We start from the raw sequence: 144,179 nt of genomic DNA on the forward strand, positions 1-144,179 counted from the left end.
AAAGGGTGGTACTTCGACCGCGCCGCGGCGCCGCTTCTCTCGTACATCGGAGCACACCGCCGCTGGAAGACGGCGCCAGCGGGCGCTGGGAGTCTGAGGTATGCTATGTTCGCCGCGTTCGCGCGTACGTTTTGCTTGCGTCCCCGGCCCGCTCGTCTATTTTTTTTGCCTTTTTAGCGTTTTGTGTCTCTCAGCAAGTGACCACTTGGTTCTCTCAGCGCACAGGGATGACACCTGAATGCCTGGACAACGTAAGCAGCATGTAAAACACTGTTCTGTGCCCGGCTGCAACACTGGATACCGTTACGCAACTGGAAAGTTCGCGCTCTTCGCCGTTCCGCAGGACCCAGAAAGGTTTCAAGAATGGAATCAGCGTACACCAAGTGCAGACATGCCTCTCCAAACGCATTCGGCCGTTTGCGAAATACACTTCGACGATTGCGCTTTTACGCCAACGCACCTGTCGTGAACGTCAAGATCGAGCCGATGAAGCGTGACCGGCCTACCCTGAAAGATGGTGCGGTACGTACAATACTCCCGGACCCAAAAATTTCCGGACAAATTCCAAGATACTGCCCGCTCAGCGCAACAGCAGGAACAGCAGCGTGGAGTCGCCAGTGCCTTGCAAAAGAAGGAATACATCTGACCCTGACATGGGTGATGAAGCTGTAGACGCCGGGAATATGTCGGCAGAGAAGGACCCTTCCCTTCTTCCCTGTTTCCTTTGAAGCAGCTTTCACTAGATTTTTCAACATGTACAAATTACATTCTGACAGCCTCCATGAGTTGACCACCAGTGCTCGAGCCTCAACACACCAAGTTGGTTGGGATCTCCACAGAAATGAACTAAGACAGTGCTTCGTCTGTGTTGTCTCTTTGTGTCCCCTGCACCGGGGTTTTATCGCTTTTAGAAATGAACTAACAGGTGCTGAGTGCAAATTTTATTTCATCACAAGGCTTTATTTTTACGTAAAAGGCGTAAACCTCGACAGAGAAGAGTACGCAGGAATATTCCCAAACAGTCTCGACTAAACTAATATAGCACGCAGGAAGACCAGGCCAAGCGCTTTGTTTATTTATTTATTATTTATTTAAATAAGCTTTATTTATTTTATTTTCGTTGCGGTAGCTGCTATGCTAGTCGCCAAGACTTCAGGGCAGGGCTGTATGATTGTCCAAGCCATAAATAGTCAAATGTATCCTGTTTGTGCAGTAAAGTGCCGTTATTGCTGAGGAAAGGGCGGATAACGAAAAGGTATAATATGTAATTGGAGCAGCCGCGGCAGCTTTTTGCGCTCGCTAGAATCCGTCGGCTGCTATCGTACGAATTGCGTTTTGTTATTGTTTTTTCGTGTGAAAGCCCCGCAATCGTTCAAGAATACACGTAGCCCCTGTTCGTAGTGTCTCGGCTAAGAATAAACTCGCAAGAAAATGCTTCCGAACACAATTATTGGCGAAACTCATCGAAATGCGAACCGCCGACTGGGGAAACAACGCATACCTCCGGCTCGGAGCGCCCTCTGCGCCTTTCTTCCAGCGGGAGCGTGCGCTTCTCTCGCCGGTCGGGGTACCACCCTTTCTAGCTACCATAGTCCCACGGCCTTCCGATCTTTTAGCCCTCTCCTTAGTTTCTTACCTCCATGGACTCCCTTTACCCCTTTGCTTGTTCTATTTTGCTTCTCAGTTTGTCGTTTCAGAAAGATTATACTCTGAGAAGTAAAATCTTTCCCATAGTAGAGACCTATCGATGGCATAAGAATAGATGTAGGAGTAGCTGTCGTAGGACATTGCTTAAGTAAGCCAGGTTGTGCTTTATTAAAGCTCCGATAAGCCATACTTTGTTAGTTCGAACTATCTCGAAATTTTGTACAGCGTGCCATGTTTTTAACGTATTGAAAAGCCGCTCGATCCATAGAGCACCCTTGCTTGGCTCAAACGAGTTGGTTCAATAAAGCGAAGTGGCTCGGGACAAAAAAGTAACTGTCAAAATGGCATCATACGTCAACAGGAATTTCAACAAACGACACTGTTCTGTGAGGTACGTTGATACAGAAACAGGAGAACGGTATACTGGCGGTCAAGTACTCCGTACTCTTCCGTACGTTTTCAAGAATGCATGCAATGTTCACTGACCGCATAAGCGTTACCCATTGGTGAAATCGTCCTGAACACAAACAAAAATTCACTACATTCGGCGCAACCGGACGCAAAATGTGGCTAAGCGGTGATGATGACAGCTTTGGACGGCGACAGCATGGGTATAAGCTAAGATAAAAGCAATGAGTGCTTGACAAAACTGAAAGAACTGCAAAGCCTTTACTTCGTACAGCTGAGATGGTGGCGTTCCCTTATAAATACCCTTGCAATGCAGCACAAAAAGTTCTTGTCATCGCCATGTCGGGTATGGCACCCAAAGGCCAGCAACTAATTTTTGCATAAAACACTGACAGGGAGACTCAGAAAAAAGCGCAGTCGTATAGTTTGCCATTGGCACTCCCTGGAGTCCCTGCGCCTTTCTGCTTTCTGCAGCCGGAATGGCGGCCCCGAAAGAGGCTGCGCACCACGTGATAGCGAAAGCCCAATGAAAGAGGCGAGACGCCGTAGACCGCGTGAGAGAGTAGGAAAACGGCGATCCTCAAAGGTATGACCTACTTTTACGCAGAGTTCGGGGTAACTCGTTACTGTAACTAAGTTCCTTTTTATGGTAACTTGTAACATAACTCGGTACTTTTGCGCAGTGGTAACTTTCAGAGGAACTCGTTCCTTTTTCAGGGAACTTTGCCAAAGTAACTTAAGTTAAGTTCCAAGTTACTTTTAACGCGCTTTTCACTAACGTTGACGTATATCCGTCCTTTCTCTCCGGTTCCTTCATAGCATTTTTTGCCATAAAACGTGATATTCAATCAATGACATTATTTTATTCAGGAAGTAAGAACCGCTGCCATTGAAATGAAGCTGAACAATTGTGCGCCCACAGGGAGTAAGATGCAAAGCGTTCGAATAGACCTCTACCAGAGAAACGTCATCATGACGTTCGTAGACAAACTGAAACCGAAACAAATCGGAAGGGGAGGGCCGGGTTCCACGAATGGGCACCTGTTCGCTGCCTCCCATTGAAAGAAAAGTAAGACCGAAGGTCGCGTCCTTTTCAGGGACCATCGTAGTCCCCTCAAGACCGTGGCTTTCGAGCGCGACCTTGTTCGCCTCTGCTTCCAGCATAGAAATCTTACGGAGAGAGATTTCTATGGCTTCCAGCGTAACTCAACTCTACCAAGTTGGTGGCGCTGTCGAACACTATGACGTCATTTGTTTACAAACAGGGAGAGGTCTATTGTTGGACATAAACGAAAACGATCTAAGCGTGTTGCACTCCACCGCAGGCAACTCAAGGTCTAACTCAATTGCTCACGCGCGCTGCACCTGCGTAATGCTGTTTTGTGCCCGAAGTAACTAAGTAACTCGTTCTTTTTTTCTAAGTAACTCAGTAATTGCGAGTTACATTTCAGGCTCAAGAAGTTCGTTACTAACTTAATTAAAGTTTTCACACGGTAACTTAACTTGTAACGAGTTCTTTTTGACGGGTAATTTCTCAAACTATGCTTTTACGAAGTATAGGGGCTTTAGGAAGTGTGCGTTTGCGGCGACACATCGTGGTAGCTGTGGTAACTTTGCTTTTGAAACTGTTTCGTTTTCGCTCTGCTGCATCGAGTGCGAGTTGCTATCCCGGGAAGGGAGTCTTTCCGCTATCGTAGATATAACGGGGCTATAAGTTGAATTGAGGCGACAACGGGCTGCAGTGGCCTAGCTCTTTTCATCTTTTTTATTAAACAAAAACAGAAGAAAAAAGCTTGAGCACAAACAAAGAGAAAGGGGGTACGATACATTTTAATACTTTGTCGGGCCCCTCGCCCCTTTCGCAGCAATAACGGGGCAATGCTTCTTATAAATTCCCACGCTGCATCTTTGCTCCTTATAGGTGTCCGTCTCTTGCTCATTTATTCTACATGTTTCCCCAGACTCTTTCGATAATATTTAAGTTCGGGCTCTGCGCAGGCCATGTCAGCTGAATTCCATCCCTGTAAACGAGTGAACTCGCCCGCTTCCGGTCGCCGCTAGGGCGTCTCTGCCCAGAGAAAATACGCCGCTCGCGCGTTCCGTAAACTTTTGTCCAGCACTGTAGCATGTGCGTGCTTGCACACGGCATAACTGCGCGGCTCTCCAGACTCTGCTTTGCCCTTCTTACCGAAAGGTCAAATGCATGGAAACTTTAAGATATGAGTCGGTATCTAGCGTATTTAGGAGTATGTATAGAGTATTTACAAAAATAAATACCAAAAATTGGTAATTAAATATATAATTAATTTTTCAATGTAATGTGTGGTTCAATACAATATAAATGTATTTTAAGTACTATTTAATTACAATGTATGTAAATACCGCCCATCCCCGATCTCATCAATGGTCAGCTATACGGGCCCTTTTTTGGTGGTACTCATCATTCTATGAGCACCCTTCCCAGAAATATCTGACAAAATCACCAATCATATCAAGCAACAGCCAGTGCGATTATTAGATCCTGCATGTTTAGGCATGAGAAAAATGTTGGTTTTATGCCTATACAAGGCAAAAAAAAAATTTTGTAATGCACTAAAAGCTGAGTTATAGACATCACAAAAAACAGCCCGTTTTTTCGTGCTCTACGTAGGGCCCAACTCTACGAACGTGGAAAACAGAGAATGGAGTGGATCGTGATGATACATGAAAGACAAAAATTGACCCTTCAACTACGGTCGCACTTCTATTATCAGGGCTGTTGGAAGCAACATAAATGACTCGTTACATCACATCTGTGCATAAAACTAGAAATCCTCGAACACATTGCTTCTAACGCCAAGTCATTGGTTCCATCAAATGACGCTATATTGATAGTGAGGAACAGACGACTGACCTAACCAAACCCCAAGCTTGCTATTTATCAGCAGTTTTGTCAAAAGCGCTCCTTCAAGCAATGGACCTTTTTCACACTCGCGTCGTATCCTACCGGCTGCCCAGCGAAACATAAACGGCGAGCGCTAGAGCACTGTCGGCGCCATATTGGCGCCATCTATTCAATATGTAAGGAACCCTCTTCAGCGCCGTCAGGTTCACAGAGCATGCGCAGAAGCGTTGTGAAAAGGGTCCATAAATGAGTCGGAAAAGGCGCGACCAGGTGTCGTAAAGCTTTCCACAAGCCTCATCTGGTTTTGTTGCCGAAAAGTAGGAATAAAGCTAGTTACAGGCGTTTATATCAAAAGAGGCGCTAACGAAGAGGTTGAGTTCCACAACAAAATTCAGCATTTTTGCGGCATATAGACATGACACGCTTTAGCCTCGCCATTTAAAAACAAGAGATGAAAAAAGTGTTTATCCTCCCAAGCCATTCGTCTGTTGTAACTGTTGCGGGTCACTGCACTAAGGCGGGGGAAACGCGACGGGTGAATAGACTTCAACTTGAGAAACGTCATCATGACGTTGGTAGACAGATTGAAACCGAAACAAATCCGAAGGGGAGGGCCGGGTTCCACGAATGGGCACCTGTTCGCTGCCTCCTATTGAAAGAAAAGTAAGACCGAAGGTCGCGTCCTTTTCAGGGACCATCGTAGTCCCCTCAAGACCGTGGCTTTCGGGCGCGACCTTGTGCGCCTCTGCTTCGAGCGTAATTCAACTCTACCAAGTTAGTGGCGCACACCATGACGTCATTTGTTTACAAACAGGGAGAGATCTATTGGGGGCGGTGGAGATATGATCTAGCCACCATAGTGGAGATGAGCCGGTCGTTTCGTGCCGGGGGAATCGGGGCACGGGAGTGTGAATCGGGGGAATCGTGCACCACCCGTGAGCCAAGTTTATGCGTATTTTAGGCAAATCACTATTCTTGTAGGGCAACGCAGACACAGGTGGAGTGACAAAATGGGGGCTTCCAGAGATGAATCTGAGCGCTAGCCAATTGCCAACTGAAGGAATGATCACGGAGAAGTTATTTCATATAATCAAAGCTCGCTCGAGAGGCCGGATTATCGGAGGCTGTTACCTCGCTGGGTTCCGCAAAAAAGGGTCCTTGGTTGCGTTGGCGGAAAAATTGGTCCGGCGTGGTTTCGTGCGCCGAAGAATACAGAGGAAACGGATCATAGACGATCAAGTGCTATGATTCGCCCTCATTATTTGTTGAAATTGGGACACAGGCTTTTTTTCATGAGCGCGCGTTGATTGATTTTAGTGAACAATGAAAGCTGCAAGCCATTGAACGAGGCATTGAACACCGCTTCTCTTGTGCGGATTGCATCTGTTCTTTCTGTTCCTCTCTCTCTATTTTATTTTGCTGAGAACAGACAACGCGGCAAGATTAATACAACAAAAAATAAATCTTGACTATATGACACAAGCCGTTTGATCGAACGCGGGACATTTGGTGTTTTGACAAAGAAAGAGAACAACAAAGAAAGCTGCAGTTGTAAATGCGGTAATCCTAAGCAACATTTATCTCTGTGTAATCCGCTTGCTCGTAAACACATTCCGTAAAGATAGAAGCGGTCCAAGGGCCGCGTTTCCCCTTGACGAAAGGGGAAGTGATGATGAAGTACTCCTGCAGAGCTCCAAGCGGGCACGAATTCTTACCATGGGGGAAACGAGGGACAAAAAGGGAGTCCGGGCAATCTCCCGCCCAAAAAGTCCCCTCCGATGTCAGAGTAGCCCCAGATGCCATTGTTCATGCCTTGCGTTCACATGGATCGACAAAAGAACGAGATCCGCTACTCGTAGTAAGTAGCATGCATAGTTTGCAGGTTAGCAAAGTCAGGGACAGGGATATATTGGGGCCCAGGGAGCCTAGATAAGCAGTGACATGGCTTACAACCCACAGTTCGGCAGGCCTTCACCCAGCGAATGACGAACTGAAAACTCCCTTGAGAAGGCAGGATGCCAAGGGGTGCTCCCCCAAATTTATATGGCCCAGCTGGGGTATCGACTGGGATATAGCAGATCTGTAGCAGCCAATGGCGTGATAAGACAGCCCCTGAGGACGAAGCTTCCAAGAAAGTTAAAGTAGTCTACCAAAGCGGGATGAAGTGGATCAATCATTTGTTCAGCACACCAGCTAGACCATTTGCACCAGCACGAGCTATACCCTGTTCTTGTTCCCATGCACCAGGCTGCACTGATGAGAGTGGAAGCGTGAGATGAAAGCGGCTGAGAAGACTGGTGTCGGCGGACACCTTCCATGCTGCCAGCTGGAGACCACTGCTTAAAATTAAGGAGCGACCATGTTGAGCATTGTTGAGGAGAGATGTGGATAGAGTAGAATCAACTGGGTAGGTCCACTAGGGCTTGCAGAAGCGCTGGGTACCAAGTCTGCATTGGCCACACTGAGGCGATCAGGACCAAAGTGGTGGTGGCCTGTTGAAGCTTCTGAAGGCCTCCCCACCAGATAAAACGAGGGCAAAGCATAGCTAGAGAGGGTTTCCAACTGTAAAAAAGTGGAATTTGGAAGTTGGTGAAAGCGGTGAATAAGTCTACCACAAAGGGACCCCACAGTTGGTTGATGCTCTCGTACAGGCTGGGGTCCAGTTTCCAGCTGCCGCTGTCGAGGTTCGTCCGGGATGCCTAGTCTGCCTGCGTATTCAATTTGCCCCGAGATGTGTTCTGCCCTGACGGTGACCCCTTTTGAAACCACCAGGGCCAGACCTGACAAGCTAGAGATGACAGGAGAACTGAATGAGCACTGCTTAGTCTCTTGATTACTGTTATGGCAGCTGTGTTGTCCAACTGTAGCAGTAGACGCCCCTGTCTCAAGTGCATCACAAAAGCTTGCAGAGCTAGGAGAGCTGCCTCGAGTTCTAAAGCATTTATGTGGAGAGCACGATCCTGTCGGGACCAAAGATGACCCACACAACAGTCCGGGCAAACTGCCCCCCAGTGAAGTAGGGAGCTGTTTATCTGTATGGTCAAGACTATTTATTCGCTGTGGAGTGACTGCCCGTCCCATTGGACCAGATTCTGTTTCCACCAAAGCAGCTCTTCTCTGGCTGCTGCTGACCAAGGTACTAGTGTGTCGCGTGAGCATGAGCACAGAGCTCCCCGGTGGAGTTGTTGCAACTCGCGATAGTGAAGTGGAGCCAAAAAGAATGCTAACGCTGTCGAGTTCAACTTGCATATGATCTGAGAAAGCTCGTGACTGGATAATAGTGGTTTGGTCGGGAAGGACTGAATCATTGCGAGAATCCTTTCTTTCTTGTCCATAGGAAGCTCAATATGCATGGCTAGAGTGCTGGTCAGGAATCCTAGAAATTTCAAGGATTGGACAGGGTGGGTCTGAGACTTCTGTACATTTATCTGAAAACCTAGGGCCTCCATGGTGTCCATCACTCGGCGTGTCTGAAGTGACAGCTGAGGCACTTGCTGATGCATCAGGAGAATGCCCTGACAGAGACGAATACCCTGGGACCAAAAGTAGGCAACTACTGGCTTGAGGATTTTTGTGAATGCTCGAGCGGCCAAAGCCAAACCGAATGGGAGCACGTCTCAGCGATGGTGCCGTTCTAGCCAGTCGAAGCAAAGAAGGTCCTTGTGGTTCGAGTGGATGGGGAACTGCAAGATATGATGTACACATTTATTGTACATGTTCTGAAAGATGGTGGTAGTTGTGCTTATGGTAGAAAAACAAGTTAGAGAAGTCTTACACAAGGACAAGTCTCTTGCCATGTTAAAGAAACACCGAACATCACAGTCAAAAGGCTTTCTTTCTTCGGGTATGTGAACAAAGTGCAGATCATGAGTGCAGCTTGTAACATCCATTGGCTTTCAATAGTAAGGTATTCTCAAAGTTCTTGTCTGCAAGGTTCTCATTTCTTGGCGGAACACCAATGCTGTAGTATAGCTCAGACATAAAAAGACTGCCCATTCCTAGGACACCTTTTTACGTATTTAGTACAACACCATACATACATACATACTGAAACCTAAACTGCACTATGCAGTACTGGCGACACCACTCACCGCAGATGCCGGAAATGCGAATCACAATAGCAAACAAGCGAATCCGGCGAGGTGATGAGTGCATTCCTCTGCACTGCTCATCTGTTACTCGTTAGCTGTAAGACGGTACCAGAGAAAATGGCACAGAATTGATGATCATCTATCTCATCGCCATCTTGGTTTGACTGCCATGCTGCAGTTGTAGAATATTTGCTCAAGAAAGGTCAGTCACATTCTCGAGCATGACGCAATACCTACTTGACGGACAGATCGCTGCCACACAGTGAAGAATTCATGCCAGAGAAACCTATGACAAAAATTCTTGACTGTGTGGCAGCGGAAGTCCCTGCACGAAGTAGGTATCGCATCACGCATGAAAATGTGACTGACCTTTTTGAGCACGCTGCTTTTCTTATACTCAAACAGGAACAAGAAATTTCGCACTTCAGGTGGAAACCAAGCAATCTTTCAACAGTATACTGCTTTTACAATACACTACCGCAGTACTACATAAAACTAAGATTTTGTACTGCAGCGATATGATGCAACCGCGCGAACCTAAAGACCCGCTCCCGCTCCGCACGCACGATCGCATACATTGGTCCATCACATCACATGATCGCGTGTGAGTTGGCATACTTTCCCATTGCCTAAACTAGTCTCCTCGCTTTCTGTCAGAGCGAAAAGGAAGTTGCTGCGATGAACTCAAAGATGGTGTCATATTGGACAAGACTCAAACGAAAGTAAGGTGCGTGAAATGATGGACTGGTTGAAAACCATACTAATCTTGCGGAGAGAGGCGAGAAGGAAAGGCGGAGAGCAGGATTGGAGGAGAGCAAAGAACTTGAGCGGGGCTCTTCCCTTTCTGAATGTGTGCGCTCGTTGGCAGCCATATTGAATCAACTGAGGGAACATTTGCGTATTTTTAGCCCGTGAAAGCAGGAGCAATTCCCAAAACTGTTGCCAACACTTGCTCCGCTGCTTCCATTGGCTACCGATTTTGTCACTGTCCGCCCCTATCCAGGCTTGTAGCCAAGGTTGGTTGAGGCAGTGGCGGAGACGACATCCCCATGTGGCGTCCGTGTCGTGTCTGTTTTTTTTTCTTCTTCCTTTCAAATCTTAGGGTTCCATGGATTAGGGCTGTGTGATACTGTTCCAAAAACATTTTTTTGCGCTACGTTTGGCGTACGCTTACCGGATTCTTTTTTGCATGCGCCGTGGCAACAGTAGCTGATTCAATATGGCACTCCCCTCGCCCGTACGTCCCAGTTTCGGAGGTTTCCTTCTAGAATACTCCTTAAGATTTCCATGTTGAAAACCATGTGCTTGGGACGGCCCGGTGTGCTTTAGCATACGCCATCAGTGGCTTCCCGCAGCCACCTCACCGACGAAGTCAAGGAACTGCGCAAAAAGCACAACAATGACTTGGTGGTTACCGTTGGAGGACTTAGTGTTCCAGCCTCTCAACATTTTCATTCAGAACCCCTTCTGAGACAAACCTGTGCACGGTTTACGAAGAACAGGCCAGCAGCCAAGTGCAAATATCAACAGGGAAGATACGAAAGGCGATGCAGGGGACCATCTTGCAATGGGTATCTGACACGTAAAAAGACACACAGCCAGAACTCATTGATGAATCATTCAAGGAAGCAACACTTTGGATGGCTCCGAAAGCGATAAACTTTGTGAGTGCGGCGATCTTGGGGTCAGAGTCAGTCGCTAGATAGCAGTGGCGAACGAAAAAGTAAAGCTACAATTAAGTTTAATATATAATTTGTTCTGTTTTGTGCACTGAACTTGGTACTTGGAGCTGCACTGAAGAGGGTGCATTTATAATGTTTCACTAGTTTCTAAATTCCCTGTACTCAACTGCAAGGACCCCTCCCCACTTTGGTCTACCTCAGTTTGAAAAAGAAAAAAAAGAAAAAAAGAGGATCGTTAGAATCGAGAAAATATGGTACTACTGCGCAAGTGAACTTGTGAAGGCCACAGTACTCAAACGTATGACATTCACGCCGTAACTGTGCAGCCGGACCGGATTTCCACGGCTGCCGTCTGCTCCCTGCAGGTTCACCGTTGAGGGCGAGAGGAGTCCCAGAAGAACACTGATATCACTGATATCGCTGATGTTACCAATTTGAAGGGCCAAAATAGCTGCTGTGATAAAACTGATGGCCCCCATGTCAGTTTCGGAAAAGATCTCCTAATTTCTGAAATATAAAAGGCTGTTTTGTGAACAAAGAGTGGTTTTCAGTCCAGTTCGATACGGGCTTCCAGAGTATCGCAATAGTTACCACAGGTCGACGTATCTCCAGAGCTGACTTTTGAATGTGTTCAGTTTTTGTATTCGTTTTTTTGTGTGTGTGTGTGCGCATGCTCTGCTGAGTTTGGCATTTCGTCTGTGTGTGTGTGTTATGTCATCCCCAGTCTCTAGGTTTTACCATTGTGTTAAACCTAGGGCTGTGCGAATATTCGAAAATTTCGAATATCGAATCGAATAGTGCTGTATTCGATTTGGCGTTCGAATCAAATAGTGATATTCGAAAATATTCGAGTTTTCTTTCGAATATTGCGGTCGCGGGATTGCTACGTAAGTCACCACGCGTCCGACGGGGTTGGCTCCCTTCCAATGCATTCGGCCTATCCACAATCGTGGAACACGCCAAGCCGCCCAGTTTCAACCGCGTTATCCCTCCCTGTCTGGGGAACGCGCTCACCAGCGCTCACGAGTGCAGACAGGAAACGCACGTGATCTGCCCGGCGTGTCAAACCGAGGAGAAGTGATAAGTGATCGCTGTGCGCATGCGCGAAGTTTTTTTCTGTTCTCGGGCACCGCCTTGCACCGCACCAGGGCGGCAGGAGCTTCAGGTTCAGGCAGGCTGTAGCATGGATGGTTCGCGGTGGAGACGAACGCGCCGAGGAAGAACAACAGCGTTCACACTGGGACGCGTGTGTGTCCTGCTTTATGCAGCTTTGTACCTGAAGCAAATGGCAACCTCCAGCGGCCCTGAAGAGGCACGCAGAAGCGTGATTTGGAACTTTTTTGACCCCCGCGATGGTGCATCGAAGTGTTTAGTCTGCGGCTCATTGTTGAAGACTCCAACGGGGACGACAACCACACTGGTGAACCATTTAAAATGGCACCCCACTCAGTTTAAGAGCTTTGAAAGCCTGAAAGCCCAGGCCCAACTGACGACATCCGAACCTGCCGTGAAAAAGCGACCCGCAGAGAATGACATCGCGTCTTTCAGTGCCTTCAAACCGAAACTATCGCCAGACTCTCCACGTGCACGAAGGATAACTGGGAGAATCGCATCGTTCATCGTACGTGGGATGCATTCATACAGCATCGTCGACGAGCCTGGATTTCGCAGTCTCCTGGACTTACTCGCTCCCGAATATAACGTTCCTGTGCGTACTACGTTCTCAAGATCGGTCATACCCAAGATGTACGAAGAAGCGAAACAACGCCTGCAGGACGAACTGCTCCCTGTTTTGGAAAGATCGCCGTGCTGGTATAGCATCACAAGTGACAGCTGGACATCACGTGCAGGTGACAGCTACGTCTCAGCTACTTTAGCATGCTCAGCAAAGTACCCCACACTATCTGAGGTCATTCCCCTGCTGCACTGTGTGCAGACCTTCCTTGAAAGAGTATTGGATAAGTCAGAAGCAGACACCATAATGTTTGCCAGAAACGTCGTAAAGTCACTGAAAACAAGGTTTCTGGACTACAAAATGACTCCCCTGTGCATTCTTGCAACACTTCTTGACCCGAGATTTAAGGACGTGTGTTTTGAGACAGGATCAGAAAAGAACTATGCGAAAGTTCTGTTATGCACAGAAGTTGAAAAAGAATCAGTGGAAACTCTTCGTCCCCAAGACACAGCTGTGGCACAGACAAGTGCGACTCCTGGAGGCAAGTCAACTGTGTGGGAAGTGTTTGAGGAGTTGGCAACTAGAAAGGGAGCATCCTCACCTGGAACGGACACTACAGAAGAAGTTGCTGACTACCTTGGATCATCGCTCCTGCCTAGGGTGAACAACCCACTTACGTGGTGGAGAGAAGTAGGGCAAAAGAGGTACCCAAGATTGTGTAAGGCAGCCCAAAAATATCTGTCAATACCTGCAACCCAGGTTGCCAGTGAAAGACTGTTTTCTGCATGCTCCAACACAGTTACAGATCGTCGCACTGACCTGCTGCCAGAGCATGTGGAGCAGCTGGTGTTTTTGAATGGAAATACTCTTTGAGTGTTCTGTGTAGCCTACCTTGCTTCAATAAAAGTAAAATCTTTGTGTTCTACGCATCGATTATTCGTATTCGATTCGAATATATTCAGTATTCGATTCGGTGGTACTCCATATTCGATTCGTATTCGATTCGAACTTGAAAATCACTATTCGCACAGCCCTAGTTAAACCGTCAGTTAAACCTCGATGTAACGAACTTCAGTATAACGAAATTCTCGGTGTAACAAAGTATTGCATTTTCCTCAAATCCATCTCCATGGAACCCCATGTATTAGAGACTTCGATATAACGAAGTCTGTTTACAGCAATTTCGATTTAACGAAGCCACACCGAAGAATATGTACCGCGCCAGCGGCCAGAAAACGTGGAGCAACAACAGCGGCGTGCTGTGGTGCCACCTAGGAGAGGACCGGAGAGACTGTAGCTCGGTGTATACAGGCGAGGGCGTAACGGGGCATGTGTACGGAGCACATGTGGAATCTCTCGATCCCTACAGCTAGCTAACTTTTTCAGTGACTTTCATCTTTCATCGTGGGATCTCTCTCTTTTTCCCGCTGTCACCTCTGCCGCGGCTCCGCTGCACTCACGTGTTGTTTCGCGATGGGTAAGCCTGGTAAACGGAAAGTGCTGTTGGAGGACAAGCAAAATATCTTGGACGCGCAAGAGAAAGGCGAAAGGAAGAAGGACGTCATTAACAGATATGGCATACTCCAGAGTTCGCGCTCAACGATCTTGAACACGAAGGACTGCATTGGTGATGCGTTGGAAGAACAAACGAATCCATCATGAACCAAATCGTTGGAAGCCCTCCAGAAGATAATGAGGAAGAGTAGCAAGGCTGACCGCTCTCACCCCTTTTCAAAAAGTAGTAGTAGTTCCCAGTGCTAGTTGAAGATAAAGCTCAAAGGAAGCTCACGAACTGCTTCAACAGAAAATCAACAAAATAAACTTCGTATATTCGAGGTTTAACTTTTTTAAGGACAATATTATTTCCAGCGCTCGGTGACTTGTTTACTTCCAGTGCTCGGACTAAAAACGGCAAAGGATGAGACACGGCAACGGACAAACACACATTCCCAGAACTTCCCACAGGTGATGCCCAAAGAGCATATTCTTTTAAGGAATCGCCCAACTTTTACTGTCATGACAACAGCCACACCTGCTTCTACTCGACAATAAATTATGAGTGTCGACGTGAGACCAGAACATAGGAGGTCACTTAATACATGATGCCTGTCCGCAGAATAACGTTGTGTTTGGCAGTTCAATGGCTTGTATGGGTTGGAATTCCTTTTTCGTGTACCTTGTCTTTCTTAGTTCCAGCACTTAGGATTCTCGCATTTCAAAGCTTGCAACGACGCAGGTCGCTAAGCTTCTCCCGTAAATACTTCTTTACGTTTTGCTTGACGAGTGGGTGAGCTGCGTCCTGGCTTAGGTGTTTCACCGTGGTGAGGAAGTGGAGATAAGCACCTGGAATATTTTTAACACTTTTAATAACCTTTACGTACATGCACAAACAAAATACAGTGCACTTTTGTGAAGTCAAATGCAGCTTAAGTAGAAATTTAGGGTTAAGTCAAACACCCTACGATGTCCCATGTACCTGCAATATACCTGTGACGTAAAAAGAACTTGCTCAAGTCGAATTCATATAACTCGAAACATCGGCTATCCCAAACAGTTACTTTGTCCCAAGGAACATTTTTCATACTCATAACTCGAAATTTCTGCAAAACGTGAATGAAGCCACCATATTGACTGAATGCGACAAGTGGATCGACTCGCTGCCGACACAACCCTATCCAAAGCCAAAGTTGAAAATCTGGAACACACGATTTCTGTGTGTTTGTAAGACTATGTCAAGTTAGAAGATCAAAGTGGTAAAATTTTGCAGTCCCTACAAATGGTTCACGGTTTTGTAAGTCGATCTCTAAGTTGAACACAAAGCAAAAGAAAATACTAGATTACTTCCAAAGCTGTGAAAGTACTGCCACGTCTAGCACTGATTTGCATCCCTCACCTTTTTTGCACGTCACCTATCCTAGTGATGCCATTTGTGACACAATCAACACGCAAGACATGTGGAACTGACTTTGTAGAGACTAACTTTGTTTTTGTTCTTCAGCAGACACTTTCGACAACTTTGTTAATGCAGGAGGTGAGCAAACCAATGTATGCGAGCAAACAGCCACCAATGAGGTGATCATGCTAGCCGTCACAGACTGTGAGGTGTGCGTGGCAGAAAAAGACTGACGAGGATCATAAACTTTACAGAAGCACAGGTGTCCAGCAAAGAGGAAGGGCTATGCGAATATACACGTATTCGAAATATTCTATATTTGTACCGAATAACGGTCCATGCTATTTGTATTCGAACCGAATAACATTTTATGGAATACTCGAATGTTTTCCGTCCTCGTCATCCTTCCTCAAGCTCAAGGAGCTGTTGCCTTCTACTCAAATATATTCGAAATTCCGAAAGCTGGCTTCAACTCATGCCTCTGAGCGTAGGGCAAAGCTTACTTTACATTCCTGTGACTCAAATATATCCTGCAGGGTGGCTTCACCTCATGTCTTTGAGTATTAGGTGAAGCTTACTTCACACTTTGCGCGTGTGGACTTTAATATATCCTGCAAGATGGCTACGCCTCATGTCCCCGAGCGTCAGGCGAAGCCTAGTTTACACTTCTGCCAGTGCTGCTGGGTTGCAGGCATGGTTTCAAAATGTGATTTGAGGGATCACTGAAAACTGCCACGTTTGAGAAATATTTTAGCAAATTTTGGCAGGGAAATTGAAGTTAGTTTAATTATTTTTAGCTTTAGCTGGACCAGCTATGACACCATAGAAAATGGGATTTCATCACATGGTCGCCTAAGTTATGTCTGGGTACTAGATTCCATCTAGAACTACGATTTTCAGAACAATTCTAGAACAAATGAATTCATCAATTAAAAATGTGAAACAAAAATTAAAGGTAACATTTAGATAGGGTGTGCAGACTTTTGCCCTTACAAGTGATGGCAAGTTTGGGCTTCCTGGTGTACCAAAGCTAGCCAGGACATAGTTTGCAGTGAGAGTCTCACAAACTACAACTGAGCACCTGGTTTCACTGCAGACTTTTGCTTACTGTTCAGCAATAAGCACATACTTGTGGATGGTATTCGACATCATTCGATTCGCTACTATTAGAAGATTTTACTATTCAATTTGAATCCAAAAACCACTATTCGCACAGCCCTACAAAGAGGTGATAGAGTGTGTGCACAAACTGAAGGACTTCTGTACCCAGAATGGACCCAGACTGTAAAATAGAGAGTACAGTATGCTCCCGTAACGCTGCACCTGAAATGCCGATCCGTAACATGCAGTGTTGTTGTGAAGCACTGCTGTGTCGTCAACAACAACAAAAGTGCATTTGTGTTACTTGAAAATTGTAAGCATGTTCCTGCTTTTAATGCATGGCAATCTGTTCAAAACTCATTTCCTGAAGCAGTTCCAACAGATATTTTGTGCTGCTGTGGAGCTGAATCCGAACCAAACAGAAAAATATAACGGTTCTGATCCCTTTCTTTTTGCGCGGTGCGCATTCCCCCCCCCCAAAAGCGTACAGCGCCTGTCTCACTTCCCTTTCCTTCTGTGAACATTGTGGTATGCAATTGGTTACATAAGAAGAGGCCCAACTTACGATCGACTGCTCTTCTCTTGACAGGCGTTAGTTGCTGGTGAGCCTCTGTCAGGCCAATGGATTTTGCTCGATTCGACAGTGTTCCGGAAACGCTTCTCTTTTGGAGAGTGTCACTGCCCCAAATTGCAACAGCAAGCTCCTTACAGAAGAGTGAATCTTTGAAGCATAGTAGTTGCCGCCACCTGCTTGTAGGAATTGTGACGCCTTCACCTAGATGTATCTAGGAACATAGAAAGAAAATACTTTGAGACAAGGCAAAGTTTCAGGGCAAAGCACATTGTGTTGGGAAAGGTAGCGCTACTATTCTGATCTCATCTGAGATGGTGAAATTACTGGACAAAATGAACTCTGTACAACTCAAGTTCCTGTGCAAAACAATTAACTAAGTTACTAACAAAGGGAACTTCTTTGAAATCAAGTTCCTGAAATTCCTTTGGAAAAGTAATGAGTTACTTTCAAGTTACATGCTACCTACTGCAGTTGAACGTCCACATAACAGACATTGATTTAACGACATCCTCTATGTAACGTACAGTAAACCCTCCTTATATCGAAGTCGGCGGGACCGCAAAAAAATTCGATATAAGCGGTATTTCGATAAAAGCGGAGACGCTTCAAAAACGGTAAACTCAGACACAGGGAATAGCAAAAACGCCGTCGAATCACGACAGTATTTTATTGTCATTCAAAAAACGCAGTTAGTTGGGTTTGTCGCGTGGCCTCGCCCCCGGCAAGGACTCGTTCCTCGAGTTTCCTCAGGCACGTCATCAATTCATAGTCATCGCCACTGCACTCTACTTTGTTGCGAATCAACCGCAACATATTGCGTGTCTCCGCTGCCGTAGGGATTTCACGCGGTCCCTCAGACTCGTCGTCCGAGGCTCCTTCGTCGACGTCCATGTGACCGACGATGATGTCCACAATTTCGGCATCCGTCACAGGACTGACGACCGGAACGTTCGTATCCACTCGCGCAAAGGAGTCGAAATCATCATCCACTTCTTGCCCCACAAGATCGTGCACTCTTCTGTAGAGGATCTCAGATTCCTCCATGTCATCCAGTTCGACTGGCTGAGCCGCGGCACGTACGCGGCAAAAACCCGCATGTGCGAAGCAATTCGCAATCTTTGCTCCTTCCAGGTCCCTCCACGAACGGCAAATCAGATCAATTGCACCAAGGAGATCAATGCTGTAGCCCTTGTTACAGTCGTACGCAAGCAACATGCGCTGAAGAAGGCTTTTCCGGTACAGCCTCCTCGTCATTTCAATGATGCCCTGGTCCATAGGCTGCAAAACGGACGTGGTGTTGGCTGGCAGGAACTCCACAGTAATGGCGTTAAGATTTTCAATTTTGCCGTGGCTCGGGCAGTTGTCGATGATGAAGAGTACCTTCCGTTGTTTTGCATGGAATTTGCGGTCCAAAAGCCGTACGTAGTCCTCGAAGATGGCTGCTGTCATCCAAGCACGCTTGTTACTCCTGTAGATGCAGTCCTTGGGCAGAGTTGTGTCACGAAAGCAGCGCGGTTTTCCAGCCTTGCCCAGTATTAGCAACGGCAGTTTGTCGTCCACAGTAGCATTAGCTCCAAAGAGGACAGTGATGCGTTCTTTGCTTTGCTTGGTGCCTGACGAAGAGCCGTCCGCAGTTGTGTACATCCGCTTGGGCAGGAGTTTGTAGAACAACGCAGCTTCGTCAAGATTGTAAATATCCCTGTCCGGGTACACTTCTAGAAGTTCCACAAGCCGATTTCGTCGCCATGTATCCACGGTGTCCTGGTTCACGGCACCACTTTCACCGTTGATGGGTGTGCTTCATACAGCATGCCGCTTTTTGTAGCGCTCAAGCCAGCCATTGCTGCATTTGAAGTCCGGCATACCCAATTGCAAAGCTAGCGCCTCCGCCTTTGCGATGAGCGCGGGTCCGTGCACAGGGAGGTTCGCAGACCTGGCGTTCTTCAACCACTCAAGTAGGGCAGCTTCCACCTCTGGATACTTTGAACCTCGGTCACGCTTTCTCTTGCTTGAGAAATTCTTCTCAAAACCGTTGAAGACATCCTGCTTGTTCTTCAGAATGGTCGACAGCGTTGACGCCGGTATGCTGAACTCCTTGGCGATGACAGATTTGCTCTTCTCACCTTTTTCCACTGCGCGGATGAGCGCTACCTTTTGCTCGAGGGTTAAGCACTTCCGCGGAGCCATGGTGCGAAAGAGACAAAAGACTACAAAAGCACTTGCCAAATGGACAATGAACTGCGCAAAACAAAACCACATGAGAAGTGCCCACGTGTTAAGGCGGTCACATGACTGGTCTTTCCCTTTCCCTCTACCATGTCAATGAACCGTCTTCCTGCGTCCTACTTTCCCGCTCCTCCCTCATTGTACAGAAGGAAAAGAGGTTGCAGCGTGATTGTGCAACGTTGTGCAAGGGGAAAAACAAAGAAAAGAAGGAAACGCGGCCTTCGGAAATGTTCTGCGTGGTATGCAGGAGATGGCATGGGCGCCATTCAAAATATGCGGAGTTCGCTGCCCTCGCACTTCGAATAATCTGGTTGAATGTACATGTAAATGCACGGGGACTTCGCCGTACTTCGAATAAAGCGATAATTCGAATAAAGAGACTTCAATATAACGAGGGTTTACTGTATTTCTATTGGACATACATTTCCCCATAGATGCCAATGCGTTTCTGCACTCGATTTAACTAAATGTCTTCGTAACACACGTTCTATTTAACGAAGCCCTAGGCAGCAAACTCCGGAAACACCCGCTTTGCCCTGTTCCACATGCCTGTCCCAATGTGCAAGAGAGGAGAGAGAGAGAGAGAGAGGATCACTCCCACCTACAGGGGAGGGAAGGAGTAACATCAATGTGACGATGCGTTCTTATTGGTTATGACATAATTAGCGAATCAGGCATTCATCACTTTTGCCACATGCTTTTGCTGTGGGAACTGCACAAACACTCCAGTTACATTCGTTTTTCGAATTTGTTTTCCAGTGGTGCTTTCTGATTACTGTGGTCCAAAAAGCTAAAGTTTTGTCAGTTGATGAGGAAATTGCAATAATCAATGTCGTGTCCAAGGCTAAAAAGGAAAATGACTTTCCTATCTGTGACTTACGAACATCCTGCGCTCACCATGCCTCACTGTTCACGCAAAACTTTCTTTATTCGTACACTATTGAATTTAAACATTTCAACAACAATTTAATCCGGGTGCCATCTGAATTAATCCATGGTGTTTTAAGCACTATAACCGTGTGTTCACATGAGGGACATCTTTGTAGAGTATTTTAGTGGAAGAAAGAGTAAAAAAGAAACTGCTGATGGAACTGAAATTGTGCCATGTCTTATGTGGAACATTCGCAGCGACGCTGAGATATGGGGAGTTGGAGCGGAAGTATAGCAAACGATGGCACTGGTGCTGTCGTCTGCTACAGAATATCTTCTGACTGAACTGCAGGATATTCCATGCGGTTACAAGAACAGGAAAACCCACCACACACATAGCAGACGACACCACTGGTGCTGTCGTCTGCTACAGAATATCTTCTGACTGAACTGCAGGATATTCCGCGCGGTTAGCAGAGCGCAAAAAGGCATGATGCTCATAGCAGACGACACCAGTGTTCCTGTCGTCTGTGAAGGAATATCTTGTGACTCTACCGTAGAATATTCTCTGCGGTTTGAAGAGCACGAGAAGACATCCCGCACATCCCGCAGCTTAGTCACAAGATATTGCGTACCAGACGACAGGACCAATGGTGTCGTCTGCTATGTGAGTCATGCATTTCATGTTCTTCGAACCGCATGGAATATCCTGCAGCTCAGTGAGAAGACATTCTGTAGCAGACTACAGCATCAGTGGTGTCGTCTGCTATGTGAGCCATGCCTTTTCGCGTTATTCTAACTGCACGAATGTTTTTTTTTAAATTGAACTGACAATATCGTAATATACACGGTACGGCACTGTAAACCAGTCGATCATAGCTACAAGCTAGTGCGATCCGATAATATTTTTCAACATTTACTTGTTCAAAATGCGGTAGTTACGTTAAGAAAATGAATGGCTGAGGAAACATACATTTATACAAGCGCTAAGATTACACAATAACAGAAATGTAAATATACAGGGTGTCCCAGCTAACTGTGAACATATTTTTTAAATATATACAGGGTGTGTGCAGAAAAACATGACCCGCATTTAGGCACATAGCTTGTTGCCTACCTAACTAACGAACTTCCGGTGGCGCACGATGGCGCATTTATGCGTGCGAAATCTGTAGAAAAATTGTGGAAGCCATACCCAGCTTAAAAAATAAACGGAACAACGAAAACGTCAGCTTCCGTGCATCAGAATAGGGCAACATGGTGGGCAACAGGGTGTATGTGAAAGGGCAACATGGTGCACGTAGGAGAGTTGTGTTCAAGTACCGCTAGGGGAGCTATCGGTGCATAAATCGAAACGATGTCCCACATGGATGCTAATCGGCAGTGCCCCTAGCGGTGCCTGCACATAACTCTTATGAGACCGAAATACAGTACCATGCAGTGTCATGAGCGCCCTATTCTAATGCATGGAAGCCCATGTTTTTGCGCTTTGTTTATTTTTTTACATTGAGTATGGCTTCCAGGATTTTTTTGTAGCTTTCGTACGCATAAATACGCCGTCGTGCGCCACCGGAAGTTCCTCGGCTAAGTAGACAACGAGTTACATGTAAAAATGCGGGTCATGTTTTTCTGCACACACCCTGTATAACACTTTTTCCAAGATGAAATCAATTGCAATATAGCATATGCTGAAGGGCACTCCCTAGGAGGGCATTAGCAAAGTCCAAAGGCAATGTCTGAATTAACTTTCATTAATTAACTTTTTAATTATAAAAGCTACAAAATTGTCCCAATGAGAACATCTGTTCCTTTTGGTCACCTGATATCGTAGCCGTTTTCAGAACAAAAATCCGCTCGATAGATCGCCCGCAAAAAATTAGTGAAGGAACGCCATATTTTTCTTTCATGCCTTTTCGTGCTCTTCTAATCGTGTGGAATATCCTGCAGCTCAGTCGGAAGATATCCTCTAGCAGACGACATGACCAATGGTGTCGTCTGCTATGCTTCCGCTTTAACTCTCGATATCGCGGCGCGTGCGAATCCTCAACATAAGACGCAGCAGAATTTAAGTCCTGTCAGCAGCTTTTTACTTTTCCTTCCACTACATGTCTGTAGAATATTCTGCGGGGATGTCCCTTATGTGAGTACACGGTTATAGTGCTTAAAAACATCATGGATTAACTCAGATGGCACCCGGATTAAATTAAACAGCATCGGGATTTTTTCAGGCGGCGCCCGAATTAAATTGAATGGCGCCTGGATTATTTCAGATGGCACCTGGAGTAAATCAAATGGCACTTGGACTAAAACGGACGGGAAAAGCTGTAGTCCTAGAGTGCGAAGTGGACGTTGTATTCCACTTCGCTGGCAAGTGAACTTATCCCTGGTCCACTGTAATTTTGACATCTGCCCTACAAATATTTGCAAATCTTCACCGGGGTGAATTGAAAACACTTTGCATTCCTTTCAGGTGCATACAGCAGATACATGCACCGGGTCCACCGGGCGTTTTTGCAAGCTAAATGATAATTTCCATTTACATTCCATAATATATCAATTGTTTATGGCCCTACCGCAATTCGCCCGAGTTACTTTTTGTCGGTAAATATACCAGAAACATTCTCACAGAGTACCGAAATCAAACTTTTGCGTAATTTTCACTTTAGTTTGAAACCGAAACTTTAACGGCCTCGCTGTCGACAAGTGGAGCAGACTGAGCGCCATCTGCATCAGTACGTGTTTTGAAATGTCGCGAGCGGTAGGCGGGTGGAAGCAGTTCCCGTCTTTCAACTCTTCAAGATGGGCAAAAAACTTGAATGTTTTTGAATCTCTATAGTCAAGTGCTGCATTTTGCATAGTTTCTTCGTCTCTACAACGTCTGCGCCAGCTAAATCGCGAAAAACTACGAGCGACGCATATGACTGCAATTACGATGGTGAGTAGTTTATGATTTGATATTTATGCAAGTTTATCTGAATGTGTAGATCTACTCCCTCTTATTACTGTTATTTAAAATAGCTTAAGTGCACACTAGCTAGTGGGGGAACTCTAAGAGCCCCTGCTCAGGCTTGTAACTGACTTTGTTATGTGTCTTGTCTCTTAGCTGGCAGTTCGTCATAAAAATGGAGGACGCTTGCAAGATACTATGAATCCTGCAGAATAAGGGCCAGCGGGACTAAAGTGAGAAACGCTGCGCGAGTGTTGCAGGAAAACATCCTCCTGTATCTGTCAGTCTTTGTGCTACCTGTGTGCTGTTTTGACATGGATGACAAAAGACGCTGTTCTTCATTGGACGGCTACCTCTGAGTGGACCCCTGATCTGCACCCAGGCCGAGAACTTTCGAGGCAAGATTGGGCATCAAAGCCTTCAAAATATCAGAACGCTGGTTTCCACAGTTTAAAGAACGCCGTGGAGTTATCCACGAAATTCCATCAATCCGTGGATTAACGGCGGAAGCCCTTGATATGTTAAAGGACTTTTGCTGCAGTGCTCCCGGCACTGCCGAACCAGTGAACCACTTGGCGATTATCAGAAAAGTTGTTTTAAAGGCTGAGATCTCTGGTACAAAGCGAACCACACTCCACACTCTTTTCACAATAAAGGTACATTGATAACGGCAAATTCACCTGGTATTTTGTTGCCCGTTCGATAATTCGACATTCGGACATTTTCGTTGGTCCCGTGCGAGCCGAATTGACAGGGTCTTACACTATTCACACAGTGCTACAACATATGCATTGATAGTTCCAGTAAATAAAAAAATCGAAGGGGCAAAATCCTTTAGTAGTCTGCATAGTACAGCATTAAAGGCTATTACACAGCAGTGTAAAAGGACGAACTTATGTTGAATGTCACGAAACTGATTACATATCATAGAAGAGTCAGTGAGGTATACGAGCTGCAAACCATTACTGAAATCATTTCAAGGTTCACTTCCGAGCTACAAGCACATAATACATCTCCCCCACAGAGGTGTTTCAGCATTCCCACGGTCTAGGATAGCATTCCTACATGTGCGTACTAAAAAGGCTTAGCTACTGCGTATGACTTTGGAATGTTCGTAACATAAACAATACCACAGCTCCCAACGTGTGTTGGGCCACCTACGCTGCTGCAGCCGCTAGTTCAAAAACAAAGCAAAGGGATGCCTCGAGCAGCAAAAAGCTGCTGCCACACCGCTGCTTCTTGCATAGAACTATGGGACTCCAGCCTTATAGCCACCTAAAATGAACTGTTTCTGTGCCCAAATATCTGGAGTTCAGTAATGGCACAATTTTCTGTATTATTTTGGGGAACCTATTCACAGTCCAGGTACCCATGATAATTTTTGCGGTCTGTGTGTGTGTGCATGTGGGGTGGGGAGGGGGGGGGGAGGGGGGGCTATTGGAACAGAGTGACCCAGGAACATAAGAACCCTACACTCCCAAGCGAAGCCTGTGACCTCACCTGATCATCTTCCTCCATGCCAAACTCAGGGGTATTTGAAGGATGCGGGGGAGAAGCCGCAGGAAGTGGAGAACCTGCGCAAAATACCAGGAATTACGTGTCTTTAGTTGCTTCAAACAGGAAATCAAATGAACCTCACAATGAACAGCTGACAACAATCCCAGTGTGCATGTATACAATTATGTTGAATTATGGGGTCACGGAACACTACACTGCCTTAGACTATCAACGTAGCAAACACAGGTTCTTCATCTCAGTGAGGAGTTCCTTGTGAAACTCCCTTCATCTACCCTGCACTTTAGAGCAATTTATAGCAACTGCAACATCAAATGCATCAGTAGCTGAACTAGAGTACTGCACACGCTCCGGCTCACCCGAATGTCTAAGCACGGCACAGTCTGTGGGCTAAGTCGGGAAATGCCTTCTCTCTGCAGGTCTGGACCAGGGTCAAGTTTCACATTACGAGCCCAGGCCCGTACTTTGCCGGTTCTAGGTAGGGCTCCAACCTGTGTAACCCCACTTTTTGCTAGCCACTGTCAACTTTTACAGCCTGTTTCACTAGACCAGGCTGGGTAGTCTCGAAATTGCTGAGGCTCAGGTGTGAAAGTAAGAAATTATTCATGCTTGGCCCCGGCCAGGTATGCAGTCATCGAGCCAGTCCCAGGCAGTTCCATCAAAGGTGGGCCCGGCCTAAAAATGTGGCCCGTGCAATGCTCTAACCTGAACCATTGGCACATGGTTCCATCTCGGCATCAACACACTACCCCGTTAACAGTTCAACACATAAATGTAAGAAAATGAACAAATTACAATATACCGGATAGCTGAAATTCGTGTAGGCTACAAGAAAGAACAGCTTACAAGATCATAGCATGTTTTTCTCATGTCCATCTCTGTATACCCTCACGTATATGCAACATGTTTCACATCCCTGACTTGAATAACTGGTGTCAAATCCACCAACTCATTAAAACAGTTCTTTTTGGAAAGCACTCTTGAGACATCAACCCAAAACTGGCTTACAGGTCACTAATTGGAATACGCTAATCAATTTTAAAAATATATCTGTTTTTCATCGGTTTCTGCAACCACGCCCCAGTGATGTGTGCCTTCAGCAAGAGCCATCACAGTAAAAAAAAAAGAGCCAAATCTCATTCGCAGGAAGTCGCTAGTGGCGTCCCAAAAAGTAACTAAAATTGAAACTGAAAGTCGCTAAAAAAGTCACTGCCGCTACTGTGCCCTTTTTATTCATTGTACGTTATGAAACAATGTGGTGACAGACCTACTATGATGTTTCAGTGAATGAGCGCGCTAGATGGCGAAGGGAGGACATGACAAAATTAGTCTGAGTGGTTTGTTTATTGCTTGCAAAAGGTTCCGATGCCTTCTCGTCTTTTTGCAACCTACTATGCTTCTCTATGTCTGACAACTTCACATAAGTCTCACTCCTGCAAGAGATGCACTGCGCCCTCGTGTCACAGTCTTTGACTGGACACAGCTATCCCTTGAATAGTGGCAGAATCACCAAGCTCTTGCGGTATACTTGTTGTCTTACTTAGGAGGCATTTTGTAACTTGCGCCTAGTCAACGCGGCGCATCAGAAAAGTGGCAACCTGGAAACGGTTCAAAGAAACTAGCGCTGCGAAGAGCAGCAACGAACCCGCACGATGCTGGAAGCTGGAACTCCCCGTGACATGGGATTGGCCCTGAGCAGTTATGGCCGGCGAAAGCTGGCGCGCTTTCATATTGTTCTTCGCCAGAGCTTGTCGTCCACCAAAATGTGACAGGAAAATCACTATTCTTCATGACTCTGACTTCATGAAGGAATATTCGTGTCGCTAAAATGTCGCTGAACATATCAGAAAGTCTCCAAAAAATCTGCTAATCCCTAACACAAAATTCTGTCACTAGACAGACCCTGAAACCCACTAAATTTAGAGACTTTTCCCCAAATTTGGCAACGCTGCCTTGACCAATGTTTTATGTGGACTCCAGATTTCTAGGCAAATGCCTATTTTTTCTCATGCACTCCTAACAGCGAGTCAGCCTGTCATCTGCATGCTCTAACCGCACTATACGCTATATACAATAATACGCCTTATTCATAAGTGCTGCCATCTCGTGGCGGCGGCGGCGCACATAGCATGACTGCCCGAATACTCAAACATGGCGCCGCCGCTGCTATGTTTGAGTATTCGGGCAGTCATGCTATGTGCGGTCTCCTGTAACGGGACCAGCTGAAGAGTCGGCATCCTTGAGATTCAGGCTTGGGATGGCAGGCGAGCAGGAAGAATGGACAGTGGAGCTCACGAAGCTGACATTTATTTCGGAAAACTTTGTTACCGTCTTCTACAACGAACAAACAGCGAGCTCGGCCTAGCTGCAACTTTGTGACTGAATCTCACGTCAAGTTGCGCACTTTTACGACTCTGTCGCTTTTGTACATATGAATACTCAACTACATAAGTATACAGCAGAGTATTACGTTGCAGGTCCAAATGTGCGCGTTTGTGCAGCAGCATGGAGTGGCAATGGAATTACTACACCACTTTCTGCTTAGGTGCTGGGTCTGGGTATTTGAGCACCTGTGACACATTTTGTGTACCTTGAGTAAAATATCATATGTACTTTCATACTGTACGAGTAACTGTTTGGTGCCAGACAGCAAACAAAGGTGGATACATTCTCTTAGAGATGGAAGTCGTGGGGGCTGACTGTTCACACGAAGATAGAGGGAGAGCCCCTTCCTTGGAGACACAAAAAACCAGACTTTCTGTGACGATTTGACGACTTCCTCGCATGTTACGTTGTTAAACAACATGGTAGCGTGCCATACAGGCTCATGCGATTGTAAAGGCCGAAGATTGAAAGGCTCTCCCTCTATCTTCGTGTGAACAGTCAGCCCCCACGAAGATAGAGGGAGAGCCCCTTCCTTGGAGACACAAAAAACCAGACTTTCTGTGACGATTTGACGACTTCCTCGCATGTTACGTTGTTAAACAACATGGTAGCGTGCCATACAGGCTCATGCGATTGTAAAGGCCGAAGATCAGTCAAGCATCCATAGCTCTATCAGAAAAAGTGCTTGGATTCCTTGAAAGTGTGTTGTAGATGTCGCAGTTGTTCTCTTTCCTTTTGTGTTGTTGGTTTTTTATTCCCTGGCTATGCTATTTCGAAATGAACTTAATTGTGAGTGTGCGCTTGTCCCCTTCTCGTCGTTCCTGTTCCTCGTGCACTGTTTGGCGCGCTACCATGTTGTTTAGTACATACCAACTAGCCCAACTTGCTGTTCTCGTTCAAGTTGTTCAGAATATTTTATTAACATAATTATCTCATTACACAAGTAACTGCTCAGATTACACTTTGCTTTTAACTAACACAATGACAACGTTCGAGTTATGTTGGTTTTCTTTATGACGCAAGGGCAACAGCACACCTGGAGCACGCTGCTTTTGCTCTGAAATCTGATGTGTCGTACTTTGTTATCTGTTTGATACACAGCTCCTTTTCAGAAATCATTATAGCAACGGTGGCCCAAACCGGCATGCGCCACAAAGAGAGACAGTGCACAAAGCTAATTTTCCCAATCATTTTCTAAATGCTGGTCTGGCAGCACGCTTCCACTAGAAATTCAACACTCCTGCAGATAAATGAAGTCCTCTGTAGCTCGCGTGTAGCATACACCTACTTCTGAAAGAAGCTACCGTCCCGTGACACACAAAACAACCGCAATCTAACCATGTTCTGACCATGAACGTGTCACATGCTATTTAATTATTTTAGAGGCCCTAATAGCGAGCAGAAGGTTCACCTTGTTGGTATTGAGGCCAATATTGCCCTTTTGTGTGCGCAGTGGCACGCAGTAGTAATGGGGCATTGCCGGTCAACCTCTCGGGATGCCGCGTTGTTGGCGACATGCGATGCGGCTAAAACCGAAACCACTGGCATCTATACTCAAACATGGCGCGTAAACGTAGTCTCAGTCTCCGCACATAGATGGCGCGCACTTATGCATAAGGCGTATTGCTGGACTTGTGATGGACTAGTTGTTCAGCTCCACACGCGGTTTTAAAATCAGGACCACATTTACTTGCCAAACGACTTCATCAATAAGGATCACTGGCTCATTACGTATAGTAATACTTAAATAATGAATCAGACAGTTCTTATAATAAAAAAGGCACACATCGGTTCAGCAGTAAATCAGGTAAGAAGAGGAGCAGCAAACATGATTGGTGACACAAGGAAAGTAAAGGTGCACACATGCGGCATGTACATCATGATACCTATCATTGTTGCTCCTCCTCTGGAACATGCCCTCTATCTTCCTACGCTGCTAGCAGGTAAGGAAGACCATTGGGGTCCTATTCTCGTCAAAGTAATCAGCCTCGATTGCCTTAAATCTCACCTGTCATTGGTCACGTGAAGGAGGCGTGAAGAACAGAAATGAATGTCAGGTGCTGTTAACCAATCCTAGAGCGCTTGAGCATGAAATTGTGTTGTAGCAGGAAACCATGCAGAACCTTGAAATTCGTATTATTTAACCACGTATGTGATGTGCTTTTGGAAAGACCTTGCGACAGGTCCGCAAGAAGACAAGATTGTTGACATAACGGCACGCAAATGATTTTACTAAACTTTTTCTCGATGGTGCTTATGTTTTCGAGTTGGAAATAATCAATCTAACTGAAAATGTGATTGTTTGATTTGGATATGTGCTTATGATCACAATATGGAGATATGCACCTGTAAAACCTCAACACAAACACAAATCACTAAATCACTTTGCCGTAGTGAACGCTACTGCCAACTTGTCCATTGCTTCGATGTGCTAGTGGCGAATTCGGGTAGTCATTTCATGGCAACATGGCATAGTGCTCAGAAATTGCTAGGTCCATGCCCACCCTGGATCATGAGACCGTTACCACCTAAATATGAGTGCCAGGAATCTAACAGTTTCAGATACTTGAATCACACTATGGGCATCGCTGTGGCTTCGGATCCCGTCGTCTGCTAATCCACATCACCTTGCACATGCGGGCCAATGACGGCCCACACCAACCTCGCGATCCGGATGTGACGACACCGAATATAGTTGGACAATCCACTGCCCGGTCGCTTCGAGGTCTTGTGAGAAAAGTGCTAGCTGGCAAATCCCTGGAGCTCAGAAGGTGCCTGGCAAAATCTGGCAAAAAAGTTGCCACAAAATGACGACCCAAATTTGCCATAACATTAATCACTTGTAGCTGTTGATCACTTTTAACCGTTCAAAGTAATTTCACAAGTGACAGCCTTGGATATTGAGAAGAAACGGAAAACAACATTCCAAAACCATTCATATAGGTCGAGACACAGACTGCTTCCAGTAGCCAATTCAAAGACAACTTGCTCTTATTGGTTTGTAATGATACTTCCTCACACAAAAAGTACATATATTGACAATTTAGCACATCAACAAATCTCAGGAGATGAATGGCAGCAGCACAAAATCAGCGCACCGGCAGCATAGCTTTGGTCACTGTGGCATTAGCACTGATTTGACGCGATGTCTAGCATGATGTAAAGTAATCAAGGACGATTACTTTTCACGAAAATAGGCCCCCTGGGAAAAATGTTCAGGCTATTTCGGTTTGAAAAAAGTATAATCACTTTACATAACCCAAAAATGCAGATCTTGCAGCAAGCAGGTGGCCATTATAGTTAAGGGCCACTAACCGAGTAAGCGGCCATACTAACTGATTTGTTTTGTTAGCTCTTTCTATTATGTACAATACATACGCCATATGTTTCTTATCACATTTGTTACGTTACTGTACTACTTGTTTATATAATATTGTGTGTTATTTGTGTATTACGTATATCTGTTTCAAATGTCATGTAATTGCTACACATGTAACTATCTGATGTTATTTTAATAATTGTCTTCTTTATGATGCCTCTCTCCTCTATAATGCCTTCTTGGCCGTGAAGGTATATAAATAAATAAATAAAATAAATCATGAATGCCATGGCGGAAAACAGTCACCAGTGCTCATTGTAAGAAAAGGAGAAAGGTGACTGACCCTGAATGAATGGCATGTTATCCAATGGGGGCTGTACAGAAGGAACATCCCCAACCTCTTGCTTTGGCAATCTTGTTTTCTTCTGTGAGCTGGCTTCATCTGCAAATAAGCAATCATGAATCTTCTTGCTACCAGCACTGTGGGATATCACCTACCCTGAACAGGTGTAACGGCAGCCGGTAAGGGCTGTACACGAGAGACGAGCACAACGCCTTCCTGGGGAAAACATATTTTCTCCCATGAGCTGTCTGGAAAATAAGCAACCCAGCTTATTTCTTTTTCTGCCAACACTGGAAAGCCTCCACACCTGAGCCACAGGCAAAATATACTCGATCACGATTTGAAGAACAGCACACACATTTTCCATGTGTCGCTACATCCTTGAAATTCGAAGACGCATCGCAAGGTAGCATGCAATGACTCCTGTACATAAATACTGTAAACAAAATTTGCATGCGGTGCGATACCTTTTTCTAGTACTTTGCAGCACAGTGCTGCCTGAAGATCTTCATTCAGTCTCCTGAGCTTTCGGATTTCTGCTCGTGCCTCCTTGAGTTCTTTTACCTTTTCTCTGAGTTGCTTTTCTGGTACTACTCCACCTGTACTGGAGTCGCTGTTACTGCTTGCATCGCTAGCGAGGACATCCATGCTGCGCAGCAGTTGGAGCTGCTCTTGGCGTTTCACAGCAGCCCGAGAACGCCGTTTTTTAAAGCTGTCCGTCTTGAAAGAAACAAGAACAGAAGTAGCGGCAACAAACAAAACACACCCAGCGATATCTACCTTCACTTGTTTCTCAACAGCTACCCTGTTACAAACCGGTGAAGCACACTTTCGTTTTTCTGCACTGAGATACGCGTCCATCTCTTCGTGTGTCCCTGGAAGTGGTCACACAAAAGTGAATCCTCGCAACCAAGCTTAGTTGTTTCCACTTGGCCGTATATTTCGCAGGAGTTCAGACTAAATATAGCGCGCGTACCGTGCAGCGTCCCTAAAATACGGCTGTACGTATACTTACTTGTCATGTGAAGAATCTGAGCGTCGTAATATCGGCCCACTGTTCTTTCGTCGCCCTGCCAGTAGCACTTGACGACGTTCGATGGGTCGAAGTCTTTCACATTTTTTGGTAGGAAGGCCTGAACGGCATCCGACGTCGTAACGGTTGTGTACAGGGTGTCGAACCGAACCCGAACCCGAACCGAAAACCGTACCCGAACCGTTATTTTTGCCGGAACCGAACCCGAACCCGAACCGAAATTTTCATGACACTGTTGAACCCGAACCGGAGCAGAACCGTAAAAAATAATAGCGGTAACCGGTTCGCAACAAAACGGTTCGGACATAAAAGAAGTCAGCATAAGAGTTCCTCTCTATCCCCGAACAAAGACACATTGGTATCATCATCACGCGCCTATATCATGGATTTCAGAAATTTTCACCTAGCAGTAAGACGACGACGTATAGTAAGTATACTTTCAGCGTCTTTTTAACATGTTGAAGCGCAGTTGTCCTTGTGAGCGCCGCGGCTAGCGCCCCACGCACGCGGTGCGGCATCTACTCTTAGAGACGAGGTGCCACGCTGACGAATGAAACAGGAATGGAGTAGGCCAGTTCTGTAGCTCTACAAGCCGAATATGCGATCAAATAAGCGCCCAAGATTTCCCGTTACACGTGAGCAGTACAAATTAAACAAGTCAGAAACATGAGAAGTGGAGAAGGAGCGTACGCAGAACGGTGCCTGTTTGATTGGTCGTGGCTTGAAAAGTAAATGTGGTTCTGCTTATTCGTAGCGCAGTTGTGTCGTGACATATTGCCTTTGTGTTGTGGATTAACTAGTACACTGCTGTGAGCTCGGACAGAGTAATGCTGGCAGGCTTATTTTCGACGTGCTTCAGTACGGTTTCAGATCGATTCACGTTGCGAATGCAGTGTGCCGGCTAGTACTGTCGTCTATGTTACACTGTCCATCTTATTAGGCTTCCTTTAAGTGTATCTTGCTGGCACTGTGCGTGTGGAAAAAAAGATTTTGGGAACAGAAAGTAGCAGGACTACACCGCTTCAACAGCGTGGACTCTATTTGCAATAAGTGTTCATCCATTCCTCATTTCTCTCGCTAAAGGGCTACCTCACCGTTAGAGACGTCAATGCAGACAACAGCACTAAGCTATTAGCCACGCATTTCCTGATAAAAGCTGTTTTATGGAACATATAAAACGGAAGCGTTGAACCGGTTCGCGAACCGGTTCGGGGCTGCGAACCGGTTTGCGAACCGGTTCGATTCTTGGCGTGGCCGAACCGGAACCGAACCGGAACGAAATCAAAACAACGTGAACCCGAACCCGAACCGAACCCGTATTTTTTGCGGTTCGACACCCTGGTTGTGTACCCATCCAACGAAAAACGCACGCACAGGACGTACATGGTGACGAATGTCCAACAGCACGCAGAAGACGGACGCGAATGCAGCTTTTATCAAAGCCTGACGCGCGACAATAGTTCAATATTTTTACAGAAGTAGAAGCAGACTAGTGCCTTTGCTAACAAGGTAGTGAGCATGAAATCTTTCAAGGTAGCGAGCTGCCATCTTGGCAGTGTTGCCAGGTCACCTAGGCGGAAATTCACGAACTCGGCATCAGAAAATTCCGTAGATGCAGTGTACATCATTGATCTCTGGTGTACATAGGCCTGTTGCACGATGTTTTGGGACGCTCTGGCCGCTCCTGTGTTTCGTTGTTTCGTTTCACGTCCTCTTTCCTCCATCCCAGGCGAAAATCTGGACTGGTCCCAGAATGGTTCCAGTTGAATCTGGACTGGTTCCAGTTGGATGTTTGATGGTCGCCGGAATGGTTCCAGTTGAATGTGGATGGTCCCAGCTGGATTCCCAAGTGGGGTGGCTGGTTCCACTTTGGTGACATCAGTGGTACCACTCTGGTCTCAGATGGTTCCAGAAGTTCCAGCTGGAACCTCACCGGTACCATTTTGTTCCCAGAATGGTCGCTGAGACTCCAAGTTGGGCAGCTTCCCCCCTTGAGATTTCATCTTGTCCACACTTGCCATGTTTTGTTTGATCTATTACTCTGATCTATTTTAGCACAGGCATGATCTCTTTTTATTGCTGTTTATCCAGGTGCGCGCGTCTGCGAATGCTGTATCCCTGTAACTCCAATTCGTGCACATTCTCATCTGAAGTGAAGATCACCAGAGAAATGTAAAAAGATACATGTCAACAACAACAAAAATTAAGCTAAATACTACAAGAAAGACAACAAGAAAAAAAGAAAAGGTAATTGCAGAGGCTGGTGCAATGTGAAGACGCCACGGCAATTCAAATTTCAAACGGCGAGAGCCGAGAGGGAGAGTAGAGGGCGAGAGTGGCAGGTGGCAGTTGGAACTTGGACGCGTCGCAGCAGGTTGGTTTTGTCTTCAGTAGCCGTCGCAAGGATGGTGTATCTCCTGTGCAGTATTTACGTGTGTTTGAGTGCGCTGTGTAAGACAATGCGATGACAATGGTTCCTGTGCAACACATTGTCGATTTCCCGGAAGAATTTTGACGCCAAGAAGACGTAAACGGCGTAGGGGCAAGAACGCACTGTGAAACGCCAATCGGACTGCACGTCGCGAATGTTTGCAGGTATGAGTGATGACCGTGATGTTTTGATTACTATTAATTAGATGTTTCATTTAAGAAACTTCGGAGGAACTTGAAGAGAAACAGGATAAGAAGATTGTCGTGTCCGGCTGATATCAGCAGATAAACGATCGCCCCTGGCAACTGTGGGATATTGCGCAACACAGTGTAACACGCGCTCAACGAGTCAGTCGCGCCCAGACTCCCGTAATGGAAACTATGCTCCTATGTACTCTGATGTAATATCGATTAAACAGTTGGAAAATACAACAAATGGCGACGAGGATGGGATCTCCGACATCGATGGACGACTGATCGCATGTGTCTTATGACGTAGAATCATCGATCTGCCAACTGTGAGTACAGGAATGTGCTACTAAAATGAGTGCACCCCTTGTCGGAAGACTTGATGCCTTTGATGAAAACGTCGAGAGCTGGACCTCGTACGTTGAACGTGTAGAGGAGTATTTTGTCCTCAACAATCTTCAAGAAGACAAGAAAGTGGCAGCGCTTATAACCAGCATGGGAGCGAAAACATATAACACTCTCCGCAAATTGACATGCCCAAAGAAGCCTTCGGAGTTAAAGTTCAACGAGATCAAAAAGTACCTCACGGACTATTTCTCTCCGACGCCGTTGGAAATGTCAGAGCGGCATCGTTTCTACAATCGTGTTCAAGGACAGTCCGAATCAGCAAGTGAGTTTTTGGCTGAGTTACGTAAACTCTCCGAACATTGCAATTTTGGCACATTCCTTGATGAAGCCCTTAGAGACAAATTTGTCTGTGGCCTGCGAAGCACGTCTGTTCAACAGCGCATGCTCACCATGAAGGATTTGACCTTGACAAAGGCGCTTCAAGAAGCGGTGTCATGTGAGCTCGCAGCCAAAGGTGTGGAGGAACTACATACCAAAAGAGAAAACATAAACGGAGCCACGTCTAGTGTTTCGAAAGTTCGAGACGAGGAAAAGAAGTGCTTCCGCTGCAACAAGAAGGGTCATGTTCCTTGGAAATGCCGATACTTCGACGCTGTATGCCTCCACTGCAACAAGAAGGGTCATATACGTCCCGCCTGCAGAAATCTTGCAGCAAACAAGTCGTCCACTGAAGCTAAAACGAAGCAAACAAAAAAGAAGGACACTGCAAATGCTTCAAAGGCTGAAAATGTTGGAACCATTCGCCAGGATGTTGACTCAGAGCTACTTGCGCATGTCACTGGTGGTGGATGTGAGCCCATTTGGTTAAAACCAGAAATTGAGGGCCATGTAATTCCAATGGAAATGGACACAGGGTCAAAGTATACTATTGTACCCCAAGTTGTCTACTCGAAGCATTTCAGCCACATTCCACTGGAACCTACCTCCATGAAATTTCGAACTGTGACAAGTGAATGCTTCGTACCTGATGGCGTAGCCACAGTTCAAGTAAAATTTCGAGAGAAATGTTCAAGGCTCCAACTCTATGTTGCAAGAACCCCAGGACCAGCACTGTTTGGCCGAGAGTGGATTCAAGAATTCAAGTTGCTTGAAGAAACAAATGGAATCTTCAAGACGTCGACTGCAACGAAAGCTTCTCAAGAAGAAGTAAAAAATAAGCTGAACCAGATTCTAGAAACTCACAAGGTCGTATTTGAAGACTCTATCGGGAAGTTGAATGGAATCAAGGCAACCTTAAACTTGAAGGAAAATGTTCAGCCCAAGTTCTTTCGTGCTCGTCAAGTCCCATACGCACTCAAGGAAAAAGTCTTTGCCGAATTGGACCGACTAGAATCGGAAGGTATTCTGACCAAAGTCAATGTCAGTGAAGGGGCTACTCCCATAGTTCCTGTAGTAAAGCCCAATGGGACAGTCAGGATATGTGGAGATTTCAAGAGCACCATCAATCAACACTTAGTCGTGGATCAGTATCCTCTACCACTGGTTGAGGACATTTTCGCGAAGTTATCTGGTGGTCAGAAATATACAAAAATTGACCTCCGGCAAGCATTCCTTCAAATGGAAGTGGATGAGAAGTCCAAGCATTTGCTAACTATCAATACAGAAAAGGGACTCTTCCGGTATAACAGGATGGTGTTTGGTATTGCTCCCGCACCTGCGATCTGGCAACGCACCATCGAACAAGTTCTACAGGGTGTTCCTATGACACATGTAACGCAAGACGACATATTAGTGAGTGGTACTACTGAAGAGGATCATCTAGAAAATCTTTCAAAAGTCCTCATACGCCTGGAATCGTTTGGACTAAAAGCAAACCTGCAGAAGTGCTCCTTCTTCCAGGACAGCATTGTGTACTGCGGATACAAGATCAGCAGCGAAGGTTTACACAAGACCCAAGACAAGATCCGTGCTGTACTTGAAGCTCCAGCACCGCAAAACGTCAGCCAGCTGCGTTCCTTTCGTGGGCTAATCAACTACTACGGAAAATTTATTCCGGACAGCGCAAATCTTTTGCGACCTTTGCACACACTTTTGGAAAAATCTGCAAAGTGGAAGTGGACAAAGGACTGCAAGGTAGCCTTCCAAAAAGCTAAAGAAATTATTGCGTCTGACACAGTCCTTGTCCACTACAATCCGCAGCTACCACTCCGTCTCGCTTGTGATGCCGGACCACATGGTCTCGGCGTAGTTCTCTCTCACGAAATGCCTGGTGGGACGGAAAGGCCAATCGCATTTTCCTCGAGAACCCTCAAAACGGCAGAAAAGAACTACTCACAAATTGACAAAGAGGCCCTAGCCATTGTCTGGGGAGTACAGATGTTCTACGCTTATTTATATGGCCGACATTTCAGACTTATAACGGACCATCAACCATTGACGCAGATCTTCTCGCCAATGAAGGGTATACCTGCAATGCAACCCAGACAACACGCAAAGTCCCTCGGATATCCTGGCGTTCCCATCAGGTCCCAAAAATAAGAATGTCCCGCTGAAACTTTGTGGGGATATCCCACGCATGTTTCAGCAGGACAAGACTCGGAATATCCCGTAGGCGTCTAGCCGGGATAATTTTTGTCCTTCGTCATTTGGCTTCCTGAGCAGGTGAAATTTTGGAACTGTGGTTACCAATAATATCGCATGAGTGTGTATCTGATCGTCTGAAATTACGCTGTGCCTGAAGCAGAAAAAACCGGCATATATCTGCAGTTAGACACGTTTACTGAAAAAGTCCACTGTATGTACAGGGCAGTGCCAAAACGTTGTACTGTACTTTATTATCCTTTGATTATACCATTATACCGATCTAGATCCTGGTTTATTAAATTTTTGACATGCAATATTTTCTGTATCCCTCGCAATGTGGCCTGCGACATAAATTTGAAACGGCGCCTAAATCGCTGCTTTTTACAATGAAAACGCAACTCCGCGACCTCATTTCTTCGACGATTTGCAAATCAACACGATGTGTGAGGATGTGTGCGCATCTGCGTGGTCACAAAGTGGTGTTCACTTGTGTCGCTGACGCCGCTTCCACCACTAAAAAACAAACGCGTATGACTCGCACACACGCATCCGAATCCAGCAATACACTGCCGCCCGCTGGCTCCGTCATAAAAGAAGTAGAAAATCAGCAACCATGGTCGGTACCCCGAGCGCGTATATCCTTAACCTAGCCAGCAGCACGCATGACGCGCCTATACGTGCCCTGATTGGCTGCTGCGCCGCGGGCGACCCATCAAAACCTGGACCGCACGCTTCGCCCATGCTCGTCAGGTGTTGACGCCGTTGTCTTGACAACGAAGCGCGCAGATTGAACTGGTTTGAGCAAGACGTTTGTAATGCGACGAGCGTTCGCGCATTGGAAAAACGCAAGTAAAGGCAGGCGAGCTGGTGGACGAAATCCATCGAGCAATAACGATAATAACAAATATAATGATAATTAGGAGTGGATTTCCGCGTAAGGCGATCCATGGAAGAAAAAGTTCGGATAAACACAACGTCGGACTTTTAATTTACAATGGATTTCGTCTCGCCAAGCGGGTTGTGGCAAAAATCAGTCTATTGCGTCAAAAACGTTGTATCCCGTTAAAGCATGGTTTCGTACATATTAGTCAAGCATCGCAGTTTTTGAATGACAGAATGGGGCAGCATATAGGAATTGCGCCCTACTCACGAAACCGATTCCATCTGGAGTGAAAGTGTTGTTTTGAACAGGCTATGTTCTCTAAAAGCAAACTCTTGCTACGAGAAGCCTTGGCAATTCAAGCTTTGGGAAACGGCACCGCGAGACGTCGGTTGTAAACGACCCACCCGGTTTTATGATATGCGCTGTGACATATCCCTTATTCTCAGTGGTCCTTGCCCCTTTTACCCACACTGTACTGTAAAAATGCTGTGCTGTCTTGAGTAAATTGCTTTGCTGGTTTGAGCTCTGGTGTGTTTGTTTATTCGATCCGCGTCGCCCAAGATCAGGCTTTTTCTTCGATACGTTCACATCGCGCTCGTTTGAGGTCTATATGTACGTTCTGCTTCCCTCTGCACATTACGCCTTGCTGTGATGATGGAAGAATATATTATTGTCAAAGATGAAGAGGCGTCAACAACTTGGTTGGAGATTCTTAGAGGAAATCTGCTGAACGAAGAGGACGTAGGGAAATGGCAGTACTGTTCATCAACGAACACGTCGTGGATTGTTGATGCTGTGCGTAGCAACTGCGAAAGGTAAATGCTACTTGCCATATATATAATCCAAGTTGATGAGATGTTCTATGTAGAACAGCATAAGATACGGACAGGCGCGCATCTTATTAGAGCGTGCGGTTCCGGCCGCATCCCATCGCTGAATGGGAGAATAAACGAATTGAACTTAATTGAACGTTGTGGGTCAGGTGCAACCCAGAAAGTAGCCCTTCATTACCGCAACAGAAGACTAGTTGGTTCGAAATGAAAAACGAATAACCTCGGCTGAACTGCATGCCAAAAAGTTTATTTAAAGCGAGCGATAAAAAGAGCGCTACTTTTCAGCTACTTGACTAAGAAACAGGTGCTAGTAGTGAAGCAGTACCTGTTTCTTACTCAAGTAGAAGAAAATCACCACTTGCTTTTCTTTTATCGCTCGCTTTCAATAGAATTTCTGGAGACGTTAGAGCAAACACCACGTATATACATAGCCACGCAGCAATCTGTGCGCGCGACAGTTACTTCGCGGCCGCTAACATAAAAAAAAAAATTATATGCACGCGACTTCTGCGGCCCTGTGCGCGTCAAAAGTCCAGCAATTTTCAAGGTGTTGAAAGCTAATGCCACTGAGGCCAATGGCGAAGCCAGGGGGAGGGGTGGGTGCAACCACCTGAGATAGTACCTTTGGTAGCGCATTTGGGAGAGGGAGAGAAATCCTCCTCCCCCATCAAGTCCCTATAGAGAACCCTTTCCTAAATATTTTTCTGGCTACGCCACTGAGGCAAAATAATGTAAACCACAAATTGCTCGAGATTTAATTATGCAAAGCTCCTGGAAACTGCAGCTCAGGACGTCCAATTTACTGTGTTGTAATCAGAAGCTCCAGTTGTTTGCTCTCCTTTTTGCTATGTTACCCTGGAAAATGTTTCAATACTCAACTTCTGCCACGGACATCACAGAACGACACCCTACTGATTGTACAAAATGCGATAAAAGAAGTTTTCCTGAATTGTCGCTGTGCCCTACTCGTGCAATGCCAAAGCGACTAATTAATCACAATGAGAAAAATATTTCTGTGATTAAATATATCACACCTCTGAGCATATACCTGCATGGCATGATAACTTACTCAGTGAGGCTAACTGAAAGTATTGATTTGTCATAGTGAGACTAGGCTTGACTAGAATTCATAGACTGCAATAACAACAGAAATGCTATAGACTAGAATATCGACGAAAAAAAAAAAAAAAAAACGCCCTGTTTGCAATGCTAAACGTAATCTCACTTCCCAATTTTCGTGCGTTCTACAGGCCGCCTGGCTGATTATTATGCCCGCGCACATATGATTTCGCGACGACCGCCATACCTAAGTTTTGTATCTGTAGCATAGTTTCAATCGTCATAGTTTTGTTTCGAAGTATATTTTGCAACGTTACACGTACTTGAATTGGTGAGCTGACAGGGACCGCAGGGGAGGTCGGGAGCTCTGGGATCGTAATATCGGAGTCATCGCTATACCGAAGATCGCATTAAACGGGTCTGACTGTATGACAGTTTATAGAGCAATCTCGTCACTTTTGCGTTCCCGTAACTTCTCGAATAACTCGTTCCTCTTCTTAGGTAACTTTCTAAGGAAGCTCCAAGTTCTTTTTATTAGATTCCACCGCAAAAATAGTGCGAGCTGCGTCCTTCATCTCTAATGAGATATGAGAAGTGCGCAAATCAGTGCATGGTGCCTCCTCGTCAGATCCCACTCCCTTGTTGGTTGGTGAACACTACAAATGCAGTCTTGGCTAAGTAGTTTGAGAGCGGTCATCATAGTGGTGAGCAGTATACAACTTCTAATGGCACAGGACACTGTTTTTTTTTTAGTTCCATGTTCACGCCACAAGCAACTGTGGCTATGAGCGCCGTATAGATGTGGACAGATGGAGAGAAGTCAGCAGGGTTATTACGCTTCCTGGGCCGACATCAGGGGGAACTGTGCCGATATTAGTCTGAAAAGTCTTCGGAAAACACAGGGAAAACCTCAGACAGCACAGCCGGTGGTAGGTTTTGAACCCACCACTTCTGAGTCTTCAGCTCCGATCTTGGCTACCACCAATGAGCTGGACGCCTTAAGCTGCTCGGCCATATGCCCTCCGGTCACAGGACATTGTCAAGCGAGACAAAATGTTCTAGGAAACAGAGGATGGCAATTCACTGAACCTAAAATGCTGATGCTCTGCCATCATACAGATCCGAAGATTGGTGTAATTTAGGCACAAGAAAACAATTAGAAAAAATCTTGCACTACCCACTGTGACATCAAGATATGGACGAATTATAGAACGGTGAAGAACTAAAGAGTGTATATTACACAGCGAAGAACTTGAAAGTAACGTGTTATTTTTCAAAGGTAACTTTGAAACCAGTTCCTTTCCATACCTTGTAATTTTGTTTGTTACTTATTACTATTTTTGGCACCGTAATTTAACTTTTAAAGAGTTCCCTTTGTCGAGATACTTCCTCATGTCTGCTTTGATCAGCTGCATTCCAAACCATGCTTTGACATTTTGTCTTGCGGTTGAATAAAATTAATGAACCCATGTTTCACAACCGCCAAGTCTCTGTCCCACTGACACATTTCCCCTCCGTTATCCACCAATGAATTACGTCCTTTTGCACTTCACTGTGACCAGCGCCACAAAACATATGCCAACCGAAACCAATTAATTACAGCCAGGGTGTCGAACCGCAAGAAAATACGGGTTCGGTTCGGGTTCGTGTTGCTTAGATTTCGTTCCGGTTCAGTTCCTGTTCGGCCACGCCAAAAATCTGCCCCGAACCGGTTCAACGCTACCATTTTATATCTCCCATAAAACTGCTTTTATCAGGAAATGCGTGGCTAATAGCTTACCGCTGTTGTCTGCATTGACGTTTTCAGTGGTTAGGTACTTCCTTTAGCGAGAGAAAGGAGAAATGGATGAACACTTGCAAATAGCGTCCAGGCTGATGAAGCAGTGTAGTCCTGCTACTTTCTCTTCCCAAAATCTCTTTTTTCACACGCACAATGCGAGCAAGAAACACTTAAAGGAAGCCGAATAAGATGGACAGCATTTTATAAAAACAACGGTACTTGCCGGCACACTGCATTCGCAGCGTGAATCTATCTGAAACCGTACGGAAGCATGTCCAAAATGAGTCTGCCAGCCTTGCTCTGTCCGAGCTCACAGCAGTGTACCAGCTAATCCACAATACAAAGGCAATATGTCATGACACAGTTGCACTACCAGTAAACAGAGATGTATTTGAGATGAGTATTTCAGATGGAACTAGCCACAGAATATACATAGAGTTCAATGCGACATCTTTCTTTTCGCTTTCTTTTTTTTCATATCTTAAAAACAAACAAACTCGTGGCCGAGACTTCCGGACCCTTGCGGAGTGTCACGTTCCTTGACATTGACGTTCCTTGACGTTCCTTGTGGAACAGGTCAGGGCCACCGAAGCTTCCTGGAACAGAAGAAATAAGTAGAGATGAGTGCAGGTATGAAAATTCGTACCCGCAACCGCACCGCACCTGCGGGACCACGACCCGCATCCGCACATCCCGATGGGTACTTGCACATCCGCAGGTGCACCCGCAGCCCAATGCGCAGCATGCTTCAGTTATGCCACGTAATCATCACAACACGAAATGATTTATGGATGTTGGGTACACTGTCCGTTAGTGAGCCACTTTTCCAACAGTCAGACGCGACAGTTGACATGCTTACTCACGCGAAGCGAACCAGTCGTCGTTTCGAAAGATGGCCAAAGTTAGCCCTATGTGGCAAACATAGCCAAACAACAGCAACAATGATGAATGGGGAGTTTAAGCACCAGGGGCGATACCCTACCCTATTTTATATTGCCCACACTACCAACCATAATCAGCTGGACTCTCGCCCTCGTCAAAGAGTAAGCATAGAACGTGGTATCAGTAAATGACAAAGCTGTGATCATCTCGGAAGGACTGCATATGGAACGTCTTGGAAAATATTTTGGGCACAATGTTCGCGGTAAATTGGGGCGTACACCAAAAGTCGACAGGCTGGTTTTGTGCTTGCGGGTATTGCGGGTATACCCGCACAATCCGCGGAGGCGGTACGGGTCTACCCGCGCCTTACCCGCAAAGACACGTAAATGTGTACCCAGGAAAAGCAAACTTGCACGGATGCACTCATCTATAGAAATAAGCCACTTAAAACTCACTCACTCACTCACTCAGGACCCACAACACACTGAAAGGGGCTGTGAGTGGTATGCCTGCAAAACGTAGTCCAAAAGTGTTGTCTTACGTGGACATATAACTATAGCCTCAAGTTTTAGGGTTTAACCAGATTCTCCCCCAAATTTACACCCCAAATTGAAGGTTGGGCCAAATGGCCCTCCCTGATACTTCTGTAGGAATGCACACTACCTTGTTTGGCAGCAGATGCAGTTACACCACCATTTGTACCAAACCAGTACAGTTAGTTTCAGTAACTGAGCCAGACTTCTCCCTGAATTTAGCAAACAGTTTTTTCACCCCGATTCGCATAAACTTAGAGGACATGTTTATTTACCTAATTTTTACCCCTTGAATTTAGAAAAATATATTTCCAGAAAACTTCAGGCTCTACGTATAACACGTTGTATGAGGTATTGAGTGTGTGAAAGATTTTACGGATACAAAGGAGATATCGCTCATCAACAATCCTCCCTCCTGTTGCTTCACATTTTAACATACCAGAACATTATTTTAATATGCACTTAATAATTACTGGACAGTTACAATTGTGTAACATGAATTTCAATGGTAGCTGTTGTGTGTGGATGTTGACACTTTTATACATGACACTGATATGTGCACAACTACTTTAGAGTGGCAAGTACTGCCTTGTGATCTGTAAAGTGAATGGTGACGTGTAGAGCTGGGATTAGTGGGACAAAAATATTACTAAAATCTGGACAAAAGTGGGACAAGAAACGCTGAAAAATTGGGACACTTTTCGGGACAATGTACCCATCTGAGTATGTCAAAATTGCTTTTATTAGCTTTAGATTTTTTTAACTTTTTTTGCATCACCGAAACAGACAGTCAACAGATAGAAGGAGACAGAGAAGAAGAAAAAAGAAGAGGAGGGTCTTGTGATACAACCACAGCGATTTCCTGAAACCCTCCCGTTAGCAGATACCGCTGTAAAAGGCTGTCGTACAGTGAAACCCGCGTATAACGATATTGACGGTAATTGCGAATTCCATCGTTATACGAAGTGCACCGTTAAACGAGGGCTGACCTAAACAGCGCGCCACCCCGCGTGTAGCAAAAGAAAAAGAAACAGATGCTAAAAGAAAAACGCGAAGCTGTGTGACATCGCACTGGCTTGGGAAAACATCGACCAGAACACTACACGTCATCATTCCGCAAGTCGGCTTCACCTAACGCCTGCGTGCTTTAGGAGAAGCTCGCTTTAGAACACTGCCGCGCGACTCGCGGGTGGAGAGCACGTGCTAGGCCTTTTGAATCATCTCGCGAATTCTGAGCAGCATTGACCAAATACAGAGACACAAAAGCGTTACCACATACCTCTTTCACTGACAGTATTGGAAAATGAACAGTCTCTGTCTATTTTCTTCCCTCAATCTTTATATTGGTTTAATTCTTTTGATGTGAATTTCGGATGTCTCCGCGGTCTCCATCGCTGTACGCGGGTCGTTTTGCCATACAAACAATGTATACTTTTCACGGTAAAGTCACGAACCATCGTTTTACGAGAAATATCATTATATGCGACATCGCAGGTTTTACTGTAGTAGAACAGGGCTTCCAGATACAGTCACCGACCGATAATTGAGACTTTCCAATTTTACGGACAAGACTGTTGGCAGTGTCAAAGGCCACACAGAACCTAAAAGGTCAGTCACATTTTCGTGCAAGACGTCATACTTCCTTGACGCGCAGACTTCCTCTGCCTCAGAGTAAAGAATTTATGCCGGAGAAACCTACGAAAAAATTGTCGTTACCAAGCACTCTTTAAAAAAAATAAATACGACCAAGCAAATTTTCGCCTCCATCCGTCGGTGCAGCGCATAGGAAATACATGAAGACGAAAGTTTGCGTGGCCGTATTTTTTCTGTTACGCAGTGGCTGATACCACGATTTTTTCGTAGGCTATTCTGGCATAAATTATTCACTGTGTGGCAGTGGAAGTCTGTCTGTCAAACAGGTATAGCGTCACGCGTGAAAATGTGACTGACCTTATTGAGCACCCACTCTGTACTATTTCAGAGTCTAACAACAGACGACCTCAGAAAATCCCAGAGAGCTTAGTGCCACTTTGAACTATGGGGACTTGCTGGAATTTTTTTACAACAATTTCTGGGGTCACCTCAGCGCTCCTTTAATGCTCGTTCTGTTGTTTTTTTTTACTTCCCTCACCTCCAGCGTCAAAGGGTCACTTGTACCTTGGAGCTTGCACGTGCGGAGCACGCGCGTTTATCTGACACTCTTTTGCACGAGCGTGCAAATAAACTTCTCCTGAGACGCTGCACGTCATAGTAACCGTCCACATCACGCCAATCACGTCCTTCAACCCAGTCAAACTTCAGCGAAATTTGTTTCGAGCAAAATAAGAGATTCCGCGAAATATTGTCAAACGAAGCATTCTACGATTAATTCTGCATTTCGCAAAATTTCTCCGAATCACGGGAAATTGGGGGCCTTCTACATGAGACAACATAATACATTATTATAATTTGCGGAGAAATTAAATTTAATCCAAAGTGGTCCGAAACTGATTCGGGAGGGAACAATGGAGCGGAATCGGGTATAACCCAAAAAAGTCGGACCCTACGTATATTCTACAATCTACATCATGTACAGCTTTCTCACCTGAAGAAGCGCGGGCTTTGCACGAGAGCTTGTATGTAGTTTATTAAACTAAGACCCTGAAGCGTTTCAGTCTGTTTTAAGTTTGTTAATTAAAATACGAGCCTCTAACTTGTTTTGATTGGTGTTCCATTACCACAGATGTCTTGTGGACTATTTCTACCGAGCGAACAACCAAGTCAAATCAGCGAGTATATGAATACGGACACTTACTTTTTCAAGCTGGGTTCCCTGTAAGAGGCCGCCTTGGATGCCCGTCATTTTGCCCGCCTCACCAAGGAATTCAGCCCTGCAGGTGTGTCATCACATCAACGTTAATGCACTTTGCAAAGCCTCCCATTCATTTATACACATTTCTATGCATATCTACATGAGCAGGACCTGGTCACATCTGGTGCAAATCACGAGGTACCAGACCTTCCGTGAGCTGTACCACAGCACCTGGAGTGTCCGCTGCTTTTGTGCGCAACCATTTTAGGCTGGCACTGGCTGAAATAATACCTAATAACCTAACCATTGGAAACTCGATAACATAAGGTAATGCACCAAAACCTTCTAGACGGTTACATTACCCAAGGCTACGTCAACTACTTAGTAATTACTTTTATGAGACCCAAAAGCAGGGCACAGTTGATGAAGCGTGTCAGTCGATTGTCTCTAAAGTTCAGACAGCCATTGGCAACTCCTATGTCAGAAGCAGTGGTGGCTACTACGAGAATGCTATCTGCCCTTGGATGACAAATGACATCCTTAGAATTTTAGAAGAAAAAAATTTTTGGTCTCGAAAATTGAGTCTCGACAAAAACAATAGTTATTATAAACGTAAGTTTAATCATTATCGAAACAGTTCTGTCAAAATGATTCGCCAGCGGAAACAAGAATATTTTTCTCGTATAATACGCAATACAACTGACCCTCGAAAAGCCTGGAAGATAATTAATGAAGTCATTGGAAAAAAAACGTGCAAAATTGTCTTACTGGACATAAAGGATGACCTTACTGCCATATGTTGCATGCTCAATGAAACGTTTGTCAACATTGGGTCTCCAGGTGGTGGCGATATTACAAAGTCCTTGAGTTACATTAACTCTCCGGTCACTAATAGCTTTGCGCTTTACGAGGTGACTGATGGTGAGGTCATAAAAACTGTTAAAAAGTGCGCTGGTACCACCGCTCCTGGTTACAATAATATAAGCATGATGGTCACTAAAAATAATATTGATATACTGTGCCCGACATTAGTTGATCTACTTAACAGCTGCTTAGTCGAAGCTAGGTACCCGGAAGCTTTCAAAACGGCCAGGGTAGTACCAGTGTATAAAGGTGGCTGTAAAAATACTCTAACTAATTATCGCCCCATCTCAGTACTTAATGCTTTAAATATAATAATAGAAAAAATATTGTCCGCCAGGCTCTCTAGCTTTCTTGAAAAAAATAAAGTAATTAGTCCCACCCAGCATGGTTTTCGTAGCTCATGCTCAACTGCAACCGCTGTTCTATTACGGAAGCTATAAACAACTGCCTTAACAAGGGAGACATTTGTGTAGCCATCTTCCTAGATATAAAAAAGGCATTTGACACAGTACGTCACGATGTCTTGTTAGGTAAGATGTCCAAGTATGGAATTAGAGGCCACTCACTTGAACTTTTTTACTAGCTACCTCAGTAACAGAACCCAAATTGTATCCGTCCAAGAGTGCTGCTCGCCTCCTCTTCCCGTGCACATGGGAGTCCCACAGGGCTCCGCTCCAATATTTTTTCTTCTTTATGTAAATGATTTTAGTGAGGCCAACCACTCTAATAGTATCATGTATGCTGACGACACCGTGTTACTTTTTACTGGCCCTACAATTGGTGTCATTCATGATAAGATTGCTAGTCTAATTCCCCAGCTGTTGGAATGGCTTAAAGTGAATTCTCTGTCACTAAATCTTTTGAAAACAAAATATATGGTATTTAGGCCATATCGTAGGACTGTTTCATTAACAGATTTCAATATAGTTATTGCCGGAACAACAGTTGAACGTGTCGACACCATTAAATACCTTGGAGTAATTTTGGACTCCCACTTGCACTGGAAGCCACATATAGAAAATGTATGCACTAAATTATCAAGAGCAAATGGAGCACTGTTCAGAGCACGTCGACTGTTCCCAACTGCTGTCCTGAAAAGTCTGTATTTTGTGCTCATCCAATGTCATTTGCTGTACTGTGTAGAATCGTGGGGGCACACGCATCAATCTTATCTTAAACCGGTTGAGGTCTTGCAGAATAGAGCAGTTCGCATTATATCCAATACATATAACAGACAATCTTATTCATGCATATATAAGACGTTACACATTTTACCTTTCAATTTACTACGCTTTGAGCGAACTGTGTTAATGGTTAATTTTTGTATACTAAATGAGGGAATAATTGATGGTGTCAAGTTAGTCTCAGTTACTCGCACAAGCCGTACTGTATTGGATCATCACTTTATTGTACAGTGTTTCTCAAACATATATGGTAAGCGCCTTCTCCAACCCCAAGGGGTCATAAAGTGGAACCGCCCCTTGAACTCCTTGCCCCTTGATGTCGTTGTAGCCAAACACTTCAAATTAGCCGTCCGGAGGTTTCTGTTCGATTCTTGTTGAATATATCGTTATAGTGATGTCAGTAAAAAGGATTGATGATATATATTTATATTTTTGTTATTGTGGAATCTTAGCGCTTGTATAAATGTGTGTTTCCTCAGCCATTCTTTTTCTTAATGTAACTGCCGCGTTTGAATAAGTAAACGTTGAAAAATATCGTATCGCACTAGCTTGTAGCTATGATCCGACTGGTACAGTTAAACCTCGATGTAACGAAGTCGATAAACCCATGGTTAAAGTTCGCTACATGGAGAACTTCGTTATATAGATCGCCAAAGAAATGTCGCTTACCGCTTGTGGAAATGACTATTTTTTCGCGAAAAAGTCTGTGAGCTTTTTTTGGACACTGCGAAACGTCGGCACAATGCTCCTTTCATAAGTTGACAGAGCCTCCAGTGCTGCCTCTTGATTGTCTTTGCACCCCGCGTACCGACGTAGCACATCTATAGCGTCTAGCACTTCGCGCGCCGTCGGTACGGACAGCACTTCCTCGGTGTCGCTGCCACCGTTGTCGCTCCCGTCATCTGCCGTACCCCGCAGGCCTGCGACGATGTCTTCATCCCGCAACTCTTCTGTACACACCGCGGACGAATCTGCGGTCAGGAAGTCATGTAGCTCGATGTCTAGGGGTACGCCGCCGCCTTCTCTCAGTGCCTGCCACTGGTGCACAAGGGCAGGCGCGGCGTCTTCGCTTTCTTCCAACTTGTCGGAGCCCCTATTTTCTTCACTGAATCTGTGGTAGAATCCAGCCTTGCGGAAGGAATTGACGACTACGTCGCGTTTCACGCTCTGCCACGCTACTGCGAGCATCTCGAGGGCCTGGACCGCATTCACTTTCGTTTCCCTTTCAAGGCGAATGTCCAACAGGAGTTTTTCGACGACTCGCGCACGGTATCCACACTTCATACTGTTTATTATTCCTTGGTCCAAGGGCTGGATAAGGGAAGTGCAGTTCGGGGGAAGGAAACGGATTTCCACGTGCGTGAGACTCACGTCCTCAATGTGATGTGCGGAGCAGTTGTCAAGCAACAGACAGACATGCTTGCCTTTCTTAGCCATGTCTCAGTCGAAGTCCGTCACCCACTCCCGAAAGATCGCTCGAGACATCCATGCTTTAGTGTTGGAAGTATACTTCACCGGGATTCTTTTTCCTTTGAAGCAGTGCGGGTTTTTGGTTTTCCCTATAACCAGAGGAGCACGCTTGTCTGTTCCGTCCATGTTCACACAGAGCAAAACAGAAAAGCGTTGCTTGCTGTGTTTTCCGCCTTCGCAACGCTGCCCCTTGAGCATGAGGGTACGCTTTGGAAGCATTTGATAAAACAATGCTGTTTCATCAGCGTTGTAGACGTGCTCCGGGGCGTATTTTTCTAGGATAGTAGTCAGGTGCTCTTCAAGCCACGATGCGGCCCCCGAGGCGTCAGCGGACGCAGCCTCACCACACAAAACCCTTGACACTATCGCGTGCCTCCTCTTGAACTTTTCGAGCCAACCGCTGCTAGCCTTAAAGTTATCAGAGCCGAGCATGTTCGCAAAATTTATAGCTTGACGCTGCACAATGGCTCCCGTAAGCGGAACCCCTTTCGCCAACATCTCCATAAACCACGTGAAGGTTGCCTTGTCTACGTCTTCATACGTTGCAAGCTTCAGTCTCTTCCGTGAAGTGCTGGTTCCCGAAGCAACAGCCGCAAAGATGCTGTCCTTGGATTTCAAAATCGTAGACAACGAATTTGCTGGAATGCCATACCTCGCAGCGACATCCTTCTTCCTTTCACCGTTGGCCACAGCGTTGATGATTTCCACCTTCGCGTCCATTGAAAGCGTCTTCCGCTTGCGCACGTTGCTAGCGTCTCCGGGAGCCATCTTACGACGTGGAGTAAGTCACACCAGAAGAAAGAATGCACGTGGGGAAGATGGGAGAGCGGAGACGGGGAAGCAGGAGAGAGTGCAGCGCCCTTTCCTCCTCTGCTTTTGGCCTTGGATGATAAGAGGCGTCGTATTCGCGGTACAAAGGCGCGCTCTTGTTCTTTGTTCTCCGCGCGGGAGGTTTCGTAACATGGAGCGCTCGGGTCAAGTACCTTCGTTATACGGGTCACCCGAATACACTGCACCGTATGGAAGCTAAACGCGGGCTTCAGGAAACTTCGCTACATGGAGAAATTCGTTGCATGGAGACTTCGTTACATCGAGGTTTAACTGTATACAGTGCCTTACCGTGTATATTACGATGTTGTCAGTTCAATAAAAACAAAAAAAAAAAACAATGGAACAATGTGTGCCCAAATAATGTTGGTCTGTTCTGTACTTCACTTGAATACTGTTCTTGATTTTTACTGCTCTAAAAGCATTCTTTAGCACTACCTATACAGAGTGCCTATAAAATGGACCCACGCGTTTTCCGGTTTAATGTTTTTGAAAATTGGAGGGTGAAATCGGGTTGTACCGGGTTCGCCAAGATAAACTTCGGGGTTTGTAACGGAGATAAAACAAATAGAAACAGTGTCGGGAAGCTGAAGTAGATGTTAGAGGACGTATTATGCCCCAAACTTTTATGTCCATATACTGCCACTTGGACCGCTTCTCCGCGGATAAATCGTGAAAATTAAAAAATTGCTGCTACCTAACATTTCTAATCAGCTATACCTGTGTTTCAGCTCCTTCCGTCAGATGGCGAAACGGTCGAACGTGGTGTTGCAGACGATACTGAAACCAAGTGAACAAGTGGAACTGAATGCAGAGGACTACTGTGCGGCATTGTCTGCAACGCCGCGTTCGACCGTGTCGCCATCTGACGGAAGGAGCTGGAACACAGGTACAGCCAATTGAAAATGTCAGGCAGCGGTGTTTTTTTTGCAAAACCTTTCGTAAGCTACAGGTATTACAAAACAGTCTATACATGGGCACAGAATGCAGAAGTCATCTGATCCATAGGTGGAAAGCAATGCATTACATTTGTATAATAAGTAATCGTAATGCATTACAATTCGGGAAAAGTCATCAGTAATGGTAGTGCATTACATTTTGACCTAGTAATCCATCATGGCATCACTCATTGCTCTCCTGGCACTACTCTCCTCTCATGCGCAAGGCACAGAGTCATAGTGTATCGTTACTGAATAAAGTTTTTCTAAATTCGCGGAGGAAAAAGTTGCTAGGTTTACCCTTAGACGAATCACGAGGCGTGTCCTGAGGATCTTCATGAGGCGCATCCTGAGGATGTTCATGAGCAGGTGGCTGCTCAATGTCCGATTGGTTACCAAGCACGTCTGACTTTTGTGAGGACGTGGAGGGACGTGGCTCTGCAGGTGTCGTCTGTTGGATCCTCTTGGAACTCAAACGGAATGGAGACGTGCCGGGTGCAATGCTTCTTCCGGATCTTCCACTTCGAGACGGGGGACAGATGGGGGTGCTGGTCTGCACTTCTGTAAGGGAACAACACTTATTTAAAGCAGCACTAAAATGTAAAAACAACTTGCTCTCAAATGAAAGCCCGTGTTTCAATTAGTTGACACAGCGTGACCGTTTAGGAGAAAAACGCAATGAAAACAGAGCAGTCTTTGGCGGCATCCAATGAGACAGCAGGAAAAGCGCGCGCATGCCTATCGTGGGCATGTGGATTTGGAACGGGTCCGATCATAGTGTTCCGTATATGTGCATTTTTCAATACCAATTCACTGAATTGTAGCTCACAGTAGTTCTCGCGAATGTTCCAACACCAACATTTATCTTCACGTGCTTCGGACAGTGATGCAGGTCCACTTTGCAACACGGACTATGTTTTTCGCCGGGACTGCTCCATGTTGTGGCACGTGCAGTATGGACTAAAAGCACCGATGCACGAGCTGAAACGACGTTCACTGCTTAGCGCCGAAGCAAGAAAGAGTCCAGTATAATTGGATTGTAGCTCCATAACTGAATGTGATATTCAATCAATTACAGTATTCTATTCAGGAAGTAAGAACCGCTGCCATTGAAATGAAGCTGAACCATTGTGCGCCCACAGGGAGTAAGATGCAAAGCGTTCGACGAATTGTTGGACATAAACGAAAACTAAGCATGTTGCACTCCTCCGCAAGCAACTCAAGGTCGAACTCAACTGCTCACACGTGCTGCACCTATGTATGTAGTGCTATTTCCTGTGCGAAGTAACTTGGAAGTAACTCTGTAACTGCGAGTTACATTTCAGGCTGAAGAACTTTGTTATTAACTTTGGTACATTTTTCACACAGTAACATAACTTGTAAAGAGTTCTTTGTGATGGGTAACGTCTCAATCTATGCCGATGGCCCTGACTGCGGCGAGGACGGCAGCTTCCTCAGGTTGCCAAACAGTAGGGATTGTACTGGAATTGAACCTACCTTTATACATCACAGCCCTCAGCATTTTTACCGTGTGTCAAATTAGTTGTAAAAAAGAAAAACGCTTCAAAGGATTCTTGTAGATGTAAACAAAACCAAAAGGTGGCTACATTTTATAATAACGACCAACGAAACAACACAAAGAACGAGTAAGTGACCACACTGAGATGTTCAATTCTCAGCTTCTATTCCAGCACCTTTCAGATACATTGAAGGGATCGCTAGTTTCAAAAGGACGTGACCGATGTCAGTACAACAGAGTTTTGCCACCGCTTTAGGGCCATTACTGCATTTTTCCATGTTTAATCAGAGCTTTAGGCATCTACGCCAGCATAGGCATTGACAGGCACAATCAGATCAATACAGGAGGTTCCCCAGCACTCAGTTCATGTTCCTGTGTTGAAAAGGCACTATTGGAACCACTGGACAAAAATAGGCGTTTGGCTAGAAATCCAGGGTCTAAAGGGTCTAATCATAACGCGGTGAATGACAAGATGCATGAAGTAGGGCACGCAGACGGCAAATTAATCAGTAATGAGGCCCTAGAATTAACCAGCCAGACATATCTCTGGGCGTCCCTAGTTGCCGCAGCGAAAACGGCGGCAAGATTTAAGAATGGCGTTCCAACAACATACTCCAGCATGTAGGGTACTAATAAAGTTACGATACGTGCTTTCTAAGGGCAGTCTTGCACGGGTAATTGATGGGCCTTTATCCGCACTGACGCCACGTCTTCCCCACATGTTTCACTTGGTACTAGAACACTGTACTGGCACAGGCTCACCCCTGCAAAGCATTACTTTTTCGGGCATGGGCTGGGCTCGGGTTTGACATTATTGGTCCGGACCCATACATTACCGGGCCTATGTTGAGCTCAAGCAAGTGGTTCTCCACTATTAGTAAGACAAGGTCAACTTTTACAGCCCACTACACTGGGCCAGGCCGAGGTAACCTTTAATTTTGTGAGCTAGAGCCGGGCTTGGGCCATGCTAGGTATGTAGCCGTCAGGCCGGGAGAGTAAATCACTGGTTGGAAAGCCGGGCTCGATCCTGTCATGGTCCTAAGAATGTGGCCCTGCCCGGCCAAGAGTACTGATGTCAGAGCTGTCGTCAGCATAGAAACCTATGGTCTGTTTTTCCTGCTGCTCTTCTCGGCTGCATCATAGAGGAAGCAGGGAAGTTCCAGTGCAGATATTGTGCCGATGTTTTCTTCACAGCAGCATGCATGGAACCATACATACATGCATCAGCTCGTTGCATGTGAATGTTGAAAGCTGCTTCTATGAGCTTTAGAGCTAGCTGTGAACCAGAACAGCATTTCTCGGAGTGTGCAGTAAATACCCCTAATTCATGGCTCAAGTGCTTTACGAAGTGACATCAATACCGTTACAGCAAAGCAAAGCAGCGGCTCTGATGTATCAGCGCCCAAATGTCACCATTGTCTGCTGTCGCCATGTCGGGAATCGTACTTGCACCCATTCCACGACCGAACTCGAGGATCGCCTACCCACTTGGTCACATGATACAACTCTGTCATGTGACCAATGCCTACTTGAGAGTTTGTTTTGGAACACGGCCGGAATGTGCCATGTAATACCCCAGGCCAACTAACCATTATCCAGTGCCCACCATTCGGAGTGTACAGGAAGCTCTTCAGTTTTCTCAGGTTGTTGTTCTTCTTCCTCCTCCTTGTAGATGACTGATGCATTTGTCTGAAGATGGGAACCTGGAGGCCAAAGGTCCTTCCTGCAACATAAAGTGCAGTGAAAACAAAGATCGACAAAGTGTGCGTGGAAGATAGATTTCACTCATAAAATGTACTTGGATGATCTGCGTATAACAGCAAACAGGCTGCAACCCATCAATCTGTTCAGCCCTCAAGAAGGTAGACTTTCATTGGCACAGCAATTCATTAGTACAGCATTTTTTAGAACCATAGAACTTTGCAACTAACAGTCCCCTTAAACTAGGTCACTGTGAGCAACAAGTACACATTCCCACTGAATTTTGGAACAAAACTTCAAGGACCTTTTAAAGGGGCACTAAACCGATATAGGAGCAATGATGTATCAGTAGGAATATGTCCATTTAACTCTGAAACATATTTTCTTAAATTATGAAGGTCGACAACGACGTAGTAGCACAGAACGCTTTGCGCACTATTTCTTGAACTTGCTCCGCCCTTCAAGTTCTCACAACACTAGGAGCGACGTTATTGTGACGTTTCGTGGGGGCCACCACTTATGTTACTGCATTTTACCGTGTATACCGTGAGCGCCATTTCCCCAGAAGCGGAAGATGCGAAAAACGTCGTAGCTTTCTGCTGTTACGTGAGCGCTCAGCATCGTGTCTTCACGTACACTGCTGACCATGGGGAATATCCTGCGCCACAACCACGCTGACGGCGGAGTCTGCTAAATGCACAATACGCCACTCCCGGTAGTCTGCACAGTGCGAATGCTCAGCACAACACGGGATGGAACTTTGGCTCTGTAAGCAATATTTTCATTTTTTCTTTCGCTAGAATCTTCCGCGAGTATGTCGCTCGTGTGAATACACTGTTTGAATAAGTGTTTTTTTTTTTTTTTTCAGAACCGCTACACTCACGAGGAATGTCCTTCCACACCGTATTATTTGTACATCTTTTCTCTAATAGACATGAGATTTCTTTATAAGCCACACTTATTCTTTGAAGTGAAACCCCAACAATGGGACAGCAAACAGGTTCTCCCCCACGGCTGACCTTGTGGGAATCCAAGATTGGTTGACGACGCAAAACGCCACTCGGAGATGAGTCTGCCCCGTTTGCTGTAGCCGAGTGACGTGTGCTGACGCATTCGATGGAGGGGAGAGTTGAGCTGATTTCGCTCTTTGATCCGCTTTTTAGATAGTTAAAGCGCTTGAGCTACGTAAAGTCTTCCACATATTTAGGTATAGTGAAACCCCTGCTTTCACTCTGTGTAGTGTTTTAGACACAGCAAGATCATCAGATTAGTGCCCGTTGTTTTGACTAGCATGTAAAACACAGTTTATAGCCAGGGTTTCAATATTTTGCAAAAATACAAATATCACATGAGAGAACAATGAGGACTGCACAATAGTGGTCAGTACACAGATGTGGCTGACAACTAGGACAGAAAGAAAATGAGATTAATATAATAGAGGGTGCCATCCATTTGTTGCAGCTGATTCCAATTGCAATAAAGAATGCTAACTTCTGTGGTTTTGAAGCTACAGTTCTGACTCCGGAACAGTGTAATTTGCACAAGCAACTCTACGAGAGAAAGGAAAAGATGCGAAACCGAGGGTTTTCAAGGATGGTAAAAGAAGTGCAGAGTTTTCCAGACCTCGAAAATGGCGTTTTCAAATTCCAGGTGATTCGAGGGTTTCATGGACCAGTGAGAACCATGACACATGCATTTCTTACAGGCAGGGGGACAACACGACACATTTTATTAAATGACTAAATGATACCTTGGAAAAATCTACATACATCATCATTCCCTACATAAAGGGCGTTTCAGAACCGATACCGCAGGCACTAGCTCAAGCAAACATAAAAACTGCTTTTAAACCTCAACCCACACTGAAGAATCTGCCCAGCCATCCAACAGATAAGACAACACCAAACGATCAACATGGGTTCGTCTACAAGACATCGTGGCAAGAACGACCGGCGATGTACATCAGGGAAACCGGGAGAAATACAAAAACCAGAATGAAAAAACACGAAACAGATGTTTGACAAGGCTGCAGAGAAGCAAACTGAACTATGTGAACATGCGGTAAAACTGGTCACAGATTACATCATGATAACCCAGAATTTCAGCTTGTGAGGGTCGTTGAGGGGTGAGGAAATAATTGGAATCTTGGCACACGAAGATAATTAAAGAAGCTATCAACAGGCATCCGGGCCCCCTACCAAAATGCTACACACCTTCGATATATAAAAAGGGACCTGCAGCTTGTGGTACGTTATTCTGATGATGAAACGTCAAACTTTTTTCGTTATTGTATTGTTGTTTGCTGGTGTATACACCGATTGAAAAAGTGCCAATTCACCCACCAATATGGGCAGTGGAGATTGCTAAATGCCGTACATTCAGCACAGCTGTTCCACATCTTATGTCAAACTAAAAGGGGAGAAGTGCTTTTTTTTTTATTTTGTACCCGAAAATCTACTCTGCGGCTATCTAAATCACGGCTCCTGAAATAAAATCAAGTTTTCACCTCACGATTTTCAAAAGCCATGAACTCATAGTAACTCTTGAGTCATAACTAAATGTAACTCTTTATAGGACCACTCTCGGAAGAGTCCAAGAATACAAATATCTAGGCGTCATTTTTTGTAGCAACCTCAGGTGGAAGAACCACATTAGATATACGGTTGGGAAAGCAAGTCGCATGTTAAGAGGGCATACCAGCTCTCCGTCCCAATGTATTTCCTATGGAACAGTTTTTATGCTTTTTCTCAGATTTTGCCGCGGGTGGTTTCATCATAAAGAGGAAGACGAGATGAAGATATTTACGCTACAGGATTTCTCATACATGTCGTATGTATTTTACGGCGACGTCACGCACGAAAGGCACTCGAAGTCTGAATGCTTAGAAGGAAATTTCGCCATAGTATAAAATACAGATATTGTATTAACAGCCATATAAAACTTCAGTTCAAACTTGTTTAGAGTATGCATCTGCTCCAAACGAAGCAATAAAAAAATCAAACGACCACTGCCGTTTCGATCAAACGGTGTTCGATCAAATGACTTTCGACCAAATGTCCCGCGTTCGATCAAACAGCTTTCGTTCTTGCTAAGACGATTTCTCCGGGGAACATTTTTCCCTGGGGACAGTTCTGCCTGGGGACATTTTTTTTCGGGGTAGAAAATCTGGCATCTCGGGCGAGCTCTGATTATATGAAACGACTTCTCCGTGATCATTCCATCATTTGGCAACTAGCGCTCATATTCATCTCTGGAAACCCAAATTTTGTAATTGCATCTGTGTTGCCCTTCAAGAATAGTGATTTTCCTAAAATACGCATAAATTTGGCTCACAAGGTGTCCAGTTCTTCCTTTTCCACAACCAAATTTCACGTTTTCAAGTTTAGATTGAATTAACTGAGACCTCAGCATTCAACACAACGAAATCTGGAGTAAAAAGTTTACGCTTCATATATTCTTCTAAAAAAGAAAAGAATGCATATATTATCCCAGTCCCACATAATAAGGAGGACGAACTGTACTTTTTTGCCAGACTCAAACAAGAACCTGTTATGTTGTCAGGTGACCATAGTTATTATTTTCCTCCAATGTGTCCTTTTATTTTTTGTCGGATCGTTCCTCTTGGCGTCCAGGAAAAAAAAAAAATAAAGAAAAAAAAAAGCTGTAGGGAATATCGCGACTCCCGCTTCGAGGCCTTGCCGCTCGACCTTCCCATATCTTTTTGGTTGGTTTCCGTGTGTCGACCCGAAGCCTTTATCGCCCTTCACCTCCTTTGCACGGTTTTGCAACCTGGTACACCAGAAGAAAAGGGGTCCCCTGTCACTGGGGTTGTTGACTGACTTCATTTTTCTGAGCGGGTGTAAGGTAAAAGAAAGAGAATAGAGAACATGGAGGAAAGGAGCCTTTGAAACATGTTACTGAAGTTTTCGGGTTATAATAAGAAGTCTGTTCTACGACGGAAATTTTGAAAAGTCTTTTGCACCAACGCCTTGTAAATGAATTCAGATATTTCATAATGCTTACTTACCAGAAATATACATATCAAAATGTCATTTTTGCATGAATAATTGAGTTATTATCAAGGTAAATTGAATGTTGTAAAAACACTTTTGGGACCCCTCATATAGGACCCCGGTTAGCTAATGCTGCCCTTCTAGACGCGGGCGGGTTAACTTTGTTGTGCATTTCTCACACACAAAATATGGACTTTGTCGCAGGCAATGCTATGTACCTTGTAACTTGAATAAGCTCCCCTTCGACAGTTTTTCTTTGGAATCGAAGTACAAACTAAAAAAAGCGCTACGGCAACTTTATCATAGGATGTAGTACCTTTATATGTTCATATACTGTCGAACTGTATGCCGCTGGCTGCTTCAGGGTGAGTGCCACAAGCCTTTCGGTTTAGACGGGCCTGTTTTATTATATTTGTAGTTTGCTTTCTTGAGTAAAATTATTATTATTATTATTATTATTATTATTATTATGTAAGCGAGTGCAAAAAAAAAAGGAATACCGTTTCGAGCACTAGATTCTCCAGACTGGCATTGTAAGCGCTGTGTGTAGGCAATGTTAATAGCCTAATTTATAGCCGCTGGTAGATCCAAATGAGAGCCTCTGAGATACCGGCATCCGTACTATCCGATCACACTTGTACGTCGGCAACTCGGCATACAGTAAGTATGCACTAGTAAAACAATACGAAGAGCAACTAAACATTCCATAATCAGTCAGTACAGGCGGTAGTGACTTGTGAAAACAATAATTGTAGCATAAATATACAAGAACAAAAAAAAATTCTCATGTAGCAATAGGAGACAAGCAAAAAGACGTGAATGTCTCGAATCGAACTGCGGACCTTTCGTGGCAAAGTCCGACACTTTACCACTCAACAAACAACGCAGAGGGCGAGGGCCGCCTTAAACTCGCGAGGTCAACCATGCACAATGGGGATTATTTCGGGAGTCGGAGGCGAACGGCGTGATAAGGACGGCGACCGTGGCGCCATCTAGAATCGGGAAAATCGTGAATCGGAGTTGCTCCCCGACTGGTATGTCCTCTTAAGGTTAGTAGTACAGAATTTTAAAAATGTTCCGACCAAGGTCAAGGAGACAATGTATTTTACGCATGTTAGACTGACACCTGAATATGCGCGTATCTTATGGGACACAGATTACTCATCCTGTACAAGCGAACTAGAAAAAAAAAAAAAAAATGATGCAGCCAAGTATGTGTGCAATCGGTATTGTATTGCAGATACTGTTACCAAATGAAAACCATGCTGGAATGGCCTTTACTGTCAACATGTAGAACAAACTTTCTTCTAAAATTTTTGTACAGTGTTTATGATTACCAAACCATTTTGACCTTCGAAGTATTTGCAAACCTCAATATACAGGCTGACTAAGATTGATCATGCTCAGAAGATATGTGAATATAATACGTGGACAGACGTTTTTAAATTTCCTTCAGGTTTCAGTGTAATGTTGGAAGACATGTTTGTCTTGTTGGTACAACACAAGCCACTGTTACTTTGTGTTTCATGCATAAATTCCTTGCATTGTATGCGCATTTTCACACCATCATTTCCAATTATGTTTCGCGCTCTGTATTGCATTTGCATGAGGCAAATGAACGAAACACTGAAAGATATGACCTCAAATGAGGAGCCAGCGTGGACCCGCCGCGTCAACGACGACGGAGGAAGAGTGTGTGTGCATGCAGGCACCCTAGCAACATTCGTTGCTGCTATCTATCTATCCATCCACAGAAGGAAACAGAGTTAGTGCAAAATTAGCCTCCCCATTGTTGACATGAACTGCAACAACCTGGGATGGGTTCATTGGGTAGTGAAGGTGCTAAACCAACTGAAATTCTTCACAGGATGAAAGCACAGTAGGGTGACTCGTGTGTCTTTGCAGCAGCAAACCCCAAGAATTTCACAGCCAACCATCAGCAGCAAAAGTCATGCTCACTATCACCTTGGTTGGAAATGAGTTGTTGAAATTGATCAAGTGCACGAGAGAGAGAGAGAAGATAATGAATGGGGCGCTAGGGGCGATACTCTACCCAGTTGCTGGTGGTGATGAGGGTAATGAAATAATGAACCCTTTCACAATTTGTGTCCAGCGTTGGTGGGCTGGATTCGGCCAGGGACTGAGCAATTTCGATAGAGAGAAGGAGCCAAAGTCCAGCTGACTCCCGGAGAGTGCGGTCTGGCAAGGTTGGTAGATCTTTAACGGCACTGCAGTGACAGCTCCTTCAGTGTGTCTTCACACTTGCAGATATGAAGGAGAAATCTAGCCCTGAACTCACTGAACTTGCTCTTTTATTTCACCATGAAGATTGATCGTAATGCAATGACCATACTTCTACTGAGACATCTTGATGACAAAGCACACGCTAAGGGGTAACTGTGCCGACATAACCTCAGACAACACAGCCAGTGGTGGGATTCAAACCTGCCACCTCTCTGTGTCCAGGTGGACCTTGGCTACCACCAATGAGCAGATGCTTTTATGCGATCGACCATATTGCTGGTGCTAATAGAGTTACAATAAAAGCTTGCCCCTCTGGAAGCTCCTCTAATTCTGTGATCTCCATTGGAGTGAGGAAGAGGCTGCCATCTGGATCCAGGCTCTGCTCCAGCAGCTCCAGTGATGATTTCATTTCATTCTGCAGGGCGTTTACATTGTCTTCGATCCGTGACTTGAGCTGCGACACAGAGAGGATTAATAGCTTTAGAATTAATTACCACCCCGGGGTGTTATCATTACCCTGGAAAAGTGGATGCTGAAGATTTCGTGCTCACGATTCACTGCCTTGCACTGCTCTGCAAGCTTTTGTTTCGATGCAGCCAGGCTCTTTGTCAGGGCCTTGTTTTTGCGAAGGCTCTGCTTGTGTTTCCTTTTCAGTGTGCCTGGAATACAAGATGTGCTACAATTAAGGATACGCATCGACCATCCTTTACAACATGCTTGCAGAATTACAAGAACACTCAGTATACATACGGTCACTTATTTATTATTATTATTCGGGACGCCAGCCAGTAAGCAGCATAGCGAGGATAGCCAGAAAAATGTTATGGGGAGAGTTCTATGGGAACTTTACATGGGGGGTTCTAATAATAATAGTTAATTTATCACTTCCGCAAATGGGAGGAGGGAACAAAAAAGGACTTGACAGAGGCCCCAACTCCCAGCAGCAGCGTACAAACGTCAGTCACAGGCTCTTGACATCAAAAATAAATATAAATCCACTAGAAAAGCCATGAGCATAATCAGTTCTAGACAAAGGAGATTTTTGCGATTTTACAACACATAGATAAATTATGGGCGTAGTACAATGTGGAAACACTCATTGCATGCATAGGTTGCATACCACATGTAATATACTAATTTTATTTATTTATTTGAAATACTACTGGCTTCCTCCTGGAAGCCTAAGTAGGAATGGGAAAAGACAACAAAACCGAACAATGACAGAATTGTACATCTATGCCAACTGCCCTGACAGCAACGACAGAAACTCAACTACAGTCTTCGCCGTGACAACCTCCTCCAGTAGGCTATTCCATTCCTCTACTGTCCTGGGGAAAAAAGATAATTTAAACGCGTCTATTCTACATTGGTATGGCTTTAACTGCAGAGCGTGTACACTACGAATAGATCTCTTTTCCTGGAACATAATGTACTGATCCCTATTAATATTAAGCTTATTTTTGAGGATAAGAAATAAAGTCTTGAGTCTTGCAATTTTACGTCTATTGACCAAATTCTCCAAATCCGCTTTGTAGTAAAGATCTGACACCGAACTCAGTCTCTCGTATCTATTAAAAATAAAGCGAAGTGCTCTCTTTTGGACTGCTTCAATTTTAGAAATATTTTTTACAGTTTACGGATCCCACACAACACTTGCGTATTCTAATACCGGTCTAACATGTTGAAGATTACGCTTTAAATACCAGAGCTTAGCGGAAGACTTCTGGACGATGCTGTCCACATGCAAATTCCATGTCAAATTATTTGAAATATTTACTGAAATATTGAAATAAGATATTTAAAATTACTAACAGTGGATAACGTACATGAATTAATCTGGTAATCGAAAAATAGTACTTTTTTTTTCCTAGTCACATTCATGCACACACACTTCTTCGGGTTTAAAACCATCTGCCAAGTGTGACACCAAGTCACAACCTTCTGTAGAGACTCATTTAAGAAGACTTGATCTTCAACAGTTTTAACTTGGGAATAAATAACGCAATCATCTGCAAAAAGGCGGCAACGAACAAACACCCTTCATAATATCATTGATAAAAATTAAGAATAAAAGCGGCCCAAGAACTGACCCTTGCGGGACACCTGACAAAACGCGGGAGCAAGTCGACCGGGTTTGCTTTACTTCTACATATTGTTGTCTACCAGAAAGATAATCAGTTAGCCAGCTGATAATACATGGGTTAGAAATAATTTTACCAAGCTTCAGAAGCAATTTTTCGTGAGAGACTTTATCAAACGCCCGGGATAAATCTAGAAATATTACATCAACCTGACCACGAGAATTCACAATCTCCGCAAAATCATGTACGATTTCGATTAATTGAGTTACTGTGGAGACCCCCGCCCGAAATCCATGTTGAAATGGGTTAAAAAATTTATTCCCTTCGAGGAAGGATATTATATGTTTACTAATTATGTGCGCACGTCGGCAACAAGGAAACCGGTCAGTAATTACAAACATCCTCAACGCTGCCAGCCTTATAAATCGGCACAACTTTAGCAATCTTCCACTGTTGTGGGACTGATCCTGTTGATAGCGATTGCTTGGAATTCACTACACTGCTCCGCGTAACGTGATAAGAACGTATTGGGAATGTCGTCCGAACCTACCGCCTTTTTGTTATCAATGTTAACAGCTGAAAAATTCCATGTATCGATAACTCAATGTCTGGAAGCGAATATACGTTATCGTCAAAGTCAGGTCGAATGCCATCATCAATGGTGAACACAGAACAGAAGTAATCATTAACATATTCACAAATCACATTAGTGTCACTAATCACAGTACCGTCCACCTGTAACCTCTCAAGTGATTTTCGTGATGGGGATAAAAAAACGCCAAAACCTGGCCCGATCCTCTTTGAGAAATTTGTGCAGTGCCACATTATAAAAATGAAACTTGGCACGTCGCACTTGAGCCTTAAAGCACTCAATTTCTTAAAAGCATCACTATTCCCCTGACGGTTCCTTTTCCGTTCTCTATTTACCTTTCTTTTCAGATGAATAATGTCACGGGTGATCCACGGGTTATGTGTTTTTACCTTCTTTACTTTACGCGGAACGTACAAAGCCAAACAAGATTTAACAATATTAACAAATTCGTTCCACAGCGAATCCACCGTACAGTTCTAGTCTTCAAAAGTATCCATAAATGACCGAAATTTGAGGTCGAGAAAATCAAGTACACCTTCGTCTTGCGCATGACTGAAATCATAAAAAATATTGCGCTTACATTCAAAAGAGTCCCGATTACATTCAGCATTGAATACAACCAGTTTGTGATCAGAAATACCGTCATAAACTTCACAATTATACGGCTTATTCGTCATATTATTGGACACAAACACAAGATCAAGTAATGAACCCGACGATCCATGTAACCTGGTAAAATCTTTGACAACCTGACACAGGTTTAACTGAAAAATGTAATCAGAAAACAAATCTGTACTCTGACAGCCCCGCCTACCTATAGATAAAGCAGACCAATCGATGTTGGGCAAATTAAAATCACCTACCAATATAATCTGGTATTTTTTAGATAACGGAGAAAGGTAGCAAAACAACTTGTCGAGGACTCCTATCCCACTTTGAGGTGGTCGATAAACAACACCAACAATTGTTATCGGGCGGAAAGACAACAATTTGACCCAGACTGATTCCACTCCGCTGATATCAGGCAACCAGATATACGATATCTCTTTCTTCACGATAATTGCAGTACCCCCTCCTCTAGAATCTCTATCACAACGTTCGATATTAAATCCTTCAGGTATCACTTCCGAGTCATGCACACGATTATGTAACCACGTTTCCGTTATCGCGGTAATGTCTGGGTCATGGATAAGTAAAGTATTCTCAAGATCCACAACCTTATTTAGTATGCTTCTTGCATTTAGGTTTATTAGCCTCAAATTACTGGATGTGGAGGACATTTGTCAGTTGTCACTTCGGGTAGAACTAACAGGTACTCTCTTATTCTGTCCAGAATCCCAGGTGAAAAATTCATTATTGATCCTTAGTTTCATGAAATGGAGTGACACTTTGTCCCCTTTCCGTCTATTTTCAATTGCACTGTCCCACAACTTCTGACTGATTTAGAAAAGTCCTCTGTGATAGAGATACTAGATCCCTTTAGCTTGAAACAGTTCTTAAAAACAGTAGTCTTCTCAGAGTAGTTAAACAGACGTAGAATGACGGGCCGATGTTTAGACTGAATCCGTCGGCCAAGACGATGGACACGTTCAATTGATGTCAAACTCACTCCCAAACGACCAAAAATTTCTTCCACAACCTTACTCAATAGGGGAGCCGGAGTTTCGTCAACGTCCTCTGACAATCCGTAAATAACAATGTTGTTCCTCCGGGAACGGTTTTCCAAGTCATCGACTTTCATTTCTAAAGACTGAACTTTCGCTTTCAAACCAGATATTTCTTTGTTACATTCCTCAACCAGCACTGATACCTTTCCAATTTCATCTAGCTTCAGTTCAATAGTGATGTGACTCTTTAGCGATGTTGTCACTCGTATAAAATCGCTTCTAACTGGCGCTGCTCCGCAGAGGAGAAAAACACGACTGCTCTCTTAGGAAGACAGACGAACACTACTTTATTGTACAACAGACGGAAATTGGGAGATATCACCAAGTCCAATTCGGTTAAAGTCACGTTCCAGGCCCCAACCTGCCGCGTATTCGGTTACATATGCGGTCTTCTGTTTATGTCTGGCCCTTAAGGGGTCGTCTAACAAGTGATTCATTCGTTGTTTCGTTTTTGTATCACCACAAGCAGAAAAAAGAAGAAAAAGAAAGGTAAAGGTATTCACACCAGTTTCACTATCTGAAATGTCCTGCCAGAGGTAAACAAATGGGGGGAGGGGTAAACCAATTGGGAACGACATCTAGGTTACCATGTGTTGCATTAGAGATATGATACACAAAACAGTGTAGGCCACAGGTAGAAAAATGGAGTGCAAACCCAATGTTGAGGCAGCAACTTTCACCCCGAGCAAGGTTTTTCGCACATTTTCAAAAATGTATTCCTTGTAACCGTGTCCCACTAAGCTCTTCTTTGACTAGAAATCCTTCCGCTCATTCAAAACGTCAATCTACAAATCCTTCAATTTATAAAAGACTTTCGAGAAATCTTGGCAATATACGCGCCGAGAGCTGCACAGCTATACAGAGACTACATTAGACTGCGTAAACAACACATCCAAAAAGGCCTTAATTAAAAATTTCTCAAGGTCCATATCGGAGCTTGCACTTGATGAAGCTAATTCCAGTCATTTCGCCTTACATGAAAGAACTGATGTTCTGAGGCTGGAACAACATAGAAGAGACAAATACATACAAAGCCTCAATTTGCCTAAGAAATTAACGATGAAAGATTAAGATAAAGATTAAGATGAAGATAAAGATTAAGATGAAAGAAAGGATTATTAGGGGACGGACCCAAAGTAGCCAAGACATTCTGACCTCGATATACGAACGGGCGTTATGAACGTACAGAGGACAGGCCAATGGACCGGAGGATAATGAAAGTTCCTCAGTACGTGCTGCCAAGGTCAAACATACAATGTCCCAACGCCACTACGTTCCACAAACATGATTCCCCATTTCCTGAAAGAATAATTCCGGCATTTACGGTCGAACGGTTGTGAGTTTGGACCAGGTCTCCGAGATGGAATCATCTTGCCATTCCAAGAGAAGGCGTTCAGCCCTGACAGCCGGTGACAAGCGTGATATAAGCTGTTGGAAACAGTCTCATCCGCGCGCGATACGGTACTTTGAGGACCGGGTGGATGAGTCAAGTGTCAGACTTCTGTCATCTCTTCTAATCAGGATAGACCCTGCAGAAAGTATGGTGCAAAGCAAATTTCCCGAGTCCCTCGGACTTGACCCAGATAGTGACTCCAGACCCGGACATTGGCCCTTCTTGGAAGTCTCCATCTTGAGATCTTGCCGGGTGTGTACTAATCCTTGGCCAGTGAGGGTTCTATTATGTGTGCCCTGACGCGGTCACGCCGAATTCTGACCTCGCCGAGCAGGGACCTGCTAGAACTTTGCTTTGTTCTGGGTCAAATATACTTAGTGGCATAGGCGCCGATTGCGGGGGCCCTTGCCCCCCCCCCCTCCCCCCGGAACATGAACTAAGGGGGGGCACCGCCTCTCCCGGGAAGTCCCGTTAAGAGGCTGACACGAACCTTTCGGGTCAAAAGAGCAAAGAGGCAGCAATCCCAAAAATGCATCTTGCAATTTGTAAAATATGTATCCGTGCATCATACTCATTATGACAGTAGAAGGTGAGGCGAAGAAACACAGAGGATGACACAACACATAGCCTGAATTTCGCCCAAAGCAATCGGATCCATGAAACGAAGGAGTCGAAAAGGTACCAGCAGCTGCCAGTGAGGTGTAACGGTAGGATCTTCGGAACGCACATCCGTTGGGAGTGGGTTCAACTCCGGCTGCTCCATTTCATTGACCATGTTAAGGAAGAGGTGGATAAACAGCTGGGCTCGTGCTAATCCCCGAGCTAAGAGGGTGTGCATTATTATTCCTTTTGGGTTTTAGTTCAGTAAACGTTTTGCTCTGGCTCAGATCGTCAGGCTCTTCCTCTACACAAATTTGGTGCCGAAACCCGGGAACCCCTGCTAGGGACTTGAGAGTGGAGGACATTCACAGGCCAGCGCGATGACGGAGGCGTCACAGGAATCGACTTCGAGGGTTATTCTCCTGCAAAAGAGGAAGTCGTTTCGGCAGAGATTGACCACTGTACTGAATGAAGCCGAGCAAGCTATGCAGGTCGTTGAAAGCTCTCAGGATCACACCACTCGTTGTGAGGTACTGCTTGAGCGCATCGTCAAATTCTCCGCCAGCCTGGATGACGTGGACAGAAAGTTGGAGCCTATGTTTACAGTCAAAGAGGTTGAAGCGGAACTGGAGAGAATGATCGACTATCAAGACCGGGTAACCACCATCACCTGCTTACTGAAGAAACATATCGTCGCACAGTCTTTGAGAGCTGCTTCCATACTGGAGTCCAGAAATCCTGGTGAGCTGGCGCTTCCCATTGGAGAACGTAGTCGAACTGTAGGAGATGGCCGTAACAGACCACAGTTACCGAAGTTGGAACTACTCAAATATAATGGCAGTCAAGAACACTGGCAGGAATTTTGGATAAGGTTCGAGTCCCTGGTAGACGGCAATGCTTCCTTGTCGAACAACGAGAAGATGTCCTACCTGACAGCGGTTCTTACTGGCGAGGCTGCAGCTTCAATAAAGGGCCTCCAGCTGACGGGAGATATATACGGCACTGCGGTCAAGATAATTAAGGAAAGATTTGGAAATCCAAACATGCTGGTACAGTTTAATCTGAAGCGGTTGCTAGGTCTTCAGCCAGTACGCTCCTCCCGCAATGTTCTCGAACTGAGACGTCTTCACGACACAGTGAATGTTCATACGAGGAGTTTAGAAGCGCTGGGTACTACCTCAAAGTCATTTTGCTCTCTACTGTTTCCTGTTCTACAACAAGCGGTTCCGCAAGATATGATTCTCAGCTTCCAGAGGAATGTTCACGGCGACGAACAATTGCTTGGAACTACCATCGTCAGAAGATCGGTATGAGATACTTCTCACGTGCTAGACTTTATCAAGAGGGAAGCGGAGTGCAGGGAGCAACTGCCACTGGCTACAGGGGACAGTGTCTAAGACACGAGGAGGCCTATTCCGACGATCCAGAGGAAGTTACAGCAAACTTCTTCTGAAGGACTGCCGTCCGCCTCCGCTCTTGGCGTTGAAGCCAGGAAACCGACTACCGCTCGTGACAAGACGGAGCCCTGCTTCTTTTGCGGGAATGATCACGAGATGCTGAATTGCAACTTACAAGCAAATGTGGCAGAGTTAGAAGAAAGGCTTCGTAGCAGCCACAGATGCTTCGGATGCGGCAAGCAGTATCATACATAAAGCCTCCAACTTTCCGCGATTCCGCGAAATTTCGTGGAAATGGCGATCTTCCGCAGAATCGCCTTTTTTCCGCGGAAATTCCGCGGAATGCTGTAATTCACTCTGCAATTAATAATTTATGCTCCCTTAGTCAATAATGCCTATTAGATCTATCAAAGCCCTTCGCTAAAAAAAGCCTCGTGCTAAAAAAAAACCTTGCTTCGAGCGATGCCTGCAAACGGCGCCGACAGCAGACGTGCGACCAGCGCGAGTCACATGGCACGGTTCTCCTCTCCCCGCGTGTTGTAAAGAAATGAGAAAGGGTCAGCGCGCATGTGCATTCGGGGAACGGTGGAGAACGAACGCCTTCCTATTCGTACGATGTTATGTCGCACCTTAGCAAGAAAACTGCGCGGGATCGCGCTCGTGAATACAGAAACGCCGGATTCTATGAGGACGGAGGCATCCTTTTTTGCAAGGTGTGTGCTAAGTCTGTCGACCATCGACGACCACGTAATGAGCAACAGGCACCGCATGAACGCCTACAAGTTGAAGCGACGGCAGGAAGAAACGCAGCGAGGCAATAACGTTGCTGCTGGTTGTTCTGGACTGCAACAGCGTGATGTAAGATTGCAGATGCTGGACTCTGTGGTCACAGCCCGGGAAGCAAGAATGGACGTTGTTACGGAATTTCTGGAAGCACTCATTGCTGCTAATATTCCGCTGGAAAAGGTTGGACGCCCCCAAATAAGGAATTTCTTGGAGACGCGAGTTACCAACGGCGGGTCGATACCGGGGCCGAACGCACTTCGCCGTCGAATTCCAGAACTGTTCGAGAAACACGAAGCTTGGCTTAAAGGCGTGCTGCGTGGGTCGACAGTATCGGTGGTGGTCGACGAAAATAACGTGGTTAACAGAAAATAAAAGTGTGTTCATCTCTTTGAGGTACTGACTGGCTTGATTTGAGTGCATCTGCTTCGAGACATGCATTTGTGCCACACTTGCAGAATGGCGCGGAATTCGCGATTTTTACTCGCGGACGCCCGCGGATTTGACATTGGAGCCCCGTGGAAAAATTAATTTTCCGCCACAGAAAGTTGGAGCCTTTAATCATACAGCAAAGGTCTGCCGATCATTTCGTAGCCTCAAATGCAGAAAATGTAATGGACGACACTTAACTGTGCTGTGCAAGCAGAAGAGTACAGTACCAAGGCCTGGAGGGATGGTACTCGCAAGTGGCAATAACGTACAGGTTCGCGACAGGACATAGTCCTGCTGCAGACTGCGCAAGTAGTCGTTTGCGCGGCCAGAGGGAAAGAGAAGTGCGTCTGTATCCTCATAGATGGGGGAAGTCAAAGAAGTTTCGTTAAGCGAGCACTGTCCAAGAAGTTGCAATTACCGACTGTTGGGAAAGAGCATGTGGTAATCAATACGGTAGGCAAGGCTGGAACCGAATCGTTGCATCTTAGGGTGAAAGTCAGGCTTCGGTCGCAGCATACTTCCGAGGAAGTTTGCATTGAAGCTCTTGAGATACCAGAAATCTGCATCAGCAATCTTCCTAATATTGACCGTAAATCTCTTGCTCAGCTCAAGTCCGAGGGAATGTCTTTAGCAGATGAGGCTACGTTCGCTGACACGTCACCTGAAATACTGATACTGATACTTGAAAAACAAGTGTGAGGTGGACAATGTCTGCTCCCACGTGGACCCAGCATCAGAGACAAAAGCCGACCGGCTTACAAAGCCATATACCCCAAAAATGAAGACCACGTGCCCATGATTCCCACTTAATTTTGGGCTAAAAATTCGAGGGTATTCCAATGGTCTTTAAGGTTCAGCTGTCATTTTGCCTGGGATATAAAACATGGTTCATGGCCAGGACTTGAAAATTTTGCAAAACCTTTCGTAAGCTACAGGTATTACAAAACAGTCTATACATGGGCACAGAATGCAGAAGTCATCTGATCCATAGGTGGAAAGCAATGCATTACATTTGTATAATGAGTAATCGTAATGCATTACAATTCGGGAAAAGTCATCAGTAATGGTAGTGCATTACATTTTGACCTAGTAATCCATCATGGCATCACTCATTGCTCTCCTGGCACTACTCCCCTCTCATGCGCAAGGCACAGAGTCATAGTGTATCGTTACTGAATAAAGTTTTTCTAAATTCGCGGAGGAAAAAGTTGCTAGGTTTACCCTTAGACGAATCACGAGGCGTGTCCTGAGGATCTTCATGAGGCGCATCCTGAGGATGTTCATGAGCAGGTGGCTGCTCGAAGTCTAAAGGTGTCACCGACCAGACTGATTGGTTACCAAGCACGTCTGACTTTTGTGAGGACGTGGAGGGACGTGGCTCTGCAGGTGTCGTCTGTTGGATCCTCTTGGAATTCCTCCGGTTGCCCAAACTCAAACGGAATGGAGACGTGCCGGGTGCAATGCTTCTTCCGGATCTTCCCCTTCGAGACGGTTTTGGGGGACAGATGGGGGTGCTGGTCTGCACATCTGTAAGGGAACAACACTTATTTAAAGCGGCACTAAAATGTAAAAACAACTTGCTCTCAAATGAAAGCCCGTGTTTCAATTAGTATAATGCAAGCAAAACTAGTTGACACAGCGTGACCGTTTAGGCGGCGAATGGTATCCCCAGGAGGGCAAAGATTGGCGCCATCCAATGAGACAGCAGGAAAAGCGCGCGCATGCCTATCGTGGGCATGTGGATTTGGAACGGGTCCGATCATAGTGTTCCGTATATGTGCATTTTTCAATACCAATTCACTGAATTGTAGCTCACAGTAGTTCTCGCGAATGTTCCAACACCAACATTTATCTTCACGTGCTTCGGACAGTGATGCAGGTCCACTTTGCAACACGGACTATGTTTTTCGCCGGGACTGCTCCATGTTGTGGCACGTGCAGTATGGACTAAAAGCACCGATGCACGAGCTGAAACGACGTTCACTGCTTAGCGCCGAAGCAAGAAAGAGTCCAGTATAATTGGATTGTAGCTCCATAACGGAATCCAAGTTTTGAATTATGATAACAAGCAGTGATGGCCAGTAGTTAACTACATGTAGTTAAACTACCTGATTGTAGTTAAAAGGTAGTTATCCACTACTTGCAGAAATGTAGTGGCAACTACTAGTTAAACTACTATTTCGAGTAGTTAGGTTACTGCAGGCGCCAACTACTTCTGATTTAGCTGCAAGCTTTATGGCACGATTGTGCTTCCGACTTTTACCTTGAGCTACTTGTTTGATGAGAACGGAGGAGCAGAGCAACTGTGCCGTGCATGTGTACTAAATCTTCACTTTTATCACTGCTTGCGATTCATATTTAGGTGTCCAAGAACACTATAGAATGGATTGGTGTTGATGGACAACGTTAAGTAGTGGGGAGGCTTCTGGGAGCGTATGGTACGCTCAGTTAAAGATGCTCTCAGAAGAACACTACGTCGGAGTCAGCTAGACTTTCAACAGTTGCTGACCGTGTTAACAGAAGTCGAAGCGATCGTCAACTAACGGCCATTGACACAAATGTCAGAAGATCCTGGCAACACCCAAGCTTTGTCTCCGTCGCATCTGATATTGGGGAAGCGACTCAAGGTGTTGCCGCCAATTAAGAGACGTCAGACAGCGTGCGTAGACGCCGAACAATTAGAAGTGCTTCAAGCAAAGGAAAGGCTCCTCACTGCATACTGGAGGCAGTGGAACAAGGACTACTTGCTACAGCTTAGATCTGCAAACCTGAGTCGACATGCAACCTCCAACAGCATTCAACTGCAACAACTCGTACTACTGGCGGATCAGCGGCAGCCAAGGATGTTTTGGAAGCTAGCAAGGGTGCAGGAGCTTCATACTGGACGTGATGGACTTGTACGATCGTGCACGCTCAAGACAGCCACTGGTTCCTTCATCAGAAGACCAATTCAGCTACTTCATCCGCTTGAGGTCTAGATTTTGAGACGTATCGGGCGGGGGAGTGTTAAGGAAGAGGTGGATAAACAGCTGGGCTCATGCTAATCCCCGAGCTAAGAGGGCGTGCATTATTATTCTTTTGGGTTTTGTTCAGTAAACGTTTTGCTCTGGCTCCGATCGTCTGGCTCTTCCTCTACAGATCATATTCATTATATTGCGCGCATTTCGGGTCAAACACCGAGGATTCAATACATTTTGTTCTTTTTGCACTCAGTTTTCAAAGGCGTAATGCCTTCAGTTGTGCACATATTCACTGTTTACGATCTCTCCGTTTTTTCCTTTGTTTTGCTTTTTCTGTTCTTCCTTCCTCTTATTTCTATACCAGCTCTGCATACATCATAGGATCCCGCCAGAGTGTGTGATTCAGCTTTAGTTTTGGGTTCTTCATTTTTCTTTTCTTTCCTTCTCTTGACTTCCCCCTTTCACTTTTTCTTAATAACAAGCCGACATCCATCTGGCTTACCTTTCCTTTCTTAAACATATCCCCCCCCCTCCCCCCCCGCCAGAGTATACTTACTTCGCGGTGCACCCTTGCCCCCTCCGGGAAAATGAAAACTCTCTGCCTCTGCTTAGTGGAGTCACGTGGTATCTCTTTGTCATCTTTTTGGGACTTGTGTTTCGATGACTCTTATCACACCGCAGCGGGTAGCGTAGTGCGCGGGGTTTAGGTGATTCATGTGACATAGCGGCGACTTGCCGCATTGACCATGCAGTCGGTGACTTTTGCGTTCAAGGATAAATAGTATCTTAATTGTATTTCAAATACTTTTTCAAGTATTTTGTACTCTATCTTAATTACTTTAATTTTCATGTATTTATACTCTATCTTAATTACCATTCTAACGTTAGTATTTATTATCTTATCTTAAATACATTTTTGAGTATCTTGTACATGTCTGGCCCACCGCTTCCACAACACTTCTCAGAATGACTTGTCGCGGGCAGCATACTGGTGACACACAAGATAGGTTCTGACTTCTGAGCATCAGAGGATTGAATCTAACACCAAGTTTCTTAATCTTCAAACTTTTTAAGCTTCCAGATTTCGTTTTTGGCATTACCACAAGGCTCGCAACAGCAGGCAAAATATGGGGAATCAAGTCTGCTCACACTGCACGTGGCATCACTTTCGCCCGTGTACCTATGGCCAGAGTTTGAGGTAACTCGTTACTGTAACTAGGTTCCTTTTCTTGATAACTTGTAACTTAACTCGGTACTTTTGCACCGTGGTAACTTTAAGAGGAAACCGTTTCTTGTTCAGGTAACTTTGCCGAAGTAACTTAAGCTAAGTTACTTTTAATTCGCTTTTCACTCACGTCCACTTATTTTCTTGCTTTCTCTCCGGTTCTTTTGTGGCATTTTATGCCACAGAATGTGATATTCAATCAATTACAGTATTTTATTCAGGAAGTAAGAACCGCTGCCATTGAAATGAAGCTGAACCATAGTGCGCCCACAGGGAGTAAGATGCAAAGCGTTCGAATTGTTGGACATAAACGAAAACTAAGCATGTTGCACTCCTCCGCAAGCAACTCAAGGTCGAACTCAACTGCTCACACGCGCTGCACCTATGTATGTAGTGCTATTTTCTGTGCGAAGTAACTTGGAAGTAACTCCGTAACTGCGAGTTACATTTCAGGCTGAAGAACTTTGTTATTAACTTTGGTACATTTTTCACACAGTAACTTAACTTGTAAAGAGTTCTTTGTGATGGGTAACGTCTCAATCTATGCCTATGGCCCTGACTGCGGCGAGGACGGCAGCTTCCTCAGGTTGCCAAACAGTAGGGATTGTACTGGAATTGAACCTACCTTTATACATCACAGCCCTCAGCATTTTTACAGTGTGTCAAATTAGTTGTAAAAAAGAAAAACGCTTCAAAGGATTCTTGTAGATGTAAACAAAACCAAAAGGTGGCTACATTTTATAATAACGACCAACAAAACAACACAAAGAACGAGTAAGTGACCACACTGAGATGTTCAATTCTCAGCTTCCATTCCAGCACCTTTCAGATACATTGAAGGGATCGCTAGTTTCAAAAGGACGTGACCGATGTCAGTACAACAGAGTTTTGCCACCGCTTTAGGGCCATTACTGCATTTTTCCATGTTTAATCAGAGCTTTAGGCATCTACGCCAGCATAGGCATTGACAGGCACAATCAGATCAATACAGGAGGTTCCCCAGCACTCAGTTCATGTTCCTGTGTTGAAAAGGCACTATTGGAACCACTGGACAAAAATAGGCGTTTTGCTAGAAATCCAGGGTCTAAAGGGTCTAATCATAACGCGGTGAATGACGAGATGCATGAAGTAGGGCACGCAGACGGCAAATGCCCTAGAGGCCCTAGAATTAACCAGCCAGACATATCTCTGGGCGTCCCTAGTTGCCGCAGCGAAAACGCCGGCAGCATGTCTTGCACGGGTAATTGATGGGCCCTTATCCGCACTGACGCCACGTCTTCCCCACATGTTTCACTTGGTACTAGAACACTGTACTGGCACAGGCTCACCCCTGCAAAGCATTACTTTTTCGGGCATGGGCTGGGCTCGGGTTTGACATTATTGGTCCGGACCCATACATTACCGGGCCTATGTTGAGCTCAAGCAAGTGGTTCTCCACTATTAGTAAGACAAGGTCAACTTTTACAGCCCACTACACTGGGCCAGGCCGAGGTAACCTTTAATTTTGTGAGCTAGAGCCGGGCTTGGGCCATGCTAGGTATGTAGCCGTCAGGCCGGGAGAGTAAATCACTGGTTGGAAAGCCGGGCTCGATCCTGTCATGGTCCTAAGAATGTGGCCCTGCCCGGCCAAGAGTACTGATGTCAGAGCTGTCGTCAGCATAGAAACCTATGGTCTGTTTTTCCTGCTGCTCTTCTCGGCTGCATCATAGAGGAAGCAGGGAAGTTCCAGTGCAGATATTGCGCCGATGTTTTCTTCAGAGCAGCATGCATGGAACCATACATACATACATCAGCTCGTTGCATGTGAATGTTGAAAGCTGCTTCTATGAGCTTTAGAGGTAGCTGTGGACCAGAACAGCGTTTCTCGGAGTGTGCAGTAAATACCCCTAATTCATGGCTCAAGTGCTTTACGAAGTGACATCAATACCGTTACAGCAAAGCAAAGCAGCGGCTCTGATGTATCAGCGCCCAAATGTCACCATTGTCTGCTGTCGCCATGTCGGGAATCGTACTTGCACCCATTCCACGACCGAACTCGAGGATCGCCTACCCACTTGGTCACATGATACAACTCTGTCATGTGACCAACGCCTACTTGAGAGTTTGTTTTGGAACACGGCCGGAATGTGCCATCGAGGCTGGTTGCAGGCATGTAATACCCCAGGCCAACTAACCATTATCCAGTGCCCGCCATTCGGAGTGTACAGGAAGCTCTTCAGTTTTCTCAGGTTGTTGTTCTTCTTCCTCCTCCTTGTAGATGACTGATGCATTTGTCTGAAGATGGGAACCTGGAGGCCAAAGGTCCTTCCTGCAACATAAAGTGCAGTGAAAACAAAGATCGACAAAGTGTGCGTGGAAGATAGATTTCACTCATAAAATGTACTTGGATGATCTGCGTATAACAGCAAACAGGCTGCAACCCATCAATCTGTTCAGCCCTCAAGAAGGTAGACTTTCATTGGCACAGCAATTCATTAGTACAGCATTTTTTAGAACCATAGAACTTTGCAACTAACAGTCCCCTTAAACTAGGTCACTGTGAGCAACAAGTACACATTCCCACTGAATTTTGGAACAAAACTTCAAGGACCTTTTAAAGGGGCACTAAACCGATATAGGAGCAATGATGTATCAGTAGGAATATGTCCATTTAACTCTGAAACATATTTTCTTAAATTATGAAGGTCGACAACGACGTAGTAGCACAGAACGCTTTGCGCACTATTTCTTGAACTTGCTCCGCCCTTCAAGTTCTCACAACACTAGGAGCGACGTTATTGTGACGTTTCGTGGGGGCCACCACTTATGTTACTGCATTTTACCGTGTATACCGTGAGCGCCATTTCCCCAGAAGCGGAAGATGCGAAAAACGTCGTAGCTTTCTGCTGTTACGTGAGCGCTCAGCATCGTGTCTTCACGTACACTGCTGACCATGGGGAATATCCTGCGCCACAACCACGCTGACGGCGGAGTCTGCTAAATGCACAATACGCCACTCCCGGTAGTCTGCACAGTGCGAATGCTCAGCACAACACGGGATGGAACTTTGGCTCTGTAAGCAATATTTTCATTTTTTCTTTCGCTAGAATCTTCCGCGAGTATGTCGCTCGTGTGAATACACTGTTTGAATAAGTGTTTTTTTTTTTTTTCAGAACCGCTACACTCACGAGGAATGTCCTTCCACACCGTATTATTTGTACATCTTTTCTCTAATAGACATGAGATTTCTTTATAAGCCACACTTATTCTTTGAAGTGAAACCCCAACAATGGGACAGCAAACAGGTTCTCCCCCACGGCTGACCTTGTGGGAATCCAAGATTGGTTGACGACGCAAAACGCCACTCGGAGATGAGTCTGCCCCGTTTGCTGTAGCCGAGTGACGTGTGCTGACGCATTCGATGGAGGGGAGAGTTGAGCTGATTTCGCTCTTTGATCCGCTTTTTAGATAGTTAAAGCGCTTGAGCTACGTAAAGTCTTCCACATATTTAGGTATAGTGAAACCCCTGCTTTCACTCTGTGTAGTGTTTTAGACACAGCAAGATCATCAGATTAGTGCCCGTTGTTTTGACTAGCATGTAAAACACAGTTTATAGCCAGGGTTTCAATATTTTGCAAAAATACAAATATCACATGAGAGAACAATGAGGACTGCACAATAGTGGTCAGTACACAGATGTGGCTGACAACTAGGACAGAAAGAAAATGAGATTAATATAATAGAGGGTGCCATCCATTTGTTGCAGCTGATTCCAATTGCAATAAAGAATGCTAACTTCTGTGGTTTTGAAGCTACAGTTCTGACTCCGGAACAGTGTAATTTGCACAAGCAACTCTACGAGAGAAAGGAAAAGATGCGAAACCGAGGGTTTTCAAGGATGGTAAAAGAAGTGCAGAGTTTTCCAGACCTCGAAAATGGCGTTTTCAAATTCCAGGTGATTCGAGGGTTTCATGGACCAGTGAGAACCATGACACATGCATTTCTTACAGGCAGGGGGACAACACGACACATTTTATTAAATGACTAAATGATACCTTGGAAAAATCTACATACATCATCATTCCCTACATAAAGGGCGTTTCAGAACCGATACCGCAGGCACTAGCTCAAGCAAACATAAAAACTGCTTTTAAACCTCAACCCACACTGAAGAATCTGCCCAGCCATCCAACAGATAAGACAACACCAAACGATCAACATGGGTTCGTCTACAAGACATCGTGGCAAGAACGACCGGCGATGTACATCAGGGAAACCGGGAGAAATACAAAAACCAGAATGAAAAAACACGAAACAGATGTTTGACAAGGCTGCAGAGAAGCAAACTGAACTATGTGAACATGCGGTAAAACTGGTCACAGATTACATCATGATAACCCAGAATTTCAGCTTGTGAGGGTCGTTGAGGGGTGAGGAAATAATTGGAATCTTGGCACACGAAGATAATTAAAGAAGCTATCAACAGGCATCCGGGCCCCCTACCAAAATGCTACACACCTTCGATATATAAAAAGGGACCTGCAGCTTGTGGTACGTTATTCTGATGATGAAACGTCAAACTTTTTTCGTTATTGTATTGTTGTTTGCTGGTGTATACACCGATTGAAAAAGTGCCAATTCACCCACCAATATGGGCAGTGGAGATTGCTAAATGCCGTACATTCAGCACAGCTGTTCCACATCTTATGTCAAACTAAAAGGGGAGAAGTGCTTTTTTTTTTATTTTGTACCCGAAAATCTACTCTGCGGCTATCTAAATCACGGCTCCTGAAATAAAATCAAGTTTTCACCTCACGATTTTCAAAAGCCATGAACTCATAGTAACTCTTGAGTCATAACTAAATGTAACTCTTTATAGGACCACTCTCGGAAGAGTCCAAGAATACAAATATCTAGGCGTCATTTTTTGTAGCAACCTCAGGTGGAAGAACCACATTAGATATACGGTTGGGAAAGCAAGTCGCATGTTAAGAGGGCATACCAGCTCTCCGTCCCAATGTATTTCCTATGGAACAGTTTTTATGCTTTTTCTCGGTAACCACCGCACAGATTTTGACGCGGGTGGTTTCATCATAAAGAGGAAGACGAGATGAAGATATTTACGCTACAGGATTTCTCATACATGTCGTATGTATTTTACGGCGACGTCACGCACGAAAGGCACTCGAAGTCTGAATGCTAAGAAGGAAATTTCGCCATAGTATAAAATACAGATATTGTATTAACAGCCATATAAAACTTCAGTTCAAACTTGTTTAGAGTATGCATCTGCTCCAAACGAAGCAATAAAAAAATCAAACGACCGCTGCCGTTTCGATCAAACGGTGTTCGATCAAATGACTTTCGACCAAATGTCCCGCGTTCGATCAAATGGCTTTCGTTCTTGCGAAGACGATTTCTCCGGGGAACATTTTTCCCTGGGGACGGTTCTGCCTGGGGACATTTTTTTTCGGGGAAGGAAATCTGGCATCTCGGGCGAGCTCTGATTATATGAAACGACTTCTCCGTGATCATTCCATCATTTGGCAACTAGCGCTCATATTCATCTCTGGAAACCCAAATTTTGTAATTGCATCTGTGTTGCCCTTCAAGAATAGTGATTTTCCTAAAATACGCATAAATTTGGCTCACAAGGTGTCCAGTTCTTCAGCTTTTCCACGACCGAATTTCACGTTTTCAAGTTTAGATTGAATTAACTGAGACCTCAGCATTCAACACAACGAAATCTGGAGTAAAAAGTTTACGCTTCAGATATTCTTCTAAAAAAGAAAAGAATGCATATATTATCCAGTTTCACATAATAAGGAGGACGAACTGTACTTTTTTGCCAGACTCAAACAAGAACATGTTATGTTGTCAGGTGACCATAGTTATTATTTTCCTCCAATGTGTCCTTTTATTTTTTGTCAGATCGTTCCTCTTGGCGTTCAGGGAATATCGCGACTCCCGCTTCGAGGCCTTGCCGCTCGACCTTCCCATATCTTTTTGGTTGGTTTCCGCGTGTCGACCCGAAGCCTTTATCGCCCTTCACCTCCTTTGCACGGTTTTGCAACCTGGTACACCAGAAGAAAAGGGGTCCCCTGTCACTGGGGTTGTTGACTGACATCATTTTTCTGAGCGGGTGTAAGGTAAAAGAAAGAGAATGGAGAACATGGAGGAAAGGAGCCTTTGAAACATGTTACTGAAGTTTTCGGGTTATAATAAGAAGTCTGTTCTACGACGGAAATTTTGAAAAGTCTTTTGCACCAACGCCTTGTAAATGAATTCAGATATTTCATAATGCTTACTTACCAGAAATATACATATCAAAATGTCATTTTTGCATGAATAGAGTTATTATCAAGGTAAATTGAATGTTGTAAAAACACTTTTGGGACCCCTCATATAGGACCCCGGTTAGCTAATGCTGCCCTTCGAGACGCAGGCGGGTTAACTTTGTTGTGCATTTCTCACACACAAAATATGGACTTTGTCGCAGGCAATGCTATGTACCTTGTAACTTGAATAAGCTCCCCTTCGACAGTTTTTCTTTGGAATCGAAGTACAAACTAAAAAAAGCACTACGGCAACTTTATCATAGGATGTAGTACCTTTATACGTTCATATACTGTCGAACTGTATGCCGCTGGCTGCTTCAGGGTGAGTGCCACAAGCCTTTCGGTTTAGACGGGCCTGTTTTATTATATTTGTAGTTTGCTTTCTTGAGTAAAATTATTATTATTATTATTATTATTATGTAAGCGAGTGCAAAAAAAAAGGAATACCGTTTCGAGCACTAGATTCTCCAGACTGGCATTGTAAGCGCTGTGTGTAGGCAATGTTAATAGCCTAATTTATAGCCGCTGGTAGATCCAAATGAGAGCCTCTGAGATACCGGCATCCGTACTATCCGATCACACTTGTACGTCGGCAACTCGGCATACAGTAAGTATGCACTAGTAAAACAATACGAAGAGCAACTAAACATTCCATAATCAGTCAGTACAGGCGGTAGTGACTTGTGAAAACAATAATTGTAGCATAAATATATAAGAACAAAAAAAATGCTCATGTAGCAATAGGAGACAAGCAAAAAGACGTGAATGTCTCGAATCGAACTGCGGACCTTTCGTGGCAAAGTCCGACACTTTACCACTCAACAAACAACGCAGAGGGCGAGGGCCGCCTTAAACTCGCGAGGTCAACCATGCACAATGGGGATTATTTCGGGAGTCGGAGGCGAACGGCGTGATAAGGACGGCGACCGTGGCGCCATCTAGAATCGGGAAAATCGTGAATCGGAGTTGCTCCCCGACTGGTATGCCCTCTTAAGGTTAGTAGTACAGAATTTTAAAAATGTGCCGACCAAGGTCAAGGAGACAATGTATTTTACGCATGTTAGACTGACACCTGAATATGCGCGTATCTTATGGGACACAGATTACTCATCCTGTACAAGCAAACTAGAAAAAAACAAACAAAACAAAATGATGCAGCCAAGTATGTGTGCAATCGGTATTGTATTGCAGATACTGTTACCAAATGAAAACCATGCTGGAATGGCCTTTACTGTCAACATGTAGAACAAACTTTCTTCTAAAATTTTTGTACAGTGTTTATGATTACCAAACCATTTTGACCTTCGAAGTATTTGCAAACCTCAATATACAGGCTGACTAAGATTGATCATGCTCAGAAGATATGTGAATATAATACGTGGACAGACGTTTTTAAATTTCCTTCAGGTTTCAGTGTAATGTTGGAAGACATGTTTGTCTTGTTGGTACAACACAAGCCACTGTTACTTTGTGTTTCATGCATAAATTCCTTGCATTGTATGCGCATTTTCACACCATCATTTCCAATTATGTTTCGCGCTCTGTATTGCATTTGCATGAGGCAAATGAACGAAACACTGAAAGATATGACCTCAAAATGAGGAGCCAGCATGGACCCGCCGCTAGAAAGTCCCCACCGTGTCAACGACGCCGGAGGAAGAGTGTGTGTGTGCATGCAGGCACCCTAGCAACATTCGTTGCTGCTATCTATCTATCCATCCACAGAAGGAAACAGAGTTAGTGCAAAATTAGCCTCCCCATTGTTGACATGAACTGCGTTAGAGCAACAACCTGGGATGGGTTCATTGGGTAGTGAAGGTGCTAAACCAACTGAAATTCTTCACAGGATGAAAGCACAGTAGGGTGACTCGTGTGTCTTTGCAGCAGATGAAACCTAGTTGCACTATCATCAACAGCAAAAAGATGTAGCAAACCCCAAGAATTTCACAGCCAACCATCAGCAGCAAAAGTCATGCTCATTATCACCTTGGTTGGAAATGAGTTGTTGAAATTGATCAAGTGCACGAGAGAGAGAGAGAAGATAATGAATGGGGCGCTAGGGGCGATACTCTACCCAGTTGCTGGTGGTGATGAGGGTAATGAAATAATGAACCCTTTCACAATTTGTGTCCAGCGTTGGTGGGCTGGATTCGGCCAGGGACTGAGCAATTTCGATAGAGAGAAGGAGCCAAAGTCCAGCTGACTAAGAGACCCGGAGAGTGCGGTCTGGCAAGGTTGGTAGATCTCTAACGGCACTGCAGTGACAGCTCCTTCAGTGTGTCTTCACACTTGCAGATATGAAGGAAAAATCTAGCCCTGAACTCACTCAACTTGCTCTTTTATTTCACCACGAAGATTGATCGTAATGCAATGACCATACTTCTACTGAGACATCTTGATGACAAAGCACACGCTAAGGGGTGCCGACATAACCTCAGACAACACAGCCAGTGGTGGGATTCAAACCTGCCACCTCTCTGTGTCCAGGTGGACCTTGGCTACCACCAATGAGAAGATGCTTTTATGCGATCGACCATATTGCTGGTGCTAATAGAGTTACAATAAAAGCTTGCCCCTCTGGAAGCTCCACTGGAGTGAGGGAGAGGCTGCCATCTGGATCCAGGCTCTGCCCCAGCAGCTCCAGTGATGTTTTGATTTCATTCAGAGTGACCGTATGCAGGGCGTTTACATTGTCTTCGATCTGTGACTTGAGCTGCGACACAGAGAGGATTAATAGCTCTAGAATTAATGACCACCCCGGGGTGTTATCATTACCCTGGGAAAGTGGATGCTGAAGATCTTGCGCTTACGATTCAGTGCCTTGCACTGCTCTGTGAGCTTTTGTTTCAATGCAGCCTGGCTCTTTGTCAGGGCCTTGTTTTTGCGAAGGATCTGCTTGTGTTTCCTTTTCAGTGTGCCTGGAATACAAGATGTGCTACAATTAAGGATATGCATCGACCATCCTTTACAACATGCTCGCAAAATTACAAGAACACTCAGTATACATACGGTCACTTATTTATTATTATTATTCGGGACGCCAGCCAGTAAGCAGCATAGCGAGGATAGCCAGAAAAATGTTATGGGGAGAGTTCTATGGGAACTTTACATGGGGGGTTCTAATAATAATAGTTAATTTATCACTTCCGCAAATGGGAGGAGGGAACAAAAAAGGACTTGACAGAGGCCCCAACTCCCAGCAGCAGCGTACAAACATCAGTCACAGGCTCTTGACATCAAAAATAAATATAAATCCACTAGAGAAGCCATGAGCATAATCAGTTCTAGACAAAGGAGATTTTTGCGATTTTACAACACACAGATAAATTATGGGCGTAGTACAATGTGGAAACACTCATTGCATGCATAGGTTGCATACCACATGTAATATACTATATAATGTGACTCTTTAGCGATGTTGTCACTCGTATAAAATCGCTTCTAACTGGCGCAGAGGAGAAAAACACGACTGCTCTCTTAGGAAGACAGACGAACACTACTTTATTGTACAACAGACGGAAATAGAAGTGTGTACATTGGGAGATATCACCAAGTCCAATTCGGTTAAAGTCACGTTCCAGGCCCCAACCTGCCACGTATTCGGTTACATATGCGGTCTTCTGTTTATGTCTGGCCCTTAAGGGGTCGTCTAACAAGTGATTCATTCGTTGTTTCGTTTTTGTATCACCACAAGCAGAAAAAAGAAGAAAAAGAAAGGTAAAGGTATTCACACCAGTTTCACTATCTGAAATGTCCTGCCAGAGGTAAACAAATGGGGGGAGGGGTAAACCAATTGGGAACGACATCTAGGTTACCATGTGTTGCATTAGAGATATGATACACAAAACAGTGTAGGCCACAGGTAGAAAAATGGAGTGCAAACCCAATGTTGAGGCAGCAACTTTCACCCCGAGCGAGGTTTTTCGCACATTTTCAAAAATGTATTCCTTGTAACCGTGTCCCACTAAGCTCTTCTTTGACTAGAAATCCTTCCGCTCATTCAAAACGTCAATCTACAAATCCTTCAATTTATAAAAGACTTTCGAGAAATCTTGGCAATATACGCGCCGAGAGCTGCACAGCTGTACAGAGACTACATTAGACTGCGTAAACAACACATCGAAGAAGGCCTTAATTAAAAATTTCTCAAGGTCCATATCGGAGCTTGCACTTGATGAAGCTAATTCCAGTCGTTTCGCAGAACATGAAAGAACTGATGTTCTGAGGCTGGAACAACATAAAAGAGACAAATACATACAAAGCCTCAATTTGCCTAAGAAATTGACGATGAAAGATGGAAGTCACTGAAAAGGTTAGCCAGCTGTAGGAGTCGAACCCACATCTTCTGGATTGCCGGTCGAGGGCTCTACCAATTGAGCTAAGCTAACACGCCTTCTCAGCGACTTCCGGGGTGCGTCATCTGAAGGGACAAACCAGCCACTCTCTCTCACTCATCCTCCTTTCACTTACATTTTTGCTCACTCATACACACATTCATACGACGGGATTGACGCAGGCGGCAACTGCTGAACATGAAAGAACTGATGTTCTGAGGCTGGAACAACATAGAAGGGACATAAAATGAGGCTTTGTATGTATTTGTTCCTTCTATGTTGTTCTAGCCTCAGAACATCAGTTCTTTCATGTTCACAGTTGCTGCCTGCATCGATCCCGTCGTATGAATGTGTGTATGAGTGAGCAAAAATGTAAAAGTGAAAGGAGGATGAGTGAGAGAGAGTGGCTGGTTTGTCCCTTCAGATGACGCACCCCGGAAGTCGCTGAGAAGGCGTGTTAGCTTGTGGGGGGCGCTGATAACCCGGCAACTTCCGCGCGATAGCGCAAGAGATAAAAGAGCCAGCGCTCGGGAAAAGAGTGATATTCGTGCGGCAGGCACGCTGGCAGACGGTCACAGAAGCGAGGAGCGACGAAGCGGGCAGACGGCCAGCAGCTGTGATGTAAGGCAATAAACCTTGTTTCTTTTGTTGAACTGCTGTGTCAGTGTTCTTCGGGGTTACGGCGGGGTCGAATACGGAACCACCCCGAGTTTGTGGGCAGAGGTTCCCACAAGCTTAGCTCAATTTGTAGAGCCCTGGACCGGCAATCCAGAAGATGTGGGTTCGAGTCCTACAGCTGGCTAACCTTTTGAGTGACTTTCACCTTTCATCGTTTCGTAGCATTTCTGCACCTTCGTGGGACATAGCAGAACTTTCAGACAGGTGGCTTCACAAAGGGCTTTTCATGAAAGATGGAACTCACTGAAAAGGTTAGCAATCTGTAGGACTCGAACCCACATCTTCTGGATTACCGTTCCGTTAATGTTGTTCCAGCCTCAGAACATCAGTTCTCTCTTGGGCTTTTCATGTTGGTGTAATCAGACTGACAAACTCAAAATTTATGCCACGGGTAGTCCTTCCATTTGGAATAGACTATATGCAAAACGCGGCGCCCTCTTGTAGCGCGCGTGAAAACCTCTGGAATTCCACCATGTCTGAGGCTCCCTCCCCGAGTCACACACACTACTCACCTCCAGCTGTTCTATCGCGTGTCTTGCCTCGCATATGTGCTGTTTCAGTATGTTATTCGCATGGCGAGACGAAGGATTCAAAAGGGAATGCAAGCAAGGTAAAAGTAATTCTGGATTACTACTTGTTGCATTGGAGCGTGGTCATTTCGATTGTGGTCAAGAGAATTACATTAGCCCAGTGCAAAGCTGCTCTTTAATGCCACCCTATGACATATTTAGACAGTTCAGTACAGTCCATTTAAGGACTATTTAGTGCACTGTATACGCATAAACATTGGTACAAAATAAAAACTTAGTACGACTGCAGCAAGTATCGATGTTTCTGGACACTATATCAATGACTTATCGATGGTTTTGCATCACGCGTTCCCTTGGTAGTTTTCGCTCTGGCTTATCCTTGAATGAGAAACTGATGGCACAGCAAATTCATAGCGTCTTCCATCGGCACGTTTGGGACAAAATCAGTCTATTTGAAGTGCTGTGAACACACCTTTGCTATGTCAGCATCGAACTTATCTTTCTATTGACAGTTAGCAGTCATTTCTATCTCAGGGAAGCTGTTGAAGGTGACTGTAAGGCGATCATGAAATGTCCTCGCACAAAATGATTGAAACAGTCAGAGTGCACCGACTGAGGAGCACATTTAAGGAGGACTATCAGTCTGGTAAACAGTCACATGAAATGCAGTGCAACCAAACGTGACAATTATGTGGGAGATGCTCAGATAACGAAGACTCGGATTCACCGAGCTGAGAAAGGCCACATTTTATACCAGTACGTAACGGTGTGTATCACAGCAGGTTTCATAGCAACAACTGCAATCGCACTAAAGTTTTATTTCGTGCCAAATGTTTTTGCTGTATCAAGTGCACTAACAAGTTCTCAAATGAGCTGTACTAAGCTCCTTCTGGGATGGGATAACAAAGCATCGTTGCACTAGGTTAACGTAATTTTCTTGCCCAACCTATATTACCGCGCTAAACGCTTTCAATGCAATAAGGAATACAGATATACGAGGCTGTCAATCATGGTTTACATTCCCTTTTGAAACCCGCATCTCATTAATCACACAAATAAGATAGTGAAACTGCATATGTGAGAAGCATGACACGCGAGAGAACTGTTGTATGGCAGTCGTTTGCATTGTACTAGCCGGGTAGGACGCCTCATACGTGGCGGAACTCCGGTAGGTTCCTGGGAGTGCTACAAGATGGCGCTAAGTTTTGCATATGGTCAGTGCCGTGTATGCCAAAGGGAGTCTGGCCATTAGGAGGAGCCTAAAAAAGAGGCTCGACCTGTCAATCAAATTGAGCGTTCTTCATTGGCTGCTGTTTTCTATGCGGGCCGCCATGACACCAAAATTTTCCCGAAAATGGCAGCCTAGCTTGGAACGGCGAAGCGAGGACTTCATGACCAATTTTTTTCACAAATTACATCAATTTTATTCCCTAAGTGTAGATTCTGTTGCATATACCTTGCAAATCACCTTTAAATTACGCTCCAGTGTCAATGTTTGCCTGAAAATAACATGTTTTGTCGTCCTTGTTAGGCCTTAGTAACGACAGCAATCACAGGCAAATAGTGAGAAAAACGCTACGGATTGCCAAAAATTTGCATTTTATGACAGTTTTATTCATGTACACACCTTTGCCCATTCTCGATTCAATCATATGATATTTTATAGTTAAAATACGTATAATACAGGCAGTCTGTTCCAACTAGCGGTTCTACCGGCCAATCAGTTCTGCTAGCATGCACTTCTGCTTCTGCTACTTCTGCTACCCTGCGCCTTCCCGACATCCCCTCTTCATCCAGATGGCGCCGTTAAAAGTGGACGCAAAATCCATTAGGTTGCTTGGTTGTCAGGGAATATCCTATTCAATCCAATCCAATCCAATCCAGTTTCCCGAAAATGTCAGCACCCAGTAAATACAGGTAATTTATAGCTTGGATAGCCTGGGATTAATAGCGAACTGTATTTTGTCTCATGATTGGCCAGAGAGCTCAAAAAGTGGGTGGAGCTCCAGGTCCCATTAATGGCTAGACTCCCTTTGGCATACACGGCACTGCATATGGTCAGAGCCATATATTAAAAGGGAGTCTGGCCATTAATGGGTCATGCCTATATCTGAAGCTCCACCCACTTTTTCAGCTTTCCGACCAATGAAGTCTTGAAATATGGGGCGCTATCAATCAGCCTATCCTCACTATTTGCCCCCCTATCCAACATGGGCAGCGCCATTTTGGGTGGCAAGTGGAGTGGATGTCATTGAAATGGATACCTCTAGCAATCTGCAAAAGTAGTGGATTGTTGGTGCAAATTTGATAAGCGCCACCTAGGGAGGGTAAGGCACCTCGGGAATTGTCGTCTGCTTCCGTCGTTGTACCGCTGCCGGCAGAACCACCTGCTGGGACACATTCTGTTGTCGGTATGATTTTTAAACAAATCTACATGAATAGTTGGAATATAAGAGGCAAGAATGTTTATATCCATGAAATCCAGCTGTTAAATATAAGATTGTACAGCACAGCGCCGTTTTTGTTATGATTTCGTCGTGATCGTCGTGTTCACTAGGCCTAACACCGGCGACAAAACGTATTATTTTCAGTTAGATATCGACGGATGAGCATAAGTTGAAACTGATTTCCGAGAAATTTATATCAGGGTGTACATTTGCAGCGTAAAATCAGGTTAGTCAGTGAAAATTTTTTGTCACGAAATCCCCGCTTCACTGTGTTTGTTTTCGTCGCCATTTTGGGTGGCAGTATGGTGTCATGGCGACCCCCTTGGTAAAAAGCGAACCAATCAGAGGAGCGAAACTGTGATTGACAGGTTGAGCCTCTTTTTGTGACTCCTCCCAATGGCCAGACTCCCTTTTAATATACGGCTCTGCATATGGTCTATTGTATCAGAATCATCGCAACGAGCATTACTGCAAAAGCGTTACAGATGAATGCACACTTAAAGGGGTTGAGACACTTTCAATGATGTGGTTCATTACATCATGGATGCATTGTACAGCACACCAGAATACGAAGGAAAAAAGAATTATTCTTCTACGGGTCGCACTTAGCGAGATACAAGTCCTTGAACACGCTCCTCTTCAAAGCGCAGACGTCACAGACATTACAGTTGCAGCCATTTTTATTGGGAGCCATAAGCATGTTACTTCTCGGGCGCTGCCTTATTGGTGGCTGTGAGTGCTGTGATGTCACAGCTGCACGAGTTGCGGTATCCGCGGTGTCAATTTTCTCAGTTTCTATTACCCTCTTCATTGTGAAACTTTCAATACAAGTTCAAGTCCATGCAAAACACCGATTGATGTAAAGGTTGCATTTATCTAGGATAACCTGAAACGACCTGTCGCAAGCCCTTTAGGGGGCAATAAACAGGTATAAGAGGCACACTTTTTAAAAATGCATCGTGATATATTGCCAATGGTGAACGCTTTCAGAAAATCGTAGTCGCCAAAAAGTAAATAATGCCTCTAAACTGACCGATTATTATTGCACTCTTTCACCCTCATGCCCCGCCCTGCGATGTCCTGGGGACAATAGTAACACGTCATTTTGACATCGTGCCTCATCTGCCATTTAGAATGCGGGACGTTTATACAATATTTTTTTTGCAATATCGAAAAGTGAGGTCAATTCCGAACGTATTCCCACTCATCAAATCCAAGACAGCCAGTTCAAGCCGTGCCAAGAACCCTCAATATTCTGTTCACTGTTCATCGTACGACGTTAGATTCCATCGCACATTTGTGGTCGACACCCGGACGTTTAGTCGAACAAGGCACGGCTTTCACATATTTTGACGCCACAGGATCACTCACGCAGGTTTTCGAGGAGAGATTCCACTGGTGGTTTCTTTCTGCTAATGCTGGACATTCTGCCGGCTGATTTCTGAAAAACAAAACAGCTGCGTTAATCATTAACAAAGATTGGAAATTAACATATCTTCAGGGAGCAACTGTATAATAGCATTGAGCTTGCAACAGATAGAAAAGAAGTAGAACGCAGTGATTTACCACGCAACACCATTTCTTTCCTCTGCACCGCATCCGTTCCATTCAGTAACACCTCATGACACCACTGGCTTCCAGCCAATGAACAAACCGACATTTTTTTCCCATCTTTGCTGATGTAGAGTTGTCCAACACATGCTTCAACACACCTCTCGCCACGATGCTGCATTCATCAAATGTTAGACAGACACAACACGAAGTCTCAATTGAGACTTCGTGTTGTGTCTGTCTACAGATTTATCATGAGATCTACCTACTTTTTGAAAAATCTACAGATCTACAGAGATTTCTGAAAATCTCATGATTTTTTTGCTCCAACGAATGAGTCAGTCGACCCAGTATTACGCATCAGTGCACGAAACGACAACGACGAAAAACGTACAGCAGAATGCGGGACTGACTGTGTTATACCGACAATTTTTTAGAATATTTTCCACAGTTAATTTGATGAAAACGAAGGGAAGATACAGCCTCTCGACGACCACAATAACTGGCTTCCTGCACACAAAACGCATGCAGCTTGACCCAAAAGCATGCTTTTGGGTCAAGCTGCTTCGCCTTCGCCGTTGACAAGGATTTGATCCGTCGATCACGAAACTGGCGGAGCTCGCCAGAGGAGAAGGACGTCTACAGCGATTGAACCATTGGTGAGCCTCAACGCTAAATCAGTTTTCTTGGGTGTTTGTGTGTGCGTTACCAGTTGTGTGCGCCTCACAGACTTGACTGGCTTTGAAGTGAAACCACAACGTTTATAATTCACGTCACGCTTTCATTATGCCTGTGGAAATAATATATCGCGCTTTGCGAGAGGGCGTTGCGAGTATGCATAGTATGTGCGTAGTATGCGAGTATGCAGCGAGAGGGCATTGCGGCAGTATGACAGCACGCTCACTGATGTATCCTCTGTTTGTTATACAGGTACTGATGTCGCTGTGCTGCAACACCTTTCCGGGAGGAAGTCCATTTGCAACTGTGCACATAATTCCAGCTACTAACGCCGATGGTGTGAGCTACGATGTTACGCCAAAGCTACAGTCAACCTTGCTGTGTCCTGATTTTCCACGCCAGAATGTTATCTTCATCTACGCCTCCGCACTATCTACTGTGACGTCATCGGAAGACACGTTAAAAGCATCAGAGCTTCCCCAGTCTGACAGCACGCTCACTGATGTATCCTCTGTTTGTTATACAGGTTGGTAAGCGTAACTACCCTTGCTACTCCAGTAATGACTTGTGTTTGATACTGCTGCCGTGCCCTCAAGTTTGCATCGCATTTTATGTCAATATCTCAGAGATGCTCCTCATGTTGTCGGGCGACGTCGAATCTAACCCCGGGCCAACGATTGAGGAACAGCTTTCGCTCCTGATTAGTGGTCAACGGGAGATAACCAAACGGATCGAGTCTGTGAATGAAAGTAATAGGAAACTTGAAGCCGTTATCAGTGGATAAGTCAATCTAGTTTAGAAAGTAAGATTGAGAGCCTGGCCAGCAATATAGCTACAATTGAGGCTACCGTAGATATGTTAAGTGGAGGCCAAGCTGTCGTGAGTGAGTGTGTGTCTGACATTGCCAGTTTTAAACACAGAATTTCAACAGAAAGTTGATGACCTTGAACAACCTTATCGGCGTACCAGAAGAGGAAGGCGAATCTGAGGACAACCTAAAAATAAAAGTGCTCAACGAAATTTTCGAAAATAAGCTTAACGTTACGGTTTCCTCAGTTGAACGTATACACCGATTGGGTAGGCGGTCTTCAAGTAAGAGTTTTCGATTTCAGCGAGAAAACTGAGGTGTTGCGTAATGCAAGTAAGCTTAAAAACACGAAGCTGTTCATTACGGAAGACTTCTCTAGCAGAATTAGGGCAACAAGGAAATTGTTATGGGACAGCGCTCGCGATGAAAGGTCACGAGGTGCTAAAGTACGGTCGAGTTATGACAAGTTGTACATAGATGGTGTGTTGTACGTTTGGGACTATGCTTCTGGTCAGCGACGCAAAGCAACCTCTGTAAAGGATGCACCACTGACCAGTACTAATAAAGCTTGACTTAATGGAAAGACTGGTTCTGATAAATTTCGGGTTCTTAATCTAAATGCCAGAAGCATGGTGAACAAAATAGTAGACATAGAAAGTTTGCTTTTGTCTCATGATCCGGATGTGCTCATTGTTACGGAGACTTGGCTTCACAGTGATATTGAAAGTAATGAAATAATTCCACCCAACTATACTGTTGTTCGTAAGGATAGATCCTCTAGATGCGTCGCTGTTGTCCTAAAAAAAAATATTGAGTACATTGTGCTGCCGGTTGATGTCGAAATGGTTTGGGTGAAGCTTGCTTGTAGGTGGCTTTTACAGGCATATCCGTTCTGAATAAGCTTAAGCTGTCTGATTATATAAACACTCACGCTGCCCGCCATCCCTATGTAATCCTTGGTGGTGACTTTAACTTGCCCAACATTGACTGGTCTGCTCTCGCTGCGTTGACCAACTCTCGTTCAATTTACTCCAGCTCGTTAAGGAGCCTACGAGAACGCAGGGCACTACCTCGTCAATATTGGATTTCATGTTTGTATCAAACAAGATATTTACTAGAGAAGCGGAATGCAGCATCCTTGAAGGCATATCGGACCACAGGATGGTACTGTTAGAATTTGGGACCCTTCACCAAAAACTGACTTTTCTAGGGCAGACGACAATAGTGTAATTGATGAGCTTTCCAACTTCTTTGATACCTTCAGTGCCCTAGCAATTTCATCTGTGTCAGTCAACTCCCTGTGGGACCTCTTTAAACTTTCTGGATTTCGCTAAAGCATTCGACAGAGTCTCTCACAGGAAATTATTATTAAAATTGAAGGAAATTGTAAGCGATGAACTCTTTACCTGGCTTTCCAACTACCTTGACAATAGAAAACAATTTGTCCATGCGAATAACGCCGACTCGTCCTTCGTACACATCCGGTGTTCCCCAGGGTTCGGTCCTGGGTCCTTTGTTGTTTTTAATTTTTATAAATGATGTTGGTATGGGTATCCATGTTAAAATGAACTTTTTTGCCGATGACTGTGTATTGCATAAGGAGATTAATAGCGGTGATGACTGTGCATGTTTAAATAATTGTTTGCAGAAAATGGTGTGAGACATGGCAGTTACCTCTTAACATAAATAAGTGTGTGGTCATGAGTGTCACTCGCAAAAGGAAACCGCTCAGTGAATCTCTCAAGGGTCTCCAAATACAAATACCTGGGCGTTTTTCTTACATCAGACCTGCGCTGGAATAAGCACATCCAATACATAACAAGGAAGGCTAACAAGAAATTATGGTTCTTAAAACGTCATTTTCGTGAATGCACAGCTCATACTAAGTTAACGGCATTCAAAACATTAGTTTGTCCTATTCTGGAATATAGTGATATTGTTTGGGACCCGTACACCATTGCGAATATTCGACTACTTGAATCCGTTCAAAGGAGAGCTTTATTTTTAAGTCGTACCATCGTCTCACTTCAGTTACTCCTCTTTACGCACGGAGTGGCCGCTGGAAGAGCGTAGAAAGACCCATAGGCTCCAGTTTCTTTTTCATGTACTCAATGGTCAATATCGAATCAATCATCAGGACTATATCAGTCCACACGCACCCAGATCAACACGGCTAAGCCTCAAACCATTCCAGTGCAGGACAGACTGCTTTAAATATTCCTTCTTTCCTCGAACCATCGAAGAATGGAATTCTTTGTCATCTGCTCACACCGCTCTGTCACGGCATTTGTGAAAGGCTTAAACGCAGTTCCATGATGTGACATATGTGTCTTGTTGTAAATTATTTTGGACTTTCTGTGCCCCTCCTACTTGGACCCTTTCAGGGTTTGTAGTATTTTATAAATAAATAAAATTTATTGTTTTTGTTGTCCATGAATTGCGATCCTCGCTCACCATTGTGATAGTGGAACGAGTGAGAGAATTGTTCCTACTACACGCGATTCTTGCGTTAGTTGCCACAGCTCATGTGAATATACACATGTCAAAATATTAAAATCAACGTGCAGTGGCACTTTTTTCTATTGTTGCTGAGTTGAACACGCGACATCGCAAACCGAAAGTTCCAACGCGCAATGCCGCCGCAGCAATAAATTCCGACTGTGGTCTTCAGCAGTGGAACAAAATAAACCCTTGAATTTAGAGACGCAGGCAGACATTCCAGATTTGAAGACGAAACGTTCAAGAAGCTGAGTTTTGAGTGGCTACAGATTTTTCGGACTCGGATCTACAGGTATAAGTTTGTTTTACGTGTGGCAACACTGCCCCAGAATCGCGTCCCCGTGGTTACCATTATGGATAAGCCACTGTTTGAACATTTGCACAGAGCTGTGGACTGCGTGCAGTTAGGTCCGGCTCGTGACCTCGTGACAATTTCACTCGTAATTGCATTATCGATCCACAACATTAGCGCCTGAAGACATCCGTAAACTTACTCAGATTGTTTGTAGTCCGCACAACTCTTGTAAGGAAGCAATGGGAGAACAGCCAACACAGCAGCACTGTCACGCAACCACGCACGAAACCGCCAATGCTGCGTTCCAGAACTCACGCGGGTCGCGTACACTTGGCCAAGGGCCCGAAACTCGCCAGTTCCTTTGCGGGATAAAGTGAGGCGCTTCATGCGTTTCACGTCATCGGACGTCAGAAAACGTCACAAATTGAACGTCATGGAGACATCCGGTGGCTAGTGATTACTGATTGGTTCCCATGAGGATGAATTCGTTTTCTGAGCGATGATTGGCTGTTTTCAAACTTGTTCGCGAGCGCTCGAACAGGCGACAGCGCGGCGGCTGTGCCGGTTGGAACCGGCGTCCACGGAGTCGCCGGCGTCCTTTTCGGACGGCTTGCGTTGTGTAGCGGTTGTGTTGGACTATGAGTTCTGATTTTTCCTGTTTAAAAACGCAAGCTGTATCATGTGAGCGTCCTCGAACAGTCACAGCTGCCAGGGAAGATGCCTGCGCAACATTTGTGCTCTGCCTATTGGTGTAGAAACTATTCGAGCGTCCGAACGCCTCGTACCCGATACCTGGTCAACGACTGCCGAGAGGTAAGTCATTTGTCGTTGCTTGTTGCCTCACAACACCGCATTCACTTCGTGTATTGTGAATAAGTTGCTTAACAGTTACCGGAATACGCGGTGACCGAGACAGACAGCGTAGCTTTGCAGATACGATGGTAGACTAAATTTCTTTTCGTGAAACAATATCATCTAAATGTTATGGTTAAATACCCGTTCACGTCGTACTGTATAAAGGTATGACGCTACTGTAAGTCTGATTCTTGGTGATTTCGCTCGACAAGTTTCGTCAGACGCGTTGACTTAGTAGCTGTTCTGTACGTAGCGCCAAAGCCAAGAGTCAGGCTAATCGATCTGAATATATAATGGTGAAGTAGCGCAATAAAAGGTATTTTTCGTACTAAGGTCGCTCATCACTCCCCATGACTGCGAGCTTCTCACAACCCTACCACCGTTCTTATTTTTCGCGTTCAATAGCGCCGTTATTCTTTCTATTTACATTGCAACTTTCACATGCATAACCGTATATCTGATACCAATTGTTTTCATCTTGCAGCCACTGAGCTCCAGTTCCCAGTAGCAGTCCTTGCCAGAGGCAGTCCGACATTATCAGGCTTCTTCAAGCAAATTCTGGAGCAATGTTAATGTCATCCTGTGTACATCTTGCTTGCATAACCGTATGTCGCACAATAAAATACTTCATGTGACAAAAACAACCAAGGCTTCATCGTATTCCTGTAACTCCCACTGCATTCCAACAAACGCGAACCAAAAAAACAGTGCGTGGAAGAAAAAAAAGGAACAACAAAAGAAGACGGGAAGCAGAGCAGAGAGGAGGAAAGTAGTGAGAGAGAAACGGATGACACGTCATTTACGTCATTCGCGACATAATCAAAAAAGAAAAAAAAAATAGGGTGGCTAGTCCTCAGTCATTGGTCCAGCTCCGGAGGTCACGTGAGTTTTCAGCTACAATAGATTTATACTACAGCTTCGCGCCCCTGCACTTGGCCTTCGGGAGAGGAAAATCAGTTGCGCTGCGCATGCGCTAGAAGTGATGTGTGTCACGTGTCTTTCTTTGCCGCCGCCTTGCAGTCCAGTGTTAAGCATGGTTTTACGTGAGAAAATCAGTGTTTAAGAGGGTCACACTCCAGAATAACGAGTCTTTATGCAATTCTGTGTGGCATTCAGCATATATCTCTCAATTATTCATCAATTTAATTAAGTTAGAGGCGTAAATAACTACGCGTATGAATACTAGGAAAACAACGCTTCAGAGGTTCGGCCGTTCGGCTACTATTGGGGACGAGGCTATTAGAGAAAATTGAGTAACGACGGAGCTGTATGGTGTTGCGTGATGAGCTGCATGAAAAGGATAATCACTGCAAGCTCTAATAAAGCATATGTTTCTTCTGCCAATTTCGTCAGGTATTTTTCAGACGTGTAACGACTTGGTGTGCTAACACGCGCGTGTAACTTATGAAGGAATTCATTGGTGAAGTGACATTGATGCAGTCGTAGCCTGTTTTGGACAGGCAATCGGGTAGCGAAAAATGTCCACGATAGGCAACATATAAAACGTACCGCAAAACTGCTGTGTCGACCATTTGTCACGACGGTAATCACGTACATCACAGTAAACATCATGGAAACGTCTCTTGCTTTCCTCGGCCTACGAAGAACCGCTAATGTTATGTTTGATAAGCGCCGCGAAAAGTGGTTTAGCAAGGTAAAACTGTGCCGGGAACGCCGTCACATGAGGGATGTGTTTAATTAAATCACAGTGAGAGATAGCAAAGGAATGTTACTGGTCATGTAGAAAGCAGATCTCGTTCACCAACATATCAATGGATTGTTTAAATAGTGTTCCTGTCAATGGACAACTGACGTTTTCGCCCCGTCTATACTGAGAAATGTTGGCCCAGAGCTTGGTTTCTGGATGCCACAAAACACTTCTCGCCAATGTGGTGCACTGTGACTCAATGGGGCATTTACAGCTCAGTGTCATTACCACATGAGGCAAGTTGGCTCTCTCAGGTGCTGTCACTGCAGTGCTGTAGAAGATCCAGAGTATATTCTTTGTCATTGCCCACACTACTGAGCTTTCCAAACTGCCATTTTGAGATCTCAATAATCTGAACTCCTGCCCCTCTCTCTAAAATTTCTTGGCCTATAGCTAAATCGAGCCCACGAATGCCTGCTCTCGAAGCTCTTTTGGCAATTTTGGACTCCATGGGACATTATTTCCTTCCTCACACCACAAGCAGCTATGGGGTAGAGTACCGCCCCAGGCAATGAAACTCTCTGTCCATCTCAAAATAAAGTTGATGAACAGCATCTGCAACTTCTGTGGTTTAAACCACTCTTATAACTACATGATACAGACAAAATACAGAAACCGACACTTCCTCAGGTAGGACCTAAGGAAGCGTGGACCTCCATGCGAAACCTTGTACAAATTAAACTTAAACAAAAATCTTCAGTGTCGGTTTCTGTATTTTGTTTATGCGATCTACAGGACTTGACTCCCCTCTTCGTATATCAACCAATGGTATGTGTAACCTAGGAATGCTGGTATGTGGGTGGAGTGACTAGCTAGCCACAGTACCACAAATAGGAACACAAATGGCTGATAAATCTGCTACAGAATCTGGGCCAAGACGATGAGCACTTTGAATCATCACAGTTTTCAATACCATGCAGAGGAAGATAGAGTAGAGTACCCTCAAATTTTGTACTACTTTTTCTGAATTACTTGTAATTATGCAGCAGCTACATAGGCAGCAGTTAAAATGCTACTCAGAAGTGCCAAAACTTCATGCTAGCACTCAATTCTTTTTTCAAACTTTGATTTGTGATGTGATGAATGTTTCGGTGACTTCCATAGGCCCGGTTTCACCAACTCTGGTTAACTGAACCAATATCAAGGGTTGCCAATCCTCGAACAGACACTTCTTTTTTTCCATCGGTGATGTGGTGAAGCAGATAGTTTAATGACCGTTCATCTTAGTTCAGATGCTGAAAAGGTTGGTGAAACTGGGTCATTATGTAGCCTTTGTGTTCTGATGCTGTGCAATGGTTTTTCGAGGGATTCAAACTACAAAAAAAGGGTAGTAATAAAAAAAATTCTTGGCATACCTACCTACCTACATATGTAAGAAACTCAACAGAATATAAATGTCATCATGACATTGGTAGACAGACTGATACCGAAACAAATCGGAAGGGGAGGGCTGGGTTCCACGAATGGGCACTTGTTCACTGCCTCCTCTTGAAAGAAAAGTAGGACCGAAAGTCGCGTGCTCTGTCAAAGACCACCATAATCCCCTCAAGACCGTGCCTTTTTGATGCGAACTCGTCCCCCCTAGCTTTGAGCGTAGCTCAACTGTACCAAATTGGTGGCACTGTTGAACAGTATGATGTCATTTGTTTTTATGATGGACAGTATGATGTCATTTGTTTTTATGATGGACAGTATGATGTCATTTGTTTTTATGATGGACAGTGTGATGTCATTTGTTTTTATGATGGACAGTATGATGTCATTTGTTTTTATGATGGACAGTATGATGTCATTTGTTTTTATGATGGACAGTATGATGTCATTTGTTTTTATGATGGACAGTGTGATGTCATTTGTACCGTTTCTAAGGCACTTTGTACAAGGGTTTTGTATGCCAGCAGTCTACTGCCTGCGAAAGGTAGTTTCCGTGTCCACTTCAAGAAGACAATTTTTTTAAGAGGCTTAGAGGATGCGTAACTAATGTGTGATTCCCACTAAATATCAGAAGAAAGGTGCACACTTACCCTGAAACCCTCAACTCAATTAATTGTAGGATCAAAATTACGTGGGAATATATTGAGGTTTGTCTCGTTCACAAAAGACATCATTGCACACTCTGCAAAGTGCATCGGTAGTTGCCATGGCCTACATCAATCATAGATACTGCAAACCACTCATTGAGCATAGTCAGTCCGCGGTACACAAAGTGAAAAGCGTCATTGCCCATTGTGAACATGGCCATGCAACAGTGCTTGCGGCTTCGCATTTCTCACTAGTTTCTTTCATCACTTTGTTATGAGATGACTAACGCTTTGCCAATTCAACACTTGGAACTTTGGAACAACTTTGCAAAGCATATGTACTCGTATGCACTTCCTTTAATCGCTTCAGGAGTATTTCTTCCGTAACATATCTCAGCAAAGCAGTATGTCACGTAGGTAACACAATTTTGGCACAGTATTTGCTTTATATGTCCAACAAGCAGAGATATCAAATCTTTGTGCCAAAATGGTGTGCCACGTGTCCGTGTAAAGACGAGTCGCTTAGATGGAATAGGTACAGCATCTTGATGTTGAATGCAAGAAGTTAATGTAATGGGTATCGATGTTAAAATGAACTTTTTTGCCGATGACTGTGTATTGCATAAGGAGATTAATAGCGGTGATGACTGTGCATGTTTAAATAATTGTTTGCAGAAAATGGTGTGAGACATGGCAGTTACCTCTTAACATAAATAAGTGTGTGGTCATGAGTGTCACTCGCAAAAGGAAACCGCTCAGTGAATCTCTCAAGGGTCTCCGAATACAAATACCTGGGCGTTTTTCTTACATCAGACCTGCGCTGGAATAAGCACATCCAATACATAACAAAGAAGGCTAACAAGAAATTATGGTTCTTAAAACGTCATTCTCGTGAATGCACAGCTCATACTAAGTTAACGGCATTCAAAACATTAGTTCGTCCTATTCTGGAATATAGTGCTATTGTTTGGGACCCGTACACCATGGCGAATATTCGACTACTTGAATCCGTTCAAAGGAGAGCGTTACGTTTTATTTTTAAGTCGTACCATCGTCTCACTTCAGTTACTCCTCTTTACGCACGGAGTGGCCGCTGGAAGAGCGTAGAAAGACCCATAGGCTCCAGTTTCTTTTTCATGTACTCAATGGTCAATATCGAATCAATCATCAGGACTATATCACTCCACAAGCACCCAGATCAACACGGCTAAGCCTCAAACCATTCCAGTGCAGGACTGACTGCTTTAAATATTCCTTCTTTCCTCGAACCATCGAAGAATGGAATTCTTTGTCATCTGCTCACACCGCTCTGTCACGGCATTTGTGAAAGGCTTAAACGCAGTTACATGATGTGACATATGTGTCTTGTTGTAAATTATTTTGGACTTTCTGTGCCCCTCCTACTTGGACCCTTTCAGGGTTTGTAGTATTTTATAAATAAATAAAATTTATTGTTTTTGTTGTCCATGAATTGCGATCCTCGCTCACCCCCAAGCAACAAACAAAGGTTGGGCCAAGCTAGGCTATAGTTAGGCTGGCCTACCTGGCCTTGCTTGGTACATCATCGGCCAACAAGCTTGTTTCTTGATACGGATCTGTACCTTGGCCAACGATTTGCCAAGCATTGGCTAGCCTACGTTGTGCCAAGCTTGTGCCAAGATACAGACCAAAGCATTGCAGCGGCGTCCCTCATTTTCAGACTCAATTGTCTCGCGGCGTAAGGTAACAATATACCATTATTTGTTTGTTTCTCGTATTTCCCACAACGTTTCCGGAGGAAAAACAGATACTATATACATAACTTGTCTCGCGAGCTTCCGCAAATTCGAGAGACCTGATCGCGTGTGAGTCAAAATGAAGGGTGAGGCGTGTCTAAGTCTAATTTGGCGCATACACAAACGACACTGATGATGAACTGCTTGTCGTATTAACTTGCCATGAAGGTATTGCTTCTGTTTCTTACTGCTTTAGCTTTGAGAAATTCCCTTGGTCCATCGAAAGTCGAACTTATGCAGCGCTAGACCATTCTACGTTTCCCTCTCGCCCAGGCGAGATTAATCAAAGCTTTCGCAAGTGCTTGGCCAACGAGCTCGTTTCTTGATACGGATCTGTACCCTCCCAGGCGAAAATTTGAGCTGGGAAGTCAACTGGTACCAGCTCGTTCCCAGTTCGCACCAACTGGTGGTCAACTGGTGGCAGCTGGAAAGTAAACTGGTACCAGCTCGTTCCCAGTTCGCACCAACGGTGGTCAACTGGAACCAACTGGTACCAAACTGGTGGCAGCTGGAAAGTAAACTGGTACCAGTTCAAGCTGGGCTGGTGGCAACTGGGCACTTTGTGGTACCAGTCCAGTTTGACTGTCCAGTGATATGTAAACTGGTCCAGTTCGAACTGGCACCACCTCACTTCCAGTTGCTACCAGTCCAGCTTGAACTGGTACCAGTTTAAGCTGGGCTGGTGGCAAGTGGGCACTGTGTGCAACCAGTTCAAGCTGGGATGGTGGCAACTGGAAAGTGAACTGGTACCAGTTTAAGCTGGGCTGGTGGCAAGTGGGCACTGTGTGCAACCAGTTCAAGCTGGGATGGTGGCAACTGGAAAGTGAACTGGTACCAGTTCAAGCTGGACTGGTATCAACTGGAAGTGAGGTGGTGCCAGTTCGAACTGGACCAGTTTATATATTTGGGGGAAGTTTCGGTTTCAGTGCCAGGACAGGTTAATATGAAGATTGCAAGATGAAGTTATAAAAACGATCAGAAAGTAACTTTATTAGTAGAAATAATCATATTTCAATTTTTGGTAAAGTTTGTTAGTGTTAACGAAAGTTATTTTGGAACTCTTATATTTGTATTTTGTGCGTTCCTGCTCCCGCGATGAATCATGCGTTTACTGTGCAACGGTCGCTTGCTTAGCAGCATGCTTGTAGAAGGGATTTTTGCCCGTTATGTTCTTAGCGTGATGTGTGACATAGGCGTTGGTTTTATAATCTAAAGGATATTTGTCTGCAAGTTACGACAGTGCGACAGTACAATGAGCGCCAGCGGCCGGGCGGGTGGGTGTTATAGGATTACAGCTCGACTACAACTGTGGAGACCGCTTTATATCGTGAGTACTATATGCTTAAGTGCTTTTCCCTTGTGCACCATTTAGAAATATTACTTCCACTACAACCGCTTCTCTTTGTTCTGCGTCACATTCGTGGCACCTGCAAGTACATGCCGTTTTACGAGTAACATCCGGTTTATGTTAACGTTACCAGCAACTTTTTTCATTCATGTTTTTGTTTTTGCTTTTTTTTCGTTCATTCTCGTGTTTTAGATCCTTCGCACCACGGATGTTGTCGAACTAGCGTAGTACGCCAGAGTAGAACTCATTGCCCCCGAAAGCCGGCGAATCTCTTAGTTGAAAGGTCCAACTACTGCACAACAGAAATGTTGAGAGGTTCACGTACTTTCCGGGGCCACGACTGCTCAAATTGACCGATTGTCCAGGCACACACCACAATTACATGTTGCAATTGAATGCATATTTACTTGTGCCTTTTCAACTTTCCAGAAACCTTAGCTGCTGGGGCTCAAAGGAAAATATCGATCCATCGTGTGCTATTAAGAACATCTCAAATACTTTGTTGAATGATTCAAGATGTCCACAAGGCAGTCAAGCAAGGGACCAATCAACCATGAAGTATTATCTATTCCATGTAACTCTGTAGTTCATCTACTGCTATAATTTAATTACGTTATAGTTACGCTACATGTACATTAGAATATGTGTAATGTTTGACTACAAATAAAATGCAATTTTGCATTGCAGTTCTTTGGATCTGCCGTTGCTGGGAACAGCGATTCTGCAAAGGGGCACCGGTTACATACAAGCTAACCTCTGTCTGAACAGGCCGCTCTAAGTGAAGCCACTTCAACCGGTCCCAGCTCAACAATGAGGCTTGCAACCAGTTCCAGTCGAGACTACGACCGGTTAGAAACCAGTTGGGCCAACTGGTACCAGTTGATCGAACTGGTCCCTGTTCGATAACACAGTTTGCCCAGTCCCAGTTGCAACTGGACCAGTTCAACTGGGACTGGGTGAGCTGTGCTATCGAACAGGGAATAGTTCGATCAACTGGTACCAGTTGGCCCAACTGGTTTCTGGCCGGTCCCAGTCTCAACTGGTACCAGTTGGCCCAACTGGTTTCTAACCGGTCCCAGTCTCAACTGGGACCGGTTGCAACTGGGACTGGGTGAACTGTGTTATCGAACAGGGACCAGTTGTCCCAACTGGTACCAGTTGATCTGGGGCCGGTTGAACTGGTCCCTGTTCGATAACACAGTTCAACTGGTACCAGTTCAAAAAATTTTCGCCTGGGCTGGCCGACGGCTTTCCAATCCTCGCTCTGCCTCTCACTATGCAACGCTGCGCCAACGTTGGATGGCCAAAAGAGTCGTTGGCCAACTGCCATCCGACCTTTTGCCAACCGTCGGCCATTGCTTGCTTGGGCCATTGTGATAGTGGAACGAGTGAGAGAATTGTTCCTACTACACGCGATTCTTGCGTTAGTTGCCACAGCTCATGTGAATATACACATGTCAAAATATTAAAATCAACGGCACTTTTTTCTATTGTTGCTGAGTTGAACACGCGACATCGCAAACCGAAAGTTCCAACGCGCAATGCCGCCGCAGCAATAAATTCCGACTGTGGTCTTCAGCAGTGGAACGAAATAAACCCTTGAATTTAGAGACGCAGGCAGACATTCCAGATTTGAAGACAAAACGTTCAAGAAGCTGAGTTTTGAGTGGCTACAGATTTTTAGCTCTATCTACAGATTTTTCGGACTCGGATCTACAGATATAAGTTTGTTTTACGTGTGGCAACACTGCCCCAGAATCGCGTCCCCGTGGTTACCATTATGGATAAGCCACTGTTTGAACATTTGCACAGAGCTGTGGACTGCGTGCAGTTAGGTCCGGCTCGTGACCTCGTGACAATTTCACTCGTAATTGCATTATCGATCCACAACATTAGCGCCTGAAGACATGCGTAAACTTACTGTCACTGTTTGTAGTCCGCACAACTCTTGTAAGGAAGCAATGGGAGAACAGCCAACACAGCAGCACTGTCACGCAACCACGCACGAAACCGCCAATGCTGCGTTCCAGAACTCACGCGGGTACACTTGGCCTTGGCCTTCGGGAGACGAAAATCAGTTGCGCTGCGCATGCGCTAGAAGTGATGTGTGTCACGTGTCTTTCTTTGCCGCCGCCGCCGCCTTGCAGTCTGCTCGCTTCGCGTACGCATATGCGCTAGCGCTAGCGGACAGCGGTTTGTTTGCTTGAGCATGGCTTGAGGATGAGATTTGTGGTAGTAGTGAAGCAGCTTTGCCAAATATTCCGTTCAAGTTCCTCACTGGATGTCCCGCTCGTCCGTCGATGTTCAACAGGTGAGGGAACGTTTCAGCAACGCCTGCGAGTTTCATGCTCGCGGTTCAAAAGGTGAGAGCGTCTGTACAAAATTGTAAAATGGGCCGCTCTGGGCTTCTGGGGCAGGATTTCTGCCTATTCAGAGCAGTAGTTATTTCGCAGTGACCGATCGAAGTAGCCGTGGGCCGTCGACCAGTCTGCTCGTCTGTGCTCCAATCTTTCACATATTTATTTCTCGAATAAGGTTGATTAATTGCATTTATTCTGTTCATCGGGTCCAAATTGTGAGCTTCGGCAGTACTGCTTCATCCATTTCCTCTTCGTTCAGCAGATTTCCTCTAAGAATCTCCAACGAAGTTGTTGACGCCTCTTCATCTTTGACAATAATATATTCTTCCATCATCACAGCAAGGCGTAATGTGCAGAGGGAAGCAGAACGTACATATAGACCTCAAACGAGCGCGATGTAAACGTATCGAAGAAGCCTGATCTTGGGCGACGCGGATCGAATAAACAAACACACCAGAGCTCAAACCAGCAAAGCAATTTACTCAAGACAGCACAGCATTTTTACAGTACAGTGTGGGTAAAAGGGGCAAGGACCACTGAGAATAAGGGATATGTCACAGCGCATATCATAAAACCGGGTGGGTGGTTTACAACCGACGTACTCGCGGTGCCGTTTCCCAAAGCTTGAATTGCCAAGGCTTCTCGTAGCAAGAGTTTGCTTTTAGAGAACATAGCCTGTTCAAAACAACAGTTTCACTCCAGATGGAATCGGTTTCGTGAGTAGGGCGCAATTCCTATATGCTGCCCCATTCTGTCATTCAAAAACTGCGATGCTTGACTAATATGTACGAAACCATGCTTTAACGGGATACAACGTTTTTGACGCAATAGACTGATTTTTGCCACAACCCGCTTGGCGAGACGAAATCCATTGTAAATTAAAAGTCCGACGTTGTGTTTATCCAAACTTTTTCTTCGATGGATCGCCTTACGCGGAAATCCACTCCTAATTATCATTATATTTGTTATTATCGTTATTGCTCGATGGATTTCGTCCACCAGCACGCCTGCCTTACTTGCGTTTTTCCAATGCGCGAACGCTCGTCGCATTACAAACGTCTTGCTCAAACCAGTTCAATCTGCGCGCTTCGTTGTCAAGACAACGGCGTCAACACCTGACGAGCATGGGCGAAGCGTGCGCTCCAGGTTTTGATGGGTCGCCCGCGGCGCAGCAGCCAATCAGGGCACGTATAGGCGCGTCATGCGTGCTGCTGGCTAGGTTACGGATATACGCACCCCGCGTGGTCAATGCAGCGGACTAAAGGCCGATCCAATCCAATCCGTTATTTGTTTTGTGGCGTTAGTTGCGGTTACCGTTTATGGTGTTCATGCGTGTACGTAAATGCAGAAGAATCTGAGTTTCACAATAGGTGAGTGAAAAGTATAAGGGAATGAGTCAGGAAGGATTGTTTACGAATGTTTGTATTTGTGTTGTGAAATAGAAAGTTGCGCTGTTTCGTTTGTGCTTCTGTGCATGCGTTCGTGTAGTGCAGATCCCATTGTATTTTGTGTTGACAAAATGACAAGATCGATGGCATTTTCCACTGATGTGTGAAAAGCAGCTGTTCAACGCGCTCCTTCGTCAGCTTGCTCGACATCTCAGACTCGGCCAACACTACTGTGCGAACAGTGAGCAGGGTGAAGATACGGATACATAATATCAAGTTGCGAGTGAGCTCTCAAATATTTCAGAACATACCCAGGACGTACAGGACAGAGTAATTATAGCTTTTTCGCTGCTTCTAACAGTGCGATCAAGAAACATGCTACCCTGACTAAGTCTGACAAATTTCCACATTGTGTGTTCCTCAAATGACGCACAAACTTTTCGACATCAAGGTATTTAACTGTACTTACAATGCCATTAATTTCGTTATCTCTCAACGCTGATGTTACCGAGGTTTGCTTCTAGGGTAATTTCGTTTAAGAGGCAGGCTGGTTCGGGCGTAGCCTGTTCCATTGCCTAAAGAAGTGACTAGTCTGTTCAGCTTCTCTATACTTATTTGTTGTCGATAAAAGTGTGAGATGGCTGATGGGTTTCTTCACTTTCACCGTAGAATTTTCTGGAGAAGAACCGAAGCTTTTAACATTTGAGGATACCAGAAAGGCAAGTTGGTGTTCCAACTTCGTGATAACAGACTTGAGCGAGGTGCAAATTTGACTTTGAACATTTCTCTAAAGGAAGTTCATTCCTCCGGGCAGCGGCGACTGGTGCGAAAAAAATTGCTCTTCGAGGTCCCATATTTACGTGAAGAGATGAGTGACGTGGCCTGCTAATCAGTTTCACCTGAGAAACTGAGAATTTTACGAGCGCTCATGAAGGACAAAGTAGCAACCTCCTCCAGTTGAAGTTCTGCGACCTGTTATGCTGTGATGTAAGTTCTTGTAAGATTCCATAAGTTCCTACGCAATCCTATTCATCTTTGTGAACTCCCTCGTCATGTTTTACTGCGATGTGTCTAAGTTGGACTCGAATAGTGATATGGTAAGTTTTAACTACAGTGCTGGCTACAAGTCCCACTTTGCTATAAAGAATGTATGTGCAGCTATAGTGCTGAACAATTTGTTGTCAGTAATAAGCATTTTCCCACACCCTTGCATTCATGCTCCAGTAAGTATTAAAATACTTGTGTTTACATATTCTGTATATCTGACTTGTCACCTGTGCTTCTGAAGCCAAGTCACGTTTTTAATTATAGGCACTGTAATGTCAAACAGGCTGCTCAGGGACGTGACCCGCAGTAAAGCAGAGCATCACATAAAGTCCTGGCTGAGGCACGCCAAAGAACCTCATGACAGGACGTCAACAAAAGATAAGGGCTCGGAGTACTACACAGAACAGCGGCGACAGCTGGGCCAATCCGTGCGAAACTATTCAGGCGAAGCTTTGACTCTAGATTTCACGAGAGAAAAAAAAGTGCGTTCTCTGAGAGTGTGGTAGATACACATTTCTTTCCTGTGTGTATTTGGCTGCAGACTGAGGGCTATGCAGGTGTTCCTTCAAAATGAAAAGTGTTATGCCATTGCCATATCCATGCAATACACAGAGACAATGTTAATGGGTTATGTAATGGGGGATGTATAATGTTGGACAAAAAAAATCAGCTCATGAAACAGAAGGTGGGATTATGTTAAAGTTTATTCTGTGTAGAGAGCAGACCATAATTGTGACAAACAGTTAATAACTTTTTGGTGAGGGTAATAAGCTTGATTGTGAATAATAACAATACATAAAGACAACTCGAATATTGTTCGAGTTGTCTTTGTGTTCGTGTGTATTGGAAGGTGATGACAATAGAGCCAGATATAACTTTGCAAGGTAGAAGGCCGCACATACAGGGCGTTTCACCTATCGTGATAAGTTCTAACCGTAGACGTACACGCCGTATAGGATTGTGGGATTTTTGGCAATTACCCTCTGGCAAATTTTGCCGACACTTAGGAAGGCTTTGGACAATTTTTAATTGATGGAAATTTATGTTTTCAATCAAATTAAGAAAATTGCCAAGCACACCCTATTTTTTAACAGAAATATGAAGTGCCCTCCGGATGACCACAGACCCAACAAAACCTATGCGCAGTATTAACAGAAACGGTCGAAAAAAGTAAAAGTGCTGCTTTAGTCTTGCCGACTTGATTGCTGCAAAAAGCCAGCAGATAAGTTGCAGGGAAGAAGTATCCCCGCCTCTCGCTTTACCTTTCTTTTCCCTGGTTTGACCTTGATGCACAAAGAAACGGAAAAAAATCAAGGTGGGAACACTTCTTCCACTTGCTGCACATTTTGCGCACACATTTTTGCAACAATAAAGCAGGTGGGGCTATAGCAGCACTTTTAGTAAGACTTTTCAACTATTTCAGTCACTATACTGTGCATAGTTTTCGTTAGGTCTGCGGTTATTCGTAGGATCGCTTGGCAATTTTCAAAGTTTTTCATTGAAAAGATCCCCGAATTAAAAATTGTCCAAAGCTTTCCAAAATGGCAGCAAAAGATCCCAGAAGGTAATTGCAGAAAGTGCCACAATCCTCCGGCAGGTACGTTGCCAGTTAGAATTGTTTATCACTTGAGGTGAAGCGCCCTGTATGTATACGTTCATAAAAAAAAAAAGAAACACCAGGAATTTTCCTTGCATATGTGACCCCTCGGAGACTGCACTTGTTTTAAACAAACTCCAAAGAGGCCAAATTACACCTCTGCTTATTTTGTGCAACCTGATTACTAGTCATGATGGTGCGTTTATTTCCTTCATGAGCATGTTGTGTAATCCCGAAATGCTCAGAATGTTTGAAATTCCATGCTATATTTTACAGCTGCCATTGCAGCTCTTGTAGTGTTATCTTGAACACCCAAACTGGGCTCCTTACATTTCATCTTGGCCGAGGCCAACTGTAGACTATAGAAGAATGAAGTGTGAAGTGCCGTATAGATGACGTTATTCATTTTATTCATCTATGTATTTTGTAAAGACTGCACTTGGCTCGTATTGTCATATCGGACTCCTGATACATGTTTCTTGTTCGGGTTGTTTGATACGAGACCACGCTGTCCAGAAGGGAGTAAATAAGGTTATTTTTGAAGTGATTGGTATTTTTGTGCATATTATTGTAGCCAAATAATGTTCATCGGCTCAGTTAAAGAAGACTCAAATATCTCTATCAGGGATTGTGAAAAATTGTTTTGCTCAGATGACAAAGGTGGAAGGCACTTTTGAAGGCGCGTAGTACAACTTACCTCGACTGAAATGACGAACTTCTACATGAATCTGATGTGTACTGCACGGAAGTGGGTTTGTGGTGTTTGCTCGTTTTTGCTAGGAGGTGCTTCGAACCAATTATGTGATGACGGCGTTTGCTAGGTGCTACAGCCCATTAATGCAATGACATTATTTACTCATTTATGCTGAATGGTGCTTCAGCCCATTGATGTAGTGACGTTAAATAACAGCACCAAGGTGATGATCCTTTAGTTCCATATGTCATATGTACATTTACAGAGGCTTTTCTAGATAGAGGGATGCCATTTTCGGTCCAAATAAGCATATCGACTATTTGTTTAGCGTTATGAATATTTCTAACTGCTGGCGCAAGAATCGTTCAGCTTTTCTCTGTATACAAGGCAAAGTGTGGTCTGACCCTGTAAGCCATCCAGCCACCATTAATTCCAAAGCACCCCTTGTGGGCTTAATGACTGAGAACACAGTTTCTGCTCGTCACTGCTAAATGCAGACTACAAATTGATTTCACCTCTCAGCAGCTTCAGATGTTGGTGTGATGTAATTTCTAGAGCTTTTATGCGTTCATGCATTGAGCACTTATCTGCTTTGTTATCATCCAAGTCAAATGTCATTTTCTTTTTATGCATATTGTGTAATATTTAACATTGTGTAGCTATACATCACTTGAAGTTCCTTGAAATAAAGAAGCAATGAAAGCTTTGAAACTGCTCTGATCACGTGAAAATTATTTGCTGCAGCTAGTGTTAAAGCATATCGGTACCGTGAAGGCACGGTATGACATATCCGATCAAAGCCTGATCATATCCCAGACTTGTCCCACGGGATGTCCCCAGGAAAGGCCATAGGATGTCTTTTTGCAGACAACGGGATGTCCCATGGATGTCCGCCGGATATGTTTGGACATCCCATGGATATCCTGTATTCCTAAACAGATATCCATAGGACGTCCTATGGACGTCATTGTGTTGTCTGGGAAGCAGCACGTCTCCAACGCTATGCTCTCTTTCTCTCCGGCATGGACTACGACATAGTGTATAAGAGGTCAGAAGACAACGGCAATGCTGACAGTTTGTCACGGTTACCTCTACCGGATGTTCCACCGGAGGGCCCAGATGAAGCTGAGCTTTACCATTTAAGCCAATTTGAGCAACTTCCTGTTACTCATTCAACACTGCGAGACGCAACCCGACGAGATGTTATTCTGTCCAAGATATATTGGAATGTCATGAATGGCTGGGACAGTTCTAACTTGGACGAAGATCTTGTGCCTTACATCCGACGCAAAGATGAACTATCTGTGCAACAAGGAGTTCTAACATGGGGCACTCGCACCGTCATTCCCGCGAAACTCGTACAGTCAGTTCTTGACGAGCTTCACCGTGGTCACATGGGAATCGTTAAAATGAAAGCTTTGGCACGATCCTACGTATGGTGGCCAAACATCGATCGTGACATCGAAGCTGTTGCAAGGAATTGCGAAGGTTGTCTGAAGAACCAAAATAAGCCACCTAAGGCTCCATATCATCCGTGGGAAATTCCTAACGGACCATGGAAACGAGTCCATTTGGACTTCGCCGGGCCATTCCAAGACAAAATGTTCCTGGTAGTTGTGGACACCTTCTCCAAATGGCCTGAAGTAATCGTCATGAGCTCTACTACTGCTTCTTACACTGTAGATGTCCTACGGACGATCTTTGCCAGAAACGGCATACCCGAACGTATCGTCACTGACAATGGACCACAGTTCACATCAAGCGTGTTCATGGAGTTCATGAGGAACAATGGAATTCAACATTCCTTGACAGCACCATACCACCCAGCAACCAATGGACTTGCTGAGCGTTTTGTCCAGACACTCAAATCAAGCCTGAAATCTATGCAGGGGGAAGGGAGTATCCACGAGAATCTCTCAAAGTTCCTTATTGCATATCGCACTTGCCCCCACACAACGACTGGAGAAACTCCATCAAAACTCTTCCTGGGACGCGAAATTCGCACCCGCCTGTCGCTTATCAGGACAAGTGTTCAAGACAGTATACGAGACAAGCAAGATAAATTGTTCGAGCGGAACCATGGAAGAGAACGTTACTTTGAACCGGGACAACATGTTTCTGTTCGTGACTATAGAGGAACCAATAAGTGGACCACTGGTCTTGTCCTCAGACGCCACGGACCATTGTCCTATGAAGTAAAGGTTGGTGACAAAGTCTGGCGCCGGCACATCGACCAGCTGAAACCGGGTGCCTGCGAACGTCAAAACGCTCGAGAAGAAAACCGCGGACCAACTTCAAATGACTCTGCTGTTCCAGATGGTACCAGAGCCCATGGTAGCGGATCGACCACACCAACCAGAAGCAGAAGATACTCCTCCGAGCGAGTTGCACACGACTCCTGAGAATGTGCACGCTCCGAATACAGCAGTCCCTGATCTAGGAAATGGGAATGCACAAGTCGCAAAGACGCCCCGTCCCCAACGAAAAAGAAGACCTCCGGAAAGGCTGATTGTGGGACTGGACTAAAGAATTTGGGGGGGGGGGGGGAGATGTCGTGTCCGGCTGATATCAGCAGATAAACGATCGCCCCTGGCAACTGTGGGATATTGCGCAACACAGTGTAACACGCGCTCAACGAGTCAGTCGCGCCCAGACTCCCGTAATGGAAACTATGCTCCTATGTACTCTGATGTAATATCGATTAAACAGTTGGAAAATACAACAAAGATTCCGAACGTACGGTGAAGAGGAATGGGGTGTATGTCGCGACCTTCATAAAAAACAGGAGTGTCGTGTCATTTTCTCTAAGAAAATACAAGATGTGAGGTGGCCAACGAACGAAAGCTCCCTGTGGTCCGTGAGTGATCAGACTTATACTACGTGGTATGTACATGTAGAGATGTATTGATGATTTCTTTCTGCTCAGTGAATCCTTTTAGCAGAATAAACGGTAATTACTTGAGCAATATGTGCTTTTCTACGCATTATTTTCGGTCATGCATTCAGTGGTCCCAGCTGCTAAGTGGCCGGGTCCCGGACCACTTAGCAGAGGGGACCACTGGATCAATTCCACTTATTCCACTTTCAACTTGTCCCAGTCATTATGTGGTCCCACATTCAAAGTGGGACCTGTCCAATAAACCACTTTGAAGTGGTCCCACTCCAGATTTTTGCCTGGGATGGCAATGTAGCCCGCCCCAAAGCTCCTTTTTGCTGTAATGTGGCGTTGCCGAGTGTGCCGTACCCCCGATTTGAGTGCGCCTAAAGAGGAGCGCTTACTAAACGCACCTATTGTTTGCACATGAACTAACAACCATTGTCTGGTTCAGGTTCAGGTTCGCCTCGTCGCTTTTGAAACATGGCAGGAAACACTAGGTTACCACAGGCGAAGTCCAGGTAGTGCCCGGACAGGGGGGAAAAAAGACAAAGAAAAACGCGTTCAAGGGGCGCTGCTGGGCTTTGGATATGGAAAACTGGAAAAATAATTAAACAAACGCATGAAATAAAGCGCTCACTTGTTTGTGGCAATGAGCGGATACATTGTAGTGAGGCATCACACGCGTTGTAGGCGATGACCGCTGGACGGATTATTTATCAATTTTTACGAACTCCTCATTGAAAAATATGGTTGATAGGACGCCCTTTACCCTTTTGCTTGTTCTATTTTACTTCTCCGTTTGTCGTTTCAGAAAGCATATACTCTGAAAACTAAAACGTCTCTTTTCCCATAGTAGGGACCTATCGTTGACATAACAATAGATGTAAGAGTAGCTGTCGTAGGACATTGCTTAAGTAAGTTAGGTTGTGCTTTATTAAAGCTCCAATTATTATTGTTATATTCGGTTCGGGTTAATTCGAACTAATATCTCGAAATTTTGTACGGCCTGCCATGTTTTTAACGTATTGAAAACCCGCTCGATCCACACAGCAACCTTGCCTGGCTCAAACGAGTTGGTTTAACTTGGTTCAATAAAGCGAAGTGGCTCGGGACAAAAAAGTAACTGTCGAATTGGCGTCATACGTCAACAGGAATTTCAACAATCGACATTGTTCTGTGAGGTACGTTCATTTAGAAGCAGGAGAACGATATACTGTACGGTCAACTACTCCGCACTCTGCGCAAGTTCGTACTCTTCCGTACGTTTTCAAGTACCCTTGCAATGTCCACTGACCGCATAAGCGTTACCCATCCCTGAAATGGTCCTGAACACAAACAAAAATTCACTACAGTGGCGCAACTAGACGCAAAATGTGGCTACGCAGTGAGGATGGAAGCTTTGCAATGCGACAGCAAGGGTAAGCTAAGATAAAAGCCATAAGTGCTTGACAAAACTGAAGGGACTGCAAAGCCTTTCCCTCGCACAGCTGAGATGGTGGCGTTCCCTTATAAATACTCTTGCAATGAAAGGCAACACAAAAAGTTCTTGACATGGCTATATCGGGTATGGCACCCGAAGGCACAGCTACTAATTTTTGCATAAAACACTGGAAGGGAGGCTCAGAAACAAGCGCAGTCGCATAGTTTGCCATTGGTACTCCCTACGCCTTTCTACTTTCTGCAGCAGGAATGGCGGCCCCGAAAGAGGCTCCGCACCACGTGATAGCGAAAGCCCAATGAAAGAGGCGAGACGCAGTAGACCGCGTGATAGAGGAGGAAAGCGGCGATCCTCAAAGGTATGCGCTACTTTTACGAAGTATAGGGGCTTTATTGGCTTCGTTGGGCGTTGTGCTAGCAGCAACTCTTTTCAGTGTCTTGGCTATTTTCTTGTTTCGGATTCAGTTGGTAGTGATGGTTGGGGGGATGGCTGCGTTGTTAGTAGCCTCTTTTCGGGAACCTCTGAGTTTTCTTTGGGTTTCTTTCTCCCAGGACAACAATGTTCTTTTTAACGAAAGGAAAGTTAGGTAGCACGCGAGCTGGTGGTGACGATCCATGACTTGAAAACCCGACACGAGGTAGGGACGAAAACAGACACACACAAACACGGTCTCAAACTCAGCTCTTCTTGTTCTTTCAGCTCAGCTCAGCTCAGTTCAGCTCTTCAGCTCAGCTCTTCAGGTTCTTTTTGTTCTTTGTATGTCTTCTTTGTTGGGGGTGCCGAATCCGAGGATGGGCTCTATGTGCATGGATAATGGGGTTGTGTGGAGTGTTGGACACGTTAATAGTATATGGCTGATGTCCTCGATTTCGCCAGATTCGCATAGTATGCAGGTGGCACCGTTTTTTTCGAACAGCTCAGAAATGCGTTTTCGTGTCAGGAGTGAGCCTGTTCGCGCCTGGAACAGGAGACCGCTAGCTCTGTCCCCGTCGTAGAATGGTTCGGGAGCTGGTACGAGTTTGTGTTTGCTGTACATGTGCATGCTGTGTTTTTTCATAGTCGATTTAAACCAGATGTCCTCTTCAATCATTATCAATTCTTTTCTTGTGATGGAATTCCACTGGTGTTCGTTTTTGGCGGCATGTCGTTTGGTCCCTTTGCTGTATGTTCGGTCTATTTGGTTGATTTTTCGTATCCAGTTTGTACAGATGCCTGAGTATCGGAGGTATCGGAAGACGCGGGGGATATAGTTTAGTAACGATACCGCGGCTTCTACGTAGACAAAATCATGAAAAACATGGTAAACCGATATGCGTCCGGTCTCCACATGCAATTTTACTATTTTACAGACTAAAAATTGTTACCGGTTTGCAAAATTTTTGAATTTTGATACGAAATTACCTCTTTTCACAACGAATAAATACCGTCATCTATCACCTACCCCCATCCCACTACTCCAGCGCCACCATCCCAGCGAAACCAGAACGGTCAAATTATGACACAACCTCATATATGTAAAACTCAATTCTTTCACTTTCAACATTTTTTATGTAATTAGAACGTAAATTTATTAGAAATAACGCATAACATAGGGAAGAAACTGCGATATAACATCGATGTCGCCAAACACCCCAAACACGCGTAGCAGACGACACTTCGCAAGTGTTGGATTCGAAAACCACGAACATGAACTTGTTCAAGTTGGGCCGCATCCTCACGGACACCCAAACAACGGTATCTTGGATACACTCACAGGGTTTGGTGCCCAATACTATCACCTGTCCGCACTGTGGCACCGAACTTACGGCAAAACCGTCACAGCGCACGTTTGGACGGTTTCGTTGCCGGAAAAAAGAGCATCCCGAATTCACGCAGTCGGTTACCATCGGCACATGGTTTGAAAATGTCAGACTATCGCCAGAACAAGTGCTGATTCTCTCGTACGGTTTTGCGAAGAAAATGACTTTTGACCAAGCCCTCGACGAGGCATCAATGGACACCACTATATCCAGAGCTACTGTTGCAGACTGGTGCAGCTACTGCAGAGAAGTTTGCACAGACTCTCTTGCGACAATCCAAGTTTCAAAAATCGGCGGAACCGGCCACACAGTCGAAATCGTCGAATGCAAGATAGGGCGCCGCAAGTACCAACGCGGTCGCATTGTGGGAGGGACGTGGATTCTTGGGCTGATCGATGTAACTACGAAAGAACTACGTCTCGCTATCTGCCCAGATAACAAGAGGGACCGTACTGATGAGCCCCAATTAGGGCGAAACGGTTGCTGTCAATAAAACCTATCTATACCACATTTATTTTGTTTCACTTCCATCAACAACCTAGCCCAACCTGACCTAACCTAACCTCAGTCTCGACGGATGAACAATCTACATGAGCCCTCTCGGCACATGGAATACGTGTTCGGCTGAACTAACCTAACCTCAGTCTCGACGGATGAACAGTCTACACGAACCCTCTCGACACATGGAATACGTGTTCGGCAGACCTAACCTAACCTCAGTCTCGACGGATGAACAGTCTACATGAGCCCTCTCGACACATGGAATACGTGTTCGGCTGACCTAACCTAACCTCAGTCTCGACGGATGAACAGTCTACATGAGCCCTCTCGGCACATGGAATACGTGTTCGGCTGACCTAACCTAACCTCAGTCTCGACGGATGAACAGTCTACATGAGCCCTCTCGGCAGATGGAATACGTGTTCGGCTGAATTAACCTAACCTCAGTCTCGACGGATGAACAGTCTACATGAGCCCTCTCGGCACATGGAATACGTGTCTGCCAGACCTAACCTAACCTCAGTCACGACTGATGCACAGTATATATGGGCCCTCTCGACATATGGAATATGTATTCGCCAGACCTAACCTAACCTCAGTCACGACGGAAGCACAGTCTACATGGGCCCTCTCGACACGTGGAATACGTATTCGCCAGACCTAACCTAACCTCAGTCACTATATATGGGCCTCTCGACACATAGAATACGTATTCACCAGACCTAACCTAACCTCAGTCATGACGGATGATAAGTATATATATGGGCTCTCTCCGCACATGGAATACGTATTCAGCTGAATTAGTCACAACGGATATTGTAGTCCTAACGTATTTCATATATATATATATATGTATGTGTAATTTGACGTGACATTTGTGATGCGTGAACATTCAACGTACAATAACGTACAGAATGTGACCTTCGTCGTTAAGACTCCCCATGTAAAACATCACTTTTCATCTTATTCATTTGTGCCTCTGCTAACGATTTCCAGTGTTTTTGTGCACATTTCAATATTAAATGCTGTATTCCAGACATCTACGCTCAAAATACGCCTATTTCTGATAGTAAAGTTCTTGCTCGGCAAGCAGTTTTCTGTTTTACATCACAGGTGGCCCTAGCAGCTTTAACTCTTCTAATTACCAGTTTTGACGAACGGTACTTACCTGAAGTTAAAGCGGGAATTATACGAAGTATATGGAAGCACTTACTATCATGGTTAACTATAGCATTTCCTCGTAGTAATCCGCCAAAACTAGCCAAAAATCCAAAGCAGTTCTTTGGGGCTTCAGCTTTCTGGAGCGGTCCCTACGTGGCGCTCCGCTCTCATCTTCCGCAGAGCAGTATATTAAAAGGGAGTCTGGCCATTGGGAGGAGTCACAAAAAGAGGCTCGACCTGTCAATCACAGTTTCGGTTCTCTGATTGGTTTCCTTTTTATCAAGGGGGTCGCCATGACGCCTTACTGCCACCCAAAATGGCGACGAAAACAAACGCAGTGAAGCGGGGATTTCATGACAAAAAATTTTCACAGATTACTCTGATTTCACGCTGCAAATGTACATCCTCATATACGTTTCTCGGAAATCAGTTTCAACTTACGCCCATCCGCCGATATCTAACTGAATATAATACGTTTTGTCGCCGGTGTTAGGCCTAGTGAACACGGCGATCATAATGAAATCATAACAAAAACGGCAGTGTGCTGTACAATCTTATATTTAATAGCTGGATTTCATGGATATAAACATTCTTGCCTCTTATGTTCCAACTATTCATGTAGATTTGTTTAAAAATCATACCGACAGCAGGATGTGTCTCAGCAGGTGGTTCTGCCGGCAGCGGTACAACGACGGAAGCAGACGACAATTTCCGACGTGCCTTACGCTCCCTAGGTGGCGCTCATCAAATTTGCACCAACATTCCACTACTTTTTGCAGATTGCGAGAGCTATCTATTTCAATCCCATCCAATCCACTTGCCACCCAAAATGGCGCTGCCCAGGTTGGATATGGGGACAAATAGTGAGGATAGGTTGATTGATAGCGCCCCATATTTCAAGACTTCATTGGTCGGAAAGCTGAAAAAGTGGGTGGAGCTTCAGGTATAGGCATGACCCATTAATGGCCAGACTCCCTTTTAATATACAGCTCTGATCTTCCGACACTTGGCCTTCGGGAGAGGAAAATCAGTTGCGCTGCGCATGCGCTAGAAGTGATGTCACGTGTCTTTCTTTGCCGCCGCCTTGCCGTCTGCTCGCTTCGCGTACGCATGCTGTAGCCAGTGTTGCCACACCTACAGATTTATCACGAGATCTACCTACTTTTTCAAAAATCTGCAGATCTACAGAGATTTCTGAAAATCTCATGATTTTTCGCTTCAACGAATGAGTCACTCGACCCTGTGTTTCGCATCAGGGCACAAAACGACAATCGATGAAAAACGTCAGCAAAGCACGGGATTGAGTGCTTTACCGACTATTTTTTAGAATATATTCCGCAGTTAATTTGACGAAAACGAAGCAAAGAAACAGCCTCTCAATGATCACCATAACTGACCTCCTGCATACAAAACGCATGCTGTTGGGTCAAGCTGCTTCGCCTTCGCCGTTGACAGGGATTTGATCCGTGGATCACGAAACTGGCGGGGTTCGCCGGAGGAGAAGGATGTCTACAACGATTGAACCATTGGCGAGCCTCAACGCTAAATCAGTTTTCTTGAGTGTTTGTGTGTGCGTTACCACTTTGCCTCACAGACTTGGCTTGACTGCAGTGGTTTATCCAGACCCCCCCCCCCCTACAGCCCCCTAACACCCCCTCATATGTTCAGTGACATCCCCTAACTTTTTCACCTGTGTGCCCTCGCGATTTCAGCTTTAAAACATGTCGGTAAGGATATGTTAAGCTGTAATGACGTAACTATAATAATGACTCCCCTCCCCCCATTTTTTTGCAACACCCCTCCATGCTTGAGATTCTGGATAAACCACTGCTTGACTGGCTTTACAGTGAAACCACTAAGTTCGCTCCATTCGCGTCACGCATGTACGCTTTCATTATGTTTGTGGAAATAATATATTGAGCTTTATTGTTTTTGTGGTCCATTGCGATCCTCGCGCACCACTGGTGGAACGAGCGAGAGAAATGTTCCTACTACACGCGATACGGCGCCCCTGCATTATTCTTGCATTGGAGCGCCACAGATGATGTGAACACGCATCACAAAGTATTAAAATCTACGTGCAGTGATACTTTTTTTGTGATTGTAGCGGACTTAAGTACGCGACATCGCAAACCGAAACCGGAAGTTCCAACGCGTAATGCCAGTGCGCCGCAGCAATAAATTCCAGCTGTGGTCTTCAGCAGTGGAACGAAATAAGCCCTTGCTCTTCCACTAATTTAGAGACGCAGGCAGACATTCCAGATTTGAAGGCAAAGCGTTCAAGAAACTGAGTTTTGAGTGGCTACAGATTTTTAGCTCGATCTACACGTTTTTCGGACTCGGATCTACAGATAAACTTTTTTCACGTGTGGCAACACTGGCTGTAGCAGACAGCGAATGGAAACAACTCAGGGAAAAGAGGTGCTGACGCCAGGAATCGAACCTGGGTCTTCTGATTTCCGGTCAGACGGTTTGTTTGCTTGAGCTGCTTGAGCATGGCTTGAGGATGAGATTTGTAGTGGTGAAGCAGCTTTGCCAAATATTCCGTTCAAGTTCCTCGCTGGATGTCCGGCTCGTCCGTCGATGTTCAACAGGTGAGGGAACGTTTCAGCAACGCCTGCGAGTTTCGTGATCGCGGTTCAAAAGGTGAAGGCGTCTGTACAAAATTGTAAAATGGGCCGCTCTGTTACTACAGATGCAACAAGTGCCAGTCCACTTCTTCTCAGCTGCACCATCTCAGTCCAGCAGCAGCACCAGGTGAATGTAGGTACACAACTTCCAAGTGAATTAAGACGCACGAGTGCAATTCTGGTAAGTACGTCTCATGCTCTGTTACACTAGTACACACATACCATTCGCATTCAACGCCCTGATTTCAGATTTTCAGGCATGGGGAGAAGAAATGCAGGATGCAGCCAAGAGTCATTTTACTAAAGGCACAGGGGTAAAAAGACTGAAAGATGGAAGTTTAAAGTGTAATTATATTTGTAACTGATCGGGTGCTTTTACAGAGAAGAACATCAAAGGAAAAAGGTCCATAAAATCATAAGATTCTGTTAGGCGTGGGGTAAACCTGCATTGATGATTCGTCTGCAATGTTCCAGACTGGCAAAGTTCCAAGACATAACGGGACGTATGCTCCAGGGCCCCATCTCGCTCATTATCAGAGCCGACAGTTCAGTTAAGGCATAATGGTTTCAAATTTCCAAAGATTGCAGTTCAGAATTTGTATGAGTACAACACAACAGCGTGTTCAGCCCGAGACAAAAGTTCACGGCACTGCGCTTTTCTTCATCGGAGCGGTCCCCTGTCAGCTACCAGCAAAAGATCGAATAAGAAACGGGTCTATCTCTCAGTATGTGCGTCCGCTCTTGTTTGATGCTAGGGTGTCACTCCAATGGAGAAATGTGACACCATGGTGGTCCGTAAACATTTGTACCAAGCTGTTCATTGTACAACCTCGACAACTAACAAACACTGCTCGGTAAGGTTAGTGTTCCAATTTGAGATTTTGCTGCCTATTTCTTCCCAAAAGGCTGCTCTTGCAAAAATGCTTAAGAAAGTCATTTGGGTGAACTCCGGTGTACCAAGAAAAGTGCAGAACAAAAAATTTATAGTAGTATAGTTAGACTATATAGTAATTTATAGTATGCCTTAGTATAGTTAGACTTAGTAGTCAACATAAATAAGTTTTACACCTGAGCAATGATGGCACATTCAAGGCAACAACAAACTCATAGGTTCACCACATCATCTAAACTTCCTCGGCCTGTTACAGCTTGTTTCTGTCCACAACATCTTCAAGGTGCATATTTTGTGCCATGCAACCAGAGGAGTGGTTACATGAACTATCATTCATCGAGCATTTGTGAGGAGATTGTTAGAGGAATCAGTCAGACAGATGTGTTTCAGATGATTTTTTTCCCCCAGTTTTCAGGTTTTTATTGTTATTTCATGACAGTATACTCTGATACTGATACTGGGCAAGCCCTGTTGAACAGTCCAAGACACAGTCAATGCAAATGTCTACACAATTTGAGGGGAACAGAAATACCAAGAACACATGACAAGTATAAGAAACAAATAGCAAAGATATTGCACAGCAGAGAAATGCACATAATCAAAAAGTAATTGCGTGTCACCCTACGTATCAGCAGAAAAGTCCTGTTTGATGGTGTTTTTGAAGGATGCCAGATTATTGTTGGAACAAATGCGTAGAGCAGTGTTTCTCAAACTGTGGGTCATGACCCCCAAATGGGTCATGAGCTGTTGAAAGATTCATTGTTTCACGCCCAACCAGAGGGTAAAGCTCAATTCATGTTCAAAGCATTAATGGACTGTCATGTGTTGTCACATGACAGTGCTGCATTCATGAGTAAATGATGTAGATGTGAAGGTCCTTAAGCATGAATTCAACAGAAATCCTCTGGCTGGGTGTATTTCCTGCTGCTTGGCACACTCTTGGAATCTGGTTGAAAAGCTGCTTCTGAAAACTGCCCTGCTGCTATGGCTTTCTTCACACCATCTGTGCATCAATATTCGAACAGATTGGGACAAAAGTTTATGGAGCACCGGGGTGTTGCATTTCTTTATGGGAGTGACACCCTAGCAGCAAACAGAAGCGGCCACACACACTGAGAGGTGCACAGAACAGCCAGTCACCTGTTTCTTATTCGATACCTTCCTGCTAGCCAGCAGGGGGCCGCTCCGATGAAGTGCAAGGCAACAGGCTCATTGATATTGTGTCCAGCTGGAATTTGTGGTATTTTGGAACAATGTATTGCTAACGAGACCAGTAAAAATATCCAAAACTGGACCTGGACTGCGTGTTTGGCTCACTGAGGTTACCGAAGAGCGTTTCCTTGAGGTGTGAAACAAAGCTTGATAAAATGAATCAACCAAGTTGTGTGATCTAACTGGCCAATACTGAGTAGATTTATAATATAGATTTGCAATATCTTGAGGACTTTTGCCTCTCTCAAAACAAATGCTAAATAAATGCAATCAAGCATACATTGGAACTCAGTTGCTGAGGCAAAATGCATGAACATACAAACATATGTGATTGTGCTAGTTATTTTCACGCATATAGTATGATCTTCTGAATTCCCAGTAGCTGTTCGAACGTCAGGTTCCAGAACTGTTGTTCTTATTTGCATTTCTGCAGTGGTTGGCTTTCACATAGCTGCACCCGTTTTAGCTCCTTGCATCTTTGTTGAGACAAAGCGGAGTTGTTTGGCAATTTTTGTTCAGTAGTGTCACAGCATGTTTAGCATAGCATAGCCAACAGGGGCATAGCCAGGCGGGTTCAAACCCCCAAGATCGTACCTTTGGTAGTGCATCTGGGAGGTCCCCATAGAACCTCCCATAATATTTTCTGGCTACCGCACGGATAGCCAACACTAGCATGAGACAAGATAGAAGCCAACTTGAATATACAAGGTGTACTGATGTGCATGAAAAATTTAAAAATGACTGAGCATTGTATGTGGATCACATTATCAGAATGTTGATGAGAGTCATGTACCCCGGCCACCATACTTTTGATGACAACGAAAGACTGCAATTGAGCTGGTGTGATGGCAATATATTTGTCCTTTAATCTAATTAAATAATTATGCGTTATATAGTCATGAAGAGTTTGCTCGTGGTTGTTGGAAGGGTGTACATTTCCTTAGATAAATCATTCACAAGAATACACACAGCGGCTTTGAGCTCACCAAGGCTTTATGCGTGCAATGCCAACTGATGTTAGTATTTTCATGGTAAAAAGCATCTGTTGCAGCTGAAGAAAACAATACATTCAGTCAGGGGGCAGTTGGCTCGTTATATTGCAAGAGAATACTCAGTACTGGAGAGATATAAACACACAGAATAAAACAAACTGCCTAGTGCAGTGAGTGGAAAGTTTATTCCACTTCTTATTGGCAGAATATTAACACAATTTTTTCTACAATATTTCTCAGGTCAGAACACTTTATAGGATATACAAATTGACAATTATGTGTGTTATGTGTATGTATGTCACTACACTTAAATGCATTTACCTGCTGTAATATACCCCAGACAAAGCTCAAAATGGGGCATATTGTCTTCAGTTGAAAAGTCAATGCAGGAGAGCATGCATTGCTGTAAAGTGTTTCACCTGAACCATTACCCAAAAAAGTATGAAGTGGCAGTACACAACTATCACATTGGATGACCCATCTGTGGTGCTATGTGTAGAATCTATGCACACTTTTCTTTTGATGTTAACATTGCCTTGAGTTTGAGGGAAAACACAGGACGAACACGGGACGAGACGAACACATAGACACACGAACCAGCAATGAAGATTTAATACACAAAGTGCAAGAGAGACAGGGTAAAAAGTGTACACTTCGGCATTAACATCAAGTCAACACCAGCTAGCTTTCCTGCTCCTCCTATGTTCATCACACTTTTGTTGGTGCTCAAATGCCTTAACAGCTCTTTTTGCATGCCTGTCATGAGAACTAGCAAGAAATCTTCATCTTGCAACAAGTCAGTATTTCCTCGTTGAAAGACAGTAGGATCATCCTTCTTGCCTTTGTGTGTGAGGGAAAGCATTTGACTGTTTGTTTGGGCTCTGATAGAACTGAACAGGGCAACACCGTTTTGATTGTCGTCGTGTTTCCTCTCACCGTAACATATATTATAGACCCTCATGGTGGTGTACAAGTACTGCCTTGTAGTGAGGTGAATTGGATCCTTTGAAACGTGCCATCCAGCACACCCCGAATACTGAGCTGCATAGTACGCTGAGTGCAATGCTGTCACATAGTGCACGGGCCGCCTCTATTGCATCTTCCTCTGTTTTTGTCAGTGGGGTGTGGGACAGCCCCAAAATCATGTGCATAATAGGAAGATTGGAAGACAAACGAGACCTTGCCAGTTTGGAACATTCAGACATATCAGCAAGGCAGGTGTCCCCACGCCTGACGGAACCTTGTGATTTGATGGACCTTATTTCCTTTGATGTGTCCTCTCTATAAAAGCACCTGATCAGTTACAAATATAATAACACATTAAACTTCCATCTTTCGATCTTTTTACCCCTGTGCCTTTAGTAAAATTACTCTTGGCTGCATCCTGCGCATTTCTTCTCTCCATGCCTGAAAATCTGAAATCAGTAAAAATAAGCAATGTCCTCAGTTTCAACACAATCCTCATGTGTTTCGTAATTTTGTTGCTCCAGTTAAGAATACAGTATGATAATTCTGAGTAAAAGCACAAATACAAAATAATAGGAATCATTAAGCACAACGAAGGATTACTGATAATTGCCGAAACCACGATATTTCGTACTCATATACCGCGACTTCGGTGTGAAGATAGAACAGGTGACAATTAGACAGTCCGATTACACAGATTTTACGAACACGTCACCAGAATTAGTGCAACTTGGCACTATGGGTGTACATTACGCACCAGTCTACCGGTTTATGCCACTGAATTACTTGCTACAACACATGCAAAATAAGAGCGTTGAACGCGAATGGTGTGTAGCATAAGACGTACTTACCAGCTTCAGAATTGCACTCGTGCGTCTTAATTCACTTGGAAGTTGTGTACCTACATTCACCTGGTCTACTGCCTGGACTGAGAAGGTGCAGCTGAGAAAAAGTGGACTGGCACTTGCTGCATCTGTAGTAACAGAGCGGCCCATTTTACAATTTTGTACGTTGCTGAAACGTTCCATCACCTGTTGAACATCGACGGACGATTGGGACATCCAGCGAGGAACTTGAACGGAATATTTGGCAAAGTTGCTTCACCGCTACCACAAACCACAAATCTCATCCTCAAGCAAACAAACCGCTGTGTGCTAACGCATGCGCACGCGAAGCGAGCAGACGGCACGGCGGCGGCAAAGAGAGACACGTGACATCACTTATAGCGCATGCGCAGCGCAACTGATTTTCCTCTCCCGAAGGCCAAGTTCTTCCGACTTGGCGACGGCGGCGGTCACGTGAACTTTCGCGGCTTACGCTGGCTTATGTACGTATGTCCTACGTCAGTGGGCGCACAAAAACCTCGACTTCCCTGCTCGACCTGACTCCACACCAGCTCCGGTGGCGCAGCGGTAACGCGTGCGCTTGGAGACTGGGAGGTCCGCGGTTCGAATCCGCGGGCCGGCTGTGCCGTCTGGGGCAGGCTCCAACAGCTCCCCACAGAGCCCATAGTTTGAGATAATTCACACAACACTGGGCACACGACCAATGAAATTGCGACGTGGTGGATATTATGCACAACCAGTCGGCCAATCAGGAGCCATGTCTGGCTGGCTTTTCGGTCGGTCCTGGCTACCATCGACTTCTACTGGATTTCAGGCCTGCCGCCGTTACTCCAAAATAACTAAAGCGATTTTGGAGTAAAATAAAGATTTATTTGATACAAAGCACTAATTCAAAGGTCTGATACATGGGCGCACTGTGCGTACAAAGTCCACTGCGTTGCTGACACACTGGGATAAAGTTCGAACATGAAGCAGAACGAACACACCGTTCAACTCCTAATACCGAGCCAGTCTCATGAGTGCGTACCATTTCATTTACGATTTCATGATTTCTTTCGCTGCCTGCGGTGCATCCATTATGGCGAAGCGAAAAGCGCGTGTGGCACGTAATCCTGTCTTTGTTGACAGTCCTCGAAGTCCAACGGTGCTCGAACTTGTTCTTCACGCTCCGACTCATGAAGCATTCCGCTACCGCAGTTGACAAATTGTTCGTGGTATAACAGTTGTGTCCAGAAACAGCACAACACGCGTAGACTCACAAGGACGAACTAATAAACCCGCGAACATATTTCTGCAAACTGTTCTGTCGATTGACACCACCGAACACAGGAGGACGACATGCCGGCCATGCTATTTCGAAACTATGCTGAAACGGCCAAGACGCTGTACGCACATGCGCGCTACAAAATGCGATTTCAAAACGTTCTCGACCAATCGGAGCGCGCGCACAGTCTAGGCCAATGGGCTTGCAACATGGTGTATGGGCGCAGTGGTACATACTCTACAGCCGCGTCCGCGGGTACCTGAGGAGGACTGTCTGGGGTTTTTCCTGGGTTTCCCTCAGATGTGTAATAGGCGTATGCCGGCACAGTTCCCCTGAAGTCGGCCCATGGACGCAGCTATCCTCCCCCCGAGCGGATTCCGCTCGGTCTTCCACTTCACCCTTCCTCTCCTCCTCTCCACCACCTTTCCCTTCCCGAGAAACATGCCGTCTAATCTGGCAGGCAGACCTCTCGGTTCCTCCCAACGACACTCCTCCTCCTCCACCTGACTCCACAGGGTCATCCGTCCGGCTGACCACTCTAAACCCATAATAAGGAAGGAAGGAGCCGTGGTGGAGCGAGAGCCCAGACAAAACGGCAAGTGCGAGAAGGCGCTGTCAGAGATCATCTAGCGAGTTTAGTATAGTGGACATAGAATTAAATGGTAAATGCAAGCTGGCGCGCCATGGCTTGTGCTGCCCGTCTTCTGGTTTGCCCTTCCCCCAAGCTCAGGGAGATGTTGCCAACGTCAGATTAATATGGTTTAGTAACATGTTTAGTAAGTTGTCGGTGGTGTCATTAGTGTCCACTACACTTGGGCCAGGAGACGAGGTGAAGTGGGCAGGCACTAAAGGCTGAGACGGAAGGAGCCAGACGGTCTCACCTCGTGTAGCCAAGAAAGAAACGTTGTACACGTTTTATTATTCTCCTTTATTTTATTTTTTTTATTTTAGGCCAAGGTGTTCTCATAGAGAGTGAGATGAGTGGCCCCTTACAGGGTGTTTGGCCATCTACTGGGGGAATCCTCTGCGACCTGGCATCCGAGAGACCACTAGCTGTAAAGAGCAAAGATGGGCTCAGGTTTAAAGGGAGGGTAAGGGTGGGAGTACCATGATAGTAAGTGCTTCCATATACTTCGTATTATTCCCGCTTTAACTTCAGGTAAGTACCGTTCGTCAAAACTGGTAATTATACTTCAGCAATTTCAGCACTTACTATCATGGTTAACTATAGCATGTTCAAAGCCTAGCTTAGGATGCGTCTACCAAAGGACACTGCAGATGCAGGGCGGTAGTAGAAGCGGTTAAAGGTAGACTCTGATGACCAGTCCGCCACCCTAAGAATGTCAGTCAATGGTACTCCTCTTGCTGCGGCAGCAGTGGTAGCTGCCGCCCTGGTAGAGTGTGCTGTAAACCTACTGACATCAATACCTGCGGAAGCTAGTGTACGTTTTATCCAGTGGCTAATTGTGTCCCTTGAAGCACCAGTATGTGGTCTGCGTGTGGTTAGGAATAACTGGTCAATGCCCTGGCGTAGTGGAGCTGTACGAGTAAGGTATTCCTCAAGGCACTTCAAGGGACAAAGGTCATCCCCATGCGGGAAACTAGGAACAAAGAGAGAAATAGGGCAGTGCCCTGGTCGAGAGGTTTTACGGTGTCCCAAAAGCTTTACATGCCATCCATCTGGAGTCTTGGATAGTGCGTGTATTGACAAGTGGGAGAGGTCCGCTGTGCGCCCTGCCGTTACGAGGGCCAAGAGCATACAAAGCTTGTAGGATAGGGATGTCAGAGATAGGGTTGAATTGGCTCCCAATGAGCTCAGATATGTTGTAACTCTGTTCACCTCCCATAGTGGAGCTGATCGCTGATTAGGTGGTGTCGAATTGAAGATTCCTTTAAGGAGGCGTGAAGTGAGTGGATGTTCCCCAAAGTTCACATTCTGGAGAGGGGGAACCGATTGGGAGATGGCCGATCGGTAACAACCAATGGTACGATATGATAGTCCTTGAAGGTGGAGGCAACCCAGAAAATTAAGGAAGCCTGTCAAAGTGGGATGAAGTGGATCAACTTGTTGTTCAACGCACCAGCTAGACCACCTGCGCCAGCACGAACTATATAAGCCGCTCTTGTTGACTGACGCCATGCTGCACTGATGAGTGTGGCAGAGTGAGCCGAAAGCGACTGCGGAGCTTGGTGTTGCTGGAGACCTTCCATGCTGCTAGGCGAAGTCCACCGCTCAAAATTAAGGGGTGACCAAGATGCGCATTGTTGAGAAGGAGCTGCGGGTGGTGGGGAATCAGTCTGGGTTGGTCCACGAGCGCTTGAAGTAGGGATGGGTACCATGTCTGTGCAGGCCATACCGGTGCTATCAAGACCAGTGTCGTTGTGGCCTGCTGGATTTTTTGAATGCATTTCCCTACCAGACAAAACGGAGGAAAAGCGTAATTGATCCCGGAGTTCCAATCCTTGGTGAATGCATCTATCCCCTGAGAGCAAGGGTCTGGCTTCCAGCTGTAGAAGTGTGGAATTTGGAAGTTTGTGAAGTCCGCAAACAGGTCTGTCTGAAAAGGTCCCCACGAATAGCTTATTTTGTTGAACTGACATGGATCGAGTTTCCAGCTGCTGCTGTCGAGGTCTACCCTCGACGCCCAATCTGCTTGAATGTTCCTTCTCCCTGGGATATGTTCTGCCCTGACTGTCAACCCCTTTTGGAAGCACCAGGACCACATTTGATGTGCGAAGGAAGATAGGGTCAATGAGCGAGCGCTGCCCAGTTTGCTGATTGCCGTTATTGCCACTGTGTTGTCCATCTGGATCAACACACAGCCCTGCTTCAACCCTCTTGCAAATGTTTGCAGAGCAAGGATGGCAGCTTTCAGCTCCAGTTCGTTTATGTGAAGAGCACGATCCTGAGGCGGCCAAGGCTGTCCTATATAAACACCCCTGCATACTGCTCCCCAACGAAGAAGGGAGCTGTCTGACTGGATCACCAAAGCAATCTTGTCGTCGTGGAGGGGTCGACCGTTGCAGTGCAGTAGGTTTTTCTCCCTCCACCGTAGTTCCTCCATGGCTGCGGGAGTCCAAGAAACTACCACATCGTAGGAGCCTCTGCGCAGGGCTACTCTGCGTAACCGTTGCAGAGCTCTGTAGTGAAGAGGAGCTGGAAAAACTGCTAGCACGGTCGCATTGAGTTTGCCAACTATTTGACACAGCTCCCGTGGCGGTATCCGAGGTGTTGTGAGAAGAAACCGGATCTGCGCCAAAATTTGCTCCTTCTTTTCCAATGGGAGCTGAATACGCATGATCTGTGTGTCGATAATGAACCCCAGGAATGTCAGTGCTTGGCATGGAAGGGTTTGAGACTTCTGTGAATTCACCTGAAAGCCCAGGGCCTGCAACAGCCGAGTCACCTGAAGAGTCTGAAGGGACAGTTGTAGAGCATCCTGGTGCATGAGTAGTATATCGTCCAAATAAATCACCAAACGGAAGCCTTGGGAACGGAAAAAGGTGACAACGGGTTTGAGTAGTTTTGTGAAAACCCGAGGGGCGGATGCCAAACCGAAAGGCAGAACCTCCCAGCGGAAACGCTGGCCTAACCAGTCGAAGCAAAGGAGGTGCCTGTGATCTGGGTGAATGGGAACTGAGAGATATGCGTCCTGGAGGTCGATGCAAGTCAGGTAGTCCCTGTCGAGGATCAGAGACCGTACTGTATGCCAGCCCTCCATCTTGAAGTGTTCGTAACGCAGGAACGTGTTGAGCGGTTGCAGATTGCGGACTGGAGGAACCCCCCGTCCCTCTTGGTAACTAGGAAGAGGGAGGAAACGAACTGGTCTTTGGAAGGATCGATTTGCACAATGGCCCCTTTGGAGAGAAGGGGATCGACTTCCAGACTGACGAGCGACCTCTGAGCTGCTGAAAAGTTTGGGCAGCGTGGTAGGTTGTGTTGGTAAGGGGTTGCAACTAAGTCGAGGAAGTAGCCTTGCACAGATTGCAGGATCCAGGGATCGTCTGTTAGTGATTGCCAGGTCTCTATGCACTGAGATATTTGTCCTGCCTGTTTGTGTTCTGTTGGATTGTGTGGCATGGGACTTACCTCTGCCCCTGTAGAAATTGCCCCGCCCCCGGGATCCACTGGCCAGGGGAGGCTGGGTGGAAAGGGCTGCTGGGAGGAGCCGCCCATGTCTGTCTGGGAGTACCGTGGCCTCTTAGCAGTGGCTGTGCTCTGGGTTACTGTGGCCGGACGCTTGGCACTCTCTACCGCTGTATCCAGCGATCGCAAAACCTGCGCATTCTCCTGTAGGAGTGTCAGGTAGGCACGACCAAACAGCTTTCCAATGTCATCCCCCGCCGGCTCTGGTAGATTGTCGACGAGGGATTTCAGTGATGGAGGGAAATTCTCCAAGGCCGACTCTCGTCGCTCGGAGATGGCCAATGCACTGGCATGTGCCAGAAGATTGACAGCTGCCCCGACATGCTTGGCCACGGTTGGCTTCGATGGAGGTGCTGTCCACCAGTAGGGCCCCTAACGGTCGAAGCGCCGCTAGGATGGCAGCGTGGAGGGACCGGAGGTTTTGGTCCCTCGAAACATTGATCGCAAAGTTGCGTCTCGTCCCAAACTCTTTGATTTCTTTGTCCAATATTGGAGGTTGCAAGGTAGGAATGCCCAGTTCGGGAAAAGCCTCCCTTGCTCCCTTGCAGCGATCAGCACGGCCCTCCACCTTCCAGTGTTCCTCAATGAACTTGGCTACAGATGGGGGGGGGGGGGGCACGAGGAGGATTTCGGAATGGGCAAATCCTCCAGAAAAGCTTCTCCAGGCTCATCAGCTGAATCCCTCGAGTGTAGACTACTGTTGTTGTTGGGGGCTTGGAGGTCCTCCTGAGTCTTGCCCGGGTCTAACGTGTGGATCATGTCATCCTCAACCGTTTCTTCCAGCGCTACGGTCTGGTCAACCCCCTGTGGCACCTGTGAAGGCAGGTTACCACTGGCACGTGGAGGCGTATGCAAGAGAGACTGTGCCCTGTCTGCCAGTAGCTCCTGCAGTAGGGCCGAAAAATTGTTCAGCCTTGCTGAAATGTTGGCCACATCCGATCGCAGCGACGTCACGGATCCCTCAAGAACATTGAGGCGGGACAGGGTTGTTTCCGACACGCTGCGAGACCAAAAGATAATATTTAGTGGATATGCCTTGGAAAAGGGTCCCCTATACAGCAGTCCCTTCCCCGAAAAGGGTGTTATGTCGCCGCCATGTGGGCAGAGCTCTGGAGCTTCGGGCAATTACATCCATGTACAGTGACAGGTACTTAGTAGGGTTCCAGCTTCCCTGAAGGATTGCCAGAGTATGTGCAAGCCTTTAAGGGCACACAAAAAGAATGCAAGTAGATTCTTGATTGCAAGTGACACTTCTGTGTCAGGATCAATTCTTACCTACCTGCCTCTGAGGAAGAACCTGACCCTGATCAACAGTAAGGTTGTTCTTTGATATCTGATATGAGAAGGCCGCAATATGCGCCTGTCTCTTGCGTTTCTGCTTAAGGGAGAGCAAGGCTCCCCCGAGCAGCAAGGTTCTTGATCGATATGCGGTGTGAGCGGACCGCAATATGCGCCCGCGCTACAACCGCCTCTTACCTGTTCGCTTAAGGGAGAGCCAGGCTCCCACGAACAGCAAGGTTCTTGTTTGATATGGGGTGTGAGCGGATCGCAATATGCGCCAGCGCTACAACCGCCTCTTGCGTGTCCGCTTAAGGGAGAGCCAGGCTCCCACGAACAGCAAGGCTCTTGTGTGATATGTGATGTGAGCGGATCGCAATATGCGCCAGCGCTACGACCGCCTCTTGCGTGTCCGCTTAAGGGAGAGCCAGGCTCCCACGAACAGCAAGGTTCTTGTTTGACATGTGGTGTGAGCAGATCGCAGTATGCGCCAGCGCTACGATCGCCTCTTGTGTTCGCTCAAGGGAGAGCCAAGCTCCCAGGAACAGCAAGGAATAGTGAAAAGTCTTGGTGTAAATATGAACAGACCGGAGTGAGGCCTCTGCGGTGAAGATGAAAGGGGTGACCCGAGGCTTACGCTCAACACTCCTCCCAACGGAAACCGAGAATAGCTAATTTCAGAAACTGATCAAAATTAAGGGCAAGTTAGAGGTAGCGAATATTCCGCGTACTGCGCCCACTACAGAGGGAACAATATATTATTACCTGAAAATATTCTCCTCGAGTGGAAGTTCAAAACTTGCACAATTCCGTATGAGAAAGGAAAAACGTGACCAGCTTCGGCGGAGCCAAAGAGGAAGATGAGAGCGGAGCGCCACGTAGGGACCGCTCCAGAAAGCTGAAGCCCCAAAGAACTGCTTTGAATTTTTGGCTAGTTTTGGCGGATTACTACGAGGAAATGCTATAGTTAACCATGATAGTAAGTGCTGAAATTGCTGAAGTATAATAACGCTGTTCTGCCTTTCAAAAGCAGATATTCATTTCGTAGCCTGCTTTTAATGTCCGTATTCACGCGTGTCGTCTGGCAACAATGACATAAAGCCGATGTTATTTCGTAACATGCACTGGACGTCCGTATTCACAAGTGTCGTCTGGCAACAATGACCTTACCGTACCCCTGCTAAATCTACACCCATCTGTGCGCTCGTTACTAAACTACAGCCGACGCGGGTAATCAGGGTCTCGTTTGCTCTGTGTATTAGTCTCCCTAAGAACTTGGTCTTTGATCGGGCTTCTCAGAAGGCATAGGTTGACCACCCCATCTCTCCCTGGATGGCTGGGTTTGGGGTTGCAAATGAGCCTCGCAGAATCCATGTCCCCATTTCGCGCTGCTGGCGTTCAAGTTGTTTGGTTGTCTCTGTGCTGAGGCATATGGCATCATTGGCATACGTAGCGATTGGGACGGCGTTTGATTTCCATAGCAATTTGCCGATTTCATAAGGCTGGTATGAATGTCGAGAAAGATGCCATATTTGACCTTTTTTCTGATTCAGTCTTCGGATTAGCGTTCGTTCACGTTGCTTTACAGTAGCACAGAAGTCATTTTTAACACCCAGTTTTCTTCCTATAAAATTGTTAAGTAGGCCAGTAAGATGCACCATGCGAAGTAATTTACACCACAGAGTCATAATTATCGCAGAAATTGAATTTAAAATACGCCGCAAAAAGCGACCGTGCGCAACGGTGGTGAAGAGCAGTACCAGCCTGTGATCTGCTTGGAACCTCGCGCTGACGCTATAAAGAGAACGCTCGCTGATTGGCCTAGATAAATGTTGTCTGCTACTCCGCTGTTCGGGATTCTGATAAAGCCTTTATCCTTGCTCGGTAATGCTTCGGCCGCTCCTTCTATCCCCAATTCTCCGGGAAAACTGGCAAAACAGGTTTACGGCGGCAAAGGGACAAGGCGCTGACCCCCACTGACCGGCGAACCAGAACGAGTTCTCCTTATACCGTCATCGGTGACGTAGCATCATACCTCCTCATCCTCGTTATAGCTGGAGTGGAGCTATGTTTATGTGAATTTTTTTCTGGGAAACAAATTGCACACATCAAAACCTTTCGCGCTATTCGGTATAATGACACACACACTTTCATCAGATGTCTTAATCTGAATTTTTTTGGGATGGCCCTCTGTACTCCTTTAAGTATTCCCGGTTGTTCTCAATCAGAATGCCAAGGTAGGTGTAGGATTCGGTGGGCTGGATTTGGAAGTCTTGCAGGTGAAGAGATGTGGTGAGAGGGGCGCCAAATTTCATGATGTTGGATTTTTCTCGACTGAAGCGTAATCCGTTGATGGATGCTGTTTCGGAACAGATGTTTAGAAGGTCTTGCATATCTTGTGCACTGTTTGTGATGAGGACAATGTCGTCAGCAAAAGCCAGGGTTGTAATGTATGTGTCTTCCATGGATCCATCCGGCTTTTGAGTGCGGAGGTGCATCCCTTTATTGAGGTCTTCCAATAGATCATTTATGAAAAAATTGAATAGGATTGGTGATAAGGGACAACCTTGCCTTAGCCCGACTTCCATTTTTATCTTGTCGGATGTGAATTCACCAATTTGGTAGTGTACTGGTGCAATCCTTGTAGATGGCTCGGACTAAAGCCGTCATAGGGTCAGAAATATTCGTCGTTTTTATTTTCGTTATGAGCCCATGTGGGGTATTCCGTCATAGGCCTTTTCCAAATCGAGGAATGCCAGGAGAAGTTCATTGTTCTGGGCTTGAGCTATTTCAATCAGTTGGGTGATGATGAATCGCTGGCTCTTCTATCCTTTCGAAAACCATTTTGTGTGTCAGATAGGATCTTGTCATATTCGAGTTGGAATCGGTCGGCACCTAGTGAGGCGAACAATCTGTAGACGTTGCTTTGTAGGGCGATTGGTCTATAGGTGGCCTGCATACGACGACTTACGTAAAGTCCCTCGATCGCTGTTTGGGAAGTAGCGACAACCCTTCCCTCGCCCTCTTTATTTTTCTCCCTTTCACTCCTCCGCCCGCCATGTTCTTCCCAGGTATCGACGCCGGTTCGGTTCGCTGATACATCGTCTTGCTAGCCGCCTGCTAATTTCACTTCAGCAGACCGAAATTTTGTGTATGTGCGTGCGTTTTGAATGCTAAACGTCCTTGGCTTGTTTTTGAACTCCCAAATCAGAAGTAGGAGCATGCCGCTTAGTGTTACAGCATGATGAAGAACCATTTGGCTGTGCAGTGAAACGCTTGAGTGAAAACCAAACGAAAACGTATTCGAAGGAAGACTTCTCATCTATTTCTCGGAAGTGCTGTTTGCCAGTCCTGCACGACTGTGTTTGCTTGTTAGGAAGATAAAAAGACAAAACATCTGCACAAGCATGTCCGATAATCCTGTAATGTCCGTGTAATCCGTCTCTCTGTAATGCATCTGCTAGGGAATTGCAACTTAGCCTTTTCGTTCGTTTCTTTTTTTCCAGAATCAAACAGACTTCAACCTCAACTACACCAAACTTATTTCATTTTCTGCACAGCGTCTTGTAAGGAGGTAGCTGTTCCAAGTAATGCTCCGGTTTACCGTAATTTTTCCCACTAATGTCCCTATGCCTGGCTACTATAATTTTCCCACCCTCAAGTATGAGGAAAAAAACACACAATTTGGATTTCCTGTTAAGACAGCTGCAAGCCTCATGCTGACTAATTGGAACGGCCCTGAAAAGGGCCTTTTTTTCAGCGCGTGTTGTCATGTCAGGTTGTTCTTGTCAGGTTGTCACAATCGGGTTGTCTTCATAGGTAATCTTAACCATCTATAGGTGTCACACATTCTGGACAGCTGTTCGCATGCCTATACTCCTGCTGCCACAGCGTATTGCAGTTGTCTTCTTTCTTAAGGTGCTCTACCCATCTCAGGTGAACATGCAGTCTTGTACGGAAGAATACCCGAAGGAACTTTGCTGACACATTGTGGCAAGCTGGAAGTACTTCACGCACACCTGCTTTCGATACACATTCAACCAGCTGATGCACGGTGCAAGAATTTGCAATAAGCATGTCGGAGCACTCACGAAATTGTTTCTCCGCAGTCTTTAAAATCCATTGCTTGATGTGATGGGACATTCAGGGGCATTGTTCCGGCGATCCGGCGATTGTCGAGCGATCGAGGGACTTTAGTCAGCGTGACCCAACGCACACAAATAGAAAATGGGCTCATCGTGCACGATTGTTTCCCCTACGGTGGAATGTAGGTCCCTGACGTGTGACGGCAATAACCCCAACACAGCGAAAAGGGTGACGAAGCGGGGTCAGCGTCTCCTCTTACTCACGGTAGTCCGGATAACTGAAGCTGGATTACAAGAATTTTCGACTTTCGTTCCCTGGAATTCTTGTCCGAGTCCGGAAGCTGAACCCGGATAAACGAGAACAAAATACACGGAGGAAAATCCGTTCCCGTGCCTTTTCTCCGGATACCGCGGGATCCCGATAAATGAAGTCCGGATAAACGGGGGTCGACTGTACATGAGAAACCAGTATCTGGCCCTTCGAAAAATTCGATCCCCTAAAGAAATCTTTAGGACGCCCAATTATTCGAACCCATCGAACACATGATACGTGGCCATGCTTGCAAGAAGTTCTTCCATGCGAAAGGGACTATTCACCGTTTCACTCTTCTCCCGTTGCGGCGCTGGTGGCCACTGATCGCAACGCCGCCTGGCCGACAGCTACAAGCCTATATAGGCGGTTGGCATTTGTCCAGGTCTCTAGTATAGATGGGGTGCGATAACGTCACACCGCGATGCATGATGGGGAGGCGCCGCCATAGTGGTGAACCACCGAGGCGGCGGGACGACTGAGTCGTAGCTAGCCGAGTGTTGTTTTCGCTAGCACCGGTAGGCCGGCTATGGTGATTTGTGCAATCGTGCACTGCTCGAGCAGGAGCAGCAGACGACCGAAGGTAGGCACAGTTGAAAGAGTCCGCTTTTTTAGAATACCGAAGATTATCAAAACCCAAGGAAAGTCCGAAACGGAGTTAAGTGCAAACAGACGGAGACTGTGGTTGGCACGGATCAACCGCTCAGATTTGAGTGCAGCAAGGATGGATAACGCCAGAGTGTGTAGTCAACATTTCGTGAAAGGTAAGCAGAACGTTTTGTTGCCTAAATAAGCGTGTTTTCAAATTCAATGAACATCGTGGGACGCTGCTTTGCGTGGATATGTGTCGTCTCAAACCAGTCTGTCGCAGGCGAGCCGTCGTCAACCCTGACTGGGGTCCAACCATTAACCTCGGCTACAAAAAGAGCTCCTTGAAGCTGGCATCAGCGACCAGCCGCTACGAATGGGCAAAGCGACGAACTGCAAAGTCGGTGTGCAACATGACAGAAGGAAAAGCAGTTGCTTGTATTTTTTACATTGTCGTGTGGTCGTGTACACTCTTAGAAATGAACTTGACCGCATAGCACGCTCCTAACCAACCATCATCCCGAATGACAACGTTCTCGCCAGTGATTTGTTGAAAACGGGAGGCAGAGCCTATTCTGTGCCGTGCATAATGGACACAAAATAGGCTCCGCCTCCCGTTTTTAGCAAATCAGGGGCGAGAACGTTGTCATTTGGGATGATTGTTGGCTAGGAGCGTGCTATGCGGTGAAGTTCATTTTTAAGCGTGTGCCTGTAATGCACTGTGGTCACAATAATATTGATGCTGCTCAGGGGACAGTGTGCCTGAAAGTGAGAACAGCAGTCCACCTGAAGAAACCGTTTGTAGGTTCACGTGTTTCGTTCACATACTATTATTTACCAGATGGTTACAAGTTCACCGAAGTAAGTGTTCATTCTCATTTAGGGCATTCACTGCCAGGCAGCACGCATGGTGCAGTTGTCCCAGCAGAAAGGACTGCTGGTATGCTTTTCTCCTGTGTAGTGTCTCTCACATATTGATGAATATGTAAACACGTCTCGCATAACCCAGTGTATACTGTGTGTATCCTCCAGACACTTAATCTCATACAGACATCGACAAGGAGCACATGACTCAACTGGAGCAAGACAACATCGAGCTGAGGTGTGAGGGGCTGAAGCTTCGACACGAGCTCCCTTGCCTTCAACTGACCCAAGGACGTTTGAGCCACAGTGACGAGCTTGTCAGATTTTACATGGGACTGCCATCCTACGACATATTAGAAGCCATATATGAGCTTGCTGCGGACACGATAACACATTCTGAGAAAAGCAGACTTACAAAATTTCAGGAACTGATTGCCTTTTTCATAAAGATTCGATTGAATGTGCCCTTTGGGGATATAGCGCATAGATTTGACATTTCACGTACCGCTGCATCACGAAATTTTCATAAGTGGCTACAGTGTCTGTACAGAGTGCTCCAGCGTTTTATTCAGTGGCCTGATCGGCACACTCGGTCTCAAACCATGCCATTCCGTGAAAGCTTTGGGACAAGAGTTGCTGTAGTGCTGGACCGCTTTCAGATATTTATGGACAGTCCATCTTCGTTTGACCCACGAAGCGTGACACGGTCCACATACAAAAGCCGTGAGTATGGGGGCAAACATTGTCCTGTAAGAGGAGGACTCCTTGGTGATGAGGCCCGGTCGCTTTTGCTTCAGCCCCTTATGCACATCCCTGAGAACCTGGTAGTAATATGCACTATTGATAATGGTACCACTGGGCAGAAAATCAACATGAACAACGACCGCCTTGTCCCAGAAAACCGTGGCCATGACCTTACCCGCAGACGGGGTGCTTCGGAACTTCTTGGGAGCTGGCGAGCCCGGATGCTTCCACTGTTTTGATGCGCGTTTAGACTCAGGACTGAAATGGTGCACCCACGTTTCATCGCACGTGATTATCCGATCAAGGAACAGCTGTCCTTCAGTGTCGAAACGGTACCTTAGCTCTTGGGAGTTTTCCAGTCTCCTCTTCTGGTCAATCACGGAGAGCTGCCTCGGGACCCAACGGGCACTAACTTCCCGAAACTGGAGGTGTTCATGAATGTGTGTTCAACGCTCTCACAGAAAGGTCCGTCTTACGAGCCAGTTCGAAACATCCGTCGGTCCTTGATGATCAGGCGCCCCACAAGTTGGATGTCCTCAGGAACTCTGACACTGGGCTCTGAGGGTCGTCCTGCACTGATGTACGGCCGTCTCGGAACCGTTTGCACCACTGAAACTCTTTGCTGCGGCTAAGTGTATCGTGGCCATACTGAGCCTGAAGTCTTCTGTGAATTTCAGATGACTTTATGCCTGTGCGACAGGAAAGAACTTTTCAAGTCGTCACCACTGCCAAAGCACCATTACCTACTTCATTACCCTCGCCTCATGATTCAGTTTGGACCACTCATCAACTTGTGGGCGATGCGCTTTGAGAGTAAGCATTCTTATTTCAAGCACTGCATCCGTAAGTTGAAGAACTTCAAAAGCTTGTGTAAGACACTTGTGCAAAGGCACCAAATGCTCCAAGCGCACCTCCTCTCAGACGGATTCTTTGAGCCCGACACCTCAACTAAAGCAGTGATGCCAAGACAGATTTCAGCATACTGTGCCGGTATCCATCATCCATTAAGTCATGCGGCATCGATGAACAGAACAGTACTGTTATCAGTCAGGTGACTTACAAGGGCACAATGTATACTGAAGGCTCGTTTGTTGCAGTCAGCAATGACGATCATTTGGCTTTTGGAAGAATCACCGTTGTCGTTCTATCTGGTACTGAGGTCTTCCTTGTTTTGAAGTGCCATGTTGGAAACTTTCAGAGTCATTTGGGCATCTACACACTTCAGGAATGTTCACAGTACTGCTGTGTCAATCTGAACTCTCTCATAGATTTCTATCCGCTGCCTTCGTATGTCGTACGTGGGAAGCGATACATATCGCAGAAACACTTTATTCCTATTTAGTAATTTTGTGGCTAATGAGTGGTTATTCCACACTGGAAGTGCCTGTTAAAGGGAGCTTGGATGAGGGACAGGGAATTGGAAGACTACTTGTGATCATGCTCTTTGTACTCTGCGTTGATATTTTGTTTTGATTTTGCCCTGGAAGACATCGTGTCAGGAAGGCCAATATAAGATACCCGGATATATTTTGATGTGAGAATCCTTTTACGTCTCTTCACATGCTTGCTTAATGGAAATTGTATTTGTGAATGAACATAACCTGCATACTGCATATATTGCACGTTCAATGTTATTTGTGCCTTTGGGATAATGTGAATCTGCTGTTAAAGTAACCGTGCGGCTTTATTTCGACCTACGATTGCCAATTTGCATTGCTAAGTCTTCTTTTAAAAAATTGAGCTTCAGTTTGCTGGAATTGCTAATTTTCATAATTGCACAATTTTTTTACCTTATGCAGATGGACATTGTTGAGCTCGAGGTCTCTATTGCCCTGCCAGCACTTTCAGATCAAGAGGTCTCCACGGTTCTCGCAAAATTAAAAGAAATTGGTGTTCAAACAGGAGAAGATTTGAGGTTCTTAGAAGAGCTAGACCTTCGTGGGGTGCTGAAACCAATACAGATTAGGAGATTCCTCTATACAGTAAAGAGAGGTGAATACTTAGCATTTCCTTTTGTTTCTTATTTTAGGCAGTTTTTCAGGTGACTGCTACAGAACCCAGTCCACACAAATTGTTGCAGTAATACTGCAGCAGTATCGTATGCGTAACAAAATGATGTTGCTGCAATATTGCAAATGATCGCCAGTGTTATGTTACAGTGGTGTAACACCGCCCACACTGTAGCAATTTTATGGTAAAATTATTGCAACCGTCCATCCGCACTGTCAATGTGTTCGCAGTGTTTCCTGAATGTGACGTGTAAAACACTCCTTTGTCAACACTGCTGCAATGCTCTCTCAACGCAGTACATGTAACCCTGTGTCAGCATCCAGACGTAACGTGACAACATTTCATTCAGAACGAACAACCAAAACGATATTCAGAGGCGGATCATCAAACTAACAAATCTATTCCTTTTTCGATCACTGCCATTTTTAATTTCATTCAGTTGGCAGCATGCTTTCAAGACTGCACTGCACAGTATTATCGCAACAATGTTGCAATGTTGCGTGTTGACTAGGGATGCTGTAGCCGTGAGAGTTTATTAACCTTTCTGTTTGTATTCCCTTAGTGGGACCATGCGAGCATTTCCTGACATGGCATGTCCTGTTAATCTGTGCAGATGTTCATCAGGCATGTCAAGAAGTTGGCAGAAATTGATGAAGCCTTGTCTCTAAACCTTGCTCCGCACCTCAAGCCACGCTTCCTGGACAACAAGCACTATGATAAGATGAATATGTCATCAGCTGTGGGTGTTCTAAACAGAGCAGTGTCGGCAGGCACCAGATTGCTCGTCGAGATGGGAAGACTGCCACGTGAAGCCATGACCACTGCGTGGTTAATCGAGCAGGTTCACCGCTGGTTTTCCCTGATGACTGCACGCAGCTTTAGCACAGTGATGAGCCATGTCAAAGAGGATAAGCATGAGGCGGCAGTGGATTTCCTTAAGAGCTTTGCAGACCTCTTCAGAAACATTTCCATCCATGAACCAGACCAGAAAGAAGCATTCAAGCCGGTGCAAGTAGGAGTGCTCGTGGCAATAACAGCTGCTCTGGAGATCCAGGAGTACCTGCTACATAAACAAGGCTTCAGGTTCGTCCTTCTCAGTCTTCTAAGTCAGGACGCCCTTGAAAGTCTCTTTTCGACTGCTGTGCGGCTGAAGAATCCGGTGCCCAGGCCAGTAGAGTTCAAGGCAACGCTGAGACTTGTCCCAGCTCAAGCGGCAGCTATGCCATTGCCATTATGCTCAAGCAGCTCAAGCTATGCCATTGACGACAGCACCGACCTTGTCGACTTCACTGAGTGTAGAGAGAACAGAGGATATGAAGACAAAGAAGACGTCGAACCAGAGCCACTGGACATGAGCACCTCTTCGGCCGATCTCAACAACCTTGAGCACAAATCGTTAACATACCTTTCAGGGTATGTTAGTCGTGCAATGCGCTGATATAGTATTTGCACAGCGTGTAAGAGCTTTCTACAAGACAGCCCAGTTCAGACTCACAACTGTGTTTTGGCACTGAAATCCTACCGACAGCCGCACGAACAGAATCCACTGTTCACACCGTCGACACAAGTGGTAGAGCTACTACAGCACGCCGAAAAGGTCTTTAACAAAAAGAAGACTGATGTTCTGACCTTTAATGTGGGTGATGTGAGAGACCGTGTGCTCCAGACGAGCAGGCCCCTTCAGATCCCGGACTATCACGGACTCTCTAGCAAGCTAGTCAATTTCTGCTTGACACTGAGGCTACCTATCCATTTGCATAAGTTGAACACTTTAGCTGCGGCAAAACGTAGGGAGTCTGGGAAGACAGGTAGCAAGAGCGTTGGTATGAGAACGTTAGCCAACAATGTGAAGTAATGGATACCATAGTCTGTTATGTATCCCAGGTGTTATTCTAATTTTTAATGGGGTGACAGTAGCTGTCATCCCTCTCTGGTTGCAGAGCTGTACTGCTATCCAGCGCGTCCACACGTGGCGGATAGTGGAAATACCTTTGACGGGTTAGCTACAAAATAAGCAGAGGTATGTCGGAAGGTTTCTTCTGTGACGAATAAGCAGCCGCAGACCAAACAGACCTAGCTACCTTGTTTCGCATTGCCGTTTGTAAATGTATTACTGAGCATTTGAATAAAATCAGCGTGACTTGAATGTATCAAGGGACGGACAAAATAAAACCAGACAGTGGCTTTGGGAATAAATGGTTTTTGAACAGGCTTGTGTCCCTTTTTTGGCGTGTGCACGAATTTCATGCAACGGAGTGGCTAGGGTTAGAGCAACAGTAATGCGAACTGGGAGTAAACGCAACAACAACTGTAACACGGACAGCCAGTTAAAGTTACAACTAGAACGATCACGACAACCCTTTTTGACTGCGTTGTCTGGCGCTTTCCATGTGAAACCATTGAAAAATTCAGCTGCCATTATGCAGGTGCAATGATTTGCCTAACAATCTGTACAATTCATCAGTAACAAGACTTACAAGCACGTGCTTTCAGCAAGACATATTTGACTCGCGCAAAATGAGCGCAGTCGTTAGCGTGTTTGTTCTTTACCGCGAGTTTTCGGGTTCAATTCCCGATCCTTTTTTCCCTTACTTTTTCTTTTTCAAAAGACCTTTTCGCATGTGTAGTAAAACGCAAAGCTTTACGATAACAAGAAGAGAACACGGGAGCTCGAACTACAAATTTAAAGGTACTGTAAAGCAGCACCGATCAAATGTCATTTAGTGTGGCTATTCGATAGTCCACCGGACAAAAACTGTGCAAGTTTCATTCCAATCGACGGTGCAGTTAATTAGAAAATTACAATTAAAGATTACGGTTAACACTGTACTAGGTATTCGAAATGAATCTGTACTTCTGACACATACGGCGACAACCACATTGCATGCGTATAACACTGGGCCCGACATAACAATCCACCACAATCCACCATAAAATCCGCCCCTGCGATCCACACAACGATCCACATCTGAGGATAAACGGATAAGCGAACTGAAATGAAATGCTGAGCCGGTGAAAAAAATGTGTCAGACGTTCAAGAAGCCAGACAGCGTCGGGACTTATTTGTTCACAGAGGTTCACAGAGAGAGTTTGTTCGTTCGAAAGAGGCCGCGAACAAAAGGAGCGCGCAGGCGCAGCAGAGAAGTAGGGAGAGCCCCCATCGAACAGCGGCCAGCACTGGGTTACTTGGCAAAAACAGGGGTTAACAGGTTAAACTGTTAACAGGGGTTTCCGAATGCATAGGTAAGCAGGAAAACTAATAATATGGTTACTAAAATAACGAAGTTCCGATGTCATCGTGTGTAATACCAATTTTCAGTGTTGCCCGCTGTACAGGGGGTTGTTTGATACCAGGCGTCGCACCGCTCCACTACGCCGCATCTTTCATGGCAAATTAAAAATATTTACGGCGCGTTGTCGGTCGTATGGTTCCGCATATGGTATTTAGAAGCAACAAAGTCTCTAGTCACATCACCGGCATATCATGCTTGTCTACTGCTTTACAATACCTTTAACACGTAAACAACTAGGACAGCGGCACGGCAGTTTATTGCGGTTGTAAATGCGCCTTCTTGTAAACCTTGTTATTCCTCTTCTTAGAGAATGGTTATGCTCTCTTCATTGCAGCTGAACCTTCCAATGCTTTCACACGGAGTAGCGTGCCAAGCAAGGCAGTACCACTGAACTGTCGTTCTCCTCGAGGTGTTGTAACTTTGACTGACTGTTCGTATTACTGTTGTAACTTTAACTGCCAGTTAGCGTTGCTGTTGTTGTAACCCTAGCCACTACATTCTTGCAATTGCTACGTTAAAATGTTGGCAATTGTTTCCTCTTATTTCAGTCTGCCGTAAATTCACCTAACCTCACAGAACAAATGCTGCTTTGCGCATCACTTTGCGCCGAAGCGCCGACAAAAAACGCGCTCTTGCGACTTCCAGCGAATGCGCGGTAGGGACTGTAATGCGGAGGAGCTGCGCTCGAGGGCAAATAGGGTGAATCGGAAGCCGGCTACTTGCCGGCGCTGCTGAGCGCGTGACACTAGGGAGCCTACGTTGTTCGTCTTTTAGGGTGGTGACATCTCAGCTCAATGTTGCCTGACGGCGCCAAGACCCCCTGCCTAATATAGCGCGCCGCCGTCTTGGTCCCCAAGTTATAGGCGGATAACACAGGCAGAATGCTACACGGCACTGGAAGGGAGCAAACTTGCGCTGTGATTTGTGCTTCGATGCTCAGGAACAGTTAGTTTACATGCGCGGGTACCCCTTACCACAACGGAGAGCAGATACGCTGGCTGTAACAAAACAAAAAGCAAAAGAAAACGACGACGAGGTACACGGGTTGCGAGGTGACTATCCCCGATTCTTCGGCATGGCTCGCTGAATTGCACAGACATTCTGCTCAGTTAAATAGTTCACATATAAACGCGCATCTCTGACGGTGCTCGTTGCTCAAGTACACCAAAATACAAAGCATCTTTTTTAATTAGAAATGGAGCACTTTACAAATTCAGCAATAATAGAAAACATGGGCTACTTTTATGCCACTTGAGTTACTGACAGATGCTACCTTTTGTGTAATGTCGGTTTCTAACAGAAGTATCAGAAAAATGCTGGCATTTTTTCGCTCTGTTTGTGAAGCGTTTTGTTTCTAATAAAAATACAATATATAGGCTGATGTAGGGTGTGAGCATGCTGTAGGGACACAACAGGTATCACATCATTTTAATGCTGCTACAATGTTCAATGAAGTTATACATACATGAAATTATAATCAAAACTACACCCAGGGCACTTGTAATACATATATACAGATAAAGAGGATCGGTGCATTCAACATTCTGTTAACATCAG

General features: G+C 45.3%; 4 protein-coding genes across 5 annotated transcripts; 1 reads left to right on the forward strand and 3 right to left on the reverse strand.

The window, feature by feature from the left end:
• Positions 1 to 14,371: 14,371 nt before the first annotated feature.
• Positions 14,372 to 33,206, reverse strand: LOC135378416 (BEN domain-containing protein 5-like). The gene is made up of 9 exons (XM_064611446.1): positions 32,934 to 33,206; positions 31,576 to 31,717; positions 31,341 to 31,435; positions 31,028 to 31,280; positions 30,716 to 30,808; positions 30,561 to 30,659; positions 24,499 to 24,572; positions 16,947 to 17,166; positions 14,372 to 14,730 (listed from the first exon to the last, which is right to left on the reverse strand). Exons 1-9 carry the CDS (start codon positions 32,976 to 32,978, stop codon positions 14,603 to 14,605), a joined length of 1,149 nt encoding a protein of 382 aa, XP_064467516.1. The 5' UTR covers positions 32,979 to 33,206; the 3' UTR covers positions 14,372 to 14,602.
• An 8,862-nt stretch (positions 33,207 to 42,068) lies between these two features.
• Positions 42,069 to 103,666, reverse strand: LOC135378418 (uncharacterized). Of its 2 annotated transcripts, none has more exons than XM_064611449.1 (12): positions 103,561 to 103,666; positions 89,473 to 89,542; positions 82,888 to 83,030; positions 82,686 to 82,825; positions 75,970 to 76,103; positions 70,832 to 71,137; positions 61,182 to 61,324; positions 60,974 to 61,119; positions 54,297 to 54,430; positions 51,489 to 51,749; positions 45,908 to 45,983; positions 42,069 to 42,294 (listed from the first exon to the last, which is right to left on the reverse strand). In XM_064611449.1, the coding sequence occupies exons 2-11, from the start codon at positions 89,525 to 89,527 to the stop codon at positions 45,952 to 45,954; spliced, it is 1,494 nt and encodes a 497-aa protein (XP_064467519.1). In that variant the 5' UTR covers positions 89,528 to 89,542; positions 103,561 to 103,666; the 3' UTR covers positions 42,069 to 42,294; positions 45,908 to 45,951. The 2 variants fall into 2 exon arrangements, with proteins under 2 accessions (XP_064467519.1, XP_064467518.1); XM_064611448.1 differs by lacking the exon at positions 103,561 to 103,666 and adding an exon at positions 94,132 to 94,250.
• Positions 103,667 to 109,747: 6,081 nt separating this feature from the next.
• LOC135376585 (uncharacterized protein K02A2.6-like) lies at positions 109,748 to 111,127 on the forward strand. The gene has a single exon (XM_064609134.1). It carries the CDS (start codon positions 109,748 to 109,750, stop codon positions 111,125 to 111,127), a length of 1,380 nt encoding a protein of 459 aa, XP_064465204.1.
• Positions 111,128 to 127,411: 16,284 nt separating this feature from the next.
• On the reverse strand, positions 127,412 to 128,752 carry LOC135376675 (uncharacterized). Its single transcript, XM_064609195.1, has one exon. The coding sequence runs from the start codon at positions 128,750 to 128,752 to the stop codon at positions 127,412 to 127,414; it is 1,341 nt and encodes a 446-aa protein (XP_064465265.1).
• Between the last annotated feature and the right edge of the window lie 15,427 nt (positions 128,753 to 144,179).

Source organism: Ornithodoros turicata, chromosome 1 (genome assembly GCF_037126465.1).
Source record: "Ornithodoros turicata isolate Travis chromosome 1, ASM3712646v1, whole genome shotgun sequence".
NCBI classification, from domain to species: domain Eukaryota; kingdom Metazoa; phylum Arthropoda; class Arachnida; order Ixodida; family Argasidae; genus Ornithodoros; species Ornithodoros turicata.

Coding starts and splice junctions, on each gene's coding strand:
- LOC135378416 (XM_064611446.1), bottom strand. CDS start 32,978: ATGTACGTCCTGTGCGTGCGTTTTTCGTTGGATGGGTACACAACC. Junction 30,660..30,715: donor TGCCGTTACACCTGTTCAGG/GTAGGTGATATC, acceptor GCTTATTTGCAG/ATGAAGCCAGCTCACAGAAG. Junction 24,573..30,560: donor TAACATGCCATTCATTCAGG/GTCAGTCACCTT, acceptor TATTTTGCGCAG/GTTCTCCACTTCCTGCGGCT.
- LOC135378418 (XM_064611449.1), bottom strand. CDS start 89,527: ATGTCCAGCATTAGCAGAAAGAAACCACCAGTGGAATCTCTCCTCGAA. Junction 61,120..61,181: donor TCAGCATCCACTTTTCCAGG/GTAATGATAACA, acceptor TCTGTGTCGCAG/CTCAAGTCACGGATCGAAGA. Junction 54,431..60,973: donor TTAGAGGAGCTTCCAGAGGG/GCAAGCTTTTAT, acceptor TTTATGTTGCAG/GAAGGACCTTTGGCCTCCAG.
- LOC135376585 (XM_064609134.1), top strand. CDS start 109,748: ATGGACTACGACATAGTGTATAAGAGGTCAGAAGACAACGGCAATGCT.
- LOC135376675 (XM_064609195.1), bottom strand. CDS start 128,752: ATGCACCAGGATGCTCTACAACTGTCCCTTCAGACTCTTCAGGTGACT.